The 120,614-nt window shown below is 43.1% G+C and overlaps 1 protein-coding gene and 2 long non-coding RNA genes across 12 annotated transcripts; 2 read left to right on the top strand and 1 right to left on the bottom strand.

Annotated features, from left to right (window-relative positions):
- Nucleotides 1–6,270: 6,270 nt before the first annotated feature.
- Nucleotides 6,271–15,070, bottom strand: NOCT (nocturnin). 3 transcript variants are annotated; one of them, XM_065687332.1, is made up of 3 exons: nucleotides 14,768–15,070; nucleotides 9,268–9,534; nucleotides 6,271–7,458 (listed from the first exon to the last, which is right to left on the bottom strand). In XM_065687332.1, exons 1-3 carry the CDS (start codon nucleotides 14,964–14,966, stop codon nucleotides 6,623–6,625), a joined length of 1,302 nt encoding a protein of 433 aa, XP_065543404.1. In that variant the 5' UTR covers nucleotides 14,967–15,070; the 3' UTR covers nucleotides 6,271–6,622. The 3 variants fall into 3 exon arrangements, with proteins under 3 accessions (XP_065543404.1, XP_065543418.1, XP_065543409.1); XM_065687346.1 differs by lacking the exon at nucleotides 14,768–15,070 and adding an exon at nucleotides 14,567–14,654; XM_065687337.1 differs by lacking the exon at nucleotides 14,768–15,070 and adding an exon at nucleotides 12,282–12,795.
- A 209-nt stretch (nucleotides 15,071–15,279) lies between these two features.
- Nucleotides 15,280–65,215, top strand: LOC136018271 (uncharacterized). Of its 8 annotated transcripts, none has more exons than XR_010614333.1 (6): nucleotides 15,280–15,527; nucleotides 28,841–29,360; nucleotides 29,454–29,567; nucleotides 36,841–36,977; nucleotides 59,884–60,001; nucleotides 64,664–65,215. It is a non-coding gene; the product is annotated as an uncharacterized LOC136018271 (long non-coding RNA). The 8 variants fall into 8 exon arrangements; XR_010614332.1 differs by lacking the exon at nucleotides 15,280–15,527 and adding an exon at nucleotides 19,085–19,196; XR_010614334.1 differs by lacking the exon at nucleotides 15,280–15,527 and adding an exon at nucleotides 19,790–19,872 and having other exon boundaries at nucleotides 28,841–28,975.
- A 21,321-nt stretch (nucleotides 65,216–86,536) lies between these two features.
- On the top strand, nucleotides 86,537–120,285 carry LOC136018292 (uncharacterized). The gene is made up of 5 exons (XR_010614341.1): nucleotides 86,537–86,708; nucleotides 87,261–87,372; nucleotides 117,046–117,128; nucleotides 119,033–119,152; nucleotides 120,224–120,285. It is a non-coding gene; the product is annotated as an uncharacterized LOC136018292 (long non-coding RNA).
- The last annotated feature ends 329 nt before the right edge of the window (nucleotides 120,286–120,614 follow it).

Here is a 120,614-nt window from a genome sequence, read left to right as displayed (position 1 = left end):
GTAGATACTGTGAGAAAAGAGAAATACTGAGTTTTACTGGTAGTCCTTTCTATGTTGTTGCCATTGATATTTCCAACTTTTAATATTTTGGCTTCAGCACAAATATATGCACTTTAGGTAGATTTTTTTTCTCTGAATGAAGTAAGTATCTAAATAGGTTTTCCATTTATAGTTGCACTGAAGTCACAGGTACCACGATACATTTCTACAGGGTAGAGCTCAGGTGAGAACACACAGTACACAAATTGCTCTGTAGTTGCAGTCCATGTACAAGAGTTTGGCTTAAAATGGATGTAGGGTAGCTTACCTTGTTTCCATGGGGACCGCACTGGCATTATAGCAGTTACCAGAGAAAGCAGCACATGAGCTTGTGGGTAGCCAGGTGCCCTGTGGCACTCCCAGCTCCTAGTGAAATGCCCTGGAAAGTGTTAAGAGCAGAATCTTGGGTAATCTTGAAATAATTTAAATGACCATCTAAGTAATTCTTGCCTGGAGGAGCAATTTCAAGCAATCTGGAATGGAAGTCTTCAGTAACGATAAAGGGGACCAGATTAATTAATTACTTACATTGGAGTTTATGTTTTTCCCTTTAACTTCTAATACTGAAGAACGAGTTACCTCTACAAAGTTCTAGCAATAAGCCCCTTTCTTCCCTTCGACTGGTACGAAATGTGAGAACAGATCTGTACAGCCAGGCCAGCATGTGGGGAACTTCGAAAGTCTTCTGAAAAAGGGATCCTTTTTCGTACTCCAAGCAGGGAAGCAGAGCTTAGGAATGAATGAACAAACTGAAGCAGGTAACAAAGTGTGGTGTAGAAGGCAGCAATCTGTCCACCAGCAGTTAACATAAAGAAGCAGAGGTTCTTACAGATAAGCTGTGTTCTTGGCCTGGGATAGAGGACAAAGACTGCTTCACAGGAGGTAATGTAGAAGAAGGAAGAGGATTTATGTTGCCAAGAAAGAGGTAGGACAGAAAGGGAAGTGGGTTGACTAATTTGGTAGTCTTGAGAGGCTCTAATGTTCTGGGCAAAGGGAAATGGAGCAGTGTGAAGAGACACAGGTAGGAAAAATCAGAGAGAAAAGTAATAGCATTTTTAAACACACATTTTTAAGTTTTTTTCTGTAAGAAACCCTTTTCTAAATGGCTGTTATTTGATCTACATGAAAGAGAGGTGCTATATCTCAGAGCATGAAATGTCTATCTGATGTATCTGTAGTTGAGACCTTGCCGACACCCAATTTAGATACACTGGAAGTCAAATGGGGACAAACTGTCTTCCTGGAAATAGATGAAGATCTCCAGCTAATGCCCTCCTCTCAAGTTAGAGCCAAGACTTGATTGTGTAATGGCAAAAATGACAAGGAATGAAGGCGCATGTCTCTGCTACTGGTGCAGTAAGCAGCTTGCAGCCGTGGTGCTGCATCTTGCCACTGGACTGGTGATGGTCCTGTGGCTCTCTCCCCTGGCCACCCAGTGAGTGGCATGCATACTGCCAACTGCCAGGGAACATTTATCAGAGGTTTGCTAAGTGCTGTGAGGATCTCAATCTGCATAAGGACGTGCTGTAACTCAAATGGAGACGGTACTTAACATGGCTTCAAACAGTGAAGATGCTTTTTGTTAACCTTTCCATGTAGGTCTTTGTTCTCTTCACCTTTTAAATTTAGCTGCTAGGTAAATTAAAAATCACAGTGTCAGTGATTTCAGTGTATCTACTTAAGCACAGCTCTTCAGCATTGCTTTGTGTGCATGTGGTTCCTCTGAATTGTCCTGAGATGCAGTTGATCTTTGGGGTGGTATGTAATCTAGGTACCAAGCCGTGCTTCTTACAGGAGGCAGACTCTTCCTGGGCATTTCTACAGCTAAGTGGCAGAGGGGCAAGATTCCCACCTGTAACTTGAGTCTTGGATCTTTGGTCTGTGCAGGCTTGCTGTTCAACATGCTGCTCTATGCTGAGAATTAATTATGATGTGGACAAAAAATGGTTTTACTGGTGGTGTTGAAGGATGTGACCTTGGGAAAAGGGAGCTTTGAAATCTGAAACAGACAAAGGGACACTAAGCATTTTAAGTTAGTATCTAGCTATATTGCTAGACTTATGCAATCCTGTTGAAAAACCTGTTATTTTGTGCATGTGTGAAAGTGGGATTGGCTTTTACACTTGAAGCTGGTGGCTCATGTAGAAAAGCCCAGACTTAGTTCATCCTTGGCAAGCAGTAACTTTTCTAGATGTGCAGGTGAAATGTAACTTGAGAAGTGAGCGCACTTCAGGCAAAGGCATTCAGACATAATACAGGCATAGTATCACTGACTTTAGAGATAGAAACATTTTTCTGTTTCAAATAACTACTATTGTAAGTTACAGGATAGGGTAACACTGTAATCCACAAAAAAATCTTAACTGGGAGTTGCAGGTCAGCATAGACCTGAATATAAACATTTCTGGGTTGTGGCAAGAAAAGTTGAAAGGGGAATCCCATCCTGGAGACCACTGGTTTTGTTACTCTCTCTCGGACCAAGTCTGTCTTGCTTAGCAAAGGGTTCTGTGCCTTGACACAGCTCAGGTGATCTGGGTAAAGTGTGTTGCTGACAAGGCTGAGCTCCTGGGATCTTTTGCTAATTGATTTTCTCAACTCTAGTGCTTTTGGGAATTACATCTGAGCAGATCAAGGATTAGTAAGCCAGAGGCAGTCAGGAGTTGATGGGAAAATGGACAGGTGCCTGAAGCCTCAGTTCTTGCTCACTGTGAACCTACAGCAGGGACCTGTTACACATGATGGCTGTCACAGCCAGAACAAGCTAAACTCAGTTTCTGCCTTGTAGACACCGTTCAAACAGCAGGTGTTAAGCTTATTAAGTGAAGAAGATCCAAGTGATGCTATCTGCTTCTGATCTAATTGTTCTCCAGGAGAGATGGTGCTTTAATAAGCTTGCGACGGCTTCTGCCTTTCAGCAAGTTAAGTGGGTCATTTCTTCCTTCAGCTAGCTGAGGGTAAGGGAAAACTGTCACTGCTAAAGCTCATGCAGCTTTTATTCAAGATTAAGCAAGGGATCTGTTGAGACTTTTTTAGCCTTGGTGTGCTTATAAGGCAGACAGCCACAAGAAGAGCTTTGAGGACATTTTTACTGTAAGAGTCATGCTGCCACATAGGAAAAAATTAAAAACCTTCCTGCTTCTTCCTATTAAGAATATTTCGTGTACTGATAATTATAGCAGGCAAAAAGCATTAGTGCTGTAAACCGGCCTCTTCCTGCATAAAACAAAGCAGGAGCAGTATTTCACTTCAGTTTTGCAGTAGAGATTGTCTCCAAAATGTATTTTATAGCAAGGACTGGAATAAAAGGGTGAAGCTGACTGGGCAGTTACCAGTCAATTTCTGTGTCTTGTCTACCTCTTATTAAAATACAGCAGAAAGGATTGACCCTTGGGCTATAGCAGGGATGAGTATGATAATACCAAGAATTGCCTTGTGATGGGGAGAGCCCCCAGCCTTTTCACAGTTATTCCACCCTCCCCTTGCCTTCAAAATTACCCTTTAAGGACATGCAGCAGTGAACATCTACTGTCACGTGTGCAGGGTGAAATAAGAATCCCAGCCTTTTGCACTTCGGGAGAGCTCTGCAGCGATGGCAATATCACACAGATCATGCTGTTTCTCCACAGCTTGGTTTCTTTGCTAGGAGAGTTAGCACTGAAAGCAAGGGGCTGAGTAAAATGGCTTTAAGAACCATCCAGATACCAAATACCATCACCCTGTGAGAGTGACGGTGGCAGTTTGGTAGCTGTGGGAGTTTAGCTCCTGCTGTTAAACAAAGCCTGCCATAATCAGTGCTGCAGCTCTGTGCCCTGGCAGGAGGGGAACAGTGCCACGTTGATGGGCACCCTCGGCAGGCTGTGGAAAACAGAGCTGCTGCTGCAAAAGTAAAAGGGAAATTCTGGGCTTTTTGGTGGTGGTGGAGTTTTTTGGTTTGGTGGTGGTTTTGTTGTTTGTTTGTTTTTGTTTTTTTTTTTTTTATTTGGCTTTGGGTTGTGGTGTTTGTTTGTTGGGCTTTTTTCCCCCCAAATACAGATCTGAATACAGTATCACCCTTGCTCTCAAGTCACAGCTTTCCACCTCACATGTAGTTGCTTCTAGAAACTGCCAAAAGGATCTGAATGGAAACTCCAGCTTCTGGTGTGACTCTGTAGTGGATGAGCAAGGATTTGACTTGTTAAAGGTACCATCTTATAGGTCCCCACTGGGGTGTTGTTTTTAGACGTGTTTAGCTACAGATGGCTAGATACCTTTGTTAATGGGCAATTGTATTTTTTCTCCTCCTTGCAAGAACATTTGAGGGAAGATCCTAAGAGAAGATAACTGTAAGGGAGAAGCAGCACTGCATCTCACCCCCTCAGATTGCAACTGAGGGCAGCGAGGACTGTGAGAAGGAAGCTGTCTCAGTCTAGCCAGTATGGAATGTCTACGGTAGGGATGCTTAAAAATCTGTATTAGGAGTGTTCCACCTCTGGTTCAGAATCTCCCCTAAAGGAGCCACCCCTTCTGCCTGGTAGAAGTATTCACCAGGCAAGACAGGCTCCTTAGTTGTAAAATCCTTTCTGTTCAGGGAATTTCAAACCCACACTCACTGGAGGAGTCCTGCATTCCAGGCTGGTAAGAGAGGCCTCAGATCTTCTGCTTAGAAACATACAGCCACCATCCTGCAAGAGTCAGGAACACATGCAGTGTTACATCTGTGCAACACAGCACTTCATTTGTTTGCCTGAAAGGGAGTGCATTTATATGGGAATTTGGGACTTCAGTTGCCAGATTCTCTGTTTGACTTACCAGCAACACTGGTACACTAGTTCACAGGCTGTGTAAGGCACATACCTGTGGCATTTCTTGCTCTTCAAACAATGTTTTAGAAGAAAGTGACAAATGCAGCTGCCTGTTGTGAAGAGCCAGCTCTGCTAGGCATGCTTATCAGCCCTCAGGGAAGAATACCTGCACCCTCCTTTGCAGTACTGGCCAGGTTGTAGCTCCACACAGCTGTTGGAAAGAGTAGTGTTTACAGTAACAGAGTCTAGGCTTCATCTTTAGCTAGGACAGAGAGCAGCTTAACATGGCTAAAGGTAACTCCCTTCCTACAAGTGCTCTGTGGAAGCTGGGCAGTTCAAGTCTGAGAAGAGAGCACTTGCCATGGAACCGAAGCGGCTGTGCCAACTTGTAAGATTAGGACTGCAGGGTCAGGGGAGAAGGACCATGGGTAGCATGGCCACTGACTTGAAGCTTGAGCAGTCACCTGCTTATGACAGTGAAATGAAAAATACAGCAGCAGAGACATGACTTTTTTTGCCAAAGGCTTTTATTAATAAACACCTGGAACATTTAAGAGTTACTACAGGCCTTACTTGACATGGAAGTACAGCTTTATTTGTTCTGCCTCATCTTTCTCAACTATCTACATGTTAGTTAACCCCAACAGCTGTCTTTTTCTCATCCTCTCTCCCTACCTCATTTTCCAGCATAATGGCATATTTACAACCCATATGTGCAATACCAATGTCATGCTAATATGAGCACCACTCCATGCACAAGAGTTATTTACTAACAGCTCTACTGTAGCCTAGGTGCTTAGCTAGGGCTCCCCTGGGCCACGGAAAGAGGCTCCTGAGCACTGTTGCTGTATGATTTCAAGTCAGATACAGAATCACGCACTTCTCAATAAATAAACTTTATCTTCTAACAGGTTCCAGTGTAGCTTTAGATTCTGAAGATAAATAAAAGAAAGTCTTTCAACACAAAGATTGGCCCTTCACTGAAACAGTAAGATTGAACCACTTAGAAAAGTTGTATTTGAAGCAGAGGAGGAAATACTCCCTGGTTAGATGCATCCTCTGGAGGAAAGCATAGAAAGGACAGAGGTCAGGGTCACTGTGTATACATACCTACAGGCTGGATATGTGCAATGGACACATGCACATTCATCTGGGAAAGTGAGCATACTACTATGTGACATACTTAGCCACTTATTTCTTCACCTGCTCTTTCTGGAGGGGGCTTTCCTCACACTGTGCTATTATCCGTTCACTTGTAATGAAATCGTCATCCCAAATCATGTAAAAATGGGGACACTAGTGTGAGCTTAGATTTGTTCATGTGTAAACTGCATTAATTGGACCAGAAAAAGATTTAAGAGAACCTCACTGAGTAGCCAAGCCTCGTTCCCTTTGGTACTTGCACAAGCTAAACAGGAAATAAATAAAATCAGCATGCTCTCAGGGCAAGTTGTTTTACAAACACAAGTGTTTTGATTTAAATACTAAGGCCTCCACATTCATTAGAGGATTAAATCCTTAAACATGGGGTTAGTGAAAGGGTAAAGCTCATTTGCCTTCTAGTTTTCAAACCCTGACATGGCAAGAATACCACAATGAGAACACAGACTCCTTTCTTCCTCCCTTGGAGGATCCAGATTCACAAGCCCTGAAAGGCAGATGTGACTCCAAACAAGTGCCTGAAATAATGTTTTGTCAACAGTATTTCATCATCCTTCAATGGCTTCCAGCTTCAAAAGTCTTCTCTAAAATAAAACAGTGGTGAGTTAAGACACTGCAATACCAGGTGGCATTCCAACACATTACAGCAGTCTGTCGGGGTCTTGATTAAAACTAAAGTCACACACCAGAGACAGGTGATCAGAAGGGTAATTGAATGATGGCAGCCTATTGGGCCCTATTTGCTCTTCAGTCAGCAAGCCCAGGGCTGAGTTCACAATCAAGGCATGCTGGGAATACCAGATATAATCCAGCGTGTGCCGGCACTCTCCCGACGGCCGGATCTTCCAGGTGGTGTAAGGGGGCTCCGACTGCCCATCAGGGCTCAGCAGCTTGTACGCACTGTTTAGGTTGAGGCTGGAGTTGGAAAACTCTTTGTAGACCTCCTCAGTTGGCTCTGCATTGAAGTCTCCACAGATGATCAGAGGGATCTTTGCACCTTGGGTGATGCTCTTCAGGTTCTGGAGAAGATCACAGCCCTGCGCGGACCGAAACCTCTCCCAACCTGTACGGGCTTTGAGGTGAGTGACGGCAATGCAGAACAGTCTTCCAGTTTCGTTGCACTTCAGCGTCTGAGCTATGGCCACTTGGTTGGTTTTCAGATTCATGGCGGTTAGCCGGATGTTAGCGCTGTTGATGAGCTCAAAGCGGTCTTTGACAAAGAACAAGGCACAGCCATCCGGTCCGTTGTTCTGCTCCACATCCAGGCATGGGGACCATGGCTTCGGGAAGAAAGTACACTGGTAACCCAGTCTGCTGAGGAGTGGCTCAAAGGTGTCAAAGTAGTGGTCAACTTCTTGCAGGCACAAGATGTCCGGCTTGTACGCAAGGATTTCCTCCAGGATGAGGCACTTCCTCTCCTCCCATTTCAGAGCTTCCATGGGGCACTGAACAAAGTTGTCTTTGCCTTCACCAAGAGCTGGAATTAGCAGGGAAAGAGAGAGAAAAATAAAGTTACCAGTAGCTAAAACGGGCTGCGTTACTCCAGGTTTTGCAGAGGTAAGGCTCTGCTCTCAGGAGCCAACTCCCACCCTGCAGCAGGCAGTAGCGGCTTGCAGCCCTGTATGAGACCAGTCAGCCTGTCATGGTGTAAGAGGTTATAAATGGAAGCAGCACAAGGCTTTGCTTCCCCTGTAAAACACATTTACATCCCTCTACATGCAGGTGATGGGTTTCTCAGGAGGAGCTGCTGACTTTAAGGATGCCAGTGGGTTTGAGAACCCCTTCACAAAACACTGAAGTCTCTCCAAAAGAATGAACATGAGCTGGCTTCAGTGGGTGCTCGCAGCCCAGAAAGCCAACCGTATCCTGGGCTGCATCAAGAGGAGCGTGACCAGCAGGTCAAAGGAGGTGATCCTGCCCCTCTACTCTGCTCTTGTGAGACCTCACCTGGAGTATTGTGTGCAGTTCTGGTGTCCTCAACATAAAAAGGACATGGAACTGCTGGAACAAGTCCAGAGGAGGCCACGAGGATGATCAGGGGACTGGAGCACCTCCCGTATGAAGACAGGCTGAGGAAGTTGGGGCTGTTCAGCCTGGAGAAGAGAAGGCTGCATGGAGACCTCATAGCAGCCTTCCAGTACCTGAAGGGGGCCTATAGGGATGCTGGGGAGGGACTCTTCATTAAGGACTGTAGTGACAGGACAAGGGGTAACAGGTTAAAACTTAAACAGGGGAAGTTTAGGTTGGATATAAGGAGGAAATTCTTTCCTGTTAGGGTGGTGAGGCACTGGAATGGGTTGCCCAGGAAGGTTGTGAATGCTCCATCCCTGGCAGTGTTCAAGGCCAGGTTGGATGAAGCCTTGTGTGGGATGGTTTAGTGTGAGGTGTCCCTGCCTGTGGCAGGGGGGTTGGAACTAGATGATCTTGAGGTCCTTTCCAACCCTAACTATTCTGTGATTCTATGAAGTTCCCTTTACAGATACAAATTACAGACTCCTTCCCTGCCTTCCCAACAGTCACTACTCTGTGGTAAGTGCTTCCACATATGGCTGCCACACCCTAAAACTAAGGACAAAATGCAGTGGGATAGGACTGACTTAACAGAATATTAAGGCAGGCTCTAGATGGGGGATCTCCCACCCCAAAAGATTTTAAGATGAGGCTGTTGTATAAGTCAATTTACAGCTTTGATTTTAGGGGTCTGAGGGGAAAAAAAAAAAAAAAAAGAATCAGTTAAAATTATTTTGAAGAATTAAGAATTCCTGTAACAGATGTGAATCATCATAGAATCAGAGAATAGTTCAGGTTGGAAAGGACCTCAAGATCATCTAGTTCCAACCCCCCGGCCATGGGCAGGGACACCTCACACTAAATCCCTGAATAAGTTACAAAAAAAAAAAAAAAATAAATCAATTGAAATACTACAGAGAAGCTTTACAAATAATAAAACTTAGGGAAGGATGAGTCTTTTCTAGGGATTACCAGCTAAGAGTGACGGGTCATAGCTTTTTGACTATACTATGTTAGGTTTAGACAGGAATCCAGGGCTACCTTTGGCATCACAGTTGCAAGGACAGACTTTTTCTCCTTCCCTATAGGATGGAAGGCAAGCCACTATTCCAAGTGCTGAAAATGCCCCTCCAACCCTCAGCCTCACGTAGCTCACCTCACCCTTTGCTTTGCCAGTCCCAGTCATGCCTAACCACACAGACATATCTGCACTTAAAGGCCTTCATGGCTGCATTTCGTTTCAAGGTCACATCTTGAGCTTAGAGGCATCTCCTACCTTGGGCAAGGATGTTCCACTGCATGACCCGAATGGGGCGGTGGTTACTGGCAGCGTTCTTCAGGTCCACAAAGTTCCTCTGAAAGCGGGGTGGCCGTTTCTGCAGAACCATCTGACATTCCTGCAGCAGGTCCTTGGGGTCTATAGGATCCAGCCGTGCAGAGTCCGGCTGCTCCAGGCAGTCCTGGTGCTGGGACACGGCGCTGCTGCTCAACGTCTTGGTGAGTGCACTGTAGAGCTGGCTGGTGCTGTTTCCCATGGAACACACTGGAAGGGAAAAAATGGTGTTAGAGATGTCCGCTGTGACTCTCCTCGCCACTTAAGTACCCTGTAAATAACCTTGCTACAGGGCCAGCAATGTGTGGTTTCTGCAAGAGCCTGAGTCTGACACAAAATAAGAAGGATGCAGAGGTAAGGTTAATTCTGCCCAGAGTCTCACTGGGTTTTGCTTGTTACCAGGGGCTGCTGACTTCTGCAGCATGCAAATGATCTGGTTTAAGACACTGTGCAGGTGTCTTCTAAGGGAAGGAGTCTTTCATCCAGAACAGCAGGGCTAAGATTCACTTCTGCGTGTGTTGTAGGAAGCAGAATAGATTGTACTATTTTCCTCCTCCGAAGGGAGAGAGCCCAGCAGGTAGACAAATACTGCCTGCTCCTTATTTTGTGTGCGGCGTGTCTCTAATGGATACACATCCCAGTACCCTGTGCCTATTTGGGGTGCTTCTTGGCTTCCTTCCTGCAGAGCAGCAAGCACAGCGACTCATTCCCTCAGGTTAATATTTAATAGGAACCTCTGATCACAGCTTCACTTGCCCCAAAAGCAGCAACAAACATTTCAATGTGCACAGAGTGGCCAAATACTTCTGCTGGCTTAGACCTTTGGATGTGGAATGAAGGGGCTCATTCCAGCTCCCCTACAACCTCACCCTCCTTTCTCCCTTCATCTCCTTAGTCCTTCACGTTGTGCCCCAGCTTGGCAGCTTCCAGCACACCCTGCAGCCCGGCAGCCTTCCCCAGGTCTCCTTTGGCCATCTTAAGTACACATCCTTGCATTGCAAATAAGCAGCTGTGCCCCAGCTCTCCCTGTTAATGCACCTAGCCTCTGACCCCATGTCTCCCGCAGGGAGGCCCCCCATCCCACACTGGGTCACAGCTGCCACAGAGGCTGTGTCCCACTCTTCTTTTGCCCTCTGGTTTATGCACAGAAGGTGGCTGCAGCCCTCTTCTCTGAGCAGGGGTCAGCAGCAGAGCAACCCCTTTGAGAAAGTAGCCCTCATGACTACTCTGCTATAAAATACCTCCTTCTCCCACTTCACAAGAGCACAAGCAGCACAGTACAGCAGTAAATGCCCTGAGGCTTGCTTAGCGCAAGCACGCAGGAGACTATTAGTGTCAAGAGCACAGGGTAGATGTGGAGCAATTCACAGAGTTCATGACATCCTTACACATCCCCGCCTCAAGTCCCTGCCAGGGACAAGCACACTCCAAGATCTCTTCCAACCCTTCCTCAGGAGGAGGGCTTTGCTCTGAAGTGCCACCCCTACCACAGCACATGGGGAGCACTTGGAAGGAGGCTGTCTGCTCTTTTCCATGCTCAGTGCTCTGCCCAAGTAACCTGCCTGGACACTTGCTTTCCCTTCAAACACAGGAAGGCAGGAAGAGCAGCACTTGCACAAGAAGCATGAGTGACAGAGCTTCATCCTTGTCTCAACTTATTTACTGTGAATGTACTTTGCAAAAGTAAACTTGAGCAAAAGAAGTCCAGTGTTGCATGGCTGTTGCCCCACAGCAGTGTTTAAGTAAGTTTGTTTGTACCTTTCAGGTACTTAGAAGCAGAAAAGACTTGTCATCTCGTGGCAGATGCGGAGTGCTACCCAACACACTTGCATGCTCAACCTTTGCTAGTGTGAACTGCAGCATTATCAATCATAAGAGCTGGTGACAGACACATGATAGGGACAGACCTGGCTAGAGGGAAGGCAGGAAGATGGAAACGTTGACAGTTCAATAAACACACTTAGGAGTAAAAGAGAAAAGAAAGACCTGAGCAGAAGCCTCATGTCCTTGTCTTTGGGAAAACAGGTCCTTTTAAAGACGCTAAAAATACTTGTTTTAATACAAGCTCTGTATGTGTAAGCCAGTGGAACAGTGCCTCTGAACAGGTCTAAGAAAGTTGTAAATTGGGAATTTAAGTTGCATGTAGGACGTACCTCCCCATCTCCATCCTTTTACAGTACCAGAAGTTCCTCACACTGAGCCATAAGCTTGGGCTGACAAACATGAATGTCCTTCTTTGGGAACTGTGCTTAAAGCATTTCAGTTTCTGTAGCCTTTCTAAGTTTACAATTCTTGTCAAGAAGCCAAGTACTGCTGAAGTAGAAGAAATGCCATTTAATAGTGAGTGAATGAGGCCCAAACATGAAATCCCTAAGCAGGGGCCCTGATAGGCCGCGAGGGGATGGGGAGCAGGAACAAAAGCATGCTCTGTGCTGGTTACAGAAGGGTCCAGATCACACGCTACCAGAGCTGCCAGGCAGCCATGCAGAAACCCAAAGAAATCAATGGAGCTTTTAATGAAAGCTCCAAAGGGAGCTTCTTGCCTATTTTTGGGATAGGCACAACCCATAGCGAAGTGCTGCAGCTGGAAAGCTGTACTGGTGCTTACTACTGGAAAGCAGTACATGGTGCTTTCTGCTACCTCAGGGATGCCCTCAGCACCTCAGTACAGCCAGAAACCTTATACCATGTGCAGCATTACCTACAAATACACACCCCTGCCCTTCCCAGTGCCTGGCTAGGACTGTGCCAGGAGGGAAACCCACATGAAGGCAGTGTCTTCTGCACAGCCCCTGCCATGCCACTGATGAATACGGCTCATGCAGAGCTCTCCAAAGGAATAACAGGGACTTATTCTGCTGCAAAAAGCCATTAGCAAGAGCTTTGGCTGCTCACTGCTTAGCCTGAATCAGAAATCAGAGGGAGGATATTGAAAGGGAAATCTAGGTGTAATGTACCTGAGCCCAAAGTCCATGCTAAAGCTCTGAGCAGCATACATCTATTACAGTAGGATGAAGTCCAAGTTCGGTCACGCACTTGCCACACTGCAAAGTACTGTCTAAATCTCATCATCCCTCTGGTATCCAGCTCTTTGGGGAGAGTCAGGAATAACCCAGCCTGCATGGGATGTGCTATGGCCCAGCTGCAGCACAGATCCGACAGCTTTTAAAGTCAGTCATGTCTCTGGAAGGAAAAGGATCTTCTGTCTTCTCTTGAGAGCCCAGGGAAGGTTGGGTGAAAGAGGCCCTGGTCTGTAAATGGAACACTGTCAGGCCGGTTGTAGATGGCTTGGAAGTCCTTGGCTGAAGGGGGACTCATGCGAGAAGACTCCAGCTTAAGATGACTGATGAACTACTCAAATCCTTTGTCCCCAGAGTGCTGGAAGCATCACAGCACTGGCTGAACTGTTTTGCAGAACAGGGGCCAGCGCAGCAACCTGAACATTGAAACTCCAAACACAAAATCCATTTGTTGTTTTTGTAATGCTTAACATGTGCACAGCAGTGAGGCAAGTACAAGGTCACCATTGAGATCCTTACAGCTCAAGTTAAATGACCTGTAACTTGCTGGGACAGTGCTGCCAGTGCTGTGACACCATTGCGCTGGTGTACGCAGAGGAACAAGTGGACTCCTGAGCTTGCAATTTAGCATTAGGTGGTGAACATGGAGGCAATTCTCTTGGTTCAGTGTTGTAATGCAGAACACCAGCCCAGCAATTACTATTCAAGGTGCTTAAAATAAAAAGGCCTACCTCTCAGCAAGGGTGGTGCCACATCACATCAAGGGCAGAGAAAGAATCTAAACCATTCATTAAGCTTCAGAAGAATAGGGTGCAAAGCTCAAGGTTTGTTCATCCAGCAATAATAGCACAGATGAGATGAACTTCTAGGATCTTGGGCAACAAACATGGACTTTAAGTACTTTGCCTCAAAGATGAGGACTGCAGTGCACAGGTAGACCAGACTGTTGCAGAGGGGTATGACAGCCAGGACCCTTACCTGTTGGGCAAGGTGAACAGCACTCTGGTATCCCTTTGTTTCATCTCCTACCTCCCAGCACCTCCGCTGGCCAACAGCTCCCACCTTGTTCACCACAGGCATTTCACTGCCCATTGAATGGCTCCTCCACACCTACAGCCTGGTCTGCAGTTCCATCAGCCTCCACCACTGAGGCAGCCTGAGATGCCCTCACTGCAACCCCAGTTCCAAGGAGAAACTTGGTACATGCTGTCCCCATGTGACACATCCTATGCTACAGGGTATCATGCTACATATACAGCCTGGTTTCGGGCAGCGACGGAATTGCAGCCCTGGGCCACCCACACTCAAAGCTGCAGTTGCTGCTGCTTAGAGTTCCAGTCTTGATTTTGGCACCTAGGCCAGTCTTACGTGCAGTGGAGTGTGAACCCTCACACAGGGATTCAGAGAGCTCATCACAGCAAGGGAGGTGCTGCCTAGTCAACAAGGCAACACCAGAAAGAGAAGAAGGAAGCCTCAAATTCTGCCCTGAGTAATACACAGAATCAGTACTTGGCACAGGGATATCTCCCCTCTCCTACTGGAAAGCAGCAGATGACCACAAAGGTGGTCACTGCCCCAGGTTCCACTGGGAGCCTCTGCTCCGGGTGTGTGTTTTCAGCCATGTTCAGAAGCAAGCTGCTCATTGAGAGATGCGGCTTGAGGCTGAACGTGAGCAGCAGAAGCCTGGTGGGTGCGTCATCGCTTGCTCCAAGCCTCAGCACAGTCCAGTGGGCACAGAGGAGGGACAGAGGGAGGGAGCACAGTCCGTGCCAAGGTGCTGTCCTCACATGGACTCCAGGCAGAGCATGCACCCAGGGGCACATGGGACTTTGAACACTTTCCAGGTCTCATTTTGGGAATGAAAACCGGGACATAATCATTTAACGGTACAGGCAAGCAGGAGCCTGATGGTTTAGCATCACTGCCTTTGCCTACCTGAGGGTAACCCGGGCTTTTCCCACTTTCTCTAGTAGAGAAAAACCCACTGTGAGTCAAGTATATCCTACACAAAGTGCAACACTGGAAACGGAGGGAGCAGCTCAGTCAGCCAACAGCACAGCTCTGACAGCAAGATAAAGGCACTGGGACACCAAGCGAGTCCCTCAACGAGTACCTGGCTTCACCCCACGCAGCCATCTGCATTTGGGCACCTAGCCCTGGCTGAACCCCCCGTTTCCGGGCTGTGCAGCAGCGCCTGCCAGCTTGTCACCGATGGTACTCACTCATGCGTACGAGCGCAAGCCACGGCTGCTGCCTCAGAGCTGCAGGGCCGGCTGCGGTTTCAGGGCACCGCATGCACGGCAATGTAGTCCACGCGTTCCCGGCCCAGCCCGGGTTCCGGCGCCGGTTACTGGAGAGAGCGCTCCCGTGTAACCCTCCCCCGTTCCCGCAGCCGCCCCACACCTCCCTCCCCTGCCACCCACCTGTGCGGGGAGGCGCCCCCGGGCCGGACGGGCCTCCCGCCGCTGCTACTGCAGCCGCTGCCCGCGGGGCGGCGGGGCCGAGGGCGGGCGGCGGGGCGCGGGGCCGCGGCGGCAGGAGGGCGGCCGAGGCAGCCGCGACGGGCGCGCAGGAGAGGGCGGGCAGCGCCGAGCACAGGCAGCGCGCAGGGCCCTGGTACATGCTCCCGACGGGACGGGGCGGAGCGGAGCGGGACCGGACCGGACGAGGCGAGCAGCAGCTCCGCGCCCGCCCCGCGGCGGCGCTTATAGCGGCGGCAGTGGCGGCGCGCCGCGCGGCCGGTACATCCGGCACCTACCATCAGCAAGGGGGGGGGAAGCGGATGGACACAGCACGGGTGCCGCCGCCGCCCGCACTAAGCCCACCCGCTGCGACTGCGGGGTGGCATCTCCCGCGGCCGCTCCGCGCCTCCCGCTGCCGCGGGCTTGGGGCGCTGCTCCGGGAGGGGCCGAATGCAGTGTATGCGCTCCCGACTCACACCCCCGCCCCGGCGTGGAGTGGTGTCGCCCGGCGGCGGTTTTCCGCTGTGACGTCCGAGAGGGGAGCGTGCGGCTCGCACTGCCGTCACGGCGCGGGGGTCGGTGTGCCGGGGCCTCCCCCGCCCGCTGCCTCCCGCTCGCCCTTCCCCCGCCGGTGGGGGCGGGTCGGGCTGGCTCGGCCGTGGGCCCGGGAGCGAGGGGCTCCGCGCGCTGCCGCGCGAGGCGAGGGTGGTGACGTGCGCGGGTGCGTCACGCGGGAGCGGCGCCGGGCCGCCGCGCCCTCAGAGCCATGAGGGGAGAGGGAGGAAAGGAAAGGGAGGATGGAGGGAAAGGAGTAAAGGAGGAAGGGAAGCAGGAAGGATGCGGCCCCAGCCCCGCAGCTGGCAGTGTGGCTCCTTCAGCGCTAGCTCCCGTGGAAATGCGACTTTGACAACGTTGTGTGTTTTATGAAATACAGAGATCCCTTGGATGCAGGAGGGAGTTAGGCCAGGCAGGCTGCGTGCTGTCAACCCAAGTCTGCCTGACCCTCTCCTTCTCGCCCCTCATCCCTGTTTTCTTCTGACATCCCTGCTCCTTGCAGACCTCGGTTCTGATTCATACTGTCTTTGCTTTAAAGCTGCATGGTAGAGAGAGAGGTTTGATTGCTATGCGAAGCTGTGAGCCGTGGTTCCTTGCTGACCAGACGTGGTGCCTGACTGGGCTTGTCTGCTCTCAAGTCTGGGCACCCTTAGCAGAAGGGCAAACTCATGGCTTGAGAGTTTATTTCCATGCCTGTTATGTGTAGTCATCTGTAACCAGCTGCTTTTCAACCTCCTTTTTAGAAGACCAGAAGCTTCTGGAAGGAGGGTATGGTTGGTGATCTAGCTAATCTGTGAGCTAGCCTAAAACCCTGGCATTTCTAGCAGGATTTGGCAAAGAAATTATGTAACAACAGTGGTGTTAGGGATAGGTAACCCAGTTCTTGGTGTATTATCTGACACAACACGGCTGACAGATGACACACTTGGTGACGGGGAAGCTGCTCGCTGGCTTTGTGGTCCTGCTCAGGAGATGTGGCAGCTGGGCCTGTCTCTGAGCTCCGTGTCCTGAGCTCCGTGTCCTCAGCTCCTCTCGGGTGACTGCTGACATTCAGGTACATCTTAGCCTGATGGCTCTTCATGCTGCTTCTCCTGCCGCCGCAGGAGAACTGTTTGCCCCAGACCTGGCTGCTCGACCTCCTGCTCTAGCAGGAGTTTCACAGGGCTGCTCACTGCCCAGAGAGCTCAGCGGTTAAGTAACTACTGACTGGGAGGTATGATATGTGTATTATTCAGTTTATTACTCTGATGAGTAGCTGGGCTTAGGCCAAGCTGCCTCCTCATGTGATCTTCGGGAAGGAGGAGGAAGGAGAGGTTTCCTGCTTGGCACTGTTCTGAACATGCTTTTCACTGCTGCTTTGGGTGTTGGCTTTCCTAAACTGTGTGTGACCAAGCCAGCGTGACGGTAATGAAGGTGTTTTTGAAAGAAACAGAAGTTACTGATGCTGCATGAAGCTGTTTTCCACATCTAACGCTTTGTCCCTGGGATTTGGGAAGAATAGTAGTTTAGGTCTGAGGTATGAATCAGTGCTTGCTTGGCCTCTCTCAGGATGATTCAAAAGTCCTAATAGCCTGCCATGGGAGTTAAAATCCTTCTGAAAATAAACAAAAGATGCAGTTAATTTTAGCTACAAGCGACTTAGAAGAGAGAAGTTTCTTCGTAAAGCAATCTCAGCTATCTCATGCACATCTGCCTGTTTCCAGTTAGCTGAGAACAGCATCAAAGGGAGGAAATGGGTTCAGGCTAGAGTCTGCACAGACTGAGAGAAGTACTTTTTTGTTAACTTTCTGACCTGTTCTTACCCTGGAGATGCTGACGTTTCAAACATCCTGATTAGTGTACAGATTCTTAGTCCTTTTTCGGTGCTGTGGAAATCCCAGGCCCAGCGGAACTAAGTTACTAATTAAAAAGTACACGTATGACTAATGTTTTCCCAGCATGTAGTAAACCCGGTGATCTCACAAACTCCACTTCCTTGGAATTAACAATGAGCTGAGAATAATGATCCTTCCACCTCGTTGTTCATTCAGCTCCTTCCGACCAATCATTCCTATGTCAGGAAAGCGCTTGTGTTGCATTTGAAACTGCTGCCCTCACACTGCCAGCATTTTCAGCTTGAAAAAGCACTATCTGAAAGAAAACTGTGATCCTGGGGGGGATGGACCGTAATCACTGATATACCATAGTGGATTAACAGGAAAAAACCTGGCAGTTTGCCTCTGTGCAGCACAGAGGTTTATAACTTCACGGTGCACACGCATTCCAGCACCTTCTTATTCCTGCCATAAGCAAAGCCATTGCCTGGGGTGGTGGCTGCTGGCTGCTTTCGTATGGGATGTATTGTAGTCTTGGGATGCCCCTTTGCCTTGACACATCTCCAGGAGCCCTTTGTCTCCCTAGCATCACCCTGCTGTGGGGCATCCGCTGTCCCCAAGCAGCAGGGCTGGAAGTGCTCAGCTGCTCTCCCCTCTGTGCCTCACCTTGGGTTTGGGCACCTGGGAAGAAACTGGGAGCCAGGACACTGGCTTACATGAGGATCTCTGTGGGTTTGAGGGAAGCTGCCCTGAAGCAAGTTCATCTGAGGTGGCAGCAGTGCATAGGATGGATGTTTAAAACAGGCAGCGTTGCCATAGATAGCTGAGATAGCTTTCCAAAGCACTCAGCTCTGATTTCTCAAGTGTTTCAATGCGTAAAGTGGCTCAGAAAGTGGAGCTTTGCCACTTTAACCTAGTATCTGTCTCACTGAGAAATGAATAGCAATAAGTTTGAGCAGCATATGGTGAAGTCTTCCACACAGCTAAGGAGGAGAGAGGGAACGATACTGACACTTCTGGCATCTCATTAAATAAGCACGCATGTCACTTCATCTCAGATATGAATATATGCTGTAGTGTGGGTGATTAAATAGAGTACTTCATATTTATAAGTAGGCATCTGCCTAAGAGGTTTCTGCCTGTTGAATCAAATTTTCCAAGACTTCTACCCATGTCAGCCAGCCTTTGGCTGGAATTGCTCAGTAACTCTGAATCTACTTCTGACACTTAATAATTTTTTGGAATAATTATTTATGTTCTGAAGGCCTGCTGCACAGCTTTTTGGGGCATAGCCATTTCAATTTCCTTTTATAATGCAAGTGATGTTGAAGGGAGCTGCTGTGTGAATAGCTCCCCTTATAGCCACTGCAGACACTTTTGTTGCCATGCTCGCCTGCGTCTGAGGAAGAGGAGGATAGTTCATTTCCACTTGGCACATGAGGGAAAATGCTTTCATTCAGCCATTAGTCTGCCTTCTGACATGGGCACATTGTCCATTTATGTTGTTCATGTGACCACCAGCATTTTGGTGGTAGCTTCTGAACAAGCTGCCAGATAGTGACATGATTTCCAGAGGGCTCTAGAAAGGCTGGGCTCTGCAAGGGCTGGCAGGGCTGCTGGGTCCCCCTGACCTGCTGGCAGGCACTGGAGCCCTTAGTGGGCAGGAATGGTTCATGTGCCTCTACTGAGAGCATAAGGCAAATGGGAGGTAGGTAGAATGAGCACCATGGAGAGCTTGGGGTTTTGCATAACACTGGTTGATGCTTTTTACAGAGCCCAAATCAGTGGAACTCCTGGTGCTGATTTACTTTCTGGCACGCTGGTACTTAGAGGCAGGAGGCTGCCCATTAGCACCACTGATTGCAGCTGGTGCCTTGCTTCTCCCTGCTGCCCATTCAGAGGTGTTCTGCAAATTCTGCTCTTTGCTACGTGCTCCAAGGGGTGGAAGATTCAGCTTCCTTCACAGGGACTGCTTTGGGGGTGAGGGTGTCTTAGGCCAAGGTGAAGAGAATCTTCTTTGTGTGAGTATCATTTTTCCTTTCCCTTCAAGGTGCAAATGGATCTCTTTTTGGGAGGAGCATGTCCTCAGATTGGTCTAGTGACTTTCATTGTGTTGAAGGAAGCACAGTTTTTGGGGACAGGGTGTATAGAGGACTTTCTTCTTACTCTTCCCTCCTGTTCCCTGTCTCAGGGAGGTCTGGCTGGGATCCACTTTTCTTCCCCCTTTCAGTGATTGCAAAATGATGTGTTTGATTCCTGCACCAAGAAAACAGCCTCCAAATAGGGGCTGAAATTCTGTCTTGTGGGGGTGATGGGCATGAGCTGGGAGGAGAGGGGCAGAGTGAGAAGGGTCATTCCAGAGAGCTTTAGCTCTGCTCCTTTAGCTTTGAATTGTTTTGTTGTGGAACCTCATCCTGGCATTGCTAAGGGGTGGTAAAGAAGCTTCCTGTGCTCCTGTTCTGTGCACTGGGCAGCCGTGGTCTGGGGTGGAGAATGTCTGCCTGGCTTTACAGGTGAGCATCTCTGCTTCCTGGCTGCAGCATGTTCTGAAACAAGCCTAGGCACCACATATCGCAGCATGTGTGTTGCTTATGCAGATTGTGTTGCTCGTTAGCAGGCTTAAGGCTGAGAAACAAAGTGTAATGGAGACCACCTGGGTCCTGACCATCTCAACCCCTGGCTGTCTAAGCCCTTCAGGTAATCCAGTTTCCTGTTTCCAGCCTCATTTGAGGAGCCTCAGCTGTTTTCCAGTGGTAAGAGTGTAATACTGCTCTCTGCCTGGCCTAAATGGTTATAAATCAGAGTACTAGAGTTTTCATATCTGAATGATGGTGTTTTGGAAGTTACATTGCTGCTGTCTGGGCTCCTCTTGAAAAGCAAGTGATGGGTACTGATAGAGAGCTGCTGGCTATGACATGGAGATGCTGAGGATCCTTGGCTGGGCACTGCACTCCTCAGGTACATCTGCGTTAACATTCATCTTGGGAAACAAATACAACTGTTTCTGTTTGTCACGCTTTACTGCCCTGGTTTCACAGTACCTTGGTGTCTCGGTAAGTAAATTTGCCACTCAGTTTCCAGCCAATCAATTTGTTATGGAAGAGGGGCTGGAGCAGTGGAGCCAGCAGCTAAGCCCAGGGTGGACTTTCCCCCGAGGGGTCCGCTGGGCCGTGCTGTGGTGGTTGGGCTGCCCTGGAGACAGGACTGGAGGCAGCTCCCACTGCTGGCATCCATCCAGCCCTGGCTGGCGTCCAGCTCTGCCTTCTGTCGCGGGCCCTGCTGGTTGTGCAAGACCCTGTGTACTGGTATGACCCCGGATGGCTTTCATAACCCAGCCACTGGGGCTCTGGGGGCGCTTTGCCCATTGCCCTGCAGGCGCCCAGGGTCTCCTCATCACAGGGGCTTTGCTGGAGCAGGAAAGCCTGAAGTCCATGCATGGAAGCCCTTGGCACTGCTGGACACGCCAGAGCAGAGGCAGCAGAGGCTCCCTTTTGGGCAGCAGGCAGAGTTTTGGGCTTTGTGCACTTTCTGCAGCCACCCTATCACTGCTTTGCAGTGCTGAGCAGCCCCTGGCCCTGCTGCCCCGTTCCAGGGAGGTGAGCTGGCAAACCTGGAGGTTTTGCTGATCCCCAGCTGTGAAGGCAGGGAAGCGGTGGTGGCTGGCGGCTTCCCAAGCCACCAGCTGGGCTGTCTCCTCTCAGCAGCTGTGTGCCGGAAGGGATGCTCTGCCCAGGTGTTGTGAGCAAGTCATGGCAAGTGTGCCTGGGCTGTGCCTAGAACTGATTTTTCACCGCTGCAGAAATGTTGAACATATTCAGTAAAATCTCTCTGTGAATTGTCTGCTGGTAATGCAGCAGATATAGATTTAATGATGAATAGGGTTTGTCCCTGCAGGGCAGCCTTATGAGATGTAGAAAGGTACTGTGCTTTCTGCAGGTACATGCTGGAGTTTGGGTGAGACTGCTGTTTTCCTCAGAGAGCAGTTGGGCTTTCTGAGTTCATCATAGAACTGTAGAATGGTTTGGATTGGAAGGGACCTTAAAGCTCATCCAGTTCCAGCCCCCTGCCATGGGCAGGGACACCTTCCACTAGACCAGGTTGCTCCAAGCTCCATCCCAGCTGGCCTTGAACACTGCCAGGGATGGGGCAGCCACAGCTTCTCTGGGCAACCTGTGCCAGGGCCTTTCCACCATCACAGGGAAGAGCTTCTTTCTAATGTCTGATTTAAATCTCCCCCCTGTCAGTTTAAAGCCATTCCCCTTGTCCTGTCCCTACAGATTTCTTGTACCCCTTTAGGCACAGGAAGCTGCTCTGTGGTCTTCCTGGAGCTTTCTATTCTGCAGGTTGTGGTGTGAGAGGAAGGAGGTCTGGAGTGGGTAGCACAGCCACTAACTCGAAGCTTGAGCAGTCACTAGTTGAGACAGATCACCTACTCATGATAAGGAAATGAAAAAGATGGCAGCAGAGACATGACTTGTTTTTCCTGGGAGTTACTATGGGCCTTGCTTTTCACAGAAGTACTGCTTTATTGCTCCTGGGGTGAAGCCCAGAATGGGCAGTGTGTGGCTTATGGAGCTGGCTGAAGCCAGAGAGGTGCTCTGAGGTGGCAAATAGTCTGAAATGATACTGGGTTCATTATCTCTTGACTGCTTACTTGGTGGAAGTGTTGGTGAGTTGCCCAGGACCCTCCTGAGCTCCTGCTGAAGGTGTGTTTGTGTGACACTGCATCCTTGGCTTCTCAATGTGAGATGGTGATGCACCCGGCAGCTGACAAGGTGAGGACATGAAATAGATCCAAGAATGTGGTATTTAAAAAAAACCCCACAAACCAAAATCCCCTGAGACTTTGGGGTGATTTCAGGATTTCTGTCTGTTGGACAGACAAGGGGCAGTTTTGAACAGCTTGTCCTTTGTGTGGGAGCAGAGGCTGCCCTCTGAAAACTCCTTCATCTCAAGAAAACAGGACCTTTTTTGAGGCTAAATCCATTTCCCCTCCACTGAGCCATGTCCAGGACTGCAGCAAATCCCCGCTGGGGTGGACAGCAAGCCCTGGGCATGGAAGCTCGTGGGAGGGAGGAGTGGAGGGTGACCTGGTGCTGCAGTGAGGCAGCACAGAGGAAACCTGTGGATGGAAAGAGGTGCTTGCGCGTGCAGTGAAGCCACAGTGGTTGATCATTAGTGACTCCAGTTGGCCTTGAGCACGTATTCTGGAGGGGAAAGGCTGCCTGTCCCGCCATCCGTGACCAAACTGAGCATCCCTCCTGCGGTGCCATTCAAGATCCAAAGTCTAGCGATACGAAGGACTGATCTTCTTTCCAGCTCGGGGGTTCGGGGACACTGTCGAAGGGCATCATCCTGGCCTGAGGTCAGGGCTTAGCACTCCTGGCAGCACTTATTCATTGTACAGTACAGGGCAGACATACGAAGGACAAAACCCGCACTACACTGCTGCTGACCAAACCCCTACCGGGCTGCTGGTGGTAGGCGCAGCCGATTTCACATTGTCCCCAAACCTTCTGCAATTGCAGCTCTGACTTTTATGGTAAGAGTAGGAAATTACCATTTGACTGTGCTCATGGAACAGCACGGCTGTACCACTGTAAGCTGCAATGGCCTCTCTCCTCTTGAAGGAAGCCTTACCACCTCTGCTATCATCTGAATTTAAATGGCTGGGAGTGGACATGAAAGCCAGCTCTGTTTCTGGTTTCTGAGACAAGCAGGATAAATGAAATGCTGCTGCATCTCCAGGTGAGGTGTTGGGCAAAGGGCAGAGCTGGCCCTGCTTGCTGAAACTCGGTCAGGCTCTGCACACATTTCCTTGCCTGGAAAACACTGAGGTTTCACTGAAAAATAAACATAGCCTGAGGCTGTTTTAAAGGGTGAAAAACAAGCTCACGTGTCTGGTGGCATCAGGTCGTGGGATGAGTTTTGTACGTGGGTTTTGTAGCTTTCGGCATGTGACATGAGCTCTGTGTTGTTTTAATTGTGTGGTGTTGGGGTCTGAGCTGGCTTGGGGAGCTCAGCACAGCTGGACTGATTGCACAGCTGCTCATGCAGGTGTATGGTAGAGCAGGGGCCCTTCCAAAACAGTTTGATTAATAAGCACTGTACCTGTTCCAGCACGTTGTGTCCAAGCCATTCAGTGCCTTCCGCTGAGATAGATGGTGAACTCTGCAGCTGCTCATTTTTAATAACACCCCCCGCTCCCAGCACTATATATTAATCACATGTGAGATGATGATTTTTGGTGATAGCACTTCTTTTTTTGCAATATCACTAAATCAGTGTTGGCAGCATTAGTGCTGTGTGCTGCATGTCTTTGCTCTGATGATGTGGTAGTGCTCTGCTGAGGCTGCTTGCAGGGAGAGATGACATTGCCTTAGCTGTGGGTGGAGGGTGCTGGGACCCTGGGGGTCTGGGTGATAGGGAGAAGGGTGCTGGGACCTTGGGTGTCTGGGTGATGGGGAGGAGGGTGCTGGGACCTTGGGGCTATTTGTTTTTCAAATAGTGTTTGCTGTAGTTTATTTGATGCGTTTTCCAATGACTGTTCTGCTGCCAAGTTGCTTTGAGACAAGCACAGGGCTGCCCCCAGATCAGCCCCTCCTGAGTGTGCATGGGGCTGCCTTCAACTAGTGCAGGAATCCCGGGCTCACCGTGGAAAGTGGATGGGCTTCTTCTCAAATCAGGGAGAGGTGCCAGCATCACCTCTCAGCACCGGTGGCCCTCAGTGGTGCTCACTGGGCTGTTTGCACAGCCGTCAGAGATAGCAGGGCATGTCTCATCGATTCCTCTCATGATCGATGTGCTATCTTCTGCTTTATTTGGCACTGCCACAAGAGCGCTGCCACTCCTGCCCCTTAGCTGTTTTCTTTCGCTTTTGACCTGTCTCCTTTTTAGAGTTGAGTCTCTTTGCAGTCACCCCTCCCACATACCCAGTGTCTTTCTTCCATAGCTGCAAACGCCGTGCCTTTCATTCGCCTGGATGTTAAAGAGATTATAGGATGTGTAAGAGCACCTCCTTGTGTTCATGACAAACCTGGCATCTGCTACAGGTGAAGTTACAGCTGTTTTCCATCTCCCTTTCCGTGGTTGCCACCTTGGCCGCGGTTTGAAGGCAGTGGGCTCCGAGGCAGGCAGGCAGCATGCTATCCGCACCCCAGCCCTCCCTCCAGCTTTGGGAGCCTGCTGTCTGCTCCCCTGGATCTTTACTGCTGTAGAGGGGAGCTACGGCAGAGATAGGATCTGTTTCTTGTTTCCATCACTAGGTTGTCAGGCCCAGGGGAGACATCCTCATGGAGGAGGTAGGGCAGAGCCGTTCTCAATGTTTAGGCTAATTGTGGTGCTGAGCACTTGAACTCCTGGTCTGAGTCCCTCCAAGCAGTGTTGCCTGTTACTCAGCTCACAATTGAACTGCTCTGCTTAGTGCTGAATGTATGCACCTCTGCTGCTGGAGAAATACTTCTTCCAATGTGAGAAGAGACATGGAGCTCATTAAGAGCTCTTTGCATGCCAGGGCTCAGGGTGAGTGCTCAGGAAGACTGGTGTGGCTGCAGGGTGGAGAGGAACAGAGCTTTTTAATAGCAGCAGTGAGGGGCACTCAGGTTCTTGTCACTCCGCAACAGCTGATCAAGTTACCCAGGCTTCTTCCCCTGCAAAAATAGCTCCAGTAATTGTAATTACAGGGTTTCATTACATTGTCCAGGGTGCAAAGGCCAGAGTTGCCACTAAGTGTTCTGGCACCACAGCAGCTGCAGATGTACCTGTTGCAGGTATAATTACAAGGATAGGATCTCTCATCGCCTCCTTCCATGCATTAGTGGGCTCCAGCCAGCACTTGGCAGCCCTTCCAGCAATCAGAAATGTCCTGTGAACTCAGCCTTGCTTTCAATTATAGTTTTTTTCCCAGGCAAGTGAAATGCAGAGCTTCGCAAGCACGCAAGTTTTGTTGCTAGGTGAATAAATGAGTTTCTGCTGGGTTGTAATTCTGCCTTGTTTGCAAGTGACCCTTGGTGATCTCCCTTCCAGCATTTCCAAATCCCGGTCTCGGCTCTCGCAGGTGCAGCCCTGTCTCTGCAGAAGTTCGGTTTTCCTTCACTAGATGTCACTGTCTATACAGGGAATTTCTGAAGCCGGCAGAACGGATGGTTAAATTAAGCGGGGTAGGGGGGGAAGGCAAGCTATTTGGAGAGGGCGTGTAAGTGACTAAAACCCGTATTTTCAATTATGCTGATATTAAGGTTTTCCTCTTCTTCATCCCCCTTCAGTTTGCGAATGACATTCAGTGCTGCTTATGTTTCCTGAGAACCCTTTCCTAGCCAGGCATGGGAAGCTGGTGGCCATCTGGCCCTAGTCTGTCCTTGCCATTGCAAAGTGCAGGTGGTAGGACTGAGCATGCTTTAATCTTCTTTCTCTGAGAGCACAGACCAAACCCAATAGTAAATGAGAAAGAGCCCACACTGCATCCACACTGCAAGGAAGGAAAAATGTTCATCTAGTTTCTGGAGTTTACATATAAAAAACCCCCAGTCTTTCTGGGTTGTGGCGTGTTTTAATTTACCCTTTAATTAAGCTGACAGGGTGACTAGGCTACAGAGAAATAAGAGTACATGCTATGGGAAATTTTTGCTGGCCATGTTAGCCTCCGTGTTTGTGTTATCTTAGCTGCAAAGAATAAATATTTCTTGTATGGCATAACATCATCCCCTCCTTTTCCTTCAGGTTTTTATTAAATTCTAAGGATGCTTCAGCCAGATAGTTATGGCACTAATAAGCAGTGCTTTAGGAAGGGCTGATAACAAGGCAAATCTGGCTTTTGCTACTTTTTATTTACGTTCTGGTGTGGGTTTAGCATCATAGATGTCCTCAGCATTACAGAATTTGCTTCCTTAAAGATTTTAACTTGGAAGAGAACCTCAGAAGCTGGGCTTTTTTACACTGGGAATATTGCTGCTTTTCAGTTTGGTGGGCAATGGAGCATATAAACACTGCCATAACAGACCTGCCTTTATTTTACTGCATGGCCTTTTTTCTCTCACCCCTAAGGGATGACATGCAGGCACCCTTGTGCATCACACTGATATCCTCATGCACAAGTAAGATAAAACCTCAAGTGTCCTGGATGCCCTGCCCGGTGGGCGAGGGTGCTGCAGCGATGACCTCCTGGGATGCAGGCTGACCTGCCACAGGGTGAGATGCTCATCTTGTCTAAACTGTGTTGCTAAGAGCTCATGAGAGAGAGGTGAGAGGGCTACTTGGACCCTCAGGTCTCACGTAGGGTCACATCTTTTCTTTCCTGTCCATGGGCTGTTTCTACCATCCCCCTGCTGTGCTGTGCATCAGCCCAGAGCAAAGAGTGTTTGCAGTGTGTTGCTCACTATTCTCTTGTGACCTCGGTAATATACATAGGAAGGGGGTCCTATGGGCAGGGACAGCTTCCACTAGACCAGGTTGCCCAAAACCCTGCCCAACCTGACCTTGAACACTGCCAGGGATGGGGCAGCCACAGCTTCTCTGGGCAACCTGTGCCAGTGCCTCACCACCCTCACAGTGAATAACTTCTTCCTAATATCTGATCTAAATCTCCCCTCTGCTAGTTTAAAACTATTCCCCCTCATCCTAGTCCTACCTGCCCCTGCAAAAAGCTCCCCTTTCAGATTTCTTGTAGCCCCCTTTAGGCAGTGGAAGCTGCTCTGAGGTCTCCCTGGAGCCTTCTCTTCTCCAGGCTGAACAAGCCCGCTCTCTCAGCCTGTCTTCATAGCAGAGGTGCTCCAAATTTGGAAGTAATCACCACCACCCCACAGATGCAAATCTAACAAGTGGTCCTGCCCATCCAGTAAAGCCTTGGATGGGACTTGTGTGTTTGAGTTGCATCCCCTCGCATGTCTGAAATAATTGATTTCTTCAGCAGCTCTGCTCCCCTCTTGGTGGAGCAGGAGACAGGCACTGAATCCCTCAGTGTGACACTTGCAGATCTGGTGATAAAGTGCAATGGCTCTCATAATTTTATTGTTTATCAGGATGCAAGCAAAATCCTTGATCTAATGTAAACTCTGTGGCTTTTTGAGGTGCATGTAGGGACACAAAGCACTTGTATTGTGGTTTTGCTGCAATTTGTCTCTGTTCTCATAGTAGCTACTTAGCAAAATTTTCCTATTCTGCTTTCATTAGTGTACAAGAGCTGCAGGGGCACTTTCTGCAATAGTGCAATGAGCCATGCAACCTCTGAACTCATCTTCTCCTTCCTATTTAATCTTGGTGAGAGCACAGCAGAGCCCCGGGCTGTGGGCTGGAAGGATATGCCCCACGTGAAGGGGGAGCTGAAGGGTGCCTGGCAGCACCAGGTGTTATGTCTTGTCTTTCTATAATGGGGTTCTCTTGCAGAGGAAAAAGGGAATGAGGGTATATGAAATAGGGTGATGGCTTGAAATCATCTTCACTGTGGTCTGTAGGGTTCTGTTAAACCAAAAGAGAAATGGAAAGAGCAGCTCTGTGTTGGATGACCTCATAGCAGCCTTCCAGTATCTGAAGGGGGCCTACAAGGATGCTGGAAAGGGACTCTTCATTAGGACTGCAGCTATAGGACAGGGAGTAATAGGTTCAAACTTAAACGGGGGAAGTTCAGGTTAGATATAAGGAAGAAGTTCTTCCCTGTGAGGGCTGTGAGGCCCTGGCACAGGTTGCCCAGAGAAGCTGTGGCTGCCCCATTCCTGGCAGTGTTCAAGGCCAGGGAGTCTTGGGATGACATGGTCTAGTGTGAGGTGTCCCTACCCATGGCAGGGGGGCTGGAACTGGATGGTCTTGAGGTCCTTTCCAGCCCAAACCATTCTATGATTCTTTGAATATCAGTTACTGCTTTTAAAAAACATGCTTAGAAAGGCTTGGAGTGAAAATAATGTGTAGGGAGAAAGCCAGGAGAGACGACTGAAAAATGGCAATTGCTTTTTGTAAAAGAGTTAAAGAAAATGGAACAATATTAATTTTGTTTGGAATTTATAATCAAAGGGAAGGTTACCATTTTGATTGGAGATGGAAAATTGCCTGATTATCTTAACTTTTTTTGTGCCTGCATAGGGAAATGTTTCTCTGCTGGTGAAGTGAAGGAAAATATAAAAAGGAGATGATGGAAAGAGGCATAAAAGATGCTGCTTTTGTTTCCACTTTATATTCTGCTACCGGCATTAGCAAACAATACTGTTGCTTTTCAGAGCTGTTCTCCTGCATGTGAGGTCTCCCTGTGTGTGACAGCGATGCACAGGCTTTGGCAACTGCAAATCCGGATTATTTCTTTGCTTTTCTGTAACTTCTTCAGCTCTGCCTGGCTCCAGTCTGTTGGCTGGTTTTTTTCAGCCTCCTCGTCTGTGAAATGGGACAATTCCTGTTTGTTTTCTAGAGGATGTGGGAAGGTTGAGGATTTTTCTCTTTTTGACATATCCAAAACCAAAAGGGTCTCGAAGGTTTTCTCTTACTCAGTTTGGAGAAGGAGGGATGCAAGGCTCGAGCATCAGGGGTAGTGCGAAATGCTCGATCTTGGCAAGGGTCTTTTCTGAGCTGGTTTCCGTAGACCTGTCTGGCAATCCAGTCACTGAAAGGAAAATGAGGTGGAAACCCTGAGCCCACAGCTTGACTGTTTGTGGTGAATATAATTTATCTTATTTATTTCTTGCAGCTTTCTAATGGCAGTATAACCCCACCTCTGCTGCCAGCATCTTGAGGCCTTTTGGAAGGAGCTGGGAGATGTCGTGCGACTGGCTGTGAATTAGAGGAGAGTGGAGCTGTGCGGAGGGACAAACAGCATCAGCTGGCAAGTGCTGGTGTGCCCTTGCTGTGTGCTCATGCAGGGCTGCCTGCTTTCTCTGCTGAGCAGGGCTGAGAGACCCTGCCAGCACTGTGCTCCTGCTCCAGCACTCCTCCTGCAGATTTTCATCCGTTTCTTAAAGCCCACCTACAGGCTCAGCTTGGCTTTGGAAGCCAAAATGTGAGCGAACATCAAGCTTCCCGATCCCTTCAAGGCAGAATAAATCCCGTGAAGTGGAAGCTTTTATTTTTTCAGAGGAGTTGCCTGTGCCCGTCAAACTCCCTAGCACCAGGTCATCTGGAAGGTGAAGGGGTGCAATCACCGTACTTGCATGCAACACCTCCAGTCTTGCCTTGTGAATCGTGGAGGTGACGTTTCCCCCAGCCTACATGTGTGTGTAAGGACAGCCCAGCAAGGGTGTCACTCCTTCCCCGATGTGTGAAAGACTGATAAAAGCCATTGTAGCTGTTTTTTCCTCTTCCAGGGGCTGTCACAATCTGTGTGAGGGTGGAAGAGCGTTTCTCAAACAAGCCTCAGTTCTCGCAAACTACTGCAAGCCGGCTGAGTAGCACAGAGGAGGAAAGACAGTATTAAGAAGGTATTTCTTTTTGCAGCAGTACGTGAACAGAGAACTGCTGAAGCCGTGGGGCTGCAGGAGGAGCCTTGCTCTGACTCAAGCACAGGTACTGAGAGCAGAGCTGATGGTGGTACTTCTGCTCTCGGCTTAAAATACTGCCTCCTGGGTGCAGAGTGCTTAAAAACCCCAGGGTAAATAAGAGAAATGGTCAATAAATAGTGCATATATGGCAGAGCATTCCTTTAACCAATTCTCACCTCATACTCCACTAGGCTGAGCTGGCCCCATCTCATCTCATGAGAAGGGCTTTTCCTTTGAGTCTTCTCCCAGGTAACAACCGATAGGACAAGAGGTAACAGCCTCAAGCTGCACCAGGGGAGGTTTACATTGGGTATTGGGAACAATTTCTTCACAGAGAGGGTGATCAGACATTGGAACAGCTGCCCAGGGAAGTGGTGGAGTCACCGTCCCTGGAAGTGTTCAAAGAAATGTGTAGATGAGGCCCTCAGGGACATGGTTTAGTGGTGGACTTGGCAGTGCTGGGGTCATGGTTGGACTTGATGATCTTAAAGGTCTTTTCCAACCTAGCTGATTCTATGATTCTCATGCTTGCCAAGCCTTGGCCCAGTACCTGAGCTTCCACATCTCACCTGGGCAGTAGCTGTGGGGAACAAGAGGTGTCTGGGCTGTTCTGGGCACGGGGTGCTTCAGTGGTGCCTGGAGATGGTGGCTTAGCACACAGAGGTGGGGATGAGATAAAGACAAGCCATGTTTTTCCTAGGCTGTTCACTTCCCAGTATGCAGCCTTTTTAAGCTGCTCTTATATTTCCGAATGCTGCAGCATGCTTGATTAGAGCTGGTTAGCATGAACTGCTAGATGTTGGAAACTAAAATGGTTTGCTTTTGTTTCGGTGATGTCTGGAGAATTTGGGAAGCTGTTCAGGGCTTGCTCCCTTTCAAGAGCAAGGACGAGCCTTCTGTGGTTGCATCCCCCTCCCTTGACTCCCCTCTCACAGCAAGTCACTGAATTTTTAGCATGTCCTTCATGGAAATAGCTCCTTAATATCAGTTGAGCTTTTTTCAGATCTCTCTGTCTCTTGGTGTTTCTCTGTTCCCTTATCTTGTTTATGAAACTGTATTATGTGAGACAAAACTCATTTGTTGGTGAGGAAGGGACATTGTACTCAGTGGGATATTTACTGTGTACCTGAGGTATAATCTATCCTCTGCAGTGATACAGACTCCAAAATGAATGGGTATTTATTTATAATAATATAGCAGACAGTCCATAGGGAGGTGTCAACTTGTTTGTAATCAATCTGTGCAATGCTCTGGTTGCAGCACAATAACACTTTGCATTAAGTGATGAATTGGTTTAGTCTTCTTATTCTGACTGTCATTTTTCCTCACTGAAGACGCATTGCCTCCATTATGTGACCCTTGTAGCTGAGCACCATGTATCCACGGGTGCTTAAAAGGGAGTGGTGAGATCATGTGTATTCCTGTGTAGAAAGGGAAGAGAGCAGCCCCCCCCAACACCTGTGCTGTTGATTAGAGGGAGTAATGGGTTCCAAATAGGTGGCTGGGTGCAGTGTGAGCCACGCTTGCGGTGAGGTAAGCAATGATTTATTCTGCTGAAGTGGGTCATTATTGAACCAACATTGTATTTCTGGATTGATTTCAACTCAGACCCTGATGACAGAGTGGATATTATACTGCTGGAGAAACAGACCATCCATGATAGCAAACAAGCTCGGTATATTTTTAAAAGAGACATTCTTGGTATGCTGGCAAAAACAGCAACAAAACCTCTATGAAAAGAACTGAATTTGGGTGCTACAGAGATGCAATCAATATGCCTGTGTCAGAAATATACGGCTGTTACCATCAAAGAGGAAAACCTGCCTATTGCTCAGTAGCTCATGAGCGAGTTGCCAGGAAAATAACAACCTGCTTTATGAAAGGTACTGTAGAAAATGCAGTCGTATAGTCATACTTGCAGGCTGTCTTGGCTGGGGTCTGGATGCTTCACAAGGTGATGCTGCCTGGAGAAGGAGGGCTGAACTGTGGGTGCCAGCAGGGCTGTGGAATGGGGAAAGTGGGACTGGTGGTTGTTTTTTTTTTTTGGTCCCATGTCCATCCCTCACATGCTTCTCCAAAGCCCACGACACCCCCTGTGCTGTTTCTGTCAGGTCATTTGCCTGGATCACTTGTCCAACAGGTCTGTACCTCCAAGATGTCCTTTAATGCAGCAGGTTGGGCTGCCCATGTGCACCTAGGCTTGTCCTGCACTTGAATAGGCTTGAGGGCTGAGAGACTCTTAAAAGCAGCAGGAGGAGAAAACAGGTCCATGTTTTTAATCTTCCTGTTCCCTTGTGATACATAAAGAAAAGCTTGCAAATGTCCTTCTGTCTTTGTAAAATCAGAAATACCAGGGCTATGAAGTCTGTTCTTCACCATATTTCCCTGGAGGCAACACAAATGTCTCTGCTCTCAAAGGAGCAGCTGGGGTGTGCAGAGACAGCTCTTCTCCTTGTCTCTGGGAGTTAGGGAAGGGGGTGAAGAAAATACACAAAACACTTGATACCTACTACATATTCTTAGAAACAACCACTCTGTTTTCAGTCAGAGTAGCTGAAATAACAGTCCTTCCCCTCTGCCACTTTTCCATAAAGCCTTCTAAGAAAAATGGAGTAGGTAAAAATACACTGAAGCACTGGGGAGAAATTAGCAGGTTTGAAAGAGCCTCAAGAATAATCTTGGCACCGTTTTATGCAGCACAAAGAAACACAACTGGAAAATTGCTTTTCCTTCCTATGCTGCCTTTGAAGAGTGTTAAAGTCAGAAGAGCCACTTAAGCCTCACAGGCTGCACTGCTTTACTGCTGCCCTCCCTGCTGTCGCCACTTGCATGATGCCTGCTTCCCACCATGGGCACCCGAGCCAGCTGCAGTGGGACCCCTGTACCGGTGGAGGAGGCAGCCACTGGAGTAGCCTGCTTTTCCCGTTGTCCCCTTCCCAGCTCTGGAAATGGGTTGCTGAACTTAACATGAGAAAAGGCCTGAGAATCAGTTATTCTTCTGCAGAGGGAGCTCCCACAGGGACCTGAGCTCACAGCCAGCAGGGGCTGGGATCAGTGGGCTGACAGTGCTGGTCGACTGTGGAACTGACAGACCTTAGGCTCAGCTCCCACTTCCCTGGGTTTGGGATGAAATATAGGCAGGTGGATATCTGCTGTGTGTGGGTACTCTCTGCTGCAGACTTCCTCTTGTTCCTCAGGTTGCTCCTAGGAGTAGGCACTCTTCACTTCAGTATGGGAGGAGACTTTTGTGGCCCCTCCAAGCTCAGCAGCTTGCATACTGGGCAGTGCAGATGCCATGGTGCTGAGGTTGGGGAGGACTTGACACCCCGAGCTTACCTGCTCCTTGGGCAAGCCACAGCAATGTGCTCTGCCTGCTCATTGTCTGCTGTCTTTGCCTATGGCTGAATTGCCTGGTGGGTCCCTGAGGGTGAAGAGGGGTGATGGCTGGAGTGGCAGATACCCAGGCAGCTGGGTCAGCTTGAGGCACCATCCAATGACAAAGGCACATTTTCCTTCTGCTCTTGACAAGTCCTGGAAAGAAGACTGAGTCCTTTGCAAGGTATTTGGGCTTTAGACAGGTGGAAAAACACCATGAAATCAATATGTAGGGAAATGGCAGGTGCTCTGGAGCCAAGTGCTCAATGTAATGTCAAACTACCTGTCATGAGTGTCACCCTCCATTTCTACCGACACCATTAAAGTCACTTTCCAAACTGTCAGTTCGGGGCATCCTCTAGGTATGGACTGTAACTCATTTAATCACTTCCAGAGAGCATTCAGCTTTAACTGTAGTGCCCTCTTTTGCACAGCCACCTTGTTAAATCTTCGTTCCCAACCACAATGTATGAGGCTCCATTACATGCAGACTTGACATAAAGATCTTGCTTTAGCATGCCAAATTCTTCTCTCTCAAATTCCGTTTTTGAAAGAGATAGCTTTCAACTGTATGTCAATCTTGAGTCTTCCCTCTGCTTTTTGGAAAGGGAAAACTAAAGCTCAGTGTGGATTTGAAAGGTTAATTATCTGCTTCAGAGCATCTCCCTTAGTGTCTGGGAGGCAGTGTGGCTCCTGGCTGACGTGCTGCTGGCTGAGATTGCTTGGGTCTGATTTCAGCTTGGTTACTGACCTGGGAGGTAGCACAGGACAAGTCACTCCTTGCGTCAAATTTCCCATTTATGAACTGGAGTAAATGCTGTTGCTTCCATTGTCTGGTACTGTGACAGTGCCTTCATGAGAGAGACTGTATGAGACAAGCATTATTTATTAATTTTCATAATCAATCCATTTGGTTTTGAACTGAACTATTGCTTTCATAACGGTTTTTAATTTAGGTCTGTGGTTACGTGTGAGCTTTTCTCTGGAGCTGTCTTTACTGAGTTAGATGTCTGATGTAAACTTCCATTACAGTCAGTGTAGGAAGCATCCCCTACGAAGACAGGTGATAAATTACAAACCATTTGTGGTGGATCCTGCCCTAACCTTTCTTTGTGTAATAAGAGATCCAAGTTGTGTTGCATAGCTCTGTTCTCTTTTCAATCCTGTGCACTTGCATGTGATGATGGCATTTCCAAATGAAGCCTCTTTCTGTGTATTACTGTAATGCCTTGGGCTCATCCTTACAATGTCTTATACTTGGGTTTGTAATCTGTCTTTCTCCATGCTGTTGGCATTTTTCTCCCACCTCTCCTGGAGTCCTGATTAAGTCTGAACTGGGTGGCTGGACAGCTTCTCATGTAGGTGAGAGAACTTGAGCACCTTAGCTCCCTTCTGTCTCTTTGCTGCTGCCTTTTGATCCTGAAGCAGGTTTCAGTTCTGATCCCTGATTTTCCTTTATGTCTAGCTCTCTTGGCTTGTTAAAACTTCTTAACATGATCACAAGCTTGTTTTTTTTTAATCTTTACTGGCCTCTTTGCTCAATGCAGCTGCTTGCAAGTTTAACTTCATTCTAATGTGTTTTTCAGCTGTCACTCAGCTGCCCTGCGTCCTCTACTAGCTATTTTACAGACTCAGCAAAATCACCCTAATTCACAACTCTTAATCAGTCATTCCTGTCTAAATCCAATCTGTGGCTACAGAAACAGTAGCTGGTCACTGTTCTAGCTGCTTCTATTTTGAGAAAGGAAAAATACATGGAAGGGAAGGACAAAGGAAATGCCACCTGTGCGCAGAACTAGAAGCTAAGGCCCTATCTTTTTCCTGCATGACATAAATTCCTGTTTAAGTAAATGGGATTTATATCCTGCAGTGAAGAAAAAGACCTCAGGAGCTTTTGCTTGTCCTTCTGATTACCATAGACCTAAGGAGGTCATTCAGGCCTCTGTTTCACTTCTGAGTACCTTAGGCTTTTCAGAAGTGCTGAGGACTTCTACCTCCTGCTGACCTTATGAAGAACTGGAAGTATCTGGCAGGTCCTGATGTGCAGGTGTAAATATCTGAATGTGTTTACTCTCTTTCTTCCCAGGCTCACTCTCTGTTAGCTCATTTGTCTACAAAACTGAGATATCAGTAATGGCTTGCTAGCCAGGGGTGTTGTGAAGGGGTAATGGTCGTGCCACAAAGTGCTTTGATAGTCACAAGCACTGGAAGACCTTCCTACTTGGTAGGTCTTCAAATGAGACTGAACTCAGAGCCCTCTTTAAAACTGCTGTGCCTTGGGCTATAAGCTCTGGCTGTGCCTCTGTGCTGGGCTGGGAGAACCTGGAGTAGGTGCAAGGAGAGGGGTTGCATTCACCCTTGTCGTGGGACTTTCAGCATGTGTTGAGTTCGTAGTGGTGGGACACAGCCCTGCGGACACAGAGATTCTCTGACTCCTTATCCGGAAAAATGCTGTTGTGCTGGTGTGTCTATAAAGGTACATACACAAGGAGTTTTTTTACCTAGCATAGTTCTTGCTCTATGTGGGTTAATGTGGGGAACAGATGAGGTCTCCTCCTCTTCCCAGGCATCTGCAAGTGGCCACTGTGCATATGCAATTTGACTGTATAGCATGTACATTATATTAGATGTGTTTTCCATGCAGCACTCTTGCATGGTACAAAATAATGCATAATTTTGTTTAGGAAACCTGAGATATAGATGTGAGAGTCCTTGCACAGGCTGTAGCCTCATCCATCAGGGATCAAATCCTTCCACCTTACCAAATCACTGTCGCATCAGAAGTTTGCGGTGCAGGTACATTCATATGTTTTGTCCTTCTGAGGTTGGACTGTCGTTGCAGGCTCAAGAAATGTATAGTTAGCAGGGGCAATACAGCTCCTTTCCACGTGTTATAGGAGCTCAGGTTGGCTTGTAGGCATCTTTTCATGGTTGGGGGATAAGACATTTGTGGGAACTCTCTAAGACCAAAAGTTTGGGCTGATGCAAGGTGATCAAAGGCAGGTTTTGAAAAGGAATCAGGCACTTGAAGGCCATTGTAATTCAATACTGTGAGTGCAGTGACCATGAGCGTAGAGTTTTATTTGCAAACACCTGATCTCCAGAACACCTCAATATCAGTCGGATTGGAAGTAACCTGACCTAAAAGTGTGCAAACAGAATATGTGAGAGGCGAGCATGTAAATAATGGAGGCTGGCACCAGAGAAGCAAGGATGTGATTATGTTTGAAGTGGAAACCAAACACCCAGCATTAGAGCCACATGTAAAAGCAGAGGAAGGCAAGTGAGAGGTGGAATAAACAATCTTTAAGGATGCTGAGGACAGTATGTACACAAATATGTTGGCCGCAGGAGTCACTGGTTCTTATTCATAGCTATCAGCACTGGAGAATATGACTACTTGCAGGGGTGGGATTTTCCCTTCTGAATGTTTTTTTATGGTCTAGAGGCAGCCTTACCTGCAGAGTAGGCGAGTTCTTCTCTACAACACTTTGGGCCGTTCTGGGAATTGCTAATGGCCAAGCTGTATTTTGAACAGAGATTTATGATCACCTTCCCAGTCAATTAAAATTCTAGATATTGCTAAGGCGGAATTAAATTAAGGTTAATTGGAGCTTCTGAAAACTGCTTTTCCAAAGGGAAACAATGGTGGGATTGCAGATCCTAGAGGGTTTGTGTCACTTTTAAATAACTTTCAGTTTTGTTGTTGCCTGATGCTGCTCTAATCTTCCCTCGTACCCCATCCTCTCTCTATTATCAAACAATTCAAATGCTGATTTTTTTCCTGTCATAATTTATCATTTTGACTTATTTGTTCTTTTTACATCTTCTTCTGAAGGCGAGGGAAAAAAACAACAAACCCAAACCCTGCAGAAGTCTGGAAATGTTTTTGTATCAGTCCCAGTGGCCTGACATGAAAGATATATAGCCACTTCTAAGAATTTGACAACACTTCAGTAACAATTATCCAAACAGGTACGGCAACAACTCCCTCTTCTTTTGCTGTTGTGAGGGATGATAAGGCTTTAATGAATTGTCAATAAAGATTAAGAAAGAATAAAATAAACAAAGAGTAGTGAAAACAGGTGCAAATGAAATGCCATTAAAATGCAACTCAGGTTTCCCATTCTATCCTAAATTTTATTTTCTTGGCATCAAGGACTATTGTGACAGTTCTTCGCACACTTGATTGAACTGGGAAAACACATGGGACTGCATCTTAGTCACAGAATGCAGAGCATGTAGCTCTCAGCTCACAGAGCAGTCTCGCGGAGGGATGAATAATCCTTTCAGCAGTTCATTTTGTCAGAATTTGCAACCCTTTGTTTACTGTGTGGGGACTAATAACAAAATGCCAATAAGGAATTAAAAAAAGAGAGAGAAGGAGCGATGGAGGGAGACGGAACAGCGACAGCTTGGGGGTCCTGCTCCTCCTTGCCCCCCTAGTGCATGGTTGTCACTTGCCAACTGGAAGATTGTTTAGTTGAGTTTCACTTTCCGTGGTTTCAGGAGTAGATTAACACTTCTCTCTGCATATGCCCTGTGTTTTGCTGTTTAAAGGAAACCAGAGCAACCCTCGACACAAGTGTTTTTTAGCGTTTCCTTCTCTTCATGGGAGATAAAGGCAAGCAAAGCCACCGGCAATTATTGTGTAGAAGTTAAAGGGAAAAGTTTCTTTGATAAGAGATGATTGTGTAATTATACAGTCGCCAAAGGAGAGGAACATGTAGGTGGATGCACTCTCTGATGTGTGATTACTAATGAATTCTCTGTATTCCTTGTGGAAAGGAGCCACAACTGTAAAATTAAATAGTCAATGCCTCTTTGATGAAAGGGTTTGCGGCCACTGATGTCCTTTATGTGAAAATACAGTGAGCTTTGAAGGAACAGCAAGAATAGCAAGCCTCAGCTTCAAGGAAAGCAGTCTGAGTGGAGAAACTCTACAGAAGTCTTTTTCTCTAGGAAATTTGTTTACAGCGTTTTCTAGTAGCAGAATCCTTTTACCTGGGAAAATGATGGGTAGGCTATTACCAGGAGGCATGTAGCTGCTGAAGTTATGGCCAGTACCATTTAGCAGAGGGGCAAAAGATACTAGGTTCAGTGTCACATTTGGGTGTGTGGGTTAGCAAGGACTGACAGATATAAAGGCTATAAAAGCATCCTTGCTTAGAAGGGTGAAAAGTGCTGTATAACTACTTAGTGAAGCATGCATCCTACTTGACAGGCTGGGGAGTGGAGTGCTTGTGTGTGTCTCATTTCCCTTTCCCCTTTTTTCCTTTTTGCCTGTTTTTCCTGTCCCCTTTTTTTCCCTTTCTCCAGCTCTCCACATAAGCTAATACATCAACTTTTGAAAGAAAGCTTCTTTTCATGAAGCTTCCTTTTTTACAGTCTTGCAATTTACACTGTACTCTTAGGATAAGAATATACTTGTCAAAGCATAGCACTCACCAGGAAAAAAACCCCACATTTGTCTTTGGGCTAAAATAAAATCACTTTGACCTGGGATTTTGGATGTAGAGCTGGGTGGGATGATGACACGTAGCATCAGATGCTGTCTGCTGCAACTTAGGGGAAGGAATACTGTAAGCACTGAGTTATTCTGTGGAAAACATAAAGAGGAAGACACCATTAAGGCAGTGGGTACCAATTCTTGGGCTGCCCAGTGGCAGAGGATGTTTTGAGTCATAGCTGGAATGAGGGTGGACAGTAATCTGTGCGTGTCCTCCAGCCCTGGTATGGTCAGGTGGGCTTCCTCAGACAGCATTACTGATGATATTGGCACCAGCAGAGTTATGTAAATGGTTGTTTATAACATCCCTCGCACGTTCCTTGGCTGGAACCAGCATGGAAGACTCTGAGATTCCCTGAAGGAGAAAAGTCGTGAATAGCTGCATATTTTTATTTGCTCAGATACAGCTGAGAAGACCTCTTAATACAGTACTCCAGCCATAAAATCAGAAATTATTCTCCCTGCTCTTATCTTCTCAGGAAACAAATTCCGCTGCAATGCTTTTCCTAGGCTGTTTTAAAGCAGCACTGTTAAGTACATTAGAGGCCACTTATTTTGAATTTGTATACAGCTGAGAGATGTGTTATAACTCTGTAACTGAATGGAAGACTGATAAAAATGCATTTTTTCTCAGACTGAATACAGCCATTGCTGCCTAGGTAGGTTATTCTAAAGAAAGGATCCAGCAGTTGAAAATACTCCGTTGATGTCCATTGGGTCACTGTGAAGAGGGTTTAAGAGGATCTAGGTAATCCTAGATCCTTTTCCTTAATTTCCAGCATCCCTGGAAAAATGATGACAGCAAGGTTATCTGGCTCAAGGCTACCTATAGCAATCTCCTCTAACATTAAAAGAATACAAAAGGCTATACAACAACCCTCATAGCTGATGCTGTGTGAGGGAAATGAATGCTGAAATAATACTTGAATAAACAAATGGACTAGGCGAATGATGAAATGGACACATTTTCCTATAGATACAGTATAGGGAATACGCAGAGCTGAAGGAAAATGTTATACTGCAGTCTTTGAATGTTACACTGCAGTCTTTGAAGAGGAAAGAGCACAGGCTGGAGCCTGAGATTAGCTAGTGCAGGAACTGGGATCAGGAATCTTAAACTCTTCCTCTTTCTCCGCTTTTCAGACTGGAAATGCTTTTTTACGAGGGCTTGTATTAGAGAGCCTCAGCAATGCTTCTGTCATTACAGCACATTTGTCTTGGATCAGTCAGGATGTATTCGTGTGTAGCTCAAATTCCTGCTAGGTACTGAAAATGCAGAGAGATTATTTTATTATCCCTTTACTGCATGGTATATTAAAGGTTTTGAGAAAATCCAGCCACTTGATCACAGAGCATCTGTCCTTGAAAGGTATGCTAATCTTTCCAGTACATTTATCAAGGAGGCAACTCAAGGCAATTCCATGTTGGCATCAGATTTCACATCTGCAGGTTCGTAAGCAGTGTTTATACCCACACTTGTTTGTGTTCATCTTGGCTCCTGCTCTGAGAATTCAGGGTATGTGTGTGTGCATGCATGTGTCTGTGTGTGTAGGTGTTTGCATTTAGAAATGACTGAATCGTTATAGGTGTTAGCAGGCTCTCTGTTAGGCTGACCTGCTGCCTTCAAAAATCAGGGCAACTCTTTCTTGAAACCTGAGAAAGTAACATCAGTATTGTCAGTGTGGTTCAGTTTTTGATATGCTATGTAGCATATCATAAAGGTTCTGTATTCTTCCTTATCCTAAGCGTGCATTTATGTATCTTTGCTCTGATTTTTAGAGGATGTAATATACTTTTTCTGTAGTTGCCTATGGTCATCAGTAAGGGAAGCACCCAGAAGAACCTGTAAGTTTGAAATTTAAACAAATTAACTTTTATTGGTGCAGCTTAACTATAGGCTTCTTTTCTAATAATTTGGCCTGAAAAATATGGGTGTTTGGTGCTTTGTTGGTAGTTGTCTCTATAATATTACAAGATACCCTAACAAGAGCTGCTGCACCTTTCATCTGATACGCCTTAAGAATCCATCTCATTATTGAACACAAATTGCCCTGAAAGTATTTTAGTTGAAAGTGATAAGCACAAAGTGAAATATCCATGTTTTTGGTTTGTTTTTTTTTTTTTTCCCAACATGGCTTTTCTTGCAAGACTCTTTATGAAAGCTGAGCTGATGAAGAGAAATTTCCTTAGAAGAGGAATTCTCTTAATTTGCCAGCACATTCAGTGATAATATAGGTCATGGGATAACTTCTGGACTGAGAAAATGACCATAAAAAGCTGCAATGTGAATGGAAGTTTGGGTTCTCTCCTGTGCTGGTCAAGGTGCTTGCTTGCATAGCAGAAGGTCTGAAAAATGCTTTGAGATCCTTAGGAGATGCCATGGATGTGCATCTTACACAAACATCTCAATTACATACTAATGGAGACCACAGTAGCAGACAGGCAAGGGAAGGACAAAGTATTGTTCTCATATCTATCCTAGATACAGGTACCAGCTGAGAGCTGATTTGCAAGTACTTACCATCCATTAGGGATTTTTATTTTCAAAGTAGAATAGTTTAAACTCATCTGTTTCTTTCTTGTTTCTGTTGATAAGTTTATATGGCTATACTGTTCTAGGCTATGTCATTTTCTCCCTTGTATCTGTGAATCTCCAAATTGATGGGATGTTAACCTGAGAAAAAGTATTTAATGCTACCAGGACATTCCAAGATGATACTAATGAGGCAGTTATGTCATTCATTTTTTTCCTGGGTTTGGTTAGGTCATTCATTTCAGATTTTGAAAATGGAAAGAAAACTATTGCGAGCACAACACAGTTTCACATTCTATACACCTTCTTTTTCCTTTTCTTTAGGCGTTTACTTGCTTATTCATGGCCCTCGGGTTCAGCCGTGCTCCCCACCATCTTGCCAGCATCACAGATCTTTCCTAGTTAATTGATGGATTTTAGTAAGACCTCTTCTCTATAGCTATTTGTATTTTGAGCTTGTAAGCAGCTTACTGGAGAAACTTCTTGTTACCATGCTTTTTTCCCCTTGGAAACATGTATTTAGAAGATATTTGCTTCAAGACTTTCTGTTATAACAGTTTCTCAGTCTAGCCACTCTGCAATCACCCTTAGTCCAGGCGAGGTTAAACAAAAAGCAGAGAAGAATGATTATCCAGAAAAATCCAAACCAGGAGTCTGTTGCAGAGTTGTGGGGACAGACAGGCAGGACTGAAGGGGATGTCATTGCCTAGAGCTGGGTTTAGCTCTGAGGGCTTCCCTCCCTGGGTGGATGATCCACCAAGCTAACACAGGCTGAGCAGCATCCCTCGCTGCAGCCTGCTTCTCATCCCACTCTGTGCCTTTGGGCAGCACCCGTGGGAGATGGTCCTGACCTGTGTTTCTTCTTAGTTCGGTCCATCCACAGGGCAATTTTTTATTCTCCATCATTTGCTAGATGCTTAGTCAGAGCTGGTCCTTTGCATCTTATGCCTGCAGGGGTGGGTGCCCCATCCCACATAGGAGGTACTGCTCCATGCCAGCATTTCCAGCACTCAGGTAAGCCTCCTGTGAGTTTAGCAAGAGGCACAGCCCTCTGCTGCTCACAGGGGTTTGTTCTCAGGACAAAGCCATTTCAGGTATAAATCTGTGGGTTGTGCTTTTTTGTGAACCGTTGCAAAGCCAGGATTAATGCATAGAGTGTATTAAAGAGCAAGTATGAAGGTAGTTAATCACCTTGCAGCAGCTGTGGTTTGAATGGTGTCCCCGGCTCTCCTTCTGAAGGACACTGGGGCAGTGTGCTGGAAAGGTGCTGTGAATGCCTGATGAGGCTGTGGCACTTTCCAAAGCCTTGCTCCTACCCAGAGCTGTGCTGGCTTTCCCGAAAAATGACATTAGATGGCAGTAAAGGCTTTTGCAAAAGGCATTGCGGGAGGCTTTTTTTTTTAACTCAAATTGTTTGTCGCTTAGGGATCCTTGTAGGAGACCTTGATCATAAATCCCGCATGCAATAAGGGGTTCATAATGCATCCTACAGAGTACATGTTGTATTGTTCCCTGTGTTACAAAGTTTCATTTTCAATAGAGAAGGCCTTTTTCTTTTCCCTTTTCTTTTTCTTTTCACATCTAGCATATTCCCACTGTTCAATTTTCTTTGAAAGAAATGGGCAAGCTAAGCCTTTAATGTGCACTGACCAAGACATCTATGTGATGGCTGCTAGTATGAGGCAGGAAAATTAGACAAGCCACAGTTTTGGCAGACTGGATATCGCAGAACCATAGAAATGTTTGTTTTGGAAGAGACCTTAAGTCTCATCCAGTTCCAACCCCCCTGCCATAGGCAGGGACACCTTCCACTAGACCAGGTTGCTCAAAGCCCTGTCCAACCTGGCCTTGAACACTGCCAGGGACGGGGCAGCCACAGCTCCTCTGGGCAACCTGTGCAAGTGCTTCAGCATCCTCACAGGAAAGAACTTCTTCCTAATGTCTGATCTAAATTCTCTGTGTCAGCTTAAGGGCCCTCCTCTGGACTCCCTCCAACAAGTCCACATCCTTCTTATGTTTGGGGGCCCAGAGCTGAATGCAGTTCTCCAGGTGGGATCTCACTGCCCAAGTTGCTGACAAAGATGTTGAACAGCACTGCTATAGAGGGTTATTCCCTTGCCTGAAAATGAGCACTACCCTTCTCAAAAATGTATTCATGCTGATCCACTGAGACAGAGTGTCCAGATGCAGAAAAGCATTTTGCAGAGATCTGCATTGTTATGGGAAAATTGCTAAGAAGGAAACTAAAACTTGATTCTGCCTTGTTTTGTCATCATCGACAGCTATCAGGCAGGAATTTGGATGTAAAAACAGGTGGGAAGAGAAACAGGAATTCTTTTCTGCCACATGGTGACATTATATGCTCCCTTGACAATAATGTGATACGGAAAGAGCTACTGATGTTCATGAAGGTGAAGAAAAGCAAACTTACACCTGCCACACACCCACCCTTCAGCCTGTTCTTATCACTAGTATTACTTTTAGCACGTTCTTCTCAGCAACAGTAATGAGAAATAAGGAAAAGCCATTAGCAAGATTTCCCCCTTTCATCTTACAGGGAAATGGTGCTAAAGACAATGTTATATATGATTTGCTTTAAAACAGCCTTTCTAAGAGTGTTGGTTATAATTTGGGATTTGGGAGCTGCAGTGCAGGAGGCTATTTTGGATTCTTTAAGCTGGTACTGTGAGATGCCGTTGATGAAGTTGGTAAGGGACTATATGCAAAGGCAGTCACTGTTTTAATTATATTAATGGACAAACAGGAGGACAGAAAGCTAGAAAAGCCTTGACTTGAACAGCCACCCAAGAACATTCCTTGTTATCAGCATGTCCTGCCTTGGATCTCCAAAGGTGAGGATCTCACAAGAGCAGTTTCATGGTGTTCCTAGCACCTTTTGCTTTTAATCAGCCCAGAAATAGCAAATGGTTGGCATCATGGGGTTTGTTGGTGGCTATGCTCTAGTCCAATGCAAGCCAGCAATGCTTTTCTTGTAGAGTTTAGGTAAGGAGAGACGATAGGAGGTTGCGGATAGGATATTGCGGAAGATGGATTTGTGATGTGGGAGCGTTGCTCTCCCCTACTCTGTGAGCTTGGGAGGTATTCTAGGACATACTGGCCTTCTGTCTTTTAGCACTGAGTGAGAGTTGAGTATCTGCAGAAGGCTTCAGGACTGACTGTTGCTCCTCTAACACATTGCTCTTGTGGCTTTTCAGGTTCTGCGTGAGGTGAGCTTCTGAGAAGCTGTAGTAAGAACTTCCCAGTTGTCGTTGACCTTCATGGGCATGCTCAGGCACGACATGCCGTGGTGCTGCAAGTGGTCCCACATGCAGCTGTGCAAGGCAACCATGTGGCCATGGATCAAGGCCAAAGTTCTCTTCCTGATGGCACTGAGTTGGTAGAAGTGTTGTCTTTGACTGGAGTAGGGCCATTGCTTTTCACACTGGGAATTGGATGGTGACTTCAGCTGTAGTAAGATTTTACCCCACCTGGTATTGCCAGTCACACTTATTTCTTTTTGGTCAGCTTTAAACCAACTGTATTAAAAAACTCACTACCTGAAAGGTGTTATTTTTTCCTGTGAAGCCTGTAATTGTCTCCTCACTTGCACCGCTCTGAATTAATGCAAACCTCTTAATTTCAGCTATGTTGAAAGTATAACGGCATTGCCAGGAGTTTGGGGGTGTTTTGAGGGCGGGAGTATATAGGGAGGAATGTTGAGGCTGGGATGGTTTTAATTTTATTTCATTTTCTCTGCTTTGTGGGAGCACTTGATTTTCCCTACATTAAGGTTGTATATGCATCCCAAGTTTCTCCAGGTTACTGTAACCCATGGTGGTTTATTTTCTGTGTTGTGTGGATGACATATGTATGGACTGAGAGCCCTCCATATTCTTTTTTAACCAAGAATTTACTAGGGCTTGCTCAAAATGCAGACACTTTAGGATTAAGTATTACTTAGAAAAGGTTCAAGGGAGATTTATGTGTGAGCAATCTTCTTTTATTGATGTACCTTTCCTGAATGTCTTCTCAAGATCCAATGCCATTTTTTAAGCTGACTTTGGCTAATGATAAGCTCTGGGGTAAGAACTGTCGTATGGCCAAGAGAGGTTCTCATTATCTGGTTTTGAAATTCTGTGTGTATCTTATTAGGGTTTCTGTATTGTAACAGCACATATTCAGAATCTAGTGTGAAGTTATACCCTCAGTTGCTCCCAGATGATGCTGTATCTTGAAGATATGGATATAACTTAATTTGCTTTTAGAATGAGAATCTTGGAAGCCTTAGCCTTGACTTTGTGCTGTCATTTTCACAGATAGAAAGGGAGAGAAATTAAACTTTATATTCCCTTTTCTTTTTGCTTCTCCCATCCTGCCCCTTTTTAGCCTTTCTGTGATGCTAAAGGAGGGGCAAAGTGGTCCCTCAAGGGCACCCTTTTTGTTACATTGACCCAATGGCAGATTCCCCTTGGTGACTTCCCTGCAGGAATTTCTGTAGGTTTCTTTTGTCACTGTGGCTCAGGCCCTGGGCCAGAGCAGCGTCTCCCTCCTGCAGGGCAGCAAGCCTTGTGTTTGGATGCATGGGTAGGAGCCGGGCTGGCAGCTTGGGTGCATGGGGATGGTGGTAGTGCTGCTGGAGGTCATCTCGCACTGAAGCCTGGGCTCCGAGCTCCACAGGAGCCTGGGGCTGGCTCAGCTTTTCCTGCAGCCTCGTGTAAGAACATAAGCCTGAAGTAATGTGTTGACTTCAGAGTCCTTTAGATTTCACCTTCTTTCCCCTTTGTCCCTGGCATGTGTTTTACTCCTTTTTTGGAGATACTGTACTCTGTGGAAAACGCCTCCCCACTCTGCTTGGATGCCGCTAGGTATGGTGTAACGTTACTTTCCTTCTACCTGACTTTATGATTGACAAAAGCTTTCACAAATAGGGTTGTTTTTTATATATATATATATTTATTTATTTATTTATTTTTATTTATCTATTTATTTTTTTTGAGCTTGACACTCATTTTGTCCCCAAACCATTTGTGAAGTTCTGGAGAATAATTTCCCTTCTTTTTAGACGCTGTGGAAATCTTTCAATGTACTGGAATTGAGAGGGAAGCAAGGATTGTGGGAATGTTCCTTTCAGAAGACAGTTGTCAGGTCTTTGACCTTGTAGGAGAAGGTGGTTGGGAAGGGATACACCATGGGAAGGTCTGTTGATAATATTTCAGGGTGCTCTTCACATGAGCAAAAGCGAGATGGGTGCAGGCAGTGCTCCCCAAGGTATATGCATTATGGGTTACCCGAGATTTGCATCATTCTTGCATGTTGGAGAGTCTTTCTTGATCCCTGTTTCACTGATGTTGTGCTTGGGTACTCAATTCCACTGCTGTTCTTCAGTAAACTGTACATATAGAGGACACAAAGCACTTCACAGCCCTCTGACTGCCAAGGAAAAAACCTTCATGATTCCATTTGGCTTGGTTGTGCTTTAGTTTTCATAATACTTCATACTGCTGGTGTTTGGGGGTTTTTGCATCCAGGGAGGCTAATGAATATAGAAAATCTGAGGTTTCACCACAAACATACCGGCGTCCTAATTTTTGTTAGAAGTCAAATATCCGAGAGAGATTAGAAATGTATTTTGCTATTTGAAATTTAATTGGATTTGTGCTCAGAAGAGGAATCCAAGTGAAAGGGATCTCAGGATGTTCTTTTTCAAGCTAAAAAAATAATTGTTTTGATGAAATGCAAATCCTTGGATATTAGCATTTTTTTTTCTTGGTGAATATTTACTGTAGCCTTGCTCGGAACTGAGGGAAATGCTGTCAACCCTTTCAGTCCTTTCAGCATTACAGTTACCTGTAAACCCACTTAGGAGTCTCACCCTGGTTCCTGCTTAGTGAAATTTGGTGAATTTGACTATATTTACTAAATGCATTTGCAACTACTGAGGAATGGTAATGTTATCATCAATATACATATTTCTACCTACCTATACTTGTGCATGGAGCTGGGTTTTCTCAGTGGGGCTAGGTGATACTGACCTGTCAAAATGAGGATGGAGGAAGTAGTTCGTTGCATCTGCAGTGGTGAATCATTTGGTTGTGACCTTGGACAGCTGTTTTGTCTCTGGTTATGCAGAACAGAAGGAAAATACTGAAGTTATCTTGAAATGGGTCTTGGCTTTGTGTTGGGCTTTTTTTTCCTGCTCCCAGTGGGTAAGCTCTTCTCTGGGAGCCTTGTCCTGCAAATTCAAGCCTAGACTGCTCAAACCGTAATTTGGGGGCAGCATCATCAGATAAAAGCCCCCTTCTGCTTTGCCTCTTCTGCGGAGGGGCAGAGCTGCTTTTGCAGCAGTGAATTGGATACAGGAGGCTGAAAAACTGTTTGTTCCCTACTCCCTCCCTCAGGTTTTTCAGCTGAGCCTGTATGCAGCTCTGGTTCACCGTGAAAGTGCACCTAATACAGGGGCCACGCTTGGGTCTGTCGTCTAGAGGGGAAGGGCAGACAGGGGTCTTGAAGATTTCAGCTGGTTTAAAGATTGCAGCTTCTGAGTGTGTAAGGTCAGACAGATGTAGACTTACTTTCGTAGTTCCTACCCACTAGAGGCTTTCTCTTGCAAGCCGTCCAATTTTCTGTCCTCTGTTCTGCAAAGTTTGGAGGCATTTGCTTGACATCCCAGTAATCCCAATGATGACAGCTCCCAGTGCTGTGCAGAATCAAGTCTTGCACCTCTAGGTATGGGCTTGTAGTGTGTCCTCAGGCAAAGCTAAAGCATACAGCTGTGGCACAGAGATATGCACAAGAAACAACATAATTATTTATACTGTAAATGCTTGGTTCCCTTTGTGTTATTTCCAATATTCCCAACATACTTTGCTGGTTCCCCTTGTAATACAAAAAAATAACATCGCAGTTACAGCAAAATCCTTCCATGAATGGCACATAGTTCCACTGAAGTATTTCTTTTTCTTGCCTTCATCTAAAACCTAAACCCAAGCAAACAATGTTTCTGTGACACAGTAAGAGAGCTGGTATGAGAGAATTTGTCTCCAGAGACCGCAGTGCATTCTCAGCTATCAACCTGAGGCATTTTGTGCTCTGTGAAAGCTGTTTTTGCAATTCATCTCCTGTCCGTTCTTTGGCTTTTATGTTGTTGTAAAGCCCCATCCTGCAAGCAGTGATGTGGGAGATGGATTAGCTCATGAACAGACTCGTGATTGAGCTTGGAGTGGAAATTATACACCTAATCAGATGTGCATCTACAGCTGCTGGATTGGGTCTCTCCGCGTTCTCCCCCAAACAAAATATTCAGTCTTTATTAATTGACACAGTGAAGTAAACCTCCCGACTTGCACATTTGTAACACAGACCTGCAGCAGACCCTGTGTTTTTTCCCCTAAAGGTTTGCACTGGCCCTCACAGCTGAAACAATCTGTATTTTAAACACTTTTCCTTCATGTGCCTCCCAGTTAAAATGTCGTCTAAAGTGCAGCTGGAAAATCTCTTATAGAAAGGATAATATCTTTTTCCTTTCTACTTGCCAGCTATTTCTGTATGTTTTATCTCAGATCCACCTGTCCTCAGGCCCAGACAATGCTCCTGTAATTTATGGATGCCCTTTGCCTATGTCAACTGCACTGGAGTCTGCAGAGCTGTTTTGCCTCCAGACACATTTGATGACATCCTCATACACAAATGGTGCTGTGCTTCCTGCCCACAGAGGGAGAGGGATGGGAACAGTGATGGGGCTCCATAGACAGGGAGATTAAAAGCAGGGTAGGATGGCAAGAGGGGAATGATAGGGAGATAATGAGAAAGAAGCTTGCAACCTTGGAGTTCTTCATTTTATACTTGATTTCTTCTCTTAATGTCATGTCTTATTTTTGCCATAGCCATTTTGCATACATGAAAACAGAGACATGAATAAAATGGTCAGAAAGCTTCTCCATGCTAGGGCTGGACATAGGAACTCCAAGACCTGACTCCTGACCTTCCTTCAAAGTCTGCAACCCTAGAATGGTAGTTAAATAGCAGAGTTAACATCACTTGGTTATATGGCTCTGTTTCTCCAGGGCTGTGTGCCACACTGCCATAACCACCGCAGGACCATCATGTCAAGTTGGCCAAGGCTTGCAGGCTCTGTTCCTATTTAATTACTTGAATAGTAACTTGCAGACTTTGCCTGCGACTACTGTTCTGTGCCACTGAATAGCTCCCTTGTGTGTGTGTGATCACAGACGTGCTACCCAGCAAAACCTTGCATCAGGTGAATGCATGTTGGTGGCAGGCTGGCTGCAGACTAGCCAGAAGGCTATTTTCTATGCAAGAAGGTCAGTGTGTGAGCTAAGGAGGAGAAGGAGGTATGATGGGACTTGTGAATTTTACTTCTCCCAGGAGCACATAAAACTGTGATTGATCTTAGCAGGCACTGCAGGGAATGAAATAATCAAAAGCATGACTGCAAGGTAGTGTAGACAGACTCTGGGCAGTCTGTATACTAGCCTGGGTGCTGCTAGCTATGTGGCCATGGCAATGTAGAGCTTAGCTTGCATGGCTGAAGTCTTCATCTAGCTTGTTGGGAGTTTTTTTGTATCTGCGCTAAGCTTGGTGGTGCTGCAATATGACAGGAGGCTATTCAGAACTAGACAGGTATGTCCCCTCAATGCTCTTACAGACCCAAGCGTCACTGTGGCATACCCACCACAGGTAAGGTGTGGGATGCAATGCCCTGTTGATATCTTTAGTATATCTTTGGCACCTCTAATATGAAATTTAAAATTCAAGCATTTTTATTGCTGCCCCATCAGTAAATTGACCAAGGAGGTAGCTAATGCAGAGGCGGGGCACAGGCTGGCATTTGGGACCACCTCTACCAGCTCTCAGAAGAGTTTTGCTGTGTGCTAGCAGAGCAGGAGGTTGGTACTCTGACCAGCAAGGAGGGTCCAATTCCAGTACAAAAGGAAGATAATCAATCATGCTACTAGCTTTTGTCTTGGCAGAGGTTTTTAGCTATCAGCCAGCTGGTTAGCTGCCTCAAGGCCACCTGCTTGACTGAAAAATAGAGAATCAGTTTCTTTCTCTTGCAAAGGGAAGTAGGGAATATTGACTTGTGTGATAATTTTAGGTGGTTGATTAAATTTGGCCTCTTAGGCCCCAGCTGAAAATTCAATTCAGATGACTAGTTTTTCTTTTTATACGCTGCTGAGCAATCTTGTGTTCTGCCACCACTAATGTTCCTGATGTTGATTGTCCTTTCACTTTAACAAAGCACAGAAATGCCCAGCCTGCTTTCTATTTCCTGTGGCTTTGGGCTATGAAAACATAATGAGAAGACTGCTTTCCTCTTAAGTTAAGGATACAGAATCTACCCTGAGACAGACTGACTGTCTACCCCCATAAAGTCACATTGATGTTGTAGTGGGTACAATGAATAGTCAAGTTAGAAGGACCATAAGTTTTCTACTGACTTAGGTTGCTTTCAAATATTCCACTTAAAGCTGCCCAGGTCTTGGACACATATTTCCTGGGGAAAAAAAACCAAAACAAACAGCAACCCCAAAGAAACTGGCATGAATGTAGTGCTAGAAGAGCCTATATAAATCGTAGGACTGTAAGGTAAAACCTTCTGTAAACGTGTGACTGAAGTAGGAAAGACAAGGGTGAGAAAGGGGAAAAAGAAGAGTGTCTTGTTCAGCGCTTTGCTCCCATGAATGCATACGCTGAGGAGTCCAAATATCAATGCGTGAGCAATGCTCCTGGAATACAGCAAAATTGAATGTTGATGGAGGCAGCTGGATGCCTTAGAGCTAGTTTTGCCATGTGACACATGCTTTTCTTATTGGTCGAAGCTGCTGCATAGACTAATAATACATGTGTTTGATACTCAGAGGAAAATCGAATTGCAGCTTTAATGGGTAGTGTTATTATGAGTATTATTTACAGTGTGACCCCATTTTCAATAGGGTCACCAGGCTGCTGCCTTAACTAATGTTAAGTAAATCGTTAGTGGAGTGCATAATTTGCTGCACCAGATCTTACCTTTTTAAGAAGTCTGTTCTTTCAGAGAAGCATAAGGATTCACTTAAGAAAGCTCCACTGTTGCAAGCACAACTTATTTCCCTCAGTTAATGAATGCAGGCACTCAGAAAGTGCTTTTGGGTGACAGATTCAAAGAAGAGTACTTGTATCATAAAGGGATCCTGAACAGTAGCAAAGGCATCTGAAGAAAAGAGTACATAAAAGGCAGTTTAGAGTGCATTACCCAAAAAGTAGCATTAGGAAGTAAGCTTCTGATTGCTGAAGATACACTGCTGGATGGTTTTAATGGAGCTAGGATACAGCTGAGTTTGGGTTTAACAGATAAAGCGGATATAGATAATAGGATTAGGAAATAAGAGAAAGATAAATTCGTGCACTGTAAAGCAAAGGCCTTTGCCCTCAGCAATGCTTTCTTGTTCTGAGAGCAAGAAGTGGATGACATTTCAAATATTGTCTCAAAAGGAGGCAAGGGCTGCACAATATCTTTAAGTTGAGCAAGGATGGGAATGAAGAAACCTTAATTGCCTTTAAAAATCATATTTATGTGCCTTTAAATAGGCACATTTGAAAGGTATATTTATGCAGCAAGCAAAGGTATGATTACAGTACAGGTAGGTGTAACATAGATTTAATTCTTCCAGCCGTAACCTCTCTAATGAAATTGTGCAGAGCAGGTTTTAGTATGCAGTGTGCAACTGGAGGATAAGCCCTGCAGCAACCTTGTACACATGCTCCAGTTGCTAGGTGGTGCCACTGCATCTTCATTAGCATTCTTATCTAATGATGGCCAATACCTGTAGCAATCACTTTGCTTCTATCAAACCAATATTTTGCACTGGTGTAAACTATACAAGGCATGGGAATATACAGGCTGCACTGCTGTATCTCCAATGGAAGACGAGAACACTTAATTTCCCTCTTCCAGCCTTTGAACTTAGCTAAAAATAAATCTATGTCTAATAGACAAAAATGCACAAGTGAATAAAATTAATTGTGGGTTATAGTGAACAGGACAGATTGTTATAATAAATTACACTAGATGCCTTTTATGTTACTGGTGGTGCTAGAAAGTTGCATTTAGTATTTTGCCTGATGCATTGCAGGATGTATCACAATCATCTGACATGCAATATAAGGCTTTAGTCATTAGGAGTGAAAACTAATGGATAACAGCATACAAGAGCAGACAGCTGAGTTGTTACCAATTTGTGTAGAAGATTTTTCAGCTGCAATAAATACTCTGATAGGAGTATTTATGACTACTTGTTACAGAATGTGAGCTTACTGTAAGTGCAGTTTGTAAGATTTGTAGGTGGTCAGCCAGCCGCCTTCTGTGTAATGCAGGAGAACGGTCATCAGGGGGAAGCTATGATTATTGTGTTTTTGTAGTGCACAAGCACCTCATGGAAATGAGCAGAAGTCTGGTCATAGGGTCTGACAGACAAGTCTTATTTCCCAAGGAAATAACTGAGCCATTGTTACAGGAACAAATAATAAAACACAAACAGCCAAAGCAATACAATGATGCAACTGTATAGTGGAGCTGAAAATGCGAGCCTGGCCTGCTCAGTACTGGCACACAAACTTTAACCACTTCCAGTCTAGTTCCAGTCTACAATATCAGTCACTAGGATGATGAATGTATGTGGGATTATCTTTAGGAGTTAGGAATACCTTTGCGACAGCCTTGGTCTGCACCTACTCTTTGGTGCTATTTTTCCCTGTCAGTATGAGGCTCATGAGCAGTCTCGTGTCACAGCAGCTCCTCACATCCCTTCAGAAAGGCAACATATATTTTCCAAAATCTGGGTAAAATGGGGTAATGGATTTGGTAATCATCTTCCCTGGGATTCGCTGAATATATGTAGGATTTTCCACTCTGCCTGAAAGATCCAGCTGTCCTAATGGAAGTAATGAGATGATAGAGATGGGAATGATGCTTTTAATTTGGGAGATTACTTGGTTAGTTGAATGTAAGCAGAGAGGCTGTGACAGGAGAGCCTGCTTGCCTAAGCTAAGGGCACAAGAATGTATTTAGAATTGCTGAAGTTGCCAGGTTATGTTTTCTACATGTAGTTTTTCCCTGGCTGCCATTTTACCATTTCTTTCTTAACTTTTATCAGTTTTTTTATAAGGGCCAGTTGATTTACTCTACTTTTTCCCCCTCCTTTTCTTTTTTTTAGAAACATAAATAAGCTGTGAACATTTTCATTATTTACCTGTGGTGAGTGTGCCCCCCTGCCCACCCCCCGCCCTCCTCCCCCAGCTCAGACTGCAACTCAGTCTGGCAGGGAGGCTTACCAGGACTTCAAGGGAGAGCAAAATCAAAGTGTATTGAATCTTTTCATAAGGGCTGGTCCCAACCAGTAACCATGAGGATGGGCAGTCGCTGGTAGACACCCACTTTCTGGCAGTGGGTGTGGGAGAAGACAAGACAGAGCCCTTTCTGCCATGGCTAAGACAGTTGCACATTGTCCTTGGGTACAGCTATGGAGATGGGAGACAGCTGTTGCTGAAGACACAGCAGAGCTTAGAAACGGAAGATCAGGCAAACTAAAATCTATTTGGGATTCGTACCATTTCTTGATTGAAGCTCCTCTCAAGCAGATAAGCAAGCCAAGAACCTGCTAGACAAGGAAAAATATACTCTTGTGAACTCACTTCACATATGTCATTAACCACTTGAAAGAAAATCTACTGATTTTCCTTACAGCAAAAGGGTGTATGTCTGGGGCTTAGTGAATTAAAGTCACAGTTCATGTAACAGGATTGGACAGTAACAAATTTTGGTCAGTGGGGCATCCTTTCGTTCTGAGATAGTTCTTAAAATAAATGGGTTTTGCTTAATATTTTAGGTAAGAGAATAATATTTTGGGATTTGTAACCAGCAGCCAGTTATATTTTATTTTTACTGTCATGTGTGCTGGGAGCACAGTGCAAGCATTTTCTCTGTGCTGCCCAATAGGTGTTGCTGGGGAGAGGATGATAGATGCTGAAGAGCCTGGGTCTGAGGAAGACTGCAATTCCAATCTCGAGATTGTCATGACAAGACAGGATTAATTCCCTGCCTTCTTCTCATTACGGTTTGCGGCACTAGAATGAATCTGTTTTATACCAGGAGGTGCTCTGGTTGTAATCTTCATCACAAGCTCCAGAGCAACCAAGGAGAGCAAGAGGAAGACCAAATAGTGACAAATGTTGCAGGGAGTCAGCCAGTTCTTATGACTAATATAATAATGTGAGGAAAAAAAGGGGCCTGCTTCCATATGGGAATTTCATGTAGAGCATGCAAATAACACATTAACCTCTGGTGAGAGACATGTCTAAGGTGGTAGATTGCAAATGTGAAGACCCTCATGAAGCTGACTGCAGGGGGATCCTCTGGGAGTATCAGGTGTTTTTAAGGAAAAATAAGCTAAGCATCTGAGGGAAATCCAGAATAATGCCATTGGTTTAACAAAGAGCAGAATAAGGACCAGGATCTTGGTGTGTAGAAAAGGAAATTTCTATACAGGAGAGAATTACATGTTCTCCATTTTCTGAGTGTTTTCAGCATGTCTCCTGTCTCAGCTCAGCTCAGTTGCCTGGCTTGGAGGCAACAAGGAGAGTTTAAGTTTATCTAGACAAGGACGCAGGGTGAAACTCTGAAGGCAAAAGAGGAGGAAGATGAGAACTATGTGGATGGAAACTGAAGTAAAAACCTTTGCACAGCATCCTCTGAAGCATCAGTGCTGCATTTGCACAACTCTGGTGGAAACTTCACTGGATCACTTAGATACCACATTTGGGAAGCAGCTCGTGCCTATCCTAGGTACGGGCTGAGACAGTGAAACAAGGTAAAACAGCTTAGTCTAGGTGGAGGATAATCCTTTTTCCTTTTTCTATTTATACTGACCTGCAGCTGAGTAATTGTCCTTCAATATGAAGTTTGATTGAGTTGGATTTTGAACCCCCTTTGTATGCTTTTTTGCTTCAAGAAATATTAAAGCCTAGATAAAATTGGAATAGCTGCCAGTAATGAGATCATTATATATACATACTGAATTGCTCACAGGGGGTATAATGATTCCTCAGCCTAGGTATGCTGCACATAGCTATTAACTACTAAGCACAGCCTGCCTTAGAGATATGTTTCCAGTGCTAACTCACATAAACCCCTTCAGGATAAAGTTCAAGTCACAGAATATGAATGACTGGAAATATGTTATTTACAGTGTGTGTTAGGAGGTGGAATGAGCTGGGGCTGGTTGTTTACTTTTCATGTGGAGTTTTAAAGAATTCTGATTGACTGAAAAGACAAAGAAGCAAGAGAAGAAGGTGATAAAGGACACAAACTGCATCAACTTGCTGTGTGAAGTCAGCTTGCTTTCAGCAGCCATCCGCTTTACATCGCATCAGGTGTGCTGTAGGGAATTGACAGTTAATAACAGTACCACACGGGACGGATCTGTGGTGAAATGTGCTGCAAAACCTGAGTCCCTCCTACCTTCTAGCAGCAGAAATGCTCAGAGCTCGGTGCTTGGTGTTCATGCCTGGCCACAGGCTGGGGCAGAATCTGCCACTCCTGCCATGGGTTTGCATGTGGAGCCAGGGGACACCCCTGCTGGTGTGCTAGGCTGGGAAGTGGGTTTAATTCCCTATCTGCTATAGGTTTCTGAAGCAGTTTTGTCTCTAGCTTACAAACGGGGAACTTGAGGTAGAGAGAGATGCCTGTGTGCATCCCTTTCCTCGAGTTCTCACCTCTGGGATAAACCCGTCAAAACAGCCTCAGAGAGTGTGGAGGGCAGGTGCATTAAATATTATGAGGTGTTGAGGTATCTGGGTGAGGGGGATGAGTAAATAACGATGACAGATTCATTGCTGCTTGTGTCTACACAGGGAGGGTAGGGCCAATAAAAGTAATAGGCAGCTCTGGACCTATTGCCATGGCTTATATGCTCCGTCTCCATTGAAATCACCTGTGTTACAGCTACTATACAAGTATCAGATAGTCCTGGTGCCGTTCATAATAATGAAAACATACCTTATCAAAAAGACATGTCAACTGCATGCAGAAAAGCTGCAGGAGACGCATTTTCTATTGAGTTGCTTGCTTCAGTGACCTTACGTAAGTCCACACATTGAAGCTGAAATTCAAATATGCCTTTGAGCTTCAGAGTTCCTGGTTGTCATTTCACTGAGCTAAAAGACAAATTTGGGATGTAGTGTTTGCTCTCAGCTGCATGGGTTCTGTAGGATATTCATGTGTGTGTTTTCCCTGATGTCTAGGGTTTATTTTTTTTCCCTGATTTGACAAAACAGACTGTCTTTGTATGTGTTAGAACAAAACCGGTCCTAGAGAAAGGGGATGAAGTACATATCTAAGCTGCTTGACTTATGCAAGCCTTGTCATACCAGTAAAATAGACAGCTGTCTGGAATAACAATCTTGGATGACTAAAGGCAGGGAAGGGGAAGACATCTGTCTGACTGTCTTGAGCTGCCAAACTCCTACCAAGCCCAAGGGACTAAGCTCCTGCTGTCACTGTCAATATAAAACTCTTTAGCCTGGCATTTAATGTGCCTTAACCTGGAAAGCTATATTTAAGCTAATAATCCGCATTTTTTTTTGTATGTGTGAACTAAGTGGATTTTAGGATCACTTGCGGCTGCCTGGCATTATAGATGCAGAATGAATTTGTGCCAGCAAACTCAAAAGGTCCATAGGCCTATGCTCATAGAAGGGAGCTGCTGTCAGTCCACAGAAAGAAATACTGAAAAACTGAAGTGTAGTGGCCTGCTTTAGGTGGTGTGTCCCACTACAGTGGTGACACAGGTACAGCCACCCTGAGCTGAGTGGAAGGCAGGACTGAAGAACATTAAGGGATGCTTTGTAACTTCAGAGAAAGCAAAAGGGTCATAGCTTTTTCTTAACAGAATCTTGAAGGGTTTTCTTCTCTTTTAATTTCTTTCTTATTTCTTCTTTTATGCTGTCTCAGACCTTCTCAATGGGCCCGCTTCAAAGTCTGAAAAATGAACTTGACCCCTTCTGGCAGAGGCTGGGCTGGGCCAATAGCAATGCTTCTTCTCTGCTGCAGTCTGCATGCTTAAAGCTCTGTTAAAATATAAACCCACACATCAATGGGTTAATGGGTCATTAAAGCATTATCCTTTTCTTTTTCTGTCTCTTCTGGAAAGCTCTCCAGAGTTAATTAGGCTACTGTGAGGATTAGGAAACTACATTTTGCAGCATTTCTTTGGCAAAGTGACATCTGAGGCCACCACACCACATCCTATACCCTCTCTGCTAAGCCACTACACCCTGTTAACTTTTCCTCAGCTGCCTTCCCATTCACCCACCTTGGAGGAAGGGAAAACTGTCCTGGTTCTGAAGAGCTAATGCGTCCTAGCTAATACATCCAAGCTAATGCTTGGGCACCGGTGCTCATGTCTTGGGTTTACAATGTAAGATACTCTGCATTGTGAACTCTATTATCAGGTTCTCCCTCTTCCCTTCTTTTCACTTTATAGGCAAATTCACTAAAAAACGAGGATCACTTTAACACCTTAATAGCTCTTCCTTTTTGTTCTTCTTTCTCTCAGAAAGAGATTTGCATTGCCACAGAACAGCTTGCTTTGGTTTTGTTTGTGCGTTTATTTGCTTGACATTGTCCCAAAATTAATTGTAAGGGAGATAAATGGTGTGAGGGGAGTTCACTAAGATTAAACTGTAGAGAGGTTTCAGAGCCATGTATTTAGCTTCCCTTGCCTGGTGGCAGAGCTGAGGTCTTAACATGCAAACAACTGCATTCCAAGTAAATTAAAAGCCACTATTTGACCTATGCTCGTTATAGAGTTAAAACGTGGCCTATCATCACCACAGCACTTTCTGGTCTTCTCTGCAGCCACAGTGTTTTAATGTGTCTGTTTGGCTATATAATTTATTATCCTTGGGGCTTCACAAAAACAATCCATTTGGCTAAGGCAGGGTCACGAGACCTAAAACAGTTTTGTGCTACTGCTCTCCTAGTTGGTCAGTAGCTTTTGAACTGTTGACCATCTAGCAATTGGCAAAGAAAGGTCTCCTGACCCTGTGAACTAAATATAGATGAAGCTCTCCAGAAGGTAAATCTAAAGCTTGAAGGACGTTTAGAGGAAAAGTGATTCTTAAATTGAGATGTTTAGATATTATTCCCCATTTTGTACCTTTTAGGGCTTACTTCATTGCTCTCTGCTTGCTTTATGGGATTGCCAGCCAGATTGCAGAAAAGAGAAACTGTAAAAAAAAAAAAAATAAATATCATGAAATCATCATGGAAATAAGAATAAATAAAAATGCTTGCAAATCTTTCCAGGGAAGTCCAGTAGCATTTTCAGGGCTGTCTTGACTAAAATGAGATTTTAAAGTTGATATGACTGACAGTAGCTATATAAAAATAGTTGAGGAGAAATGTCACTTGTATTAATCCAATATAGAGGCAGGGGCTCTTTCCGTTGGTGTTGCAATTGTACATGACAGGGACAGAGCAGAAAATACTGACATGCAGTATAGAAGTATTTTTTTAAAGTGGCAGATGAAAACGTCTACAGCCTGGACTTTAAATTTCCCAGGGAAAGGTTGTCTCCTTTATCACAGTGGGGATACTAGTTGCCAGTGCGGATGCCTGCTATTAAAATTGCTCTCCCTTTTCTGAATTTGCTGTCTTCTGCTGTCTTTTTTTCTTGAAGTGAGGCAAAGTTCTTCCCCAGATGTTCCTGTGTGGTTTGTACTTGGGTACAGATAGGACTGTCTATCACAGCTGCCATTTCCCCTTTTCCCACCTCATTTATTCTTTCTTTAGGAGGCATGAGTTCTGGCAGGTAAGGGAAAAGTTTTGTCTTATTGCTGAGTAATTCTGGCTAAAACACTGTCACTTCACCTCCTGATGGGAAAGGAGCTTGTGCTGCGTGAGCTACCCCTGCCTGACCTGGTGGGAAGAGCAGGAGCTGTGGGGCTCATTCCTAGGTAGTATTCCACCTTCACCAAATTCTGAGCGTGGCTAGTTTCAAAGTAAGAACATGTGGTGTTCTTACTTGTTCTTGGCAAGAATGCTGGTGAGGGACTGGGATTCTGCTACAGACAATACATGCTTGGAGAGTGAGAGTTCCCAGTGCTATTTCCAGCGAGACCTTTCTTTTATTTAAGGCTTTGGGAAACACATTGTTCAGCTATAATAGTGCTTGGACCGTCAGGCACCTTCTTGGAAGAAAACCCAATGAAGCTTTTGCCACTGGTTGCCTAAAATACACATATTATTTTTTTCTCTGTCTGGTAAGCATGAGTGACTAGTTGCAAAAGCAACCCCCCAAATATTTGCTTGTTGCATTAGTGTGACACTCAATAGGATGAGTAGAAGCTCTCTTCTCCCCTGTTCCTGAATGAAAACCCTTGCTGTTTCTGTGTGTGGGAAGAAATCAGAGCTGGATTTGACCCCCCCAACAGCTATGCTGGCAGTAGCAGCAGTTACCAAGGCCCCTTTTGAACAGGATGGGACCCTCCGAAATGCCTGTTTGTATCTGCAGCTTTCTTTGCACTCCCCACAGGCTGCTGTCATATGAATGCTGCATCGTAGGGAGCAGGCTGCACACGAGGGTTTCTCTGAATTAATTTTGTTTTTGATTTCCTGCCTTTGAAATGCCTTTTGCTTGAGATGAACTGGGTAGCTGTGCTGTAGCAATGAGCAGAGAAGGCTGATCTGTGTGCTTAGTACTGTTTCCTTCTCCCTCTCCTCTCCAAGACCTGTTTTTTTCTGCTTTGTATTAGGATCTGAATGTCCTTGTTTTCTCCCAAAGCATCATAGCAGAGTCATGGGATGTGTTATGGCAAATGCAAAACCCAGTAGTCATTGAGCCTTCGATAATCTCCTCTGTTCTGCAGAAGTAAGCTTTCACTCATCTGCTTCTCCATGAGGTAAGAAATGAAGCTATTACTTTCTAGGCATAAATCAACATTTGTAACAATGCACTACAAGAGACTGAATGTTAGTGGCACTGATTAAAATGTTAACAGGGCACCAAAGGACCCTCTCTTACCATAGCTGATCAGGTAATGAGCTGGGCAAACCATTTATTGCTGTGGTTCACGCACCTCTTCCGTCTTTGGTCACAGATTTCCAAACGCACATGGTGACTACTTGATGCATTTCTGGCTTGATAATTGTCCAGGTTAACTACCCATCAGCAGCCTGCATGTGAGAACACGTCAGGCAGTGTGATGTATTTTTCAAGAAAGGAGGCAGCCAGGATAGGTGGGGGTGCTGGGTCTTAAATAGCAGTGATGGGCTGGGGCTTGCCTAAGGGGGCTTCTAGCCTGTCTGCTGCATGATGGTGCATGGGACAGGGTTAAGGAAAGGTGAGATTTTCCTCTGAGAAGATGGGGCCTTATGGCAGGGCTGGAGGAGCAGCCTGGATTCGCCTTCCTCCTCTGGGAGGACACAGAGGGGTGCCTCTTTCTGGCAAAGAAAATGCAAGGCTGGAGTACACTGAGGATGTTTCCAGGCATTTTTCTGTTGAAATCAGTTTCAGACAATAACCTGTCACTAAACTATTCGTAGCTGCATCCATTCTTGAGCACGTAAGGTAGCAGTGGGAGCTGCGGAGTTTGGGTGGTGGAAGGCAGCAGGGCTTGGCTCAGTGTTGCAGGCAAATATACTCACACTTTGCTTGCCTTGGAAACAAGACATGAAAGGCCATATCTCTATAGGAGACTGAGTACGACCTGCTTATAATTATAATCTGAATACTAGACCTGAGCAACATGAGTTACCACTCGCATTTCAAATGCCAGCTTAGCTGTTTGTTTGACCATCTTTAACTGAAAAACATCCTGTAAATAACATTGAATAGCATAAAGTTATTTGTGCCAATTGTTTTCCTCACCACACTTCTCTGCAAGTTTGATTCCTTATCTTGCATTGGCTTTGTGCCTTGGTTTCCCAGAGGTTTCAAAGGCTGTGCTTTTTTGCTGCAGATTGCTGGGGACAGAAATCACGGGGGGCAAGTCTTGCTGAAAACAGGCACGTTTGAGCTTACTAAGACATGGAGAAGTCAGACTTATTCCATTGTGAGGACAATGGCTTTCAAATACAACCTGGTGAATGCATGAAAGACCATACAGTCTGTTCCCTGACTGCTTGTGGAAGTAGTAATATGCTGGACTCTGGTATTTTAGGGAGAAAAGTATCTACTAATGCTGGTAGATTACCAGTAGGACCAAGGAATATTGAACAAAGAGGCGTTATAAAGCTGGCAAGTTTGGAGCCATGAGTATATATAGAGCAACTAGTAAAAATGCACATGAAATATAACTTACAGGTGTTGTTCTGTCTGTGTTACTCTATACAGACCAGTACTCACCTGTACTCTTACTGAGCTGGAAGCAGATGACAGTTCTGAGACACCCCGTAAGTGCCTGGGTTTCTTCAGGCATTATCTGTGATACCCAGATACGTGTCTTCAAAAAACAGATAGGTTGTATGATTGATACCTTCCATTAATGTCCTGGATATCAATGTTTGTAAAGCAGTCTGTGTACTCCTGGTAATGTTCAAAAGTTTAGTACGTTAAACCAAAGCTACACAGTATTGGTATCTTTTTACATCTAGTGATCACAATAAAAAGGTTTATTCATTATTCCAAAGTGTGTGTTTTCTGTCACAAAAGGGCAAGAAACAGAGAAACACAGTATTCCCCCACGCCCCCAAAATAGACAGAGTTTTAGTTTAGAAATTAAGATCTGCAAGCATGTGAATGAAGATGATTGAGGATACTTATCTGTTCGAATGGCTTAATTGGCCAAACACTTATCTTTTGTATCTGCAATAGGAGGAGCATCTCTGCACAGAGCAATTTGAGTAATAATGAACTATATCAGTTAAATTGAGTGTCACAAACAAGGTGATGAGGCAATTTAATAATGATGGCATATCATATGTTGTTAAAAGATTTTCTCTAACATACATGCCTACTAGAGCTATAGGTACACATGTAATATTGGAACCCTTGGTACCAGACCATGTCCATCATTCGTTGATGTGGCACATTAAATGTCATGGCTTTTGGGCAGAAAGGCGCCTTTCTATTAAATAAAAGGAAATCTTACCATGTACAATAGCTGGCATCTGTGCTATTTGCATTAAGTGTAACTGACAGCAACAACTAGTGTAAACAGCACAAAATGCAGCAATCCAGTTTTACAGCAGTGAGAGGAGGCTGCCTCTTCACACAGCTTTTCAATCAAAGCAGTGAGGACTTGACCCCTCAGCATTAATGGTGCAGCTAGGATGTTTTTCTGCAATGAAAGGTCGTTTTTCCTCTCAGGAGAAAAACATGAAAGTGTTTGGTTGTATTTTTTTTTTTTTCCTTAAAGATATGAACAGGATGGGCATAACCTTTAAAGGATGACATTATGCCTTGGACCACATAGGTGCAGTAGGAATCAGTTGCAATGGGGGGTTGATTCAAACATGTGCCTTTCTTCTCCAGAGCTGATGGGTGGGAAATGTGAGAGGACACTGGGGTAAAGAGAAAGACTCCTTTCCTTACTGGCCACAGAAGGTAGTGTGAGGCAGCAATAAACTACTATCCCTTGCTACAAAGTTGAAGTCAAAGAGAAACTGTGCGAGGGCATGTCTGAGGTCAAGGTTACTCCATGCAGTATAAACACATCACACTTGGGTAGCTTAGATGCTGGAAACAGGCAAGCTGCAGCAATATGGAGCACTGAGACGACTAATTTACTTGCAGATCTCTGTGCTGCTGTAACGAGGGGAGCTTCCAGTTGGATCATTTTTGGCAAGATAGATGATTGCATCCACTGCTAGGAGGGCTTCCAAATCCTGGCATTAGGTTATGGCAGGTACTGCTGTATTTTCCCTGTGTCTTAGTGAGACAGAGGTGGCTGGTTAAAAGATCAGATTAATCGTTGCTTATGGTGAGTGTTACGAGCACTTTCTCATTTATTTATTTAAGTTATTTATTTATTTTTATTGGTAGGTATAAAATTACTTTTTCCATTTTTCTTATGCTTGACATTCCAGGATCTTGGAAATATATGGCTAAGTCCTCAAAAATGATATTTAAACCAAGTGGAATAATAGAGGTTGTCTGCATAGCTGTGCATATTCTTTGGAATGTAACATGTACACTAGATTATGTGAACTCTTGAGTGAAAACTAATCCTAATGAAAATAAGCTGTACAACCTATTGATTTGTGTGAAGAATTACAGCTTGTACAAGCATATGAATCTAGGGATGAGGCTATGGGTTTTGTGTAAACCAGTATGACTACACTGAATTCAGTCTGCATTCACCAGCTGTCACTACCTGAGGGACTAACTATTTTTTGCAGCAGTGGGGGTATGAAAACTGTGGCACATAAATTTAGAGTATGTGCTACTGTGGTTGAAGTCTTTGCAATGTCTGATCTTGAACATGGTTTAGTGTGAGGTGTCCCTTGCCCATGGCAGAGGGGTTCCAACTAGATGGTCTTAAGGTCCTTTCCAACTCTAACTATTCTATGATTGTGTGAAGCTCATCACTGATCTCTCATTTTGCAAGATGAGCCCTTTTGTTTCTTCAGCTCCTCTTGATTAGAGCTGCTTTTCTGAGATTGCCATATATTCTAAAAAAAGATACATTATTTTCTGCTCTAAATTCTTTTTAATAGTTTTCAGTCTTTGATTTGGTTCTTAATTTCCTAAAAACCACAACAGTACCTACAAAGAACAATGGATGTGAATGCAAAGAAAGGTACTAAACCAGGAGCAAGACATTTGCGGTGCAGTACATCAAACACCATGCGAGAGGTTTCCCACAGCATGTGATCCTGCAGCTGCCCTGTGCAGGCAGAGCTTGTTTTCAGTACCAGGCATGCACAGAGCGATATATTTTAAAGAATAAAACCAACAAAGCAACAATGAATCAATAATTAAAATTCCATGCATCAGTTTCCTGTTGGAATGAAAATGAGGTGACTTTGTTTCATCATTTAATATGCCTTCCTTCTGGAAGGCAGGAGATACTTACAGTGATGAGGGCATTATTAAAAACAGGGAGAGAATAGAGTATTAATTCTGAGGTTTCCAGTGGCGGTAGGATTGGGCCTGACTTCTAAGCCAGATGCAAGCTGGTAATAGTGCAGGTGTAACGGTTATGTTTGTCTGTAAAAACTTTACTATGGCAAGTAGCAATCAGGGCCACTATAACATTGCTTTTGGTACAGGACCAAATAGGCCTGCAATGTACCTCTTGAGGCCAAAGAATGGAAAACAAGTGTGCTGGTGCAAGCATTTGTAATCACAGGCTCTTATCTACCCTTTTTGCTTAGCCCTGATGGGTGAGGTGCAGGGTGAAGAAAAGGGCCTCTGGTGCCTCCTGTTCTTTCAGAGCTGTATTCCTTTTGCAAAGCAGAATGCAGCAGTTCAGTCTTTGCATGCATGGGATTAGTTTTTCTGTGATGAATGGGTATTATTTACACTGAAACAAGAATGAGTGTCTGTATGTGTGTCTGTGTGTGTGTGTGCACGCACCTTCATTAAGCCCCATGCTTATCTCTTTACCTTTTGCTTCCAGGGAGGTGATGTAGTGCGTGGACCCTGCTAGCTGGTGGAAAAGCTTCCGGCTTCTTCTTAAACCTGTGTGTTCTCTCAGCCTTTGAATTTCTGTTTGACACAAGCCTCTGGCGGAATTGATGGAGTGCATGAAGCTGTTTCCAGGATGTCAGAGGGGTCTTTGACAGAGCTGATCTTCCTAATTCTCTAGTGACACCAAGGATGACAGATGATTCTCAGAGGAACCCCTTCTTCAGTGGCAGCCACAGTGACCTCCAGTGCAGTTCAGCAGTGCAGAGTCACAAGGCATGGCATAGCCAGCCATACTCCACGTATGCTGTTTGAAAAGTGAAAAGCCCTAGTGAAAAAAGTGAAAAATGAAAAGCCCTAGGCACCCAGCAGTCCTGTGGATGGCACAAGGGGCAGAGCTGAAGCTGCCCTGCTTCTTGAGGAGCTGCTCAGAGCGACTGGGTTTTATGAACAATGCTTCACAAATACACTGCATCTCACACTTGACATGTGTTCTGTTTGGCCTTAAGTATTGGTTACAGTAATACAGACATTTATTAACTGCTGTTTGCAAGTTTCACATCTGTTTTTTTTTTTGTTTGTTTGTTTGTTTGGTTGGTTTTGTTTTTTTTTGTTTCTGGAAAGCTGAGCCATTTCTGTTTCAAGTGTTGTGCTAAAAGCAGAGCAAGTTGGCTGGCAGGCAGATTAAAAGACACTAGAGAAGAGAAAAGCAGTGAGGTTAAAAGAGCAAATGGCTGCAGAGTTGTCACTTGTAGTACTTCTAGATCCAAAAACCCACTTTGAGTCACTGTGTACTGAGACTATCTACTTGGAAGCTACCACAGCTTCTGGCTGCTGCTCTTTCTGGTTACAGCTCCCCAGCCTGTGTGGGTACTGGAGTTTTCTAGGCAGGCAGAAAGGACAGCAGAGCTCTGCTCTTCTGCACCAGCTCTGCTGTTAATGCCTGGGTAAATATAGTGATGCGGTGCTACGCTGTGCAAGTGAGTGACATTTAACGATGTGCAAAGTGATGAAGATGAGCATCAGCAGAAGGATCCTTTCAGATTTATTTTCTTGTCTATAAGCTTAAGCCTGTGAGCACGATTGTGCTAGAGACAGCAAGTCAAACCCTGATGCCAGCAGCTCAGCAGAACTGCTCAGGTGCTGGAGAAGCCATAGTTAGCCTAGTTCATGCCTGTGCTCTTGCACAGTCGGTTGCAAAGGTCTGGGTGAGACGCCTTGTTCATTTCCTGTTCCTGTGTTGCCAAGATAGCTTTTTCTGCTCCCCTAAGTGACACCCCACTTGGTATGGATGACACAGAACCAGAGCTGAGGTGCAACCAGTGCACCAGTGTACTTCTGTCTGCATCTTCTCCTCGTCCTGGCATGTTCCCAGTTCCTGTTCTTAACTGGCACCAACTCTCAGGTTTCTTGCCAGTAGATCTCTTTGCAAAGCTCCAAACCCAGACCTTTCAGATGTTTTGCAGTCATTTAGTATTGGCCAAGCCAAATCAACGCCAGTGCATTCGAGAGAATGACGCGTCCTTCGTTGCTCTCTCTGCTGGCTCAGCATTGCCAGCTCTCCCACAGCATTAATTTTGGAGAGAGAAAATCAGGAATGTTATGGCCTGTCCAACACTGAAATAAGTAAATAATCCCGTTGTGTTCAGTGGATTGTTGGGTATCGGCAGAAAGACAAGGAGAAAGCCATAATTTTGCACTTATGTTTTGTACCTTAATGAATGAGAGAAGATACTTTTAATAATACAGCTGATATAATCCTGATGGCAAGGGAACACTCTTTTGGGCAGTATTACTTCAACCCACCCCCCACTACCCAACATTTCTCACATTTTTGGCTGTCAAGGTTTGTTTTCTGTAGGTCTGTTTTCTCCCAGCATACTTCAAAGTTGCTGTCGTTGCACATCTGTCAATGACTGGAACATGAGTTTCTAATTTTCAGTTGTCGAGTTTTCCTTCCTCAAGATGGGCAGTTTATTTCCTTCACTGCAGCCCTTTGAGACTGAGCCTGTTCTCAAAGATTTTTAGGAAGTTGTTGCCACTAGCTATTCCTTCTACCAGATCCTTAAAAACACTGGGATCCTTCTAACACCTGCTTTCTGTTTTTATACATTTGATTTGTTTTCTCCTCTCAATCATCTTATCAGTTCCTTGTTTTATGTTAATAATTTTTAGCCTTTAATTTGTGATGTTGTTATGCTCCTTTTTGTGTATGTCAGTACATATACATGTAAGACTGAAGATATTAGCTTTTCACCCTCCCTGTTACTTTGCTTTCCAGCATGACTATTTGGGTGCTGGGAAGCGCATTGGGAAATGTCTTGAGAGATGCTATGCACTGTCAGATCCCATGTGCCCAACTGCAGCTGAACCCCATTAATGACAGTTGATGCACAGCACTTCCCTGGAGACACAGAGTGCCCCAAGTAAGAGCTGCTCAGGTTTTATTGCTCTACCAGACCATGTTTTGTTAGTAAACCTTCTTCCCCACCTCCCTTTTGCCTTTTAGCAATGTCTGCTTCATTCTGCTTCAGTATTTTCCCCTGCTGGATTTTAATGTGAGGAATATAGTACTACAAGCAAGGAGCAACGGGAGAAATGCCTTTCTCAGCCAGAGCCTGCTCATCTGCTATGGCGTGCTAACTGCCTTCAAATTCCTGATTATCTTCGTTCATTAGTCAGTACATGGGCAAAATTGCCTCACCTCTACCTGTTCTTTCTACTCAAAGATGAGATAGTGCTCTCAGTCAGACCCCAAATGGATTTATTTTCTGTTTTGCTGTGGAAATATTCCAGGAAATTTTAGAAACCAGAATTACCCCAACAGTCTTAGTGGTCTGCTGTCTTCATTTGTCACCACAGAGTTATTTCCTAATGCCTTGGTCATGGTTTGGTAGTTAAATGCCTCCACCATACAGCTGTGCTCTCTAGAGCCTTCCCTGCAAAGGGGAAGGTCTGATGCACAAAATGTGAAGGAGGCTGATGAAAACGAAGGCTAAATGCAATAATAGGAATATCAGAAAGTTTCATGTATTTCAGGGACAACCAGATTAAGGTTTTTCCACAGAAATTTCTAGTTGTTGCCAAATTTATATTTTCAAACTTTAGTATTGATGATGCATTGGTAAAAAAATGAATAATGGAAGTGTTTTCCTTGAGCGGCTGAATAAACTTTGCCCAAATGTAAAAGTCAGAAATATCATATTTAGGCACACGATAGCCCCAGAAAAATCCATAATCTGAAACTTTCGTAGTGCTGAACACAGAAGCATGAATGTGGACATGAAAACTGGTACTTAAAGGGGAAAAGTATTTCCAGTCTTGGTTTTATTGCTAAGATAATCTCACTCCCTCAAAATGTGTTTACCCATTCATATAATTGTAACTTGTGTATAAAATTGTAGCAAGAATAGTCTATAACGATGTTATTCTTTCAGTAAAATGGAGCTTCAGAAACTTGATTAATGAATAATACATCTCATTAAGTAAAAACTCCAGCTGAGACAGATTATTGGTGAAAAATGTTTAATAGCAAACTAATCCTCAGAAAAAATTGATTTCTAAGAAGCCAGGAGTTTCACAAGGAAGTAAAAGGTCTTAAACATTAACTTTTGTCCTAAGATTATGTATATTTTGCCAGGAAGCCTTCAACACATGGATCATGGAGAAGACTTGGCTGGAAACCTGCAGGAAAAGTGACAGTGTCATTGTAAAGCGTCTGATATTTTTGAACTACATTTTCAGAAATAAAAATGAGGCTTATTTTTTTTTTTTTGGGTGGGGGATCCCTAATTAATCAGAAAACCCCACTTTGCAGTTTCAGTGCTGTGAGGAGATTTTGTGTCTAGATCATGGAAGAGTAAAATTTAAGGTGAAATTTCCCTTAAGACTCTTCCTCTGAGGGTAACCTCCTTTTTTTCTGGTCCTTTCCTCCTGTACCCTGCTGTCTTTTCCTTTAGTACTGCCCTTCTCTCTCTGATTCCCTTTTGCCTCTGATTTTGTGCGTGTTACCTGAAAGTGCTTATTTCCTGAAAACCTATGTTCAAGTATGCTTTTAAAGAGATATTGCTGAGTTCTGGGTTAGATTTAAAAATGCAGTAGTTGAAACAGCCAGATAGTTCTGTGTTTGGGAATGGAAAATATTTTTGCTCTTCAGTAGTGATATTTCATGAAAACTATTCTTTTTTTTTTTATTATTTATTTGTTTTCCATTAGCGTGAACACTTAGGGATTTACTTAGGGTTTTGTTGTTTATAGTTAAGGCACAGTTTCAGGAGGATTGGAGCAGACAAGAGGAAATGTGAAGATGGAAAAGAAATGCTATGGAATGCATGAGGAAAATACTGAAAAAAATAGGAACAGCTGTCTGCAAGACCTTTCAAATGCCTGAGTAAATATGCACAGGTGTTAAATTTCAACTGTATAGGACAAGGGGCAGTGGCTTTAAACTGAAAGAAGGTAGATTTAGATTAAATACTAGGAAAAAGTTCTTTACTGTGAGGCTGTTGAGGCACTGACACAGGTTGCCCAGAGAAGCTGTGGCTGCCTCATCCCTGCAGTGTTCAAGGCCAGGCTGGACACAGGGGCTTGGAGCAACCTGGTCTAGTGGAAGGTGTCCCTGCCCATGTCAGGGGGTTGGAACTGGAAGAGCTTTAAGGTCCCTTCTGATGCAAACCATTCTGTGATTCTGTGATATAAAAGCAGAAATAAATTGAAAGGAAAATAAAATAAATTAATAGTAACCAAAAAAAGACAACCACATGCACACTTTAAAAATTACATTGGATCAATAAATTAAATGTCCTGGGAAAAAGGTAGTGAATTTTCAAGAAGTCAGTTTTTTTACTGAATGTTAGTGGCTTGAATGCATCTTGGCTTCTTGGAATTGCTTTAATGAAAGCCTATAGCAGGAAAAGGTTTGTCTTTCCTTCCTTCATTAAGAGTGTATTTAATGGATTATGTATAGGTTCAACATTTGCAGAGGACTGATTAGTTAATTCATATGCAGTCAGTATTTTCTTCTGCTAGAGGACAGTATTATTTAGGTGGTAAATTCTCACTCTGGGCTTCATCTCCAGACACTGAGTTCATTCAGGCAAAGGGACCTCCGTATGCCTGCTAACCATAACAGAGACAGGAGTGTACAATCTGCTTTTGTGCTGGCTTTGGTACTGATTTCTTCTGTGATTTTAGTTAAGCCACTTCCAGTAAGGTTGGGTGTCAAATATGAATGATGATACTCAACTCAGAAGTCTGAATATTTTACGTAGGGGTCCATCTAGGATGCTAGAAAGCAAAGAGCTTCATTCACAGATGTGGACCAAATAAAATTAGACAGAAACAGAGGTATCTTTCATAGCCCAGCACCCCTGATCCTTGCAGCAATTATAACTCACCTGACTGGGGCAGCAGCTGATATACCCTATGGAAATTGGATACAATTGCTGATTTCCTTAATATTTGTCAGTGTGCAATATAATATCCATTCCAGTGGCAGGGGTGAGGACCCCTGAGCCAGGAAGCAGCAAACACAGGAATCCCTGGAGAAACCGCAGGGCAGGATGAGTCCAGGTTCTTCTATTCAGGCACTGAATTTGGAAAAAAACCTGTCCTGCTTATCCTGTATCTTAGTGCACTTACCCGTGAAAAAAGGAGAATAATCTCTGTAATGTGTGAAGTGCTTTGAAGTCTTTTCTGAGCTGGAGGGTCAGACCATTTAGTGCCTTTTCCTGTGATGGCTTTCTGATACTTAAACAAGCAGCAGTCAGTCAGAAGAATCAATTTGTTGCTTCTATGAGGGCCATAATTCATCCTCCCTGATTGAAATGATCAGGGATGCAGAGGCGGCTCTTTGCTTCTGAGTAAACACTCCTTTTATGTTCCTTTAGCACAAATACCTGACACTAAGCAGGGATGCATAAAAGGAAGTCAGGCTGCAGGCTTTTTCTTGAAGTAGGTGTTTTGTGATGGATTAATGGCAAATCATGATACATTATTTATTAGATAATAAGTGTGATAATTGTTCTTATTTATCATGAGTCTAGCTCAGCTCATTCTCCTGTCATTCCTTCAGTCAAGCTGCCCCTGGGGATTCGCCAGATAAAAAACAGTCCAAAGGTCATTCCAACAATTTTTACCCATAATGGCATGCTGATTACCACCTAATTGAAAAGTGTAAACTACAGACACTGTAAGTAATGCAAGTGACCCCTGTCTTCATGGCATAATGTGGAGAGTCCCTGTGTGTTTCACAGCCAGCCACAGAGAATGGCATCCCCTTCCTGTACTACTCAAATCTCCAGAATGAATTAGGAAGAAAGGTCTCTTATCATTACAGGGGAAAAAGCAAAAACTTTCTCCATAGCAGGAACATGATGTTGATGTGTAAATAAAACATTACGGAAGCAACGCAGATGCGATTTGGGCTCAGTTCTGGGGTGCAAAGTAGGACAGCCTTTTGGATATCTGTCAAAACCCATCTCTTCTTGTTCAGAAGGTGTGAAGAAAGTGTTTCAATTTTTGCTACCTCTGTTTATACTTCTTGTTGCGAGGTACTGCTAAGTCCACATGCCGAATATGTTCATAGTTGTAGAAGAAAAAAGTGGCATCTATGTCAAATATCTTCAAAAACTAATTTGCCAAAAAGCACAGACATCATGATGCAGGAAACTCACTGGTTTATTCTCTTATCTCCCTAAGGTATTTTGGCAGTATTGTCTTGGTAGAAAACCTTAAGATACTGTGGATGAACAAATGCAGTATGAACAGTACTTGGCTCCACAATTTCTCTTTAAAGCCCATACCAACTCTGCACCATCATTTTCTACTAAATCATGCTTTTCCCCAAATTCTTATCATGTATTCTACTTCTGACACTTCCCTCTGATTGTCAGTCCCACAGTTCTTTCCTTGGGATTCTTCTGACTAGAGTCTGAAACATCAAGTGTTTGTGTTGCAGCTGCATAATGTCTGGCATATAGCCTCTTTCAACCTCCCAGATAAAATTAGTATAAAAAAAGAGTGTAAAACACTTGTCTAGGTCTGTAGTTTCTATCAGTACAAAAGGAATGCCGAACTGCAGAAAGCTTTTCTGAGCAGCAGATAGAGCAGCACATCTGTGATTCACCTTCTGCGGTGTTCCCTTTGGAAATACTTTCCAGCTGCTGGCTGGCAGTGACCTCACTGAGCTAATAATTTCACATTCTCACACCAAAATGGTTTCTTCTGGGTTTATTCTTGGAAGTCTGGGAGATGTTCTGGGCCTACTGAGACTCAGGAGTATCAGAAGCCACCCAGTGCCAGAGCATGGCCATCCACAGGGCACTAACCGCATGCTGTTTTTGTTGAAACAAGGTTCCTGCAATCAGCTATTAGGACACTGTATGCCTGTTGTATTCTCCTTGGGTTATTCATCTTCCCTCTTCTAAAATACAAGAAGAGCTTCAAGTTACCCAGAGTAGGGAGAATAATGCATAAACAATGACTCTTGTTTCTATTTAAAATAGGCCTGAATAGCTGTTGTGGATAAACAGCACAGAAAAGCTGTTCCACACGGTGGGCTTTTTTATTACAGTTTGTAAGCAATGCTTTGTACACCACAGATCATATCTGGGTGGAATAAATTTTATTAGCTTTATGCATGTGCAAGACAATTGTTTACATTTGAGTTAGTCAGCTTGCTTTTCCCAAGAGAAATACACGCCCTTCACCTTATTTCCTTCAGATGCCTGAATGAGGTTAATTGTGCCCTAGAAGTGCCACTTTTATTTTCATTGATTATTAAAGGAGCCTTGACAATCAAGTCAGATAGAGATGTTTAAATCTGATCAGATGTATCCCAATTTCTAGTCCAGAGTAAGCACATCCCACAGGGAAATGAGAATGAAATTTAGCCCACTATAAAATTCATACTTTCCTACTAAAAAGGCTCTAACAATATTCTTTGAATATAAGAAACTCTTATTTGCAGCTGTGTAGGTTGTTCAAGCTACACTTCCACATTAGTAATGCAGTTTAGTCCTTTAAACCAACAACAGCTTCTTTTTTTTTCAGAACCTTATATAGATGATAAAAAAATCAACAAAGAAAAAAAAAAAAAGGAAAAAAGAAAGAAAAAAAAAAAAGGAAAAGAAAAAAGGAGTGCAAGATAAAAAAAATTGTTGATGGAACCCAGTCTGGGAAATAGCTTCCAGGTGTGGTCACAACCATAAATGATCAGGTCAAGATTAGCAACCATTTTCTTCGGAGAAGCAGTGTGTGATCTTGTGAGCTTGTAGTTCATTGTAAAGTGAAAATAAAACAGGTAAGTCTAAAGACAGAGATTCCTGACATCGTTAAAAAGCATAATCTTGGAATTTAGTTTAACATGATTCTCTGTATGTGGTCGTGTTGTAAACACGCCTGTTATAAATTACTGCCTCTGAGCTGAGATTTGTAGCTTCCAGGGAAAATATGGTAATTTCCTTGGAATGTGGTTGTGTAAATCCTTGCAGTCCTGCGCTTTATCCTCAGGTTCCTGGGAGCGGGATACTTTTTGATAGGGGGGCACAAAGTTGCACTGCTTTGAATTTGTATATAAACTGTGTCTTAGTTGTTTGGGGTTTTTTTAATGAACCAAACAGTTACAGGGATTTTATCAACAGATAGGCTGTGAAGCAGAAAAGAGGGCTTTTGCCAAAATGAGTACGAATTCGTGTCTTAGCATCTTTCCAGCCTAGGAAAGAAAAGAGATCCTGCAGGTATTTGAGCTAATGTCTAATCTGTTTTAGCAATGAAGCTCCTATTTACAACTAATCCTTCTAGGAATGTGGATCTGTCTTGACTTTTAGTTTATATTAGGATGAGAGAGCATAACACTTGTTAACCTTAATGTGCTTTTTCCTGATCAGTGGCAGTGAAACTACTAAAGAATCTTGCAGGCTTACTTCAGCAGAAATCAGGCTGCAAGATCGATCCTTTTACTTCAGAAAATCAAAGCATCTATTTATATTGTTTATCTTGCAATGAATAGCTGAAGCAGGTATCTAGAAACTTTGTACTTGATGTGTCTTAAAACTTAATCTATTTCACTTTTTTTTGTAAGGATTTTTTAAGCATCCTTATCAATATATATAAAAATAATTTGCTGCATACGTGACTGTAATTCAAATCAGCACTTATTATCTGCATGCATGTTATTACTTTAATGTTTTTATGTTAATACAACACACCCTTGTTCTTCATTACCAAGCAGTAATGGGCCTTTAATGAAAAAGGAAAAGGTCTGGGACATAACCCTGCAAGAAGCCCCTGGCCTGTGGGCAGAGCTCTGTAAATTGTTACAGCTCCATTGCCTTCAATGGCTAGAGGTTAATGCCTCCCACAGCTAAAGGCTATCTGCCTGCTGTGAGATACACCATGAGCTTTTTTCCAGTGGCTTATCCTCTGCAATGAATGTAATAGCAGCCTGAAGGACCACATCCAGCTGGCCTAAATTTGTTTGTGCCTGCTCAGTCATTGCCTGTCTGAGCTTGGATGACCCATCAGCCCCTTATGGTGAAGGCATGTTAGTGGTTTGTATCAGAAAGCAGGGAATTGTAGCTGCCTGCTGCTGGGTTCACTGGAAGCAGCCAGTGGTGTGAATCCAGGGCATTACTTGGAAACGTGCTTCAGGAGCTCTTGTGAGGTGCTTTAGCTCATCTGTCTATGTTTTCCTTGGTAGGTGTTACTGCAGTGGTATCGACTGGTGTAATCACAATCTATCTATAACTAGAAAGGTACAGTTTCTAAAAGGAATGTGACTCGGTGAAGAATCATGCAGAATATGGAAAGGGCATGCAACGATTTGTTAAGGTGTAAATATTGCCTGGTGCTCTCTGCTGAGAGCATGTGGCACTGGTAGGATCCCTTGAGGTTTCAGAAAAAATGGATTATTACTGGATAATGCCTTATATTGCTGAGCTGATCCAAGTTCAAAGGCATGCGCTTCTATTTTGTGACTCTTGAAAAGCTAATGATATCTCTCTGAAAGAATTATGTGAACTGAGTAAGAGAGATGTATTAATACAAGCTGGAAATATAAGGAGCAATGCCTTCTCAAAGGTAGATGTGTTGCTAATGTATTTGTTACCAGGCTGCACTTACATATGGTAGCTCATCTCTGGTTTCATAGAGTGAGCACAAATGTTACGTGTTACAGACCACGGACAGTTGTAGGCACTCAGAACATCTGGAATCTTTATTTTTCCTTTGTCTCGTAAGTATTAAAGGTAATATAAAGGTGACCTGCAAACCTGTGTCTAATGGTTTTAAAATTGTCTCTCAGACCGATTTGCCCTTTCTATTGTTTGTCTTTGAATTGTGTGGCTGTGCAGAAAAAACTCTAGATCCTGTGCCCTGTGAAGAGGGTTGCCTTCTTTTTTTTATGGGTAGTCTCAGAGAAGAAGGCAAGAAGGAGCTGGAAAAGGGACTTAGAAGGAGCTGGAAAAGGGACTTGAAACGAGCTGATGCAGATATGGGCACAGCTGTACAGGGAGTGTAAAGGGATGCACAGTAATGCTACTGAGAATTGACTACTTTGTTTACAGAAAGATATTTTCTTCTATTTTTTTTAAGGGGCAACCTCTGATCCCAGTTACTTGGTTTTTATATGTGTTTTCAGAAACATATTCTCGGAGTACAATTTAGTGTATTTACAATACACCATTCAAACTAGAGCAGCATAAATGCATGATGTGACTGCAAGTTACCACACTTTTTATCTTGATATGCCTGCCACTTTTAGAAAACCCAGGGACCGGTGAGCATCAGGCAGATCATTTGGCATTGTGAGCTCTTGTTTTGCGTGATAGAGATTTTTCTGAGGATCAGGAGGAATTTCTAAGCAAAGTTTGTTGTTTGATCACATACAGTTCTGGGTCTTCAGAGTGTCCTTTTAAGCTTCTCTTGCTCTCAACTCCAAATCCTTCTTGAAGTCCTTGAAGGCTCCTGCCAAAGGGTGGTTGGGATTTTGAGCCAACCTGTTTCATCCTAATGCTAATCAGTCTTGTCTCTTCCCAGTGAGTTAGGCATACATACCTTTGTGAAAAATGAGTGGTGTTTGATAACTGTGACTTGCAAACAAAAATGAGTCTCTCTAAGGCACAGTTTTTAGTTTACAGATAAGTATCTGTGGTCAAACTTTGGTGTCTCTCTGCATAATACTGGGAGGGCTGGATTGTTCTGCAGCCATTCTCCTGGGTAGGATCTTTGCTAGACACAGGTTCTTATACTGGAGTGGTTGTTGCTTTATACCCATTAGAGGGAGAGGGCTGTCCCTTCCCTAGTGCAGTTTGCACTATTTTTTTCTTTCCTGTTCTTCTAATAGCAACAAAAGTCCAATTCCATCAAAGCTGGTGTGAAAGGATTTGACTAGACTTTATTCTGCTGACTTCTGATACTGAATTCAGTGGTCCCAGGATTACATTCCTGATTGGCACTTGCTTTAAGGTGGTGTTGCATCATGTTTGACATTGTTGTATCAGAGAAATTGCTAGGAAGTTTCTCAAGTTGGTTTTAATAGTGCAGTAAGGCAGAAGAAAATGTAAATTTTCTGTATTTAATGAGAAATCTGGTGGTGAGGGAGAACATTCTGAGATTGCATCTTGTGCTGTATAGTCTGCTGGTAAAATGGGACTATAGTTGTTAGACGTAGCATGATGAAGACACTGATAACAAGCAACAGAGGGAAGGTGTTCTGATTTGACAGTAGAGAGACATTGTCAAATAAAAAGAAGCTAAACCAAACTTCCTATTAGCACTTTTCTGCCAGTCTTGGTGAGGAAGGGTTTCTTTCTTTTTAAACACAACATCACATGCATACAGGCCGAATAATGAAGAGGATGAGCAGTCCTCAGCTGTTCAAGGAAAAATTATCTTATGCTGTGTTGTATGCAAGTGGATTTGTGCTTTTTGATGACACACTCTACCAACCTAACTGTTAAAGTAGTAGAACTTAAGTCTGGGTAAAGTCCATATCCCTGCAGCCATCCTTGTGGAAGCTGGGACTCCTTGCTTTGTCATAAGGATCAGTCACTGCGCTTGCTTTCTCAGTGGGACCTGTGTCTCTGCATATAACTGGTTTGTAGAAACAGGTTCCCCTCCTTATCCTAAAATGACATGGCTTCAACCTGTGCTCTTTTTTGTAATGTATTTATGTTGAAAAAATTATCTCTGCAAATCTAATGAGAAATTCAGCGGAGTAGGGAGTGTGGAAACTTCAGTTATTCTTTTTGGATAAGCTTAGTAATGACTAGTAGTGCCATGAAGGGATTGAATTACCTTCAAGTACTAGACAGCTTCAAGTTTTGATAGTGGTGTAGATAGTGATAGTGGTATTTTTCTAGATTCTACATTGTTTAATTTCAGATGCTTGCTTGCTGTCTCAGGAGCTTGGTGTGTGTGGCAGAAGAGTCTCAAACCTGCTGAAAGCCAGTGCCACAGGTTGTTGTAGTTTTTGGCACAAACTTCCAACAATTACTAGCATAAAGGGAAGAGAACCTGGGCAAAGAAGTGTACCTGCCTCTCATGAAGAATATGGTGATCTGCAGCGAGAAATATAAGAAACACTAAATTCTTCATGCTTCTGCATGAAATGTGCATAAAAAAAAGACTTAAAGTCTGTATGGATATATGTATTAAATATACAAATTCAGACACATCTGGCTTACAGTATCAAAGTTCCATTATTGCTTCCATAGCCAATGGGGCATGTTTCTCTGCACGTCTTAAAGTTTTAAAAACTTTTAGTATTTTGGCCTTTGATCTTAAAGCCATAAACTGGCTATGTTAGAGGATATTTTCTTAATCTTTTCCTGTAAAACCAACAGGGACTAATTTACCAAAGATAACACTGAAGGCTTACATTTACATAGTGTGCCCTTTCTTCCACAAGATGCTGGTCCCCGGGATTGGATTATAACTATCTGCTGGCTGTAATGGGAATTTATGGCACATAGCAGCTGGTCAGCCATGCTCACTGGCAGACGTTTCTAGTCGGAACTCAATTCTGTATCTTCTAGTTCAGAATGAAAAAGGTTCTTGCTATACCCAAACCTGGAAGAAAACCCCAACTGTATTGAGATCATGGAAGGAATATATGGATAGGGAGCATGCAACTACTTAGCTGGTATTGGGCTGAGTTTTGGCTCTGTAAGTACCAGTATCCTATCGACAGCATAAGCTTTTATTGTGAGGTATGTCTGTGTACATGCTTCAGATATAAGCTAAGTCTCTTGTGCTGTGGTCTTTTTTTCCCTCCCCCTCAGTCCTTTCATACATGAACTGCCTTGGGTTTGACACTAATAGCAGCACAAGTTAATTAAATTCCAAAAAGTTTTGCCTTCTGTGTGCTGTTTCACTTCAGAGCAAGATTTGAGATGTGGAGACTCATATGGCACGTACACTATTTCAGGGAAAGAACGGGGAAAAACAGGACAGACTGATAAGTGACCCAGCTAACCTCTCTCCCTGTACACAACACTAGCTTTTTTCTTCAATAAAGTCTTTTTCAAAGCAATCTCACTTTTTCATCAAAGAGATTTCCAGTGCACTCCCAATGGGTTTACATAAATCTCACTGTTCTGGCTCTTTTTTTTTTTTCTTTTGCAATTCCCCCAAGTCCTTGTATTTCCATTTCTTTAAATCTTTTATCCTTGGATTGGTACCGATGGCAGTAAGGATTACCTATCAGCACCTCCAAATATTCCACAAAGTCCTTGCTTGTTCTCACCCTGCAGTGCTTACAGTCACAGATGTGATGAAAGAAATTTGAAAGGCACAGCTAGGCAATCCTGAACCAGGCTCACTGCATTCCCCTTTTTACAGCTTATTGCTTTCTGGATGTTTCTTTTGACCGGTCATCAATCATTGTGGTGGTAATTCTGAAGTGATTCCTGAAATATCTGTTCCTCTGATAAAAGTTAACAATAGCATATATAGTATAAGTGAAGAAAGGCACTTTGGGCTTCAAGTTAAACAAGTGCTTTGTTCTGACTCTGGTTTTCTTTTCTTTGTTTTTTTTTTTTACTTTTAAAGTAAAAGATTTTTCCCAGCAGGACCCCACTAGTTAGCCTGAGAGAGACCTCTGTGTGCATAAGTGACAATCAGAAGCAGTAGAGAAAGACTATTGAAGGCAAATGGGGACGCATACAGTCTCTGACAGAAGAGTTCCAGGGAATGAGAGAGGAGAGAAAAGCAGAACATCAGCTTAGAGTTTCCTTTCAGTCCCTAAATCTTACCTTTCTGAGAAGTTTTCTTAAAGAACACTTCAACTTCGAAAGCCTGGCGAGCTCAACAGCAAAGGCAGATCATTGCCTAGCTCATGAAAAAAGGCCTAACCCCCCCTGTGTAATCTTTATAAAGTCAAGTGTAAGGAGCTCCATGCAGCCCAAGCAGACTGGCTGTGCTTTGCAGGGGCCTCTGCGTTACTGCCTGCCCTTTCATCAAGGGGTGGTGGGACGGCTGGTACTGCAGGGCACTGCAGTAATTTGGGTTACTGTGTATTCCTGTCAGGAGGTGCTACAAGCCTAGGTCTTTGCTTAAACACTTCTCCCACTGTTTGTGTTGCATTCAGTTTTTATGGGATGGGAGTTAGAAGTGAGTAAAAATAACTCTTGTCTTTACCCTGCTTCTGCACTTGCAGGGCTTTTCCAAGAGCTTTGATTTTTCTCCTCTCCTTTGCTTGGGTTATTTCCATTTTAAGGCTTTGTACCCTTAGAAGTGTATCACCCTTGTAACTGAGTTGCAAGCTTTGAGTCTTCCTCTGTTCTTTGATTAATCTGGTCCATTGATCAGAATCATTTTTGGGAAGCTCTCAAAACTTCTGAGTCAGGCTTTTGGAGATTAAGATGTTACCAGGCTTTTGATTAACTCAAATAAAAGAGTCCTAGCAGGACTGATGGATTCTTTTGGTCCAGTAGTGACACTGACAGCTCATTCTTGTCCATCAGCTCTATACTTTACAGAGAACTTGTAAATGAAGAAGTTTATTCATCACTAGTGGATAGAAAGGCAATGGAAATGGGTCCAGATTAGTCAGACTTGAGTGGCTATTTTCAGCAAAAGGCAGTAAGTTCAACAACTACCTCTGAGCTGTGAAGTTTAGTCTAGAGAAGACTGAGGGCACATAGTGTGAGAGCTTCCAAGCTGGCAGAGAGGACGAAAATTTTTTGTTCATCAAACCCAATGATAGGACAAAAATAGGCTTAAATTGCGATGGGGCAAATTTGGATAGAATATTCACAAATCTTCCCTGAAGGAAGCGATGGTAAACCACTGGAAAATATTGTTTGGCTGTCATGGACTCTTCCCTGCTGGAGGCCTCTAGAAAGAGTTTTTGAGACACATCTGTGGAAAGTAACACAGGTACAGCAGAGCCCTCCTTGGGGTGGGGGGCTGGAAGTGGTGATTCTCTATGGTCCCTTTAAGCCCTATAACTGCATGACTAACAGAAACCTTTGTAGTATGAAAACAGTAAGCTTGGTATGGACTTCGTTTGCTGAAGTGAGATAAAGGAGAAAAGATGCTGGGGCTTGATTTGTCTTCCTTCTAGTCTGTCTCAAGGTGCTGACAGTATGTATTTCCTGCATTATGTAGGATGAAGAGGAGGGACGAATACAAGGGTGTCTTAATACTGAGTTCTTCATTTTAGTTACCTACAAAAAAGAAAAATATAATCTGCGCTTAATGCATGTGCACTACACACTACATTTTAGTACCTTTAGCTAAATGTAATTCTCTAGGCTGTGTTATGAAAAGGTCATTTAGGGTAAAATTTAGTGATGTATATGTTTGGGTTTTTTTGCAATATCTGAGACACCAACAATTAGACAGGTGTGATTTCTTGCTCAAAAATGATAAGCTGGGGAAGACAATGGTAGGAATTTCTCAGAACTCTTGAATGGCAGTGCCTTATGCTGTGCTTGTATTGGAACAAAAAAGAAATGTTTCTTTGCCACGTTTTGCAGGTTATTTTTGGTGACAAGCCATGGGAGGTCAGTACATGACTATTGCTGGTTAACTCTATCAAGAGTAGTACAGGAGCTATGCTTGCTGCCCTGGGCAGGGAGTACACTAGATGCCCGTTCCGGTCCTGTTTTCTGTGCTTATATGGTGGTACTAGGTTGTGGTGCAGGTCCAGGCTTGCCACTACATCCACCCAGTGGGGGTGGGTTTATGAAGGAGGGGTGGATAGGCTTATGGGTAGGGTAAAGGCTTCAATGTCTTTCTCTGCTTCTTTGTGCCACCAATCTGAGACATATAATTTTGCGTCTCTGATGCAATTGCAGATCTCCCCACCTGTACATCCATCAGCATCTGCTAAATGATAGGTTTTTGTTTAGGATTTGGACAGAAGAGACTGAGAGCGTTTGACTCCATGGGGAGACCTCCAGAGAACCATTGCTCATTTTCAGGATGCCCATTGTCGGGACTGGGTATGATTTCTGAGGTTACTAGCACCTAACATGTATACATGGTTCTGGCATTTAAAAAACTCTGTATTAGTTTTCTCCTGTGTTCCTGCATTTCTGCTGTTTGCTTATTGCTGACTGGGCAACAGCTAGCAGCATGCTTCCTTCAGTAGCTAAAGACCTAGTTGTTTTAAGGATGACTATTTTTATAGTGTTCTTTTTCTTCAGTAATGCATCCAGGTAATACGAATATAAATATCAAATGACTGATTGCATCTTTAAGGCTGAGAGAACAGAATTACGCTGGATTAATGTGGCTCACTAAATTGTACTGTGGATCTCATACAGTATTTCATCAACAGGCAAAGCCATTTGTCCTGCGTCTTCCAACTCAAGATAAGACTCAGGCTTTCTACTATACACACTCCTTTCTCTTATAATCTGAGCACCAAATTTACCACTGCTGTAAATGTGGCTTACTCAGTGTCCTCAGCAGACCAGGGTCTACCAGAGGTTAATCCTGTGGCAAACATCCTCTGTACTATGTACTTAGCAGCACAGATCTTGTGGATTTCTGCTTTCTTTCTTGTCATGTGCCTTAAATAAGAGAGGATTTTAAATCTGTGCAGGAAATGGAGTCCTTGCTGTGGGCGCAAGATTGGATCCTATAATTTGTAGGACAAATCTGTCCCAGGCTTGTATGGCTTGGGGGCTGCCTGCTATGAAGACAGCCCTTCCTTATGAGGTGTTGCAGCAGTTGTGTCAGCAGAGAGGGCTGAACCTATACGTCTCCAGGATGTATGAAACCTTGTTTTATCATAAATGTTTAAGCACCAATCTATTTGAATAAAAGTTGAGTTTTGTATTAGATTAGGTTTTACCAAGGTTATCAGGTTTTACAAAGTGGCTTGTGGAAGCTCAGCAGAGGGAGGTATTGAGATGTACACGAATAACCACTAATTTATAGTCTTAGCTTTTTGTGGGTTTTCTATCTGTGAGATGATTACAGCCAAAGTATGTGTTGGTGGACTAAATAGAAAAATAATTAAAAGAAATGAAATTAAAACTGTAAGCGTACAGATTATCTTGCCACTCAATCTTTTGAATTGTCTCTGCAAAAATTTCTCTGTATTTTCTGCATGGTATTTTTTCCACAACATTTGTCTGAAGGGCTGTCCTGCAGCAAGCAGGAAATATTCTACTTTTAAACAGAATTTTCAAGAACTGTCGTATCTTTTGTAAATGAAGAAGCAGTTGCTGCCTGAAACAAAGCATTGTTTTTTATTAGCTGGCTCATAGTTTTAGTACCTAGATGTGAGACGAGAAAGGAAAGGTCTCTGCAGTATGTTACTCATTACTTTGACATCTCACTATTAAACAAACTTAGGCATCTAGTCTACAATAGATATTATCGCTTCCTCAATAGTAGATGACGACAGAAGCACCTGAAGGGATTGGTCTATCTAAAGACAAGTTTCTAAGGTAAAATGGCTTCTAAGACGCAATTTGCTTTTGGAGATTTTTCTTTCCCATGACTATAGGCAGAGCTCGGGTACCTGATTAAAAGTAAATGCCTTCATTTAAATGGTTAGTATCAGTTGGGTACATCCAGCATTATGAAGGTTCTCCCTTCTGGGAAAATAAGCAAAATGATTTCATTTAAACTTCGTATCAAAATTGTGAGCTCTGAGCAAAATCAGAGTAAAGCATTTGTTTGAAATAGTATTTGCTCTGGAGTTATTTTGCAGTGCCTCATTTTCCAGTGTAATATAAGCTTTCTGTGACACAGTATGTGAGAGAGACCCTGGCAGGTCTGAGTCATAATGAGGACAGGAAATAACCCAGGTTGTTCTTTTTTTAAATAAAACATTCTGAGTTTTGGGTTTTACGTGTGTTAGTGGTGGAAAAGGAAAAGATGCTACAGAAGAAAACTTTTGGTTTAGAAGAAAAGAAAACCCAACTCCTAGCTGTCTTTCATAGTGGTTTAGAGATAACTTTTTTTTTTTCCAGCCTGCTTTACATGTGAGACTCTTGTGTCTCTGGAATGTGAGTGCTGTGGTGTGCATTTTGTTTTAAGTTATAAATTCAGGCATGTGTGACTGAATTTGAATTTGAGGAGTATGCAAGGGGAGAGTGAAGTGAGGCAGCATCTATGTGGGTGAAAGATGACAAAGCTCTGTGTGTAGGTCTGAACGTTTTGTGTCTCTTGGTCTGTAGTTTCAGAAGAGCATGATGGCTCTAGAAGGTGATATGCACCGCCTTGCCAGCTTCCATTAATGAAGAAACTTGTGAGCACATAAGGGCCAGTCGTGCTGACAAGCCAGCAAGCAGGGCACCGAATTGTTCGGGCAAGCTGCTGGAGGCAAAATGACAGAGAATACCCATAGGATCAATCCACATATAGGAACCTTTCCTCTCAGTTTAGGATTATGGAGAAAACAAGGCAGCTCTGTAATCTGCCATAATTGCAACAAATCAGGCTAGCAGTTCTTCCCAGCTTTCATCCTTTTGCAAGATACTTCTTTGGCTAGCAGAAACACCATGTCAGTGATACATGAAAGTGTCATCAGACTGCTCTGTGGCCATTGTGCAGCCTCATCAGAATGCATGTCTGCAATAAATGTGAACTGCAGACAATTAAAGGAATAAAAGAAAAAGAAATGCCAGCATCTGAGCAGTTTGCTCAGCCTTAGTGGATGGAGCTGGGGGATGTTGGATCTCCTGTTCCACATAACTGTATAAACAGACTTCATCATATCCTTCCCAAGCAGGTCCTCTGAAGGAAATGTAGATGAGTGGAGCATTGAAGGGTGGCAAACAAACCTCTTTCCATCTATCTCTTTTTTTTATTATTTTCTTTTTTTTTTCTTTTTTTTTTTTCCTCCTTTTTGTAATGAATAGGGGTGTTGTCAGCTGCCTGCATTGTGTTCATCACTGTCAGGGCTGGCAGTGTAACAGATAACTGTATGGATTCAAGGCCACCCAGGGAATGGAGCCTGACAGGACCTCATTCATCACTTCCATTTCAGAGGTCTCTATGGAAGAGCTGGCATCAAAGAAGTAATCAAGGCTCACAGGGCCATGTGGGGGTTTGGGAGGAGTGCTCTGCATTGCAAACAAACTGAGCTGTCAAATCTGTTTTGTAAATGAAGTGTTTTTGTGGAGACAGTGTGTTTATAACTGTCACCTTCAGCGTACTCCCCATAATATACATCTACTGTGGCTACCTAGGTCTTTCCCCAGCTTCCAGATAAAAAATTGCAATTGCAGTGAGAAGTTAAAAAGGTGCGTGTGGGGGGCAGTTTAAAATGTGGCTGATTCTTAATGGTTTCTTTAATCAGATAGCCTCTCTATCTTCAGTTCTGGTCTGGGCATTCAAGCTTCATTCATCTCATGTAATTGGCACCACAAGCATGATGCCTTGCATTTGCGGTCTAGACACATGGTGCAATTTGCCACTGGCTGCGTGGACTTCATGACAGTAAATGAGTCTGCCCTCAAGATAAAAATATTCCGTTAATATGGGACCAAGAGGACAAAGGAGGAGGCATTTGTCAGCTGTGAGAGGCTCATGTTCATAGCCCTTGTATATGAAATCATTCTGAGAGCTTTAGGTTCTTAGAATAAGAATAGGTGAGCAGTCTGCTCAGATGGGTGCCTTCTCGCCTGTCAGTCTCTTGTGACAGGGAAGTTGTCTAGCTATCTGTACATAAATTCACTAAGAAGGGTTCATAAAAGGGAGTCACTCTCTACTAAACTTTTAAGGTAACATTTGCCTTGGTAGCCTTTTCATGATTATTTTCTTCAGTACTGCTCTTAAAGCTTTGTGTGCAATGCCTAGCTGGGTATGCTTTGTCTTCTGGCAGCTGAAGTTGTGAATGGAAACCGTCATCCTGTAACCTGCGTGTGTCCTACCACTTCACCCATGTGGGCTGTTCCCTGGAGATGACCCAGTGATGATAACCACTTTGTTCAAGAGAACAAATGTACTTAGGCATGACAATGTGAACATGCCCGTTGTGTGATTTTTGCACACAAGTTCTATGCTTGTCCTTGATCCCTGAGGACATCAGATTCCTACTGAGAAATGTGCACAGTTTAACATGAACTTATGTGCTTTAGACTGGCAGGGTAAAAACTTACTATTGGATTACCAGTTTTCTTATGTACTTTAAAACACAGTGATTTATGCTTCTTACAAATTACATGTGTGTGCTAAGAATAGCTTTATATAATACACGGAATGTTTTCTTCTAAGTTGACCAGTTTTCTTCTGAGTTGTAAGCTCTCCTGAGGCAGCAAAATCTTAGTAAATCCTGGAAATAACACTGATTAAATGCAGCTTTAGGTGAGAGAATAAAACAGTGAGAGATAGTTCAAGGCCTTTCCCTGTTTTGGTAGCATGGGTTACAATCAGTGTTGGCTACCCTAACAGGTTTTAAAGGCTGTCCTGTGGCAAAATGTTTGCCACAGCCTGAGAAGAGTTTCCTAAGATGACAATGGTCTTTATTTGTACAAGACCATGCGACAGAAACCACCATCAGAGAACAATCCACTCCAGGGTGAACCACAAGCTGCTCAACAGCTGCACTATTGCATGAATAAAACGACAAAGCTATTTGGAGAGGAGTTAATGGCTGCCATTGAGAGGGTCTTTGATCAACGGGCAGTTGTAAGTTTTGCTGAAGGTGATGAGACTCCTGAACCCCTTTGCTTCCAGGAAAGCAGAGGAAGCAAAGGAGGGAATACACATTCCTATGTGATTCGGAGAAAACTCCAGGAACAAACTCGCCAACAAAGTTTCCAAGCTGACAAGCAGGTATTCTTTATTGCAGCGCCGGGAGACACGGGGGATAGCTCCTCCTAACGTGTGCCTCCCCAGTTGCCACACAAGCCGCCCTTTTATAGTCACTGGGCATACATACATATTCATGAGGCTACATATTGATTACATAATTTTCCAGAAAGTTCCCCGCATGCTTACAGAATTGTGGTGGTGGTCTCTGAGGGTCGTTTACTTCTTCCAACAGTCTTCATCCCTTCTGGCAGCCTTTGAAACGTGCACAGTCAATGCCCATACCAGTTTAATTGGTTTGTTAGCACCAGAGACTCCTATCCTCCTACTTATCAATTAGTTTAACTGTAGCCCATCCTGGACACCTGCCATTCCCAGATACTCCTTATCCCTGTGTCCTCTTCTTCTAGACTGTTTTTCTTAAAACTATGTCAACTATAACGATTTATCTTGTACAAGAATTCTCAGTGTGTTCTCTAGCTGCACTCTATTTTTTTTTTCCTATGTATCATGCACCTCAGTAATTTTCCATTGCTACTGTTATGAAGCCATCAAACTTAACATAACTTAAAACTAATTCTAAAGGTTTATATATTCCATTTTGTGATTTTGTGCCCCCCTTGTCTCATATGTGCAGTGAGCACTGGAGGAAGCTGCAAGCTGTCCATTGGAAATGGGTCAGGGAGATGGGATTCATCAGATGCTGAGGATACAGGTTGATGGCCATGTTAAAGAAAGGGGATAAAAAGACAGAGATGGGTGGATGGTCCTGTGCCCTGCTGCTTCCCACTTTTATGTGCCTGTGCAGCCCAGAGGTGAGTTGACATGTCTGAGAGCTAGTAGTCTAGGGGGAAGGTTTCACTTTCAGGTGGGAAATTGATTGGGCCACCTCAAAGACCAGGGGAATAAGGGTATGCTTTCTAGTAGCAGGGAGGTTTGAAAACCTCACCATAATGTATGCTTGATGATGGATTTCTCTGGGACTTATTACAAACTCGGAGCAGGAGTGGTGAGAAGGAACTGGTTGCTCTTTAGTTGTGCCTTCATGTGCCAGTCTCATCCACCTTGGAGCTCTGTCATTGATATCTACTGTGTAGGATTGTGTTTATACTCTTTGTAAACAAATGAGGTTGTAGCAAAGGGTACTTGAGTGCATACAGTTCCACCTAGCAGGCTAAGAAACAATCTGAGAAGTCTTGAAACCTGAGCTAGGTTCTCAGGCTAAAGGGTTAAAAATGATCTAGCCCAGTAAAGAGGCACAAAGATCATTGCAGCTGTGGAGCCTGAGCAGGGTAAATTGTTGTGAGAAATGTTATGTGGTTGTACTGTCACAGCTACCTGCAAATTCTCCTTTACGTTTCTTCTAGGAGTGGCATCTCTGGGGACAAGTCACTACCTCAGTGGTGGAAGGATGCTTTTATTCAGGGAAGGGCATGTTGATGACCAGACTTCCTCCAGAACCTCACCTGTTTTTTAGAGGTATAATCATTCACCTTCATTTAACTTTGCTAACTGATCATACATAAACTTCAGTAGTCAGCTGGTGAGAATGTAAGAAGGCTTAACAACATATAGGATGGGAATGTTGATTAACAGAAGAACCACATGCAAAATTCAGGCACATTTGGGCTTGGCTCTAAAACTACAGAGTATTCAGACCTGCTGTTGTAATTTAGGACCATCTTTTGTTTACCGATGTGTTTATTACTGGCATGATAACTTCTTCAGGAATTTTCTATGCTATGGCATAGTGAAAGTCTGTCAATAAGAATCGGTGCTTAAAAGTCATGACTTTGGAAAAATTAATGTCTGAAATTTGGGGAAAAATGGGTCTGAGAGGAAGAAAAAAATAAAACTCATGAGTATATTGAGAGAGAATGTTTGAGAACAATGTTGGGTCTCTCAGTGAAGGACTCGGACTACTAGCTAGTAGCTTCTGAGATCATTTTGTTAAATGAACAGTTCTGTCCAGACCAGCTGCTATACAGTGATGGAGCTTTAGACAAGGACATTGAAACTGTTAAGACAAATGATACAGTCATAATAGAGTGTTATAATAGATATCCCATACAATTAACTGACCAGAAGCAGAGGAAAAAAAATTCTGGTTTACAGTTATGATGCTATAAAAATCTTGTAATCTGTGGGTACAACATCCTAACTGCAATATTCACCCTTGGTTCCTTTTGCCACATGAACATGTATTTTTGATATGAGTAATTGAATTAATTGCTACGGAACTAGTAAGAAATACATGTATTTCATTTTATTCAACATGTTTGCCCTTGGTGTGATGTTCACGGGATGTGTGAAGCCATGCAAATCCAGTCACAATGCATATAGTAGAATCAGAGGTCAGAATTTGGCTGTTCTAAAAAAAAAAAATAAAGTTCTCACAGGGACATTTCTGGATGTGCATGTGAATCTTATGTTTTGAAGATGGGTCTGGCTTTGGCTGTATCCTATTGCCTGGGAGCAAGGTCTGAGACTGGAAGGGTGCTTCATGGAAAACAGCTATGTAGAATATATAGAGAATGTGGAAGCATCATCCTCCGTGTATAGCAAGAGATAATTTTTGAAGGGCATGGGAGCCCCACAGCTGATAAGTGCCTTAGCCTTACAGAGTTCAAAACCATTTTGATGTTATGGGTCAGCTAATACACTTGTCCCTCAGGTTATGTACAGAGAAAAGAAAAATTTCCGTTGATTTCCCAGTAGTTGGAAACTTTAGACAGAGCTTGTACTCCCTTTTAGAATCCTCATTTCCTCAAACATGCTCTCTAATACTGAGATCAGCTATGCTTAGACAGAATTTGAACCAAGAGGCTGGGAATTGTGAATTGGGGATGAACTGCTCTGAGGTTACAAAGAAGAGGAGGGAAACCAGAAACTTTGCTGTTTTTTATTGCAATAGAGCCTGGAGCTAGAAACAGAGGCACAAAACAGAAGCAGCAAGGTGTCAGTTATCAGCGACTTGTTACTGACCTGGATTTGATGTTTATGGTATGTGGACTGGCTGTGGGAAAAGGCAGTCTGTTTTTCCTACTGCAGAATGGTGCTGATGGTGGTGAAAGTCATGCAACTTTATAGTCTCCTTATGAGGTAATAAGGAAGCAAGTAAAAAAACCCCTATCTCATTACAAAAAGTGCAAGCTAATTGGCATACCCTGGTGTTAATTAGTAGGTAAGATTTGTTGTGGCGGTGAAAGGGAAGTGAGAAGGCTGGATAAAAGTTTACTGGGGTTCACCTATGAAAAAATAATTATGCTAGGGCTGCTGGCCCCTAAAACATATATAACTAGAAGCAATTTGTTTTGATAACAGTGTACTAAATACCTACAAAATAGGAGATGCTGTTCTGTTGCAACTGAAGAGAGGACTGCCAGAAGGGTATGGGTAGGTTCTGCACTCTGCAAGGCTCAGAGGGAAGTTTAGAACAGAAAAGAAGAATAAACAGAGGCCTTAGCCATGCTGGCCTAGGCATTTTGTCATTTGTGTAACTCCGGGGCTAACTTTCAAGGGTTTCATATGCTGTCAGCAAGACCTTGTATCAGTACGCATTGTATTGTTGTATTGACAGTCCTTTCTGGATAATGTAAAAGTTGAGGTACGCAGTTTATAAGTGCTAGGAGAGAGACCTCTATTTCTCTACTAAATAAAACTGTTTTTCCATTAAAATTTGTGGTTGCAACCATGTATTATAAAAACATAAATATGGGAACACATTGAACTGGGCTATCAATACATTTCATGGCAATGGTGACATCATATCCCACATATATTTTGTGGTTTATTATGATAGTCCCAGAACCCTGGGAAGAATTTATGGCCTTCACAACTTACCAGTTATATTTATAATCACTTGAAAGACTCGTTTGTATTTGGTAAGAATACTTTTCTTTATATATTTTTTTAGATTTATTGTTTTTATTTATCTACACTACACTTTTTGAGTTTAAAGCTGACATTCAGCAATTACTTTACAACAGTTTTTCTGTCATGCACCCAAATAGGATTCACCTTCCATAGCATTGAGCTATTTGTTAGTATCCTGAACAGGTCTGAGTGCTCTGGCTGCAGTGTGTGGAGGGGGAGTGTTGGTTGGATTGTTTGATGCAATCAGCAGTGTGTGAAAGAAATATTGCATGCTCAAGGTCACACTTGCATCTCTACAGCACGTAGCATGAGCAGTATCATTTGAAATCTTACGTGACAGTTGAGGTTGCCAGAGCTAAAAGGAGAAGAGGCTTCAGAATAGCATTGATTCAATTTTATTCCTCAGTTGTAAAAGATTTCTGTGCTTACGAAACCCTTCAGGCTTCCTTTTCCATGGCTGGCTGGGTGTTGGTCCCCCAGCAGGCATTCTGGGGAGGTGATAAGGCACTTGCCTTGGAGGTGTTCACTGAGGCATCTTCAAATGTAACTTCAAATAATTACCAAAGTGCTCCTTTTCCCATGCAGCCATTTAGAAATGGAGCCCAGAGCCAAATGGGTCTGTAGGACATTATCCATCTACTTCAGTGGGTTCTGCATGAAACCCTCACCTGTACAGGTCCACTTTTCTCTATTTGAATGTTTTTCTTCACTCCGAGTACATCCAGCTAATTCACCCTTTGTCTTTCTGATGGGTCACTGTCAAATTTGGCCAATACAGAGCCAAATATGATAATTTGTTAGTGTGGTACATAATACAGGAGGAAGCGTAGTAAATGAGGGGAAACGTGTTTGTTCTTGGATTCTTCTCAGTTGATGCTGGAGTAGCCACTGCTCTGCTTTACATTTAGTGTGACTCCTGGGAAAGAAATCGGGCCCTTCAAAGAGACTTCCCCCATGGAGTCAGCAATAAGGAATTCCTGCATTTGAAGAACAAGCTACAGAAAAGGGGCATAAATCTAACATAAATGGGATGTGGGCTCACTCCTTAGTTTGAAAACCAGATTAGCAAGCAGTTCTTCACCAGAGAAGAGATTCCTGGCGATGTATGGGTGGAATCTCCATTAAAAAAAAATAATCTAGGAGATAATTTTTCTTAATATGTATTTTGCCATGTCATGTTTTCCAGCTGCCCTAGTATGCACTGTCTCTGAGAGGACGTGCTTTTCAGTTACTCAGGTATCCAGGGAGAGGGGTTATGGAATTACAGAATTATTTAGATTGGAAAAAAAGTGAGTCTAGCCATTAACTCAGTACTGCCAAGTCCCCCACTAAGTGACGTTGTTAAGCACCACATCTACATGTTTAAGTACCTCCAAGGATGGCAGCTCAAACACTTCCCTGGACAGCCTGTTCCAATGCTTGATGATCCTTCTGGTGAAGAAATGTTTTCTAATATCCAATCGAAACCTCCCTTCGTGCAACATGAGGCTGATTCCTTTCATCTTATCACTTGTTACTTGGGAGAAGAGACTGACACCAACCTTACTTTTTGTTCTTATGCAGACTTTGTTCTTTCTCATGCTTTGAGCTTCGTGACTGAGTTGGTTGTACTTTTGATTAAAAAATATATTTGTGTGGGTAGAAAAGGTCTTGGCATTGATGAGATGTGTGAGAAAAAAACTATCAGATGTTTCTTTTTCCTACTTTTCAAACTGATCTGATCCTTTGAGCTGGTAGGTAAGAAGGAAGGCTGCTCATCGGAAGCCTGCTCTTCCGAAGTAGTAATTAAAAATGATTTTGCTGCACTGTATTTGCCTAGTAATTTCACCTTTCTTAATTCTGAGAGCAAACCGTCTGCTGGCATTAGTGATCCTCAACATAAGAAGGATTTGGATCAAAATCCCACTTCTTAATCTTGTGCAGTCTGAAGTGTTGAACGGTTGATGAGGTTTGTTTTCTGAAGTTTGATATCTGTGCCTCTGGGAGTTTAAGCAGTGGTGTAGTCCCTTCAAAATCAAGAACTCAGAGAATTAGGTCAAAATGCAGTCAGCAAGTTTTGTACAACTCTTTTCTTCACCTTGTACTGTCCTGTTTAAATCTCTGTAAAGTGGCCATGAAGAGCCTTGTCTTCACTGTTAAAGAAAGGATTGTGTTTTTTGAATTGCAATATTAAATGTGCGTGAAGAGTCCCAAATTGAAAACACAAGGAAGAAATAGCTCGTTTTATCACAAACTAAAATAAAATTGACTTGTGGCTGGAAGGATGATGCTGATCTCTAATGCTTTCAACTTCCTTCTGAGGTAAAACCAATTTACTTTTCTTCTGGTTTTCTGTATGTTTAGTTATCCAGAAATGTTGCTTTCATAATAGTGAAGAGAAAGTCTTGCATATGGTTATGACCTCAATTCCCAAAAGACAAAGTTTTTCAGTGAAAGGTTTTGTAATAAAGATAACTAATGAAATAAAAACCTTTCTGACATTGGGAACCTAAACTATTACTGACAAAAGGTGCTGGGAAAGAGTTTCCAGGAGGTGATGTAACAGATAGATTAATATTCCACTGAAGGGATTCAACTTTTTTTGTCAGTCCTCTATGGGAAGTGTAATTAGCGAAGCCTAACCCAACAAATTGACTTTAGTGAGTGCATAGTTCTCTGTTAAACCACTGTTAAAATAGCATTACAGGGGCATCTTTGCAGAGAACTTCTTTTTTAAACTTGGGCCTGACTTTCCTTTGCCCCTTTCATTCTGCATAATAATCTGAAGAAATGTGGTACAAAGATTGCTGGTGTCCCACTGATTGCTGGTCTGCATGTGTCCCAGGAGAGCAGAGAATGGGTTTCTTTATTTCTTCTTCCTATTAAAATCTCATTTACTAATTATCCTAAGAATTACCCTCCCCTTTTTGCACTTACACTGTTGATGACTCTTGTGCAACTCTCCATCCTGAGCCTAGGCATTTCTACACAATGTTTTCCCTTATAGCTCAGGCTGACTGCTGTTCTGGGCTGACAGGGCTATTTAGTATGTGAGCATTTGGAGTTGCCTAAAAGGCATTGTGTTTAGGATCAGAAAATGCCTCAGGGGTGTATAATTAAACTTTAAGACAGACGAAGTTTCCCTTCAGACACAGAAGAAAATTTTTTGACAGGAAGAGGTCTTAGATGTTACTTTAAGGATATGGGACTACAGCTGATGATCTGGGAGGAGGCATCTGCTTTTTCTGCTTATGTCTTTCAGAGTTACCACAACTTCAGCATATCTAGATTGCTGCTATTGTGGCTCTGACTGAGGGTTTTGGTTTAGCAAATACTGTCAGGTTAAAAGCTCGATAGCTCTTTTTGTGCAGTTCTGCCTTCTTCAAAAGGTGCTAGCCTATGGCTACTCTGAGCTATGATATTAACTCTGTTAGTGTGTCTGTACACTGCACACAGTGTTGTTTGTGACTGCTCCTCAGACTTGACTGTCCTTGTCTTTAGGTGATGTAATCATTGCAGTTCTGTTTGGGTGGTGAAGTATGAAGATTGTGCAGAGGTATTTAAAATTTGTTGAGTGTATTATTAAAAAAAGTAAAATAGTTGTCTGTAGAACCACAAAATACCAGCCAGATCTTGTTTCTATGATGTCTGCTGAGAGACAAACAAGGTACCGGTTGCCTGGATGTCTTGATGTGTCTTGGGGAAGAAAAAAAGAAAGCATCGCGATTTAAGTGAAAACTGTAAAACCAAACCCAGTGATGGGTACATGGACTTGAAAGGTGCCAGTTTTAAGTATGAATATTCCTGCAACTGACTGTGAAGTTTTTTATCTTACCCTACTTATTTAAACTGTTTCTTAATAGAGTAAATAGTTTTAAGAATAAGGGCATTCTGTCACATGTCATGCTAACTCCAGTGGATAAAAGGGTCCGATCTTACCCAAGCTGTATGAAATCAGAGAGTTGGTTACTCTATAAAAGTTGCTCGGTTCTACGACCAGTTTTAAATATTAATAAATGAAGTAATGCCAAGCATCTTAAATTTTCATTACATTTTTCAGTTCATCATACGGATTTATTCTAATTTCCAGGAAGAAGTAGCATAGGCTTTATGGTGTTTAGCAGGAGAAGCTGTTGTCTTAAACTGTGCAAGGGTAATGTTTTAATATCTGACTGAATGTAATTCTTTTCATAATGAGTGTGATTATTTGCCTCTGCTCAAGCCAACTTCATTTTGCTGGTGATGATGAAAGAACAGTGCTGAATTCCAAAGCAGCTGCTTCCCAGCTCAGGTTTGTGGTTCTTTGTTCTCTCTCTGAGTGTGGTAATTAGCGTTTTGCTTGCAGAAAGACCAGGAAAAGTGGTGATGAGGTGATGGATGTGTCCACTTGCTTGCTCAGTCTAGAAAAATATTTGGATTTTGTTTTTTCCCCTTCTGGATATTTAACTGAGAGGGAAGCTATACCTTTGTTAGGGTTTAACAACATTGAAAATGTGCTTCTCTGATCTTTCCTTCCTTGAGCATCTTTGTGCATTTGTTTTGTTAGCTGTCTGTTCTCATTAATAGAAAAAATATTTGCAAATTGGTCTTCAAGAGATTAAGCCACCTTTAAATGTCTAAGGAGTAAATTAAAATTTTCATGTTTAAATGGAAAAAAACAAGCTGGAGGTAATAAAGAACTTCTACAAGTAATTAGTGTAAATTACGTTCTTTGATATTGGAAGAAGAAAACATTTCTGAAATGATTATAGAAGAATTTTTTTGTGCAAATTTTATGGGGAATTAAATAAAGCTTTACTATGAAAAGTGGTGTCATTTAGCTTAATATTTGAGTATCAACTGTGGTGAAGTATGGATTTCAACCCAAGCACCTCCTTGAAGCACTCAGAGCACAGCACAATATCTTTTAAAAACACTAAAGGTCTTTTCTAAAATGCCTTACTATATTTGTTTTTCAGAAATAAAATTCCATTTATACCAAACTTATTCCAAAATGACCTCTCATCATGCCCTGGTTGTGCATATGATGATTTTGTTTTCCCTCTGTGTTTTGTCCAAAACAGAATTCTTAGAAACTTTGTTTTTTGCAGTAAGAGGCTTTAATGTGAAGCAGACTTTATAAGATAAAAGTTAGCATCATCTTTCTGAATAATAGGTAATATGAAACTCTAACATAAAACAGGAGTTCTTATCTGTCTTAAGAATCTTTCTCTATACTGTTTGTTATGGCTGCCAAGTCTCACCCTCTGATGGGTGAGGTGATCTTTAAGAGATAAAGGAGAAATCTCCAGGAGTGCCCTTAATTTGCCTCAGCATTTTGTTAAACAAAATATATAACCACAAGCATCAGCAGAAGATTGCTCCATCTCTCACCATCTGTGTATAATTGTAGATAACCTATTAAGAGTGCAGTGGTGGTGATTACAGGTGGGACTGGAAGCTTCACTTTTTACTAGGGTTGCCTGACATTTCCCATTATAAAACTATTTTCTGTTCCGTTTGATAACTTTCCAGGATTTGAGCTCATTTTCCATGCTGGGCAACTGCCTCCAGCTCTTGTGTTTGTTCATTTGTTTAGAGGAAGTTTCAGTGTTGTAGGGTTTTTTGTTTGTTGTTTTTGAGGAGAAAAAAAAACCAGAGAAAATGTCTTTTCTTAAGAAAAAATAATCCCAGTGACCTTTATCTTTGGAGGTCTGGCTTCTCTTTTTTCCCCCAGCTCTTCAGGGCAGATTCATATAGCTTTTTGCAGTGGGTCTGCCCTTGTATATCTGCATGCGGTTTAATTGTGTTTGTGGTGTGGGTGTGTTGTGGGTTAGTGTTTTGTTTATTCTTTTTTCTTTTGGTCTTTAACCCCAAATCCTGCTTGTTTGGGCCATGCTGCAAGCCTTAAAAACCTGGGGAGCTCTCTATGGCTTTACAGTCCAAACCTTGGAACATTTGGGTGGCTGTTGGCTGGCAATGGCTGCCAGACCCCAAGTGAGTGTGATGCTGTTGTGCATAGGGGTGGTGGCGCTGCAGAGGCACCTTCCTCATGAGGATGCTTTGAGGGTGCTCTCAAGGTTCCTAACTGCAGGGCTAGGGTCCCATGTCTGCTACATGCTGCATGTCCATATCTGCATGTCTAAGCTATGTGCTGCAGCTGCCCATGGGAGACTTTTTTCTGGGGTACTTGGCACAAGCTTAGTGAGGTGAGTGAAGTGAAGGGTTGTCAAGGTGGTTGCCTCTCCCTTGGCTGCTGGAATGCATGGTATCTCCATCCCTGTTGCGAGATATTTCCTCCTCTGAAGGTGCTGGGAAGTGGGGAAGAAGCTGCTGGGTTGGGTACAAAAGGCACAAGTGACAGGGTGGCAGCGGTACTGGAGTAGCTATGTAATGCCAGGATGAAGGATCCCCCTCTCATCACTCATGACAAGAAAGAGATGGTTTTTTTCCTGAAATCTTCTCTGTCATTCACAACATGCTTTCCACCCCCTCAGCAAATGCAGCAGGGATTTGACAAATGACAGTCTTTTTGACAGCAGCTGAACTAGTTTTGCCAGCAATACTCCTTTTGTGTTTCTGAATTTGACACTGACTTTTTTATTTCCCAGCCCACTACAGGGGCATGTTTGGTTTACACCAGTTGCTAGCCTTGCCCCTATGGATTATGAAGGGATGCTCAGCTACAAGGATGAGAAAAAGAAGAATGAGAAAGGAAGAATGAGGAGCACTATAAGGCTACTTACTACAGCAGTTTTCGAATGAAGAAAGGAGTGTACTTAAATTGTTTTCTTTGTTCTTTGTACATGCTAACTGCAAAATGTCTGTCAAGCTGTGAAACACTCATCTGACTGTGTAACTCCATAGTGTTGCCTATAGCTGCTAACTGTTTAGGCTTGAAGTTACAGCGCCTAGAAAATGCAAGCCTATTTAATACTCTTAACCTGTACCCATGATTTATATATTCCTCTGTATGAAACAAAACACGCACTTACTAAACCCTACAATTTAATGTTGCTTACTTGCGTTAGTAATAGGGAAAGCAAATAGTTTAAGCGCAATTACAGAATTGAGTATGCAGCATGTATTATTCATGCCTTGCCAGCACTCTTCTCTCCTTCCCTGCTGCGCTAATGTGGACGGTCCGTAAGGTGTGGTATTTGGCAAACAATCTGTGTGAAGTCTGCTTGGAGCTTGATCATCTGTATTATACACCATTTAGCATTTGTAACACAGCCAGAAAAAAAAACCCAAAACACAAAAGTTTATCTGTATGTAAAGGAGAATTATAGGAACAGCTTGTTCCTCACAGTGTTTGCTGTACCTCAGAAGCATATCCAGCTCCATTTCTGAGGGGGAAGCCTGGATATGGTGCTGTACTCAGCCCAGCATCTGACTTCACTCACTGCTCTATGTACCTGGAGACACCTCTGATGGGTGTCTCTTCCTTGAGTAGCTTCACAAGAGCCACAGCAGCTGAGCACTCCACAGGATCTGCAAGAACAGCAAGAGCAGTTCTACCCAGAGTTACATTTACTTCTTGCAGCTCATGTTTTTCTGGGGGCGAGAAGGGATTACCGAGGAAAGGACTCAACAGGGGAGTAAATAAGAAAGGCAATGACTCGCAGGCCTTGAGTACTGAAGTGTACAATTTACCTTGTGTACCGAGCATGCGCCAATTTAACTAGATTCTTGATGAAACTGGTTTAGATAGCTAGTAGCTCGAGTGTGGGCACTCTAAGAGATTAAAGCTCAGTTAATGCTTTAAATGAATCAAGTTTGATGAGAGCAAGGGCCACAAGATTAGACCTAAATAAGGATCTCTTTTAGGATACCAGTCTAAGGAAAATACAGGGAAGCTTGTTCCTCATTAGTACACCTTAAACTAAGGCTTTTGTGCTGCTTGAACAAATAGTACACAAGGTCTTGAAGTAACCAAGTAACAACTGGTAGAGTTGATTAATAGCTTTTCATTATCTATTTATGGTTATATTATCTAAGGCTAGTCCCTGATGGTTTGATAAAGGATAGGACTTTGTAAACATTTATTCATAATATGTCTGATATCTAGAGATAAGTCAATTCAGCAGAAGGGGAGAATTTGTCTGTTTCAGGCTATGCTATGGTTTGTAATGTCCCCGATGGTTTTGTACAGCTCAGAGCCAGTGAGACTGCACAAGCAATATGTATGAGGGTTATTCTGAATGAGAACAGACTGGACATTGGCTGTGAGATGTAGTAATTTAGATATCAGAATAAGCATATATTTAAATTGTCAGGAATGTTATGGTTTGGCAGTTTTTTTCTTACCTATGAAAGGCAAAACCTGAAATGCTGGTGTACTGTAGCCAGGTGGTATGGCATCTTTCATACCTAGAGCTGAGGTTTGCTACCTGGGCAGAAGAGACGACCAGGGATGAGACCTTCTTGTGGAGCAGCAGCATGGGGTGGCCCTGCCTGCCTCTGTCTGTCCTTTTTCCCAGGCCCCTGTGCTAGCACCAGCTTTCTACAGGAGCTCGGCCTCCTGCTCAGTGCTCTAGAGAGCGCTGCCTCTGCCTGCACCAGCACAGCTGGAAGCACAGCTTCTTTTTCACACTGCAGCCTCCATAGACCGGATTTCAGCTCTTAGCTGCTTGTATTCAATTTACAGGAAAATGCCACGATTTATTCTTTGCCACTTAATTTGCTCATAAGTGAAATAAACTCTGCTTTGTCTGCAGGCAGTTTGCCTGTGCATCCTGTGTTTAGTTCTTTCACAAGCCTTTTAGCCTGGTGAACTTGCTTGATTATATTTTAAAATGCACTGAATCACAGCTGCTTATTCCTAGCCTGTATAGCAGTCAGACACAGCAGTATTAGAGGAAATCATAGAAGTGTTACTGCAAGTACTGGGAGGCAGGGGCAATCACAGCCCTGTGTGCCCTTTTGATTACTTGGAGCACTGCATTTCTTCCTTCCTAACAGTAGCAAAGAGTAATCGCTACCTCTGTTAACTATGCTAACTGAAATCCTGTATACATATTAAACTTGGATTGCCCGATTCCTTTAAAGTGCTATTTAGGTAACAACAGTGAATATGTAAATAGACTCCTTGCTCAGTACTGCTGCTTCCTCACAGGGTCATAGCTGCTTACCTGAGGGATAAAACCCAAGTTTATATGTATTTGTATTTTTTAACTGTTTTGATACTCTGTGAAGCCAGCACAGCTAAGAATGTACTAGGCTGCCTTTTCTGAAACCTCAGCTGAATTGCTAACAAGGTTCCACTATGATAACTTTTATTCCTGCAAAGGGCAGAAACAGGAAGAAGTGAATTTGACTTGTGACACCTGGTCTTGGTGAAAAGATAAGCTCACACTTCAGATTTGTCTGTTCCACTTCTATCTGTCCCTTCCATTTGTTTTAACTCAGTTGTTGTGTCTTACCTTGTATATAAAACTCATTTTGGTGTATGCTATTGGCACGAAGTGTTCGGACTTGACTGAACTATAGGCCAGAAAAGTGTTAAAGATGCAACAACGAATTTAATGCTACATAGTGACTTCAGCACTGTCATATTTTGTTTTTAAAATCACCTTCTGCCATTACTTGCTTGGGCGTCCTCAGAAGTTTGCTCCTAACAAAATATCTACTCATCAAAAATGTGTTCTTGAAAGTATTTTGGGAGTCACTGAAGGGCAATGAAGGAAGGGTTAACTTTTTAGATGTCTTTGAAAATAATTTTTCAGATGATAGACACATTAAAATCAAAATGCATTCATCTTTGTGCATCACAACTATTGCTTCTGAAAATAAAAATGATTAAGTCACCAAAATTAATCACTGCTAGACTGACTTGCCTGATAATTTAACTAGAGCACAGCCATTGAGGTATGGGTTAAGTAAGTGGGTTTCCAGAGTAATGTTTTTTATTATGTCTTTGTCAGTCAGGGCAATTTATTCTGGAATTGTTGTCAGAGGAGAGAGCATGAATAGGGTCACCCTAGAGTATGAAGCAGTCACTCATATCTATCAATCATGGATCTAAGCACATTTAAACTTGCTTGAGAAGTTCATTCTCCTGGTCAGGATTTATCTGATTCTTTATGCAAAAGCACTTTAAATACCAAATTCTATATAGAGCTCCATCCTGCACCTGATCAATCTTTCATGCTCTCCCGTAGCTGCTGTGCTGCTGTTTCAAAGAGATTGCTCTGAAGATGGCTTGGGCTGTGCAGAAGAGCCCAGGAAGGGGGTCTTGAAGGAAATGGAAGTAATTTGCCATTACTGGTATTTGGTAAAAAATGGAGAAGGAGGGATTTGGGTGCATGGGGAAAACAGGAGAACATACAGAAAACAGGAAACATAGCAGAGAAACAAATGCTTCTTTTGTATCCTGTCCCGAAACCTCAATGAGAAAACTTGGGGAGTTATGGTGTCAGAGATGAGTTGTTGCTGCTCTCCCTCACAGCTGACTTGACTTTGTCAGCCTCCTTTGCTTCAGTTTATGAGGCTGCTGATGCTGAAAGATAGTTTTAATAATGCTGACTGGGATGTCACCTTGGGCTTCAGTAGGCACAGTAGGCATGGCCAGCACTTGTGATGGTGGTAACAGTCTTCCTCCAGGTATACAAGGGGGTTTAAATCCCCTTAGGAGCTTCTGCAGTGGACAAAGCTAATTGTGTCACTGCTTTTTGTATGGTTGCAGTTGTGTCCTGCAATGATTCCTATCCCCAGAAAGACTGACCCGCAGTGTTTTCTGCTGCTGATGGTTTTCTTCCCTTCTGCTCCACTGTTGAGCATCATTTGAGCAGTTGGATGAAGAGGGGACATGCCACCCTTACACAGGGTACACACTGAGTGCAAGGGACTGGAGGTGGAGCCATCTCTTTATCTTTGAACATTTAAGGTCCATTCCTTTAATGGAAAACTGTCTTTCACTGCTGCCTTCTCCTAATAGCCTCTTGTTGCTGCTTCAGGGCTCTGGCAGAGATGTATAAACGATGTGGCGTGGTGATGTGGCGTGATGCCTATGATGCCATTGTAAGCTATAGATTGCCACACGGAGGGTTCGGACTGCAATGGCCCTTATGTCAGGACAGAGCGTGACATTTTCCATTTGTGAGCCAGCACTCCCTTCTGAAGTGACTGCTCTTTCAAGCGCAAGACAAAGTGTAATAACTTTGTTTGGAGCTACATGTAACTACGGCTGGCTGCACAATTACCAATATTTTATTTAGTGGGAGGGGAGGACGCAAGCAGGGGAGTAAATGAAGTAACAGCTTGCTTTTAATATATTTGGACTATTTGGGTATCCTTGTGCCATTAATATTTTATTATTTATTAGGTAGATTATTTCAAAGGGGATTTGTTTCTGTCTTACCCCACTGGCCCTAGCAGTGTGTGGTCCCTGTTTCCAAGGTGAGGAAGGTCAGCAGCACTGCTGAGTGATGTGGTAATAAATGAGAGGGGAAGAAGATGAACTGCCCGGTCCTGCCCAATCAGCTCCATCCTTTAGTTGCAGATTGACTCTAGGACATGCAAGGGCTGCCAAGTAGTTAACCTGCTGAAACAAAGAGTGCAGCTGCAATGAATGAACTGTCCTTTGGTGAAAACATCTTAATGCTTCCTTAATTACACCCCTGTAGGGTATACACATCTTAATAGCCAGCAGTGTCCACATGGAGACAGCAATTCAGACTTAACTCTTGCAAAGTTGCAGAGAGAATGGATAAATAACACTTTTATTGTAGTTCTTGAAAAGTCATAAGGGAGAAGAAACTGAAGTGGATTGGAGAACTGGGGTCTAAAGTGTTTGATGTTATTCTATTGCATTTCCTTTCTGCCCCCATTGAAATAGTGATGTATGGGATAAAATTACCTCCTTACTGAACAGATTCTCATAGATTGTCTATTTGAATAGGAAAGTTTTACAATTCCAGCATAGCAGCACTAGAAAATTGCCTTTTGTGAGCAATACTATTCCAGTGTAATCACATGAAGAGGCAAATACAGCTAGATTTATTAAAATCACTGATTCTTGGCTATGCTAGTGTCTGTTTCCCCTTCAGGTGACACTGAACGTAGCTAACCAAATTGTCCGCTGAAACGGACATTGTAAGGAGAGGCTGATCACTGAGGTATGTATACTGTTGTGTTTTTTTGGTTTGTTCTATATCTTGTTATAATTAATAATCAACAATCCTGTCACATATTCAAATATGGGAAATGGAATAATTTTTGTCTGTTTTTAAAACTTGAAACTGTGTTTGAAAGTATTTCACGTTGTAAATTATTAAAAATATATGCTATTGCATGAATCTGTCAAGAGTTTGCCTTGAAGTCTGTGGGACGCCTTCTGACAGCTGGCTAAGTGACTTTTAAACAGAGAACCACCTGTTTTCTTGAATGTCTGGCAGTTACACATTAGGCTTAACATTTAGGGGTATCTGAGCCTATAATTAGGCAGCATGTTGAGGATCTCTGGTTTTGTAATGCTTTTATGAAAGCAGAAGTGATTTAACCTGGAAGCAAGAGGATGTGAAGTTACTGGAACCTAACAGCAAGGCAGATTTTCTGCTTGGACACTCTGCAGGCTGTTTATTTTTGTCCTATGCCTTGGGACCTGTGTACTCTTTAGTTTCTCTTGCTTGAGGTGCTGCAATACTGGCTGGCTCTTTGTTCGGTCTTTTGAATGCTGCCTTCAATGACATGGGACCTAGAAGTCTGGATGCCTTGGGGCTTGAGAGTTTGTTGTTATCTCACCTCTCATTTTTCCTAATTCTCTCTTGGATTCCCAGGTGGATCAGTGAAAAATTGACTTTTTGTTGAAGAAACTGAAAAGCCAAAGGGCTTGGAGATGTTTTTGGATCAAATGTTGTCTTTGGGAACTCTTCCATTTCAGAAATGTTTTTGTTTTCAACTGTTTATGCTTCAGTGCATTTTGAAATGAAATGTTTCTAAGCATTTGGATGATGTGAAAATGAAAAGTTTTTTAAATGCAAACCACATTTTCAGCTGTAATGACTCACCACATTTGGTGTTAAAATAATTAATAGTCTCTGTTGCCTTAAGCCTGCACTTGTCAGGAGCACAATAAACATGGTTCAGACATTGCCCATAATGTGCCCTAGTGTCTTCTGCGCAGCCTTATTGAAGGGTCCGGCCGGGGACTACACATGGCCTTCCAGAAACCTTGCTGGAAAACTAAATCTGTAGTCTGATCAGCTTCAGGCAAGATCCTTTTGCTCTGAGCAACTTTATTCATTATAGGTAGATGCCAGATTTTTTAACCAAACCCTTTTTAAAACAAATCATTAGTTCCCCTCCTTTGCTAAAAATAATATAGGCATGCCTCCTGCCTGAGTCAGCAGAGTTTTGACCTCAAAAGACAAAAAAAACCTAGGAACTATGTGAGTATTTCTAGGGACTTTGATGGAAGATATGAGCTTACTGGGGGGAATATAAGACCTGAACAGAAGCAGCGTATATGATGCAGCAGTCAGTATCTCTGCTGATATCCCCTGAGAATGAAGAAAAGAAGCTCTTCAGGAAGAAGTAATGAAGATCAGTTGAGACCAGAGCAATGAAATATATAATCCAGACTCTCCGGGATTTCTGAGGATAGGAATGTGGCTTGAGATTTGGCTCATTTCCGGAAAAAGACAGTGAGAATAGATAGGAACAAAGTTTGCATCGGGCTGCAAGGGGCATGCCAGGCTACCTGCTGGTAACGTCTCTAGAGCTTTCCCAGAGGAAAGCTGTTGGTGTCAAAAACTTAATATCTTTTTCTCTGATCTTCAAATGAAAACTTCAGGCAAATGCAGTCAGCAAATGGTAATCACTGCTGAACTGCAAATGAGATTGGAGTGACTCTGAGTGGGCTTTGTAAATTATATCACTAAAACTAAGAGCTGCAGTAAACCCTTTGAATTTAATCTGAACATTGGCTGTCATGAGTGGGTGAAAGATTTTAGGACATCTGAGCTTTAATTCTTTTAGTTTTGGTGGTAGAGTTTTTTTGGGAAATGAGAGAGAGGGAATAAGATGCTTCCATCACAACAACATAAAACATCAGCCTTTGGTAGGCTATTCAGAAGAGCTGACACATTAAAATGAATGTAATATCAATATGATTATCAAGGCATATAAACCTCAAAACAGTGCAAGCTCACTTTTTCCTTTTGACTCATTATTTGTACAAATCTGCACTGCCATTCTGCAGTGCTTACTACAGAAATACCGGTTTCCCCTGTAGTGCTGGCTTGCATCATTTTGCATGCTAATGCAATATTCTATTTCTAACTTGACGGTAATAGATTAGCGAATACGAGGCCATGGTTCCTCTGCTAATGTGATTGCAGCCATGCAGAAAATGTGAGGTTTGTCTTAAACAGGCCAGCTTCTGAGCATTCTCCTCATATAAAATTCAATTTAAATAATTTCTAATTTAAGTGTCTACTTTATTTTCTTCCTTTCAGCTTTGATGCACTTTTTTATTTTTCAGGAAAACTTGATGTTTACTGTTAGTGGAGGAGGGTGGGTGTTACTGCTGTTTGCCTTTGTCAGCTAATTATTTCAACCTTTGTCATCCTCTCCTTGAAGGGGAGGTGTATTTTAATTATTGCATGAAAGATTTATCTTGATTAGAACAGAAGAGCTTCAGTGCCTTTTCCAGAGAGGGAATGGAGACTTTTACATTTGGCCTTGGCTCCTCATCTTTCTGGCACATCTGTACAGATGATAGTGAACTATACTGTAACTCCCCTTGTTTCCAAACACCGAGTCGTAGGTGACATTGTAAAACTCATGCATAGTCTGCTGGGCTCAGAGAGTGTAACAGGGAAATTGAAGTGATTTTATTTTTTGTTAAAAAATGAAAAAAGGGGGAAGAAGGCACTTGTAAGGCCTTCTAAGAGATAAAGTAGGCTGTTTTAATGATGTAATCAAACCAAGTCTACACAACTCTTTAACTGCCACAGCATGGGATGTACATAGCGTGTTAATAGTGCCTCTCTCTGGTCCTTAATCTCTGGATGTTAAAAGCTGTGTGCCTGACTTTCCTTGCCTGGTGGCCAGTACCAAAGTGTTCACATGAGCAAGTCCTACCTGGTGCTTACCTCAGGAAAAAGACAGGAACAAAGGGAGGGTTTGGAGATGCCTAAAGGTGGGATATGGCCACAGCACAATGTGTGCCCCACTGGTGAGTTGGGGCGGCTTTGAACTGGGTTGGGTGTGCAGGACATCCCTAGCACTGTGTGCTGCTGGACAAGTGACCCCTGCTGTCCTGCTTCCTCCCATGGTTGGGGATCTGATTGATCAAGTGGCCCCATGCCAGTGCAGTGCTGTCAGGGAGGTGGTCCTAGCCCAGGAGCAACATCTACCATGGTTACTAATTGTTTCTACACTACTGTCATGGTTTAAGCTCAGCTGTAAATCAGAACCACGCAGATTACTCCCCCCTTTTCCTCCCCACCCCCTGCTCCCGGAGGGATGGGGAGGAGAATCAAAAGAATGTAACTCCCACAGGTTGAGATAAGAACAGCCCAGTAACTAAGGTATAACACAAACCACTGCTGCTACCGCCAATAATAATAATGATAAGGGAAATGACGAGGGAAGCGAATACAATACCACCCGCCGATACCCAGCCTGACCCCTGAACTAGCCCTTCCGGGAAACTCTCAGTTACATCCTGGACACGATGTGCTGTGGTATGGAATGCCTCTTTGGTTAGTTTGGGTCAGGTGTCCTGTCTCTGCTTCCTCCCAGCTTCCCCTCCTCCCTGGCAGAGCACGAGGCTCAGAAAGTCCTTGGTCAGACCAAACATTTGAGCAGTAACCAAAAACATCGGTGTTATCAGCGCTGTTCCCAGGCCGAAAGTCAAAACCACAGCACTGCACCAGCTACTAAGAAGGAGAAAAATGGCTGCTACTGCTGAACCCAGGACAACCTCCTAGTCCAGAGATACTATGTAACAAGCTCTAATGTCTTTGGGTTGTTTTGTCAGAATAGGAAGGAAATAGATTGGGTGCTATTGAAATTTGGGATAGGTTGGGGAGATGTCAAGGGGAGAATAGCACTTCTGAAGAATCTAAACTTTTCAGGCAGAGACTGGGCAACGCGTTTAAGTCAGTCATTTCGGGTCCAGCTCTCTCCCCACTAAAACCTCATAGTTTTTAGACTTTGCATTTTTATGGTTAATTTTTTTCATCAAGGATTGCTGATGTTGAGGTGAAAAAAATTATGTGTATATCAGTTTGCTTTGGGCTAATCTCAGGATGAGATACAATAACTTAGGATCTGAGAAATGACTACTCAATTCTATCTTTCAGTTCTTTTATGTATTATAAGCAGATTCACTTCACTCATAAAATATCCTCGTACACTTTTGAAAGACGATTCTCTATTTCTATTATCCACAGTGCTTTGATATCTATGTGTCAAAGAAATCCAGAAAAAAAAAATCAACTTACAGCTGAGAGCAAGTGTGAAACAGTTTAGCAGAAAAAGAGATTTTTTTTTTTTTTATTAAGATATAAATAAGAATATGGATTATATTTGAAGCTAGTTCTTATTTATTCAGCACCTACAGCTATGGTTATGTTTTACAGAATAATGTAAAACTTATCCCTTTGTTTTATAGAGCAGTTTCTCTTTGCCTCTGTAGACATCAGTGATTGGAGTGAATAACATTAATTTAATCCTGTCCCTTTTTGCATTCATGACAGCTTCTCCACTGACTATGGTGAAGCCAGAATCTGTCTAATATGTTTTAACTTGGGTGTCAGACAGAATTTAAACCTGGGTAAAGCTGTTTCTTGCCAGTGTTCTCATTTTATTTTTACTTATCTGTGGTTCTCCAGTGTGTAATAGGATGTTTATCCAGACTTCTAGGTGCCAGCAGGAGTGTTGCATGAAACAAGAGCTATTTGATCATAGAATCATAGAATAGTTAGGGTTGGAAAGGACCTCAAGATCATCTAGTTCCAATCCCCTGCCATAGGCAGGGACACCTCACACTAAACCATCCTACACAAGGCTTCATCCAACCTGGCCTTGAACACTGCCAGGGATGGAGCACTCACAACCTCTCTGGGCAACCCATTCCAGTGCCTCACCACCCTAACAGGAAAGAATTTCCTCCTTATATCCAATCTAAACTTCCCCTGTTTAAGTTTTAACCCGTTACCCCTTGTCCTGTCACTACAGTCCCTAATGAAGAGTCCCTCCCCAGCATCCCTATAGGCCCCCTTCAGATACTGGAAGGCTGCTATGAGGTCTCCACCTTTCCTCCCTTAAGAGGTATCCTGCCCTATACAAAACATGGCAAGGAAGTTGTCCTTGTGTATGTCAAACTCTAGTCCTGGTGGGACTCAATAAAACCCTGGGGATAAAGCCCTGCTAAGGGTCTGCTCCCCAGCCACTGACTCTGGGCCCCTGGGAAAGCAGCCTGTGGTTTCTCTCATTCCCATCTGGTCTGAGCTGATGGGGTCTGGCTCAAGCCAGACCAAACCTGCCCTCAGACCATGGTCTAGGGTACAGCTGGACTAATCAAATCAGAAAAGGAAGACACAGCTAGATGATTTATTGCTATATACTCTTTTTAATGAGTTAGGTAGAATCCTAGAATCGATGAGGGTAGGAAAAAAACTTTAGGATCATCAAATCCAACCTTTACCCCAGCAGTGCCAAGGCCACCACTAAACCATGTCACTGAGGACCTCATTTACACATGTTTTGAACGCTTCCAGGGATGGTGATTCCACCACTTCCCTGGGCAGCTTTTCCAATGCCTGCGTATCTTTTCAGTGGAGAAATTTTTCCTGATATTGTCTAAGCCTCCCCTGGCATGGCAGGGAATGGTATTGCCATCCCAAGAGCTATGTTAAGTAATGCTTTATTTTCTCATATCTATTATCTCCTTCAACAAGTTTCTTTAATAGTGTGGATTTTTAACATTAGACTTTTAACTGGGGACTTATACTGACAAACTGTTATTGTAAACTAGCATTTGAATGCTGAATGCTGTAGTTTTAAAGTATTGTAATAATATTACTAATTGTAATTGGAATTTCAGTACTAGAATTTTTCAGAATGAGTTTTTTACACAATTTCTTTTCCAGGTTACCCATAGCAATGCATTGCCATGGTCAGTCCAGTGGTAATTACTACTTCTTTCCCATTTTTCCTCACTTCTAAAGCTACCTCTGAGTGTGGCCGAGTAGTCTTTCTGGTCCAGAGAATACTATAAAGAACTACAGCTAAACAACTGATGAGCTGTGTGGTTTTCTCAGCTATTTGAGTTGTCTCTCTTTCACATGATTTAAAACAGAAAAACACTTTTTTTTTTTGTCTCTCCAATACTGTATAAAGATATAAAGGGTGCTTTTGTTGTTGTTGTTGTTATTTTTCCCTCCAGAATTTTCAATTTGAGATTTTTATTTTCAGAGTGCTATTTTTACAGCTTTGCTGTAAAAAAGTTTGGAAAGTTAAAAATGTAATTGGCAGAGAAGAAAGGGGACAGAAACTAAGTATTGTTCTTGCTCTTTTTCTAAGGGAAATAAAGGAAATGTTAAGGTTTTTTAGTTGTTGTTTTTTCTTACATTTCTAACCACCTTTAGTGTTTCATAACTTCTTCAACTTTGTAGGTATCACACGATGGAAAAGTTAATTTGATTTTTCTTCTGGATAGCTGGGTATCTCCTTCAATATTGAATGGATTTTAAAAAGCTAGAGTGAAAGCTGAACAAACAAAATATGCATCTTTAAAATACATGGCATCATTCAGTTGCATTCCACATCCTGAGAAAGCAGGAGTAGTATAAAGATGTCATATCTATTTCTAGAACATGCTGGTCTTTAGGAACCAGTTAAAGATGAAAATTTCCTTTTGAAATAACATAAGGGAAGCTTCTTTAAAAACACCCTGCCAGAAAACAGATTTTAATGACCCATGGAAAAATAGCAGTTTAAAAATTGTCTGGTTTTGTTGTGGTTTGTTCTGTGATAAAACTCTGACCCACCCAAGTGAGCAATATCTTGCAGCTGCTGCTGTTGGCTAGAAGGGTTACAAGGGCATGTGGTTCTGTATCTAAGATTCACCCAAAAACCTGGTGTTTCTTTTTTTTGCTTCAGCTGCTGCCAGTTTTCTGAAGCTGCCCCCAAAAAGAGGTAAAAAAGAAGCTATCAGTCCTGAGGCTTATATCCACAGCCTTGACCCATGGCCAGTTGACATGCAGCCTAATCAGTCTATGAAGGAATATGCTTTGCTGCGTGAGCTTGCAGTCAGCCTTAACAATGATGTGGACAAAGTGGATTTTTGTTATCAGTTTTGGTACAGAATCATGTACCATCTGAATGTGCTTGCATGCTTACTAGGGTGCGCCCAAAAGCTAGCAGGGCTTCAGCATCCTACCAAAAAGAGAACGGTTGTGTTGATTAGAAATCTCAACAGTGTGTTCCTGTGGTCTAGGAAAGGAATTTAAATGTGAGGCATCTTTGTTACTAAAATATTTCCAATTTCTAAAACACTAGAGATTTTGAGAATCAAAATGAAGCTTCCCAGAGTGCTTATAGGCATAAAGTCTCATATCTTGTCTCTCAGATGGAGAAGTGGATTGAAGTTTGGCTTGAAATGTTAATATCACAACTGAGAAAGCTGCTATATCATTCTGCCTGACTCCAGAGGGAAAAGACCAATCACTTTAGAGTTAAGATGCATGAGTGAGAAAGTGCACATGGGCCAAGAATGATTGACGTTGAGATGTATTTTATTTTTGCTCTACTGGATGATACCTGAGAAGCTCCCTGGGTTTAGAATAAATAAGGGTCACTGAAGAACACTTCTCAAGGATGCTGCTGCCACATAATCTATGGGTATGATAACGAATTTCTATACTCTGGAGAATGGGATGCTGTATTTAAACTGTTTAAACCGTGAACTGGTTTATACAACAACAGCTTCCTTTTAGCTAGCAGCAGTATAAAATGTGTTTAGTGAGACTCGCTGGAAAGAGTAGGCTAAACATTTAGTTTTAAGAAAACTAAAACCAGCAGTCCTCTAGTTTCCACAAGCACCTACCACATAATTTAGGCAATTGAATCTGTCATTCCAGATCCTAATCTGATAATGCAGTGGGAATCCTGCACCCATAAATGCTATGCATCCAAGCTATGGTTTGGAGAGTCTGGGTTTATTGTTATGTTCAATAAAACATGTCAGAATGGATTTCTTTTCAGGAGATGATATATAAACGCTAAGTCTGGGTTTTGTAGCTATTTCATGAAATATAGTTGTTCAAAAGTATCTTAAAAAGTTAATGCAGTTAAGACTTTGCTCAGCCAGGTTGTGGCACCTCCAAAAATAAATGCAGTTTCAATAGAGTGACATCTTTCATAAAAGCAGAATCCGTCTTTCTTGAAATTCAGTTTTTGAAATGAGAGCTGACAATTGCTTGGACTGTCAAAAGTATCTTGGCCAGTTTAGTTTGAGGACAGTCGCTGTGTGACTTTTCCTTTTTAGGTTGCAGAAGGCAAAAGGTCACAGGGAGGACAGTATTTCTCTCCTATATCAGAACTTGCATTAGCTCTCATTAGGAAATTCTCTTTGTATTCGCATCTCAGCTTTGGCAATGCCAGCTGTAGGCTGTGTAATGTATCTGTACAGGGGCTACAGGGAAGAGAAATGAAAGATAATGGTGTTGAAGCCCAGAAAAGTCACCCAGTGCAAGAGTATTATCTGTCTGAATCTGGTAATTCTATATCTGAATAGTATTTTGGGCCTCAGTTGTACTGGTAACTGTACAGCAGGTTCCTATTCAGACATCAAATGAAAATCAGAGCTTTTACCTGACTTTGTTTGGTTGACTTGAGTCACTCTCTTAGGTGAATGCTTATTACTTTTCCACCATGTTTTTTCTAAGAATTTTTTTCCCTCTCCTCCACCCCCCCTTTTTTTTTAACTGGAAATAGTGCCATTTAGAGGTGTTCATCATCACATTAAAGACACTTTAGCTGTTGTGCTAAAGTGGTTTTTGAAAAATCTGTGCTCCCAAAGCCTAATTTTTCCCATGTGTTAGTACAGTCACTTGAACCTCAAAATTCTGCAACTCTGGGAAAACTTCCTGCTTGTAAGAAGACGACAGTATCAAAAGTTGTATTTGTGGTTGTTTTTCAGCTCCTTCACTGGTAGTTCCAGAAGAATCTCCTATGACTTTCTAGAAAGAGCAAGTTTTTGGAAGGTTTTAATATTAACCTCTACAAAGTATGCTACTTACGGGATGCTGTATTCGGTTTCTATCATAATTTGGTTTCTATATTGATATTTAAGAATTTATTTTCAAAATTATGTGCCTGTAAAGGACTGAATAAGGCTGCAAAACCAAGAGAAAATATCTCACTTTTTTTTAGCATATATAAAAGTACAAATTAAGGGATTCCCTTAGTATTCATGGTGTTCGCTTCTTCACTGCCAACACAGAAGTATCAAAATGCATAGATTCTCTTTCATGCCTGGATTTCTGATCCTGCTGAGAAGCTATTGTATTGCTTGTGCATCAGACAAACATGCACATGTGCATCCCAGGAGACTAGGAAGAAAGGGTTTGTGGGTTGTCTTAGCACTCCTAAAGCTGTTAACCCCCCTCACAGCATCACCTTGTAGATACCACCGTCAGCAGAGGAGGTGGCCAGCTTTTTAGCAGCTATTAACTTCATAGCTTGAAATAACCCCAAATTGCATTTGAATGGTTTGAAATAATATTTCTTAGTGTTTTTTTATAGATTGAGCTCTTTGGAAAAAACATCATTGAGCAAGCGTGCAAAAGCATTTCTAAGATGAACACTGCTGGTCCTCATCTTACTAGGGCAAAACCCACAGCACCTGAAGTACTATCACAGTGTTGACTAGAAGGTACCTGAAGTGCTGTCTGATAGCACCTGAAGTGCTATCACAGTGTTGTGATAAATATTAGCACTGCTTATGAATTTTAATTTTTGTACATTTCTGAAAAGCAATTATTTTTAGGAGGAGGAGGTGTAATTCCATGCCGAAAGTCTGTAGTAAATCTCTATACTTTTCTCAGTTTTGGCACATTAGAGCTTTTTACATATACAAAGAATGGTTCGGGTTTTTTTCTTTTCTTTTCTTTTCTTTTCCAAATGCCAGGGTGGAAGTAATTTATGCCAGTTGTAAATCAAGCATAAACAATGTGTGGAGTTAGATCTACAGTTCTGCAACTGGAGAGTGGACAGGCTACAAATAGCCATATCGAGACCAATTGCTTTTGTGTAACATCCTTTGTTTGCTGGGCATTGTGTGACAGTGATATATTCAATGTGCTCTTTGCCTGGTATTTGAAGCATGGAACTCCCTGGAAATGGATTTTCTTTTCTGAGATGACAACCAATTTATAGTAATTAATGTGATAAGTACAGCAGCTATAGCAGTCTCTAATTCCTTACTCTTAGAGCTAGAAATGATTAGAGATAGGTATATCTTAAACCACTACATCTCCTGAGAAAAAGCCCTTTAAAATGTTTCATTGCTATAGCAGGACTGGCAAAGACAGTGATCAAAGGAATTTTCCTTTGCTGGAGGGAATTATTCACGCTGGACTGAATGGAAAGAGTAAATGCAGGCTCATTTTAAAGATACAAATGCAATTTTGACTCTAGGTAGTGAAAAAAGTTTTGTGGGTTGATCCAAGAGTGCCTTGGCCCAGGAAGAATGGTGTCTACAGGTTCTGTCTAGTGTGGATGAGCTTACTGCAAATGTCAACCGAGGATTAGGAAAACGGAGAAGAACATGTTTGGGAAGTGATGCTGTTAGTAGTGCTTCTGCTGGGGAGGGTTTAATGTTTTTCATTATGAGATATAAGACTGGAACAGGAAGCATTGCAAGTGTGCAATGAAACATGTTCTTAACTAAATGCATAATTTGGGAATATATGTGCTATGGTTATTTAAGTGCTTTCAAAATTTGCAAACAATTTTTTTCTCTATTAAATAAATCATCACTGAATTAATGACTGAAATTAAGTTCTAGAACCTTTGTTTAATTTAAATTAATTTATTTTGAAAGAAAAGTCCTAAACTGACCACAACTGAGGTACTTTGTTGGGTACACTTGACTTAACCATCTACAACCCAAGTGTATTTATATGTCTAATCCGGATGACAAGCTAATAGTGCTCTTTACATTTTACAGCCTTTGCTGAGACAGCCATGAAGGCTGTTGGAAGGCAGTTTGACTGTTTACTGGTATGGATATTTCCCCCTAGAGATTAGCCTGGGGTCGTTATCTGACAGATGAGATTAGCAGATTAATTTTTGATTGCCAAATGAAGGACTAAAGCAGATCTAAACCAAATATTCAGCAATTTTGTGTAGTTTAAAAAGAGGCCATGATTTTACTAATTGAAAAGAGATTAGATCCTGAAAAGTACTGTGCAGCCAACCTGTTTTATTATCCTTCTCAGTAAACACAACATTTACTCTGTCACAAAATCGCTAATAATTTAGTGTGTATAGACTTGTGGATAGTAAAGCTTTGTGTTGTTCTGGGTTGACCCATCTGCCTGATTTAAAGACCATTGTGAAAGAGCTCTGAGAAGAATCCCAACATCTTTCACCACAAAGGTGAAAGCTTTGATGTGAGCGCTGAAGTTAAATCCTGCTGCAAGGACAGAATTAGATAGCTAATTTCTTTGTGAGTTTGGCTTGGAATAAAGTAAAGATTATATTGAACATGACTCTAACAAGTGTTTATGGATGTTATATATCTCTCTTCCTCTTCTTTCTTTATTTAAATAGATGGTATTTGCACAATCTGAACGTGCTTCTGAGGAAAATCAACAAGATGTGTGGCGCTTCCTGCATGTTTTAAACTCAGTTTCTTGTCAACTCTGTGGGGAGCTTGTCTGTTTTTCCCCAGGTATGTGCTAGATCTTTGAGGAATTCTATTCCAAATACTAAGACAAATCTCCTATCAGATCCACTTGCAAGACTGGTGTTCTAGCATTTAGCAAGTCCCGTATCTCCTGTATTCTGCCTGCTTTCAGGCAGGCTGCTGGCTTTTTTCGTTGTGGAGCCAGAGTGGAGATCAGCCTTTGGCTACTGAAAAGCTGTGTGGCTGCTGTCCCGTGTCTACAGTGATGTGTCTGTGCCTCCCTGGTGACTCTGGGAGGGGAGAAGTGGATGATGCTCCAAAAGAGTAGCTTCCCTCACCACCTGAGTTTCTTGTGAAACTCTGTTCTGCCTCAGTAAGTTCTTTATCTTGTGTTTGCAGGTATATTCCCATGCATTTCCTGGCTGTGTTGGGCCTTTTCTTGCTTAGCTTTAGCCAATATTTTGGAATGAGATATATCAACGTTTTATATCCTAGAAGCAAATATTATTTTATTTTTTTTTAAATCTCCCTAATTCCTATTTAATTACAATTTTTTAAAAACACTTAGGATAGAGTGGTGTATGCTCCTCATTGCTCCCGGGTGAAAGGAGCCCAGATATTTCTAGCATGATGATGTTTGCATGAAAAGTTATGAATCTGCTGTTTTCACTCATGTGGAGTAATAGTTTTGCAGAAATCAGCTGGATTGTTATTGAAGCAAAATAGCGCTCAGCATGAGGAAGGCTGGTAGGAGAAGGCAATGCACAGCTCAAAGCTTTAGCAAGGTCTTGTAATAAGCAGATTGTTTGTCTCCTTGTCCTAAATGGAGGCATCTGCACTGTGGGAGAACACAGGAGCATCCTTGATTGAAAAATGATGCCGTGTGCTGATGTGTGTGCCAACAAGCTCTGAGGACACATTTGACATGGTGTGCCTATTCTGTGAAGCAGCAATGAAGCAGTTAAGATAGATGGGAATCATGCAGCTAAAAATCCTGCATGTAGTTTGAAAACTCATCCAAGGTACTTACAGACCATTTTTATTGCTGTCCCTCAGGATTTGTGCACAGCTTCTGGAAAACACAGTGTATGCTGCTGATAGAGATACGTCTCCTTTTTCTGCCATCCAAATGCCAAACAAAGAGGAATGGAAACTAAATGGAAGCAGAGTGCTTTTGTTCATGAACTGAGACGTTTATGGCTATTTGTAAAATGCTGAGGAACTTGGTCTGCTGCTGAGAAGCAAAGATAACAAGTAAAACCTGTCACTGGCTGGGTATTTTAGGGTCAGCTTCAGTCGCAGGGTGCATCATTCCTTGGGTGCCCAATGCAGTGAGCAGGTCCTTGCCTAAACAACAGGCCTGAGCTGCTCTTAAAAACAGTTTGACTTGAAGGAGCTGAGCATTACTTTGGCTGTTGAAATGACTCTCTGCTGAATGATAAATAATGAGTCCAGTTTCACTGTGACAGAGCATCTGGCCCTGTGGTTTGTAAAACAAGGGCTGTGTATTTTCGGAATTAGTTAATTGTGAATAATTATACAGAAACTGGGAGTTACTTCACTGCAGAAAGACTTTGGTATATTTGAAAAAAATTCTCAGCTTCTAAACCCAGAATTTATTTAGTTTTAATTCAACCAAACAAAAACTCTTGAGAATTGATTTGTTCTGAACAAGAGACTATGTCTTCTTTCTTTGAATACTATCCACAGAAGACCTTTTCAAAGACTCTAGTCATTACCTTTGTATCTAAGATGGGGAGTTCAGGTGGCACTCCATGCTGACACTTTTCTCTACACAGGGATCTACCTCATGCTAGCCGTTGGTATAAGCACATTTGGGATTTGTTTTTGTGTTCTTTCAGAACAGTCACAGTCATTATTTGCGGGATATATCAGAGAATGGTCTTTTGTTGTGCTGCATAATTTGTAAGTAACTAATTGTAATAAAGGGTGGTCCTAGAGCTTGTCCGGCATTACCTGTAGTTACGAGACTCCAACGCGTACATGTGGGTTTTCTTTGCCTTTTGGTTTGTTTGGTTTGGTTTTTTGTGTTGTTTTTTGTTTGTTTGTTTGTTTGGTTGGTTGGTTGGTTTTGGTTTTTTTGTTGTTGTTTTTTTGTGTGTGTGTGTTCATATGGGCACATTGGATATACTGGACTGAATCCATCTAGTCACGCTGTAACCAGAGCTGCACCCACAGTATTGCAGTACATTGTAATTCTAAGACTAATGAATTACTGAATGCCTTTTAAATCTGTGTAGTGCCTTTTATAATCAAGTACGCACAATGTTCTTGTACCTCTGGTTTTCTGATATGAATAAATATTTGGAGAAAGAAGTTCAGCTTTTTACTAGCTGGAAAAATCAAAGAAGCTTCCAGATACTTATGTCAGATAATTTTTTTTCTTCCCTCTGTTTCAGCAAGAAAGTAAAAGTAATCAAAGTATCTATAAGCACATTACCATAATGTCTTGAATGCTAGCATAAGTCTAACTGTGGGCTCCAAAAGCAATCATTTTGTATGGGGCAATACTTTCTGCATTGCTAGATATGTGCTCTTTGGCTATTTGCTATTCTTAAAAAATGTAAGATCATCTTTAAGTCTCATTGGGACAGGCCAGGGGAGGCTGGCTAGAAGGGCATGAATTTAATGTTAATAGAGGCACTTCTAATGTTAACATCCTTTTTAAAACATCAACAATAAATGTTGGAATAAGGTTTTCCTGGAAGGTTTATAATGGTAAGTTAAAGGTGTGTCATTTTCTGCTGTTGTGATCTGGTCTCACTAACCGGGCAGGACTGTTTTAACACTCCACATCATATCTGAGTTACAGCCACAGCTACAGCACTCTGGACTGCCTGGGAATCTTTCATTGCTACCTTTCGCCACATCCATTTGCTGTTTCACAGTTGCGACGAAAGAGACCAATGAACAGAGAGAAAATGAAAGAGGCTGTTGTATTAGAACACATTACTGTTCCCAAAATATATTGGACAATAAAATTGGTTGCTTGTTTTCATTACAAAGACACTATGGTTTATATTATATTATACAAATGAGACCATTCTTTTAACAATGAATGTAATGAGGATGAGGTACTGAAAACCTTAGTTTGTTCATCTGACAGTGTCAGTATTGAAATTTTATATCCTTTTTCTAATAGCATTTTTATTAAATGGAAGTTTGCATTTAAAGCAGAAAGATTTCTCTAATTTCAATCTGCTAATCAAAAATGACACATCAATAGGAGTTTTACAGATGTTATATTGCTGGGCAGAGGAGGGCTACTTGCAGTGTAGCTTGAATTACTTTAGTAATGTGACATTTCTACATTATGGTGGATATAAAAATAATTTTCCTAAATTAAGGGATGAAATCTAGAGGGTAGAAATCAATTTTTCTCTTTTAAAGATGTTTAACTGTTTAAGGTGATGCTTATTTTTCCACAGATGGCTAAGAAGATGTGAGAAGAAAATTCGGTTACCAAGTGGGAAGTGTTGGGAAACAAAGAAAAATATCAGGATGGTTTGTGGTATGTGTAGCACTCAACTGGCTGTGGTCATTAAGAGCATGATGTTAGACTAATGTTTGGAGATTATTGTTTTGGGCATATCATCCTTTGCTTTGTTTTTGTGATGTGATGGAGTACAACTTATGTGGGAAACGGTATTAAAGATTCTCAAACTGTTTGCATTGCTGCTTTCCATATGGATAGACGGAGTAGGATTTTGTTATTTTAACTGATTTTCACCAGTAAAATATTTACTGTTTGATGACTGATGCATCTACCACATGTTGATGTCTGAACAATTTTAACTTCTCTTTTCACTGCACTTGGCCCAAGTAATGAAAGGGGTATTATCACGTCAGAATTTTTTATACCAATGAGTACATACTTAAAATCAAATAGGTGTATGCATAGGTTTCTGATAAGGAAAATGTGCATTCTGTTGGAAAGTTAAATGCATGAGATCTTGTTTTAAGAAAAATAACATGATGGCTTAATTCTCCATTCCAGAAGAGCTTTCAGATATCCTCTCCGCTCCAGTTACTCAGGATGCAGACCATACACAGTTATTATGGGGAGCTCTAACAACCAACAAAACCTTTATCTAAACCTCCATATGGCACATCACTGAAGTACCTAGAAATGTGCACTTTTGTCTTTGGTCATTTCATACAGAAAATACAATTAGACTTGGCTGTCAAACAGATGAAATCTGTCATACTTCTCCTGTAGGAGCTGAACTTGGTCCAGACCAATAAATACAAAAAATACCTATAAAATTGCAAGCAGAGCCTGTGGTTTCAGTGCATGGGGGCTAAGAATCTGTGGAGTCTGGCAGGTGTCACTTTTTGGCTGAGCAGCCTGTTTCTGTGATCAGTACTGTTTCCCTAGTCCCCTACACTAAAAGCCACTGCAATAAAGCAGCAGATGGCTTTGCCACACTTTCCCTCAAAGGGCAGTTTCCTGCAGAAAATGGAGCTCTGTCGCTTTCTTAGGAACAACCTGAAAGTCAAGATTCATACAAATTGTCTTACTAAAATAACCTTACAAAGTGGTTTCTTTTTATTGTTCCTTCTTGTATTTTCATACTTTTAATATGGCCAACCTGTTTTAGACATGTCAAGAGAATCAAAAACCACAACTCAATCAGAAGGTTTGTAATGTCTTGTTTTCTTGTTCCTGAGATATCAGGGAATAGCCCATATCTCACAGACCTGTTTGTTAGTTGTAATCCTTTAGCTGATGCTAGACAGGCTTAATGGCCTCAAACGAGGAGTCATGGTTAACTACGTGCCATCAGCTTTGTCTTAGGTTATGTGGAGGGTTTGGGCAGTGTGGAGTTCTGCGGGTTCCTGGTTGTTGAATCCCCTCTTGCAAGGATGAGGGCAACAGATGCCCTTTACAGACAGAAAAGCTGAAGAATAAAGCAATTTTGCAGACTAATGATCACCAGTGGTGGGACAGACAGTATATGATTCTTTTCTTTCAGATGATTTCTAACAAAATGCCTTTACATGTGTGTGTGACGATTTTATTTTCAAAAGGGTGCAGCCCTTCGGTTACTGAATTTCTCAGTGCAGGAGTTCCTGCATTATAGCGTCTGCCAAGGGGGTTTGAGGGATTGCCCATATTTTTCTTTACACATTTTTGTATTTTGTACTGTAAACCTAACAAGTAGGTGGAATTAACTGATCTTCACTGGTGTAATGACTACGTGTCATGACTGTGTCATGACTATATGTCATCTCGATCATGATTTACGAGGATGAAATCCATTTGGTAAATTGATCCTTTCGGATGACATATGTCAACATAGCATTAAATGCCCTTTTTTATTTTTTTTTTAATGTCCTGTTCTATAAAAATGCTATATGACAGTTAACAGCTACTTGAGTTTGTTGGTCTGTCTTCTGCTTCCATCCCTCCAGTCATTCTGCTATTGCAGACAGTTCAGGAATTGTGCTGGCTGGTCCCCACACATTCATAACTGTGTGTCATTCATTAATTGCGTGGAGCCCTGACTCTATCTGAAAGAACAGCACTAGTTGGTAAGTCACTTAAAGATCACATAAAAATGTATTTGCTCTACATCTGCCAAATACACTTGACACTGTTCCTCATTATGGCTGCCAGAGCCTGTCGTGTCTATGTTACACCACTATGGTGACACATAGGCCCTCTTGGTCATTATAAGAAGGAGTGTGTTAATGGCCTGTGTTAACAGGCTTGGGACCATGTTATTTGCAGCCTGCTGGTAATCACAAGGTTGTGCTTGTGCCTTTGTGCATGAGAAGTGTCTTCAGGAGGTAGAGAGCATTGGACCTTTGTATGGTGCTGGGAGAGCGTGTTCGTAGTGCTGCCTCAGGTTTAGCTTACTTTTTGCGTTTTGGTCACTCGAATGAACAGCTGCCCATATTTTTAACTCTAGGGCTCAATCTGGTAGGATGTGTTTTTAAAGAATTGCTTTTTAGAGGCTTTCTCAAGCACCAGCTTCACAGCTTATTTTTGAGTAGGCGAGTGCCTGGACTACAGGAAAGAGCTGCTACCGGTAGGGTCAAAAGGGGAACACTGGCAGTGGAGTGGATGGAGGGACATGAAGTTGCTGTTGCTGTCCTAATTCCAGGTATCAAGAACAGAGGTTTCCCGGGAAGATAGTAGGAGGTGAAGCATGATTTCTCTCTATAGGTGGTATGTATACTCAGTGGAAATAAAGCTTAAATTTCCAGGTGCTGTTAAGGTTTTCCTAAAACTGTATTCAACAATACGATGAGGGGAGAGAGGGTGTGAATCACATTTAAGAGAGCTTCTTGCATCTCAATTTCCTTTTCTAGCATTGTGGTTTTGTTCATGGTTATGATAGCACAGTCTTGACTTGTCATCATCTTCACTTGCAACGCTTCTATTCAGTATGAGATGTGTCACTTTGACAGGAGGCCATTCAGGACATTAATAGTGCACCAAGGAGTCTAGGATTAATCTAGAAAGACATATAGAATCCATTTAAGTGCAGTGCATCTCAGATACTATCATGGTAAAAGTCAAACAATAGCAGGATGCTCTAAGGGGGTTATACATGCAGGTGTAGCTAATTCGTAGGCTTTGTCTTGTACTTTTTTCAGCTTCCAGTAGTTTGTGCTGAAACTGAAAGACAGCTCCTGGCAATTATTTGAAATTCTTGCTACTGCACGAAAGAACTTCAGCAAAACGGAGGGTATGGAGAACAGTTCAACAGTAGATTGAAAACAGGGTAAATGTAAGTGTATGACTGTCATTGACCACCTAGGGCACTGAGTCCTGTACCAAGAATCTTAAGCAGCAATATAATAAACAATAAAATGTCCCTAGAAGTCTTTCTTTGATAAGCTGATAAGTGTGCTTTGCATTCTGCTTGAAGAGTGGTTTCTGTGAGGTTTGTTTGTTTGTGGTTTTCCCCTTCCCACTCTACCCCGCCTTTTTTTCTTTTTCTTTTTTTTTTCCTCTCCCCATTTTTCTCCTCCTTTTTTATTTTTT

Source organism: Lathamus discolor, chromosome 1, assembly GCF_037157495.1.
Source record: "Lathamus discolor isolate bLatDis1 chromosome 1, bLatDis1.hap1, whole genome shotgun sequence".
Taxonomy (NCBI): Eukaryota; Metazoa; Chordata; class Aves; order Psittaciformes; family Psittacidae; genus Lathamus; species Lathamus discolor.
This window is presented reverse-complemented; position numbering and strand designations above follow the sequence as displayed.

What these genes read in the sequence shown, in the direction of transcription:
- NOCT (XM_065687332.1), bottom strand. Translation starts at nt 14,966, where the DNA reads ATGTACCAGGGCCCTGCGCGCTGCCTGTGCTCGGCGCTGCCCGCCCTC. An exon ending in GGGGGCGCCTCCCCGCACAG is followed by an intron (nt 9,535 to 14,767) that starts GTGGGTGGCAGG and finishes TTTCCCTTCCAG; the next exon opens with TGTGTTCCATGGGAAACAGC. An exon ending in GTGGAACATCCTTGCCCAAG is followed by an intron (nt 7,459 to 9,267) that starts GTAGGAGATGCC and finishes TGCTAATTCCAG; the next exon opens with CTCTTGGTGAAGGCAAAGAC.